Source organism: Megascapheus bottae, chromosome 3 (assembly GCF_031878675.1).
Source record: "Megascapheus bottae isolate mThoBot1 chromosome 3, mThoBot2.hap1, whole genome shotgun sequence".
Lineage (NCBI taxonomy): Eukaryota > Metazoa > Chordata > Mammalia > Rodentia > Geomyidae > Megascapheus > Megascapheus bottae.
Window position 1 is genome coordinate 8,127,002 of NC_143511.1, and position 143,858 is coordinate 8,270,859.

The 143,858-nt window shown below is 43.7% G+C and overlaps 3 protein-coding genes and 1 pseudogene across 8 annotated transcripts; 1 reads left to right on the forward strand and 3 right to left on the reverse strand.

The window, feature by feature from the left end:
- Positions 1 to 64,492: 64,492 nt before the first annotated feature.
- LOC150064907 (uncharacterized) lies at positions 64,493 to 67,723 on the forward strand. Of its 2 annotated transcripts, none has more exons than XM_090329536.1 (7): positions 64,493 to 64,815; positions 65,364 to 65,432; positions 65,883 to 65,972; positions 66,462 to 66,494; positions 66,745 to 66,866; positions 66,989 to 67,093; positions 67,377 to 67,723. In XM_090329536.1, the coding sequence occupies exons 1-7, from the start codon at positions 64,795 to 64,797 to the stop codon at positions 67,633 to 67,635; spliced, it is 699 nt and encodes a 232-aa protein (XP_090185662.1). In that variant the 5' UTR covers positions 64,493 to 64,794; the 3' UTR covers positions 67,636 to 67,723. The 2 variants fall into 2 exon arrangements, with proteins under 2 accessions (XP_090185662.1, XP_090185663.1); XM_090329537.1 differs by having other exon boundaries at positions 64,493 to 64,812.
- Positions 67,724 to 71,438: 3,715 nt separating this feature from the next.
- Positions 71,439 to 79,265, reverse strand: LOC150064908 (uridine phosphorylase 1-like). Its single transcript, XM_090329279.1, has 5 exons — positions 79,137 to 79,265; positions 74,912 to 74,975; positions 73,041 to 73,250; positions 72,629 to 72,775; positions 71,439 to 71,578 (listed from the first exon to the last, which is right to left on the reverse strand). The coding sequence occupies exons 1-5, from the start codon at positions 79,263 to 79,265 to the stop codon at positions 71,439 to 71,441; spliced, it is 690 nt and encodes a 229-aa protein (XP_090185405.1).
- A 19,369-nt stretch (positions 79,266 to 98,634) lies between these two features.
- LOC150064909 (uncharacterized protein C7orf57 homolog) lies at positions 98,635 to 116,323 on the reverse strand. 5 transcript variants are annotated; one of them, XM_090329530.1, is made up of 10 exons: positions 116,252 to 116,323; positions 115,770 to 115,820; positions 115,598 to 115,670; positions 110,420 to 110,605; positions 108,386 to 108,494; positions 107,211 to 107,364; positions 103,590 to 103,687; positions 102,584 to 102,804; positions 100,904 to 100,918; positions 98,635 to 99,390 (listed from the first exon to the last, which is right to left on the reverse strand). In XM_090329530.1, exons 3-10 carry the CDS (start codon positions 115,650 to 115,652, stop codon positions 99,344 to 99,346), a joined length of 885 nt encoding a protein of 294 aa, XP_090185656.1. In that variant the 5' UTR covers positions 115,653 to 115,670; positions 115,770 to 115,820; positions 116,252 to 116,323; the 3' UTR covers positions 98,635 to 99,343. The 5 variants fall into 5 exon arrangements, with proteins under 5 accessions (XP_090185656.1, XP_090185658.1, XP_090185660.1 ...); XM_090329532.1 differs by having other exon boundaries at positions 116,138 to 116,323; XM_090329534.1 differs by lacking the exon at positions 115,598 to 115,670.
- Positions 116,324 to 139,550: 23,227 nt separating this feature from the next.
- LOC150064910 (large ribosomal subunit protein uL23 pseudogene) lies at positions 139,551 to 140,014 on the reverse strand (annotated as a pseudogene).
- Positions 140,015 to 143,858: the final 3,844 nt, after the last annotated feature.

Sequence of the window (143,858 nt, forward strand, 5' to 3'; positions counted from 1 at the left end):
AAATGTCTTATCTGTGGCAGTTAATGTAGAGGTTCACCCAGTTAGTTCCAATTGTATATTAACTTTTCCAATGAAAGAGAAAAACGACTCAAAGAAGTAAAATAACTAACCTAGCTGACACAACATGTAAATGTAGGAGACAAAGTTAGGAAATCCAGTCCCCTTTCAAATTCCTAATATCTTTTGTTTTTCTTAGTCACCCAGGGCGCAAGGGGCGTGGCCCGGGGAAGGGGCGTGGTTTGGAGTCGCGGGGTGGGTGAGCCCGGAATTCACTCCCCCTGAAGTCAGGTGTCCCAGGCCGGCTCCGCAGTCATCACTGCAGCCTGCCGCCCCGTGCCCCACGCCTAGGAGGTGGTCCGGGTGGACCTGGAGAGCGGGAGGGCCTCGGCGGGCGTCTGCTCCGCCCGCCGCCTCCTCTCCTTCCGGTCCAGAGCCGCGGCCACAGCGACCCATGCGAGCGCAGCCAGAGGGCAGGTAAGGACCCCAGCGCGTCCCCGCCCCACCCCGGGCTTCCCGGTCCCCGCCCGCGTCCTCCGGGGCGTCGTGTGCCCACCCCGCCCCAACGAGGTGTGCGTGTGGGTGGGGGAGGGAGGTTGGGTGGGCAATGTGTGGTGTGAGTGGGGGGCGTTGAGCCTTCATTCGGATCCCCCCGAGCCCGATCAGGGGTCGCGGGGAGCGGCTCCTTTCTGCCCTGGAGAGTGGACGGAGGTCCGCGGGCCGCCGGGCTCAGGGGGCCGCGGAGCCGGGCTGGGAGGACCTGGGCGCGGGGACGAGCGGGGGTGGGGGGAGCTCCGGGCGGCCCGGGTTGGATAGAAAACCGCCACCTGTGTCAAGTGTTCCTTTGTTTTGCCTGGGGGTGGGGAGATCCACCCTTCCGCGGCCACTGGAGCGGCACCGGGCCGCTCCGCTGCCTCCCCTTGCGTTCGGTGTTGTCCACATGGGCTCCAGGAAATTTTGTGTTAAAAGTGTGTGTGCATGTGTGTGTGTGTGTGTGTGTCTGTGTGTGTGTTTTCTTCTTGGTAATCGCTTCCAGCTTTTGCTTTATTGGGCAGAGTTGTTGTAAGGAGCTCCTGGAAAATCGTGTCTGGTGTGGAGGGATTGCTTTAGTGTGTGTGTTGTGAGTGGAGTGGACGCGGCGCAGTTTAGCCTGGGTTATTGTCTCAAAATCCATGGAACCAGTCATGGAATGACGGGCAGTCTGGTCACCTTGTAAGCTGCTCAGTGAAAAGTCTTCTGGTAGCACTGAAGCTAGCACATTCATGCCGTTTAGTTCGTCTGCTGATGGGGGAGGTTGTCATAGGTAATTTCAAGAATGTAAGCCGTGGTCGTATAGACGTGCATGGTGGTGCTCCAAGTGTTTATACCATTCACTTCCTAAGAGTTAAATTACACACAGGAAAATACTGCTCAATGTGGGCATGTGACTGCATTTGCGAGAAAATACGTATTAAATCTAGGATATCAAGCAACACAGTGCCTTGGCACACAGCAGACAGGAAACGTTTTGAGTGGAATAGATAATAAAGGAATGTCTTGAACTAGAAGCCAGGGTTCCTCTGTCCTTCACATACATTCGTACATTATACTTTGAGACAAAGTTACATGTCACCAAGGCCAATTTTTTTAAAAAACATTATGTGCGAACCCTGCCATATCAACATTTAGTTTTATCAGAATTTTTAGACACTAGCTGAACCTCAGTGAAAAATTGATATGCTTGTTGAGGACACAGAGGGTCCTAAATTTAGAAAAAAAATAAAACCCCAACCAATTGCTTTTGGTCGCAATCGTAAACACAAGACTGTTCATATACATGTTTCAAGGATAAAAGATGAAAGGGCTCCTAACATATGTACTTAGTTATAACTACCGTAATGTTATAATAGCTTTAATTTTCCAGTTAGTTTTGCTGCCTTCATAAACCACAAAATTGACTCCTTTCTGTTTGACCGAAAGTGAAATTACAGCGTTTATCTGTCTTCCTGGGATAGGAGGAATTTGTCTTATGGTTAGAGTATATACAATATTAATACATTGTTGGGGGAAGATATCTAGTTCAGGAATCCTGAAACTGAAAAAAAAATCAGTGTTTATATAAATGAATTTGTATCTTCTTATATGTAGTAGTAAAAGAATAAATATACTGAAAGAAAAGCAGTGACTGAATAAGATACTTATTATCAATCCAACTTGTTTATTCATGGTTAATTTTCGTGGATCTTAAGTTATACATACTTTTTATATGAGTAATTTTTTTCCTTAAAAATATAATTAGCTCTTACGTTGGGCACCGGTGGTGTAAGCCTTTGGTCCTAGCTAGTCAGAAGGATGAGACCTGAGGATCAGAGTTCAAAGCCAGCCAAGGCAGGAAATTCTGAGCAGACTCTTATCTCCAGTTAACCAGTAAAAGCAAGAAGTGGAGGCATGGTTCAAAAGGTAGAACACTACTCTTGAGTGAAAAAGCCAAGTGAGACCTTGCCCTGAATTCAAGCCCTAGCACAAAAACCCAAAAAACCCACACAAATATATTTAGGTCTTAATCTAGTCAATCAGTTCCGTGGACATCCCTTATTAGTCCAGTTAAGAAAGAAGCCTAGTAAAACATTTTGAAAAGCATTGTTAAGATTTGCTGTCTAGGAATATACATCTGTCTGTTAAGAAATACAATTTCAATGAAATTATGCCTTTATAAGTTAAATATTTGCTGTCTTGGAATGCAAACTTGGGTGGCAAGACTACATTAAGAAAAAAATCTGCAGGAAACTTATTTCATGAAAAGATAGGTTAGGAAGGAGAAGGCTGTGATTGCTATCTTGTTTCTGAAGTGGCAGAAACCGTTTGTTTTTTAACCTAGTTGTGGTGCAGTGGAGTTGGCCTTTGTGAAATGCATTAAGCCGAATACCTCTTATGTGTGCTTTTATGTATCTGGGCTTTATTTTAGGTGGAAGTTTTCTTTAAAGAATGTGTGTAATGTATATAAGATACTTGGATTAAGAACTAAGTGTTTGGTGATTGGATTTAGAACTTTGGTGGGGCTTTACTTTGCCTTAGGGGTAGACTTAAAAAAATGGTTGGGGTGGGGTAATGTATTGAGGGGTTACAGTTATGCCCGGCAGGTAGTGGGTATATTACTTTTTGAATTTTGATAACTCTTCTCATGCTTTTCTTCCTCTTTTGCTCCCAACCCCCTCCAAGTCATCTTGTTTTTCCCCCTTTCTTCCCTATTTCAAATAAATGCATACAGTAACAACAGGTAGGGTTAGGTTTATTTAATCTTAATTTTTATATACCATTTAGTGTGTATAATTGCCTTGAAAATGCTATGTACTCACTTCCAAATGTATAATAATTAGAGAATTTCAGAAAAGATATTTGCAATAAAGTTCTGGGTTCTTTTAGGATGATAATTATTTGACTATTTTGAGAGTAGACACTAGGTTTACTTACTTTAAATGTAAGTGAAAAATAAAATAAATACTGTTGTGTTGTCAAATACCCTGTTTTTCAGAAAACTGGTCAATATATCAACACGGCATGTGGGCATCACAGGAGTAATTTTTTTTTACTTTTGTCCATTTTTAGTTTTCTAGAGCAGAATGCTTTTAGACCAATAAATCCAGCCTTACATTTGACATTTGACATTGATTGTTAGGAAATTCTGTGAAAAATAAGTTGTCATTACTTAAATTTTATGAAAGTGTATATCAGCGCAAGGAAGATATACATCTTCCTTCAAGGGATATGTTTCAGAAGGAAGCAAATGACTGTCTGGTGTTAGAGTTTCAGAAATGCAGATGGAAAGACTTAGAAAAAATCATATTAAGTGAAGTAAGCTAGACTCAAAGGAACTTAGGCTCAATGGTTTCCCTCATTCGTCATAATCAGTAGAAACCTTGGGCTCTACTAGCAGAGATCTGCAATAGAGCAAAATCTTGATACATAAGGCCATATAATGTGAAGCTAATTGAAAGGACCTCCAGGATATTGAAACAAAAGCCATATAATGAATGATTGTTGTCTTATTCTTTCTTTTTTCATATTTTTATTACAATTCATAGAAGGGTTACATTATATTCACCAGATAGAAGGTGCATTACTTCACAGACATGGATACCCTTTCTCATGTCTTGGTCCCCATTTCACTCCACCCACCCCCATTCCTTCTTTTTTTAATGGTTGTTACTTTTGTGTTGCTTAAGAAGTTTGGGCCTACTGTCAGGCCACAAAGATGGTTTGAGTTTATTCAAAGAGCTTGATTATCTTACTACTTCATTCTGGTACTAGGGCTTAAACTCAGGGCTAGAGTTTCATTTGGCTTTTAAACATTTTTTTATTGTTATTATTAAGGTCATGTATAGAGGGATATCTCACTGTCTGTGTGTGTGTGTGTGTGTGTGTGTGTGTGTGTGTGTGTGTGTGTGTGTGTGCACATGCATGCGTACGCTGGTAGTGGAGCTTGAACTCAGGGTCTTGGCATGTCCACTAGCATTTTTGCCTAAGGCTGTGTAGGGAGCACAATAATGATACAGATAAGCTGAGATGCATAAAGGTGTTTATTTCTCCAGTGCTAGTTCCATAGTACCTTATTCCATTACCATCCAGTAGGCGGCGCACCTCACCCACCCAATGCAAGGCTACCCAGCCTCCTCCTACCTGCCTGTCCCAGCCAGGGCACTCACTTGGTCCCACAGGTTGGCCTGCTCCCACTGGATCCACAGCTTCACTTCTGGGATTTTGCTTGTTAACAGGAGATAAGAGTTTTATGGACTTTTCTGCGTGGGCTGGCTTTGACCTTGAATCCTCAGATCTCAGGCTCCTGAGTAGTTTAGGATGAGAGGCAGGAGCCATTGGTGCCCAGCTCAGAATTGAATACTTTGGAGTAGTTTTAAGTTCACAGTAAAATTAAAAGAAAATGACAGATACTTCCTATGTCCCTACACAGGCCCAGTCTCCCCCACAACCAACATTCCCTACAGAGGGGTACACTGTGAGAATCAGTGACACACACCTCACACTGGCACCCATGTCTCCAGAGACTGCAGAGTGTGGCTTATTTGCCCTGTTGTGTCATATGTGCACTGTGGTCCTGGGCCCAGGCACAATGTCGTGTGCCAGTCGCGTTATGTTTCATCAGGAGTAATGCCAATGTTATACAATCCTTTTCTCCAATATAGATTTGGCCTAATGTCTCTAGATTTTGTTCTATTTTAAATCTCTCCTAGGAGAGCCCAAGGTTTCTACTGATTATGACAAATGAGGGAGACTATTGGGCCTATGTTCCTTGGTGTCTGGCTTACTTCACTTAATAGGATTTTTTCTAAGTCTTTCCATTTCCTTACAAATGGGGTGATGTCGTTCTTTCTCACACCAGCATAGGATTCCATTGTGTATAAATACCACATCTTGTTGAGCCACTCATCAACTGAGGGATATCTGGGTTGGTTCCATAGCTTTGGTACGGTAAATACTGCTGCAATGAACATCATTGTGCTATTGGATGTAGTATGCCCTTGTTTCTGGATGGTTGGGTAAATGCCAAGTAGTGGGATTGCTGGGTTATAGGGGAGCTCTATGTTTCGTCATACTGCCATACTGCTTTCCACTCCCACCAACAGTGTAGTAGTGATCCCTCCTGGCCATATCCCCTCCAGCATCTGTTATTAGTTTTCTTGATCCTGGCCATTCTAACTGGAGCGAGGTGGAATCTTAGAGATGTTTTGATTTGCATTTCTTTTATGATCAGAGATGTCGAGCATTTCTTCATGTGTCTCTAGGCCATTTTTGTTTCTTCTTCAGAGAAGAGTCTCTTAATGTCTTTGGCCTATCTAATTGTTACAACGTAAGGAAACCATGGAGCTTATTTTTTTTGGGTCTGGGTTACTTCACTTAACGTGATTTTTTTCCAAGTCTTTTCATTTCCTTAGAGATGGGATGATGTCATTCTTTGCTCACACTTTATGAATGAATGAATGAAGGAAACACTTTCCCCTAATGACCTACAATACATAGTACCATGAAATAGACGTGCATCAGAACATCCCTGTCATTCAGCTCACCTTTTTCTTAGAAACATTTCAGAAAGATGTCCATGTAGTTGAGGGTTGACCCTTCTGCAATAATATTGCTGGCCTCTGCAGACCAAATCAAGGGTATTCTGGATGCTCTGCCACTGACTTGATATAGGTAGCCATGTTAACAAAAGGGTATCACTCCAACATGACTCAGATTTCCTGTACCTGCCCATCTTGAATTCCCTTTGATAGTTCAAGCCTATTTAACGAGACTGGAACCTGTGGAGTGTGAGATGGTATGGTATGTGAGTGGTGGTGGGTGGAAGACTAGCGTGGGAGGAGCAGGAAATTGGAGACCCTGGGGATGAGATTGTAGCATTTTCAGTTGCAAAGCTGTGCAGCCAGGATAGCTTTGTGAGCTCTGTGGGTGAACTCTATTATCTGGTTCTTCCTGGAAAACCCCTGTAGTTACAGAGATGGCAGAGCAGCTCTTCCACCATTATGAGAGGCCAGAATTAAATCTGTGTGTATGTGTGTGTGTTCCTCACATTAGTCACTGGTGAATGCTAATGGTCTTTCCAGTCTCAGGCCTTCAGAGAGGGGGTACAAATGTGTTTCTTGGTGACCCTTAGCAGTGTGGTAAACTAAGTGGTGGTGGGTCCTTTCTTGTCTCATGAGAATGTCCATCACTGGATGACTTGCAGTTGTTGGAAGCCTCATTTTAATGATGATATATAAGGAATTATTACTATTTTGGGGTGTGTGTATGTGGCAATCTTGGGGCTTACTCAGGGTCAGAACAGTTTTCCTTAGTTTTTTTTTTCACCCAAAGGCTAGGGTCCTACCAACTAAGGCAGTCCTCTTCTCCTGTTTTCTTTTTTTTCAAATATTTTTATTGTAATTAATAGAAGGGTTACATTATATTCACCAGATAGAAGGTACATTACTTCACAAATATTGATACCCTTTCTCATGTCATGGTTCTCCTTGGTTTTTAATTGGAGCTAAGAATCTCATGAACTTTTCTATCCAGACTGACTTTGAATCCTGCTTCTCAAATCTCAGACTACTGAGGAGGCAGAATTCCAGGCATGAGCCACCAGTGTGCCTGGATTAAGACCTGTTATTATCCACATTAGAAATGAGCTCCTCAGCCCTTTTCTCCAGGTGAGAATGAGTTATGGAACAGGAAGCTTTCAGAGGCTGCAGGGAATTGTACGCTGGTTTGAAGTTGAGAGGTCACCAGAAAACAGGGCTATCAGAGGTAAAGGAAGGTAGATAACATTTCTCAGCAGAAATACAAATTAAGTTACACCACATTCTTGACTTCAGTGTATTTTTATATACTGGACATTTAGAGTTTCAGTTAATAACATTGATTTGTCATCTCTCATGGAACAGGAGAATGGGGTTGTAAAGGCTAATGAAGCTAGAGGACAACTGAGCAGCAGGCCACCTACCTCATCTAGATGATTCATTGCATTGCAGTAAGGTAAGTAAGTACTGAAGCTCCCGGGATTTCTGCACCTGGCTCTGCCTTCTGCTGGTTTGCAGCGCAGTGTCCTCTCACTGCCCTCACCTAAGGGTTAGACTACACTGGGTCCTTGCAATTAAATGCTTGGAGCATCTGAGATCCTGATCAGAGGCCACTGGTGACCAATACCTGTTCTGCAAGGGATGAAGTGATTCCTGGCTTCATTTTACTATTTGTGGGTCTCCAGTAAAGTGGAATGGCTGAGAAGCAGGCCACGGGACAGCTGACCTGAGGTGTTGCCAGCACCAAATGACAGCTTTCTAGATAGGATGGTGGTAATGCTGCATCTGGAAAGTTCTCAGCTGAATTTCAGCTGAACAGATGCCAAAGGCCAGCCAGTTTCTGGATGCCCTCTGGGGAAAGTGCAGCCAGTAAAATTATAAAGACGATACAGGGCATGATTGACCACAAACAAGAGTAAGCCATTTCCACGAAGTCAGGGGGATGCCAGGAGAATAGAAAAGATGGGATTGGGGGCAGAAGGCATGGAACTGAGTCTCATAGGCTTTCCTTATCCTTGGCTAGCTTCGAACTGCAGTGCTCATATCACAGCTTCCTGCTTAGCAGGGATTACATGTGTGAGCCACTGGTGCCTGCTTTACTTTTGTATTATCTATTAAATGCTCTAAGTGGCTTTTCTCATGTCTTTATTTTTCCCAGTTCATGCATATTTGGCTCTGTTTATCCTATATCCTCTACTAAGGTGTCATTGATATGTTGGTCAAAGGGAGTAATAAAGACAGATGATAGGATTTTTTTAAACCAAACTTTCAGGCACCCAAGAGTTCTCATATTTCCTTTGACATTTGATCAATTTATATTCATATTAGTTGGAGCTCAAATATTAGGTCACAGCTACACTTAAGAGTAGGTTTTCTATTTTCTCCATTTCTAAACATCCAGTTTATTACTATCCATAGACTCTGTTTTTCTCTAATGACAGAAGAGCTGCATAGCAGGGGCAGGGACCTTTTAGAATGGACGCATACATAGTTTGACTAAGACACTCTTTCGTGGAGCAAGCATGGATCTTCAAAATATTTTACACAGCTATGTTGTAAAATGGTAGTAGACAGAGCTGTTTTCATTGCATATGAGATTTGAGCTGATGTGTGTGTGTGTGTGTGTGTGTGTGTGTGTGTGTGTGTGTCCCTTGTGTGGAAATAAAATTTAAACATCCCTAATTCTTTTTTTAAAGCATCATTAATTCATCATTCTAGCATTAGAACTCGTTGGGCACATGGCTTCCCAGCCCAGCTAGATGTGACCAGGTGACTACGTTTCCTCCAACAGAATGTCATCGAAATGTTCACAACCTCTGCGACAAGTCCTTGGAAGGAAACTGCTTGCCTTCCCTTTCTTTTTTTTTCTTCCTTTTGGCTCCATTTGGGATATCTGTTGGCCAGCTTGTCTCAGGGTAGATGAGGAGCATATTGCAGAATTTCCAGAATTTGTCACTAAATATTCCCACTTCATTGATCAGAGTTTAGCTGTATCTAGTTATACAGTGACCCAGATAAAAGTAAGAATTGTTTTTAACTAAGGAAAAGAAAGACGTGTTGAGTGGACTTCTAGTTAGAAAACTCCTATCTAGGTCAACAGTGAAAAACAATGGCCTATAGACCAAATCTACCCACAACCTTGTTTTATTATTATTATTGCAAATACATTGTTATTGGAGCAAAGCCATAAGCACTCATTATACATGTCATCTCCAGCTAACTCCAGGCTAGCAGAGTTGAACAAGTATTCCAGAGAGCAAAGGGACCATGGGCCTAACCTGCTTACCATGTGCCTAGAGTGTCCTGGAATCACAAACCTCTCCATCTTAGCCTTGTGTGCTAAGATGATAGGCAGAAGTCTCCATAGTAAGCTATGTATTAAAGAAGAGGTCTCATAAACCTACATACTCAGAATAGCTGCAAGCTACCATTCTCCCAAAGTCCACCTCCCAGGTAGCTAGCAATACAGTCATTATAATGCCTCAATTCAGCTGATTTTAACTTAACTGAGTAACTAGTGCCTCACTCCACACATGACCCTTGCATGGAGAGTCACTGCTTTTGCACCCTCTTACAGGAATGCTCTAATTGAGTTATTTGTGAACCAACACAGTTGCCATCCCTCCACTTGTTTTCTTCATGTCATTTCCCTATGGACAGGTGGCTTTTTTCTGCAAATTACTGTCACTCTTTGCCTGTGGACATTTTTTTTTACCTATAGTAGCATGCTCAGCCTACATAAGGGGCAATCTGGAAGTCCCTTAGGCATTAATGCTCCAGGACAGCCCTTAAACAATAATGAATATGAGCTATTACATAAAATATCCCAGCTTCCTTACTCCTCTAATGGGTCAACTCTGAGATATGTCCCAGAATAATTCTCTGTCTCTCTGTCTCTGTCTGTCTGTCTCTGTCTGTCTGTCTGTCTGTCTGTCTGTCTGTCTGTCTCTCTCTCTCTCTCTCTCTCTCTCTCTCTCTCTCTCTCTCTCTCTCTTTCTCTTTCTCTTTCTCTTTCTCTTTCTCTTTCTCTCTGTCTCTCATTTTCTTCATTTCCTGCCCCTTAGTGATTCTTGGAAGGACCTACTTTTAGTCCAGTTCTTACATCTGAATCTATTTCTCCATGGATAAAACTGAAGCAGGGATAGGAGTTTGGTCTAGTGGTAGAGTGCTTGCCTAAGCATGCACGAAGAACAGAGTTCAAATCCTCAGTACCACATAGAAAGAAGGTGGAAGTGGTGCTGTGACTCAAGTGGTAGAGCTCTAGCCTTGAGAAAGCCCAAGGACAGTGCCCAGGCCTGCCCCCCCCCTGACAAGAGAAATGAAGGCAGTAGCTTGTCACATTTTGTATCAAGGAAAACTGATATGACTGATGATTTGCATCTGTTTCAGGGAAATTGGATAAGCCTTTGTTCAGAGTCCATCTGCCTTAGTTAAATACTGAGCAGGAGCTGGTGTTTTTCAGAACAAACCCCAAAGTAATAGATGGTAAATTGGTTAAGCAGTCTGATGTGTATTTAAATTTTGTTATATATATATCTTCCATCCTGTCAGATGGAAGACTGTCTCTGTAACATAGAGATAAAAGAAGAAAAGCACAAGAACCAGAGCAGAGAAGAACAAGAACTTTAATTAAATGTGAACATTCAAATCTAACTTATCTTTCTAAAAAACCCCTCCAGTACCATTAGTATTTTACTTTCTGGCATGTACACAAATATTCATTGTTAATAAATCATATACAGAGCAAGGGCCCATGTTTCTTTGTTTGAAAAAGTACTCAACATCTCTGGCCACAAAAGAAATGCAAATCAAAGCAACATTGAGATTTCACCTCACTCCGGTTAGAATGGTCATTATAAGGATAACTAATAATAATAAATACTTGTGGGAATGTGGCCAAAAGCAAACCCCATTACACTGTTGGTGGGAATGTTAACTTGTTCAACCAAAGGCAGTGTGGAAAGCTCTAACCACAGCTTCCCTATGACCCAGCGATTCCGTTCCTCGACATTTATCCAATGGACCACAAACCAGGCTAAACTAAAGCCACCGGAACAACCATGTTCTTTTTAAAAATTGCTTTATTGTTTTAGAGGTGATAAACAGCAGTATTACCTTTATATACATTAGGTAACAAATTCATTTCCTTCCTTTTTCAGAGTATCATCTGTTCCCTCATTCTCTCCCACTTCCCTCCTCCCATCTTCACCCTCGAGTTGCATGGCTCACGTTCATCAATATCCAGTGCAAGCAGTGGGCTCCTGTGCTGCACTTTTCATCCTTTTCCTACTGTGCTCTCTCCCATCTTCCCTCAAATGTGCATGCGTATGCACCATACTTAAGATAAATCATACAGAGTCATCAGAAAACAAACAACAGCAACAAAAAAACAAATTAAGAAAAAGGTCCTTTGTTTCCATATCTTTGGAGTTTGTTTCAGTGTGTATATTATTTTATATACATATAAAGAGCCATTTGGGTATTACATCTTGGTGATTTTCTCCTAAGACTGTCCTCTTCTGGCATCACTGCTTATGGTTATCTAAAGTAATTTGCATGTTCCGTTGCATTATAAGTCTAACTTTCTAAAAATAATTTTATTTCAAAATATGGAGGGGTTACAGTTATATTCGTCAGATAGAAGGTGTATTACTTCTCACACATTGATAGCCCTTCTTATGTTTTTATCCCCATGTAAATATAATTTCTGTATATAAGAAATAACATGTGATATTTGTCTCTCTGAACTTGGTGTACCTCACTTATCATGGTTTGTTCTTGTTCTATCTATTTCCCTGAGAATGATACTATTATATCCTTGCTAATGGCTTCCATTGCATATAGGTACCATGCGTTTTCTATCCACTTGTCTATTGTGGGGCATCTGTGTTGTTTCCATGTCTTGGCTATTGTGAATGGCATGGCAATGAACGTGGATGTGCAGGTATCCTTGTCATATCCTGGTCCATGATGCTCAGGGTAGATGCCTAGGAGTGGTATGGTTGAGCCATAGGAAAGGTTTATACATTTATTTAGTTAGTTGGTTAGTTTTTGAGGAGCCTCCATCCTGCTTTTCAGTGTGGTTGTACTAGTTTACATTCCCACCAGCTGCACAGTTGGGTTCATTTTCCCCCATATCCCTGTCAGCATTTTTTCAAAATAGTGGCCAATCTAACTGGGGTAGGATGATATCTCAAGGTTGTTCTTATTTGCATTATGACCAGAGATGATGAATATTTCCTCATATGCTGAACATTTCCTCTTTGTCATTCTTACCTCTTTTTCTCAGAAGACTCTCCTTTGCTTCCTTGCCCATTTAGTGATTGGTTTATTAGGCATAGAGGGTTTTTTGTGTGTTTGTTTGTTGAGCTCCTTGTATATATTGGGCATTAGGCCTTTATGTTGATATATTGCTAGTAAAGATTTTTTTCACAATTAGTTGGCTGTCTTTCTGGTTTAGTAGGTATGTCAGTTGTGCAGAAACTTTTTGGTTTAATGTAGTCTCATTTGGTAAGTCTCTCTCCTATCTGTTGTATCCCTGGGACTCTATTCAAGAAGTTCTTGTGTGTACCAATACGTCCTAATGTCTCTCTTTTGAGGTAGCTTCAGTGTTTTGGGTCTGATGTTGAAGTCTTTGATCCACTTTGTGTTGATGTTAGTGCATGGTGTCAAAGAGGGATCCATTCTTAGTTTTCTACATATGGCTGCCCAGTTTTCCCACCACCAATAGTTAAAGAGGCTATGTCTTTTCCACTGTATGTCTTTGCCTCTTTTGTCAAACAAAAGATAACTATAAATGTGTGCTTTTATTTCTGAGTCATCTGTTCCATTGATCTTTGCATTTATTTTTGTGCCAATACCAAGCTGTTTTTATTATAATGGCTCTGTAGTATGATATCTGATATTGTGATACACCTACATTGCTTTCTTTTTTTGGCTAAAGTTGCTTTGTCTATCCTAGGTCTTTCGTTGCTGCATGATTTTTTTCGATAGCAAAAATATGTTTTTTGCAGCATTGTCTACCATAGCCCAGATATGGAATCAATACATTTTTTCTAGGTCCATCCATGTCTCTGCAAACGGATGAGTAAAATTCCATTGTATGTATACATTTTCTTGATCCATTCACCCATTGCAGGGTTTTGGGGCTGCTTCCATAATGTGACGATGGTAACTTGTGCAGCAGTGAAAATAGGTGTGCAAATGTCGTTCCCAGGGAAATTCCTTTGTGACCCATGCTGTATGATTCTGCCTCCCAAAGAATTCACTGTGGTGAGAAATTGAAGTGCTGCATTTTGATTAGACAGCAAATGATGCTGGATGGATTGTTTCAGACATATGCAACTACCACAGGCTTTGATACAAATTGTTTAAGATGCTTATCAAGTAACACAGAAGGATAGCTTAAGCATTGAGCTCACTGAGTGAAGCACTAAGAGACTAGCACGTCACCAAAAGCTCAGGGGAGGTGGGTTCTCAGGAAAGAGGAGGCATTGACAGTGGGCTCTCAATCCATCTCAATACCCAACAAATGCCAATGACTGCCATGTATGTTGTCCATTGTAAAATTTCCTTTGAGCTGCCGTCTTCATTTATCTGCATGGAAGCCATGTTCAATCTCGTGTGCCCCTTCCAGAATACATTGTCCTTTCCAAACCCAGGGCTTGCGCAGTGATCCTTGACCTCAAGGATCTCTATCCACAGCACCATGGTAGCTCTCACCTCTTCAAGCCACTCCAGGAGGACACAGACTTATTTTTATCCCTTAGCTATTCTTCCTCCCTTCCTCCTCTTCCCCCTGCCCTCCTCTTCTTCCTTCCCTATCTCCATCCCTCCTTCTCTCCCTTCCTCCCTCCCTCTTTCCCTCCCTTCCTTCCTCTCTCTCTCCCCCACCCACTCTCTCTTCCTCCCTCCCACTCCTTCTCCTCCTTTTCTCTCTTCTGGTCCTGGGCTCTGTTCCTTAGCTTCTGCTGCTGCTGCTGCTTCCTCCTCCTCCTCCTCCTCCTCCTCCTCCTCCTCCTCCTCCTCCTCTTCTTCTTCTTCTTGTCCTTCTCCTTCTCCCTCTCCCTCTCCCCCTCCCTCTCCCCCTCCCCCTCCCCCTCCTCCTCCTCCTTCTTCTTCTTTTTAAGACTGGCACCCGGAGCCACAACTCCACTTTTGTCTTTTTGGTGGCTAATTGGAAATAAGAATCTAATGGACTTTCCTACCCAGGTTGGATTTGAACTGTGATCCTCAGTTCTTAGCCTCATGAATATCTAGAATTATATATGTGAGCCACTAGCACCTGATTGGATGCTTTTTTTAACTATTTTTTTGCAACTATTTGGACAATAGTGTTCCCCCCCTTTCTTTTTTTTTTTTTTTGCCAGTCCTGGGCTTGAGCTCAGGGCCTGAGCACTGTCCTTGGGCTTTCTCAAGGCTAGAACTCTACCTCAGCACCACTTCCGGCTTTTTTTTCTATATATGTGGTACCAAGGAATCGAACCCGGGTCTCTGTGAATGCTAGGCAAGCACTTTAACCACTAGGCCAAACTCCCGCCCCCCCTTTCCTTTTGTTTATATTACATTGATTCACTTTCTAATATTAAAGAAACTCCAGGATCCCTGTGCTAAAAGCTTGTTAGTCATGATATCTTACCTTGGGTATATTCTGTCACACTTGAGTTGGGAAATTTTGATTAGGAATTTTTCCCCTGTGTTCACAAGGGATATTGGCCTTTTTTTTCACCTTTTCTATTCTAATATCTTTTTCTGTTTTTTAAATTTTGGTAAAGCTTCCCTCAATATACGAGTTGAATCAGGTGCTGGTGTTTATCCTATAACCCTGGGTACTCAACAAATAAGTATCACAGTTCTAAGACAGCCCAGATGGAAAAGTCCATGAGACTCTTATTTCCAATTAACCACCATCCTGAGTTCAAGCCCCACCCAGTACTGGCACAAAAAATTAAATTAAATAAATACAATTTAAAAAATGACTTGGTAAGTGTTCAATCTTAGAATAATTTGTGTAGAATTGTTGTCAATTTTTCTGTTTCTTTGGACTCAACAGTAAAATCTCTGGGTCTGGAGGGTTTTTGGTTGTTTGTTTAATTTGATTTTGTTGTCAGGGTTACAATTACATATGTAAGGTAGTGAGTACATTTCTTGTTGGACAATGTTATCCCTCCCATGTTTTTGTCCCTCTTTCCCTCCCTGCAAGTCGTAGAGTTCATTTCGAACATATTGTCTGTGTGTGTCACTGTTACATTGGTTCACCCTTTATGTGTTCAGTAGATGTGGAACTACCTATGTCTTCTTGACATTGTTATATGTATCCCCGTCTAAATTGTAAAACATGTAAGTATAAAGTTCATAACATTCCTTCACTATCCTCTTAATATTTGATGGATGGACCTAAAGATATTGAGTAATTCTCATGTTTGGTATTCATATGTCTCTTTTACTTTTTTTTAAATCTTTTCCTTTGTCCTGGTCATACTGGGATTTGAAATCTGGTGTCATATTTGCTAGTATTGTGCTCTGTGACTTGAAGCATGCTCCCAGCCCTTTTATTTCAGCTATGTTTCAGTCTTGTGTTTGTTGCCCAAGTCTTGCTTATACCTTGCGTGTGGCTGAGATCACAGATTCACCCACCATACCTGACCTTTTTCATTGAAATGGGTGCTTGCTAACTCTTTTTGTCTGGGCTGGTCTCAAACCATAACCATTGATCTCTACCTCCTGAATTGCTAGGATTACAGTCAATGGCTGGCTCCTTTTTTTCCCTTAATCTGTCAGATTAGAAGTTTATTGATGTTATTGATTTCAAAGGACTTTTTGTTTCACTGACTTTTCCTATTTTCTTTTGTATTGACTCCACTTTTGTCTTTAGTATTTTCTTTTCCTGCTTACATTAGCCTTAATTTATTCTTCTTTCTTCTAGCTCCATATGGATAAATGAAGAGTTATTGACTTAAAAACTCTCTTGTTTTTAGAGCTACATTTCCCTTTAAGTGACTTAGTGTGATTCCATACATTTTGATATGTTGTAGTCCATTATTTAATTCAAAATACTTTCTACATTACTTTTTTATTTCTTCTTTGACCCATGGACTGTTTATAAGATTTGGGGACATTCTTAATCATCTTTAGGTTGTAAATTTCTTTTTTTAATTCTACTATGTTGAGTGAACATAGTTTCTATTACTTAAATATTTTTAAATGTACTGAGACAGATGACAATACAATGTGTTATATTGTCCTTCTTGATAGATATTTTTTGAGCACTTGAAAAGTATGTGTAGTCTGCTGTTGTCCTGAATTGTCTATAAATGTGAATTAGGCTGACTGAATTGATAGATTTATGTGTGTCTTTAGTATCCTTGATGACATTTTTGGTCTATTTATTCTATCAATTATTGAGAAAGAGCTCCAATGATATTCAACTTTAATTGTGTTTATTTATTTCCTTTTTCAGTTTGATCAGTTGTTGCTACATATTTATATCTCACACAGAGATATAAATACGTAGGATTTTTTGATTAATGGTCCCTTTATTATTATGGAGTGACTTCCTTATTTTCTGCTCTCTGAAATACATGCCTTCTGGTGTTAGCCCAGCCTTTCATTAATACTTGGAAGTTGAGGTGATGCCTTGCTCCGTGGACCACAGAATGGATACGGTGTTGGTAGGTGTGGAAACAAAAGCATCTGTATGTGATCTCTATCATGGCTCTTTGGGGATCAGGTGTGTGTTTAATGAGCATGAATACACTAAAAGATTCTGTGTGCATATGTGTGTGTGTGTGTATGTGTGTGCATGCACATGTGTGCTTGTGTGCATGCCAGTGCTGAGAACTCAGAGCCTCACACTCTTGCTTGGCCTTTTGCTCAAGGCTGGCATGAGTCACCAACACATGGGTAAATTTGCCTTCATATATAGGTGAGGTTCTTGGTTTCCCCAAACAATGACAATAGTAATGTTAAAGATCACAGTTTATACATCCCTTTACCAAAAAGAGTAGTAATGCAAACACTGGAAACACTGTAATAATTACCAAATGTGACTGTGTACTGTTGCGAGTGTGCTGCCAAATGGCTGGGTACAGACAGAGCTGCTCCAAACCTTTGATTTGTGACCATTGTCATATCCACCCAAGCTCAATAGAGTAAACCAAGAGAAGCTGCACAACTTAAGTGTTTTGTGAAACACTTAAGGGACTAATGACAAAGAAATTAAAGCTTGTCCAGGTTCAGTACAGTTGTATCCACTGTAGGTCAAATCACATAGTACACCTCAGCAAACACTGTCACTTTTGTAAATGAAAACTTTCTGTGTATTGTTGATTGACTCTGTAGATGCAGAACCCTGGTACAGGGAGAGTCAGCAGTATGGTTTTAATTTATTATGATATATATGTAAGTACTATTATATCATTTCACTTAGAGTATAAGTGTATGACACTTTATAAATGTGTGAAACTAGCTTTTATGTAATTATTGTCATAAAGATTATTTTTATATGGTATGGGTAGTCAGTCTCTCCAGTCCTTATCTTTCGTGGCCTGTGACAACTGGCTTTAGACAACATGCTTCGTCTGCCCATTCTCTACCATGATGTGGGAACATTCTCAAGACACTAAGCCAACTCAGTCACAGCATACACTTGTCTTCCTGCCTTGAAAGCTCACTATCCTTTGCTGCCTGCTGACTGGCATTTAAAAAAATCCAAGTATTTATACACAATGGAATTCTATGCTGCCATCAGAAAGAATGACATTGCCCAATTTGTAAGGAAATGGAAAGACTTGGGAAAATCATATTAAGTGAAGTAAGCCAGACCCAAAGGAACATAGGCTCCATGGTTTCTCTCATTTGTAAAAATTAGTACACACCTAGGACATTCCTAGCAGAGAATTACACTAGCTCAAAACCTAGATACATAAGGCCATATAGGATGAGACTAAATGAAAGGATTTCCAGGATATGGAAACAAGAGCTTTATCTTGTGTGATTGTTGTTCTTAATGTACTATGTTATTTCTCTTCTCCTTTGTTGCCCATTGGTTAATCTCAAAATGTTACTGTATCTGACTTTGTTACCTGGCATATTGTATATATGTTTATTTGAAATAGGAAAGGGAAGGAGGGGAACAAGATGACTGGGAGGGAGTGGGGGGGAGGGAAATGGAGACAAAAATTTGAGAAGGGGTATCAATGTGTGAGAAGTAATGCACCTACTACCTGGCGAATATAACTGTAACCACTGTATGCATTACAATAAAAAAATCCAAGCTAGGTGCGGTGGCTCATGCCTGCACTCCTAGCTACTCAGGAGGCTGAGATCTGGGGACAGAGGTTCAAACCAGCCCAGGCACTAAAAAACATGAAACTCTGATCTCCAATTAATCACTAGAAAGTGGGAAGTAGGGTAAGTAGCCTTGAGCTGAAGAGCTCAGGGACAATGCCCAGGCCCAAGGATTGTGTGGCAGCCTTGAGCTGAAGAGATCAGGGACAGCACTCAGGTGGTGTTCAAGCCCTATGACCCACAAAAAAATGCAAAACTATAGTTTTATAAATTAAGTTTAATTTGTTAAAATTATTTAAGCAGAAGGGAAGAATAAATCTAGTAGGGATTTCTTTCCACCTTAATCAAGTTCTAAAAATCATACTATTATTCATTTATTTCACAAACATTTCTACTTTTAGCTTGGTATTCATGGCTGATAGCTGTAATCCTAGGTACACAGGAGGCTGAGATCTAAAGATCTTGACTTGAAACCAGCCTGTGTAGACTCATCTCCAATCGATTCCACCAAAAAGCTATAGATGGAGATGTGGTTCAGGTGCTAGAGTGTTAGCAATGAGCAAAAATCCTCAGGGGCAGTGCCCAGGTTTTGAGTTTAAGGTCTAGTACCAGCAAACTCTCTATTCCTTTTGCTCCAAAACATTTGTGGTTTTGTAGAACTTGGCTTTTTCTTTAACATATAGGGTCTTGACATATTGCTTAGGTTTTCCTTTTCAAATATTGGGCATAAGTGATTCTGTGGTGTCACCTTTCAAGAGGTCATTTAGGTCATTTTGGCCATGGTATGGCTGTTATTCTGCATGAACTGGAAAGTCAAAAGGTTTAGAGAAACATAGTAAGAATACACAGTTTATTTTTAAATGTGTAATAGAACATGGCCTTATGAGTCTTTTGGGAGGTAGAGGTAGCAGGATTTAGGCCTGTGGCTGGCCTAGCAGAAACCAGAGAGTTTGTGTCAAAAACAAACTGAAACAAAGGGAGAAACAAAACATCTCCTAATACTGGGCAGTATGGTTCAAGTGGTAGGGTAGTCCTTGGTAAATTGTGAGGCTCTGGGTTCAAATCCCAGTGCTGTAAAATCCAGTGTAAGGATGGGGGAAAGAAGGACAATGATTAACAGATTATTATTGTTATGTTGGCACAAAGAGGAGGTGATTGGAACTGTGGTAATAGGAGGAAGTGTGGAGAGTAGTTGGAGTGTGGATTTGTTGCAGCAGATAAAGTTATTTAGATCATATATGGGTTATAAGAGAAAGAACTGAAGGATAATTCCACAGATTTTGTTTGTGTAGGATTTTCAGTTGTTTTCAACTTGAGAAACCTGAAAGAGAAATCACTTCTGAAGACAAGGTACTTAGAGTGCTGTATATTGGAAAGGGATGATGAGAAGCTTGGTTTGATGTTGTTATTGCTGTGTGTGTGTGTGTGTGTGTGTGTGTGTGTGTGTGTGTGTGTGTATCTGTGTCCAGGGGCATGAACTTAGGGGCTGGGGGCCGTCTCTGAGCTTTTATGCTCAAGGCTGTCACTCTACCCCTCAAGCCATAGCCCCACTTTGGGCTTTTTGCTGGAGATAAGAGAGTCATGACTTTCCTACCTGGACTGACTCTGAACTGTGATCCTCAAGTCTCAGGCCTTTGAATAACTAGGATTACAAGGATGAGCCACCACTGCTTGGCTTGAACATGTTCATTTTGAGATGTCTTAGATAGCCATGTGGAAGACACTACAAAAGCTTGTGGCCACATAGGATTCGTTGCATGAGGAAAAGGATGCTGATATTGGAATTTAGGAGCTAGCAGCTTATAGGAGATTTTAATATGACACAACTGCATGAAATCATTAATGGGGTAGGCATGTTTCTAATGAGTATACAGTGGCCTGGCAAGCCAGAGAAAATAGAGACCTGCAAAAGAGTCTGAGAAGGAGAAGCCTGAGGTAGAGGAGCAGGCGTAGAGGGGGAGCCCTGGCAGCTAAGTGAAGCAAGCATGTCACAGGAAGGGAGAGAACATTTGTGTTTATGCTTGTATTGTGATCTTGGAGGACCATGACCTCTTTGAAAGACAGAGCCCCCAGGGACCTCAAGTTTACATGTCTTCTATTTCACAAATAAGGAAACAGACAAAGGGAGATGGGGTGACTTTCCTTGGTTTGGTTTTTGTTCCAGTTCTGGGGCTGGAACTCAAGGCTTGAGCACTGTCTCTGAGGTTTTATTCTTCTTTTATTAATAGTACTCTAACATTTGAGCCACAGCTCCTCTTCTGGCTGTTTGGTGTTTAATTGCAGATGAGAGTCATGAATTTTCTTGCCTGAGCTGGATTTGAACTGACTCTTCAGATCTCAGCCTCCTGAGTAGTATTAAAATGTCTTTTTTTAAGACTACATAACTCATAAATGGCCATATTGGGTTTTGAATTTAGATTTAAGTGACTCCAATTTAAGAACAGTGTACCTAATGCACACTGCCTGTCTATTCTTTCCCCTGCCACACATCCAGCATTTGCTGCATCCTGAATGCATGACTGAACATCTGAAGTACTTAGATTTTTCATAATTTGGAAGAAGTAATATAGTACTTATTAAGGAAAGTCTTGCTGGGAAACTTTTGTTATTTGTTATTAGATTTCTTCCCTTTAGATTAGTTTGTATACTGGCACCTTGTTTTGAAATCCTTGTAGAAGAGACGAAAGAATCTCATGCTAACAAGCTAATAGAGTTACACAAGGAGAACTGGAAGGAAATAAACTGTTTGCTGAAGACATATTTCCACTCCTTAGAATAGAAGCTATCTTTCTTTCTCAGCCAAAGGGACCATGTAAGACTTAGCATTTATATTTATGGATGCATGAGGTCATTGTTGCTTTATATTAACTATTAACCTTATCGGAGACCGTGGAGAGGGAATCTGAGGTTCATTTGGGAAACATGACTGAGGTGCTGTTGATGCCTAGGTCACAGTCTTCAGGGAAAAAGTCTTTCTAGGACAGTATTAGAGTTTAAATGAGCAGATATAGAGGAAATGGCCAAGTGTGGGTTCAATCAGACAGCAAGCCTTCCTAAATGAAAGGTTTTCCTATGAGCAAATACCTAATGTCCACCAAGGCAGGATGGCTTGACATCTGCAAGGAGTAAACATTGAGATTTCAGGCGGCACTGATTTTAGGTCAGAACACATGGGATGGGAACGTGGTTTGAATCAACACCTTACTAATTTGAGTTGTGTCCTTTATGGCTATATTCTGGGTTTGCTGGGATTGTAATTCTATCTCAGCCTTTAAAATTACTGTGCATTAGTTAATGCTCAGCTGAAAGTACTCTAGCCTTTCCTTGCCCACCTATCAGTTGGTTTCATAGTCTTTTCTTCTTTCATCCTTAGCTTTGTGTAATCTCTCTACAATGATGTATAGCTCTTGATGAGCCATGGCTCATTCAACATATACTTACTGAATAACAATGAGGTGAGGTGTGTGTGTGTGTGTGTGTGTGTGTGTGTGTGTGTGTGTGTGTGTGTGTACATACAGAGAATATAATTGTAACTATGGGACTATTTGGGAGAGGGTACATGAATGGTGAGGGGTAAATAACATTGAAGTGCATTGTGTCTATCTATGAAAGTGATATGAGGAAAGTAACCAAAATCTGATGAATAGTAGAGGGTTGAAATGGACAGGGAAACTGGGTATTGGTAGCTCACATCTGTAATTCTAGCTACAAATGAGGCTGTGATCTGAAGATCACAACTGAAACCAACTCCAAGCAGAAAAACCTGTGAAAAATTGGTTAATTTCCCTTTAACTAGCAAAATGCTAGGAGTAGACTAGTAGCTCAAGTGGTAAAGTACCAGCCTTCCTTCAGGGAAACAAATCAAAGTGACAGTGTAAGACACACACACACACACACACACACACACACACGAGGGAGGGAGAGAGAGAAAGAGAGAGGAAAGAAAGGAATGAAAGAAGGAAGGGAGGGAAAGAAGGAAGGAGAGACAAATAGTGTGTTAATTTGACTAAAATATATTTATGTGTGAAATACCACAGTGAAATCCCTCTGCATAATTAATATACACTGAAGAAAATGAGCAACAGGAATATATAACAAGATTTTGTTTGTGTACCAGAAAAGAAGATGAATGGTCAAGGTTAGGGAGAGTAAATGTGGTCAAAGTACTTTATATGCATGCAAGAAAATAGAACAATGAATCCTGTTGAAATTGGTTTAAGAACTGTAGAAAGATGGTAAGGGAGAGTGAAGGGGCCCTGAATTTGGCCAGAGGATATAGACATGTCTAGAAATAGCCCAATGAATTCTACTTGTACAACCAAAATGTGCTCATTAAAAAATATTAGGATAGGGTGCTGGTGAATGTCTCCAACCCATAATCCTAGCTCCTCGGGAATCAGAAATACAAGAGGACTGTGAATTGTTGCCAGCTACGCAAGTCATCCCTTAAATACCCAGCAAATAAAAGCTGGGCTGGAAGTATGTCTCAAGTGGTAGAGGGTTAGCTGATTGAATAAACTAAACAAATGCAGTTATGCGTTCAAACCCAGTACTCACAACAGTAATGACATTTTTCTTTTTCTTTAAATGTGGAACAGTGTCTCCTGCCCTCAGAGAGGTGTCTATGGGTCATGAAACTACAGCGGTCAGGCTGTGAGGACCTCCTGAATACAATTCACTAAAACTTCCTGTAGACACACTGCTTACATTTCCTGGGGAACCAGACTCGATGTTTATAGATATGATTCAATTGTTCCCAACAAATGGTATTGCCATTTTGCTGAGTTTTGACAGATTGCTTCAGAAAGGGTGTACTGACACTTGAGGGAGTTGTAAAAATAGCTCTAATTACCACATGCTGTGAATGTATCTGAAAACTAAAGGTTAGTAATCTCTACCTTTCTGCATTCTAATCCATTGCTCTTCCCACAAATGGATTCCAGTGGATTCAGATGAACTTGCTGCTTGTGCCAGAAAGGCTTTATTATTTGTGCTTTCTACTCTGTTATTACACCTCCTTTGTCAGGCTGGATGATCATGATACACCACGTGGAGAAGACAGCATGTCTGCATGTGTGCTTATACCCACAGGGATGCTGAGTTCACAAAAACCCGTGGGGGGCTGGAGTTGTTCAAGGAGAGGCCCACCAAAGTGGGAGGCAGAAACAGAGGCACCACATTGTTCAAACCACCAGCCATCTTGCTATGAAGTGTCTTATATGATGTCTGAAGGTTCATAGAGTCCAGAGTCTTAACTTCCCTTGGCTTTTCTACTGCTTCAAATCATGGAAGCCTTCTGTGTAAGAGAGCAGCTTGTCTGAGAGCTATTGAAATCTCCCCAATGAATACCTTGGGCATTCAGAAAAGGGAGGATGTATGAGGTGAGGATGAGGAAGAAGTAGGATGCTACTTTCCTGCAGGTGTGCTGACTAGTTTGTCAGCTTCTGAGTTTTCCCCAGTGGTGGAAGAGCCAGCTGTTGCCTTCCACATGCCTGGCATTTCTTCAATTTAAATAGTACTGAAGAGTGTACCTGGAGAAACCAATGGGGTCTGAAGGCCTAGTCCTTAGCCTTCACTTTCTTCTTCTTTGCTGTAACAACACCAAGCTGGCCCTTGTCATCAGAAGTAAGGGAGCTCACATTACCACTTACCTACTATGTGCAGGCCCTGCATGGGGTACTTCATAGACTTTTTTTTTCAAAAGAAATTGGTCCATGAACTCAAAGGAATGGCAAGAAGTTTGATCCATTGTAACAGGCTCACTTTCTCTTTGTTCTCATGAAAGTTTTGTCAAGGACGTTGGGTTTTATATACTAAGATCAATCATTGAAAGAGCTCTGTAGACTCAGCAATCCCACTACTGGGTGCATATTCAAAGAAGGGGGTTTGAGTATGGATGGACCTGGAAAAAAATATGCCAAGTGAAGTCAGGCTCAGAGAGACCAAGGATGCATGGTTTCTCTTTTCTGTGGAAGTTAAATCTAATTTGTAAGCATAGGTGTAAACATATACAGGGTCATTTGCATAGGTATGCAAATATATTAACTACAGCATAACATGTGCAAGGGATGACTCCTGTGGTGTCATTGCGTTGAATAGCTAACTTGCAACTCCCTAAGAAGATGAATACTAGAAAGCTGGAATTTGAGATGTCAGGGATGAAGAGAGAAAGAGTAGGAGAATGTAGTCATGATGTTCAATGTATAGAACTATGAAAAGTGAGGGCCAAGGTTGGATTGGAAGAGTTAAGGGGTGATATTAATGAAGATATGTTATATTTATAATCTGACCTAGGCATCTATTACCTTTAAGTAATAATAACCCTATTTTGTGTGACTACTTAAAGAAATAAAATGATAACAATAAAAATAAATAGAAGTTGCATTTAAAAGAGACATCTATATTATCATGTTAATCGAAGCACTATTCCACTATTCATAACAAGCAGGACAAGTGTGTACCAGAGGACTGGAGAAAGAAAATGTCACACACACACACACACACACACAGACATTCACACACACTGTGAAACACTCTTCTTTAAAAAAGCAAAGTAAATCCTGTCTTTTATGACAGCATACATGCACTCGAGGGCACTATGTTAAGTGACAGAAAACAAGCATAGAAAGTCAAGAAGGATACAATCCCATTGATACGTGGAATTCAAAAGAGCTGAACTCATTGACATAGGAACGTAGAATGGCTCCTGTGACGGATTAGGGTAGGACTTGAGGAGGTGGTGGTCAAAGGATAGGAGATGTCAATTAGACAGGATGAATAGCTCAGGAGAGCTTGTATACACCATCGTTGTACTCTGGAACAATGAATTACAGTTTCCAACAATACTGCCAGTAGATTTTAAGTGTTCTTATCACAGAAGAACTTATGATCCACTTAATACTCCACCACTTGCATATTTTTCAAGCAGCATATTGTATGCCATGGCTTCATGCAATGTTACATGTCAACTTCATACTACTACTAATAATTAATAATACACAAGCTGATCTTAGTGGGCACTCAATATGTCCCAGCCCACATTGGCTCACAAATGGATTAATGATGACTTCTTTTCTGTTGATGTGAGGTCCCATGCTGGGGCCCAGCCTTCTTAAATAGCCACCAGCCTTCTCCGTGCTATTCCACTCTGGAGGTAAGTGGGTAGCTGTGGATGGAGAGACCATTAGCCTCCTCCTCCTCCATCTTCCAAACTCTACTAAAACCTTAGCAAATGACTGTCACCACCACCTACTTTGTGTGTATGTATGTATGCATGCATGTATGCATGTATGTATGTATGTGTGTATATGTATGTGTATGTATGAGTGTGTTTGCCTTTGTATGTATGCATGTGTGCATGTATGTATCTATGTGTGTTATGTATGTGTCAGTACTTGGGCTTGAACATGCGTGAAGGATTTGAGAGGCTTGTTCTTTACTTTTTTTTCCTTATGGCTAGAGCTCTACCATTTGAGGAACAGCTCTGCTTCTGGATTTTTGTTCATTAATTATAGATCAGAGTCTCTAGGTTTTGTGTTCTCCAGTTTATTCTGAACCACAATTCTCAGATCTCAGCCTCATGAGTAGCTAGGGTTTGTCACCTAGTTTAAAAAGGGAATATCTTGGGGAAGAGAGACTCTCACACATTTTCCAGACTTATGAGTGTGTGTATGCAGTGAGTTGGGGGGTGCAGGTCATGTGAAAAGAGGGACAGAAATGAGAGACTAGAGGAAAACAGTGAATTCCTTGTGATTATTCAATAACAAGACAAAAATGCAAGTTTATAGGTCAATAAATTGTCATTTTAAACAGTTTTTATGTAACTTATTTAGCTAGATTGAATTTTTTAATGATTAAGACTGGTTTTGCAATATAGTACTATTTTCAATGAACTATGCAACATTAGCATTTTGTTATATAAGTAAATAATTTTGGTATAATATTTAGCATTCTCTAATAGAAGGAATTTTGTCATTCAAAAGAATCAGAATTTATGCAAATTGTCTTCATCCCTTAGAAACCTAGGTTGGTTAATGCTCTGTTAAAGAAATTCCACAACCAACATAATACCTAGACTTGTTGACCTTGACTTAAATCAGTCTTATAGTTGTTATACTGAAGTAGAACATTTTGAAGAAAAATTTGGCTTCAAGTTATAGCAACACAGAATTTTGGTTAATTAAGAATTGATTAAAAAATCATGATGCTTGCTCAAATTTTCATCCAACAGAAAGCAATGAATGAGCAGGTTCAAGGGACAAGCAGAAAGCTAGGGGAAGAAGGTTTTATAACTATATTGCCTGGGGCTCTTTGGGAGGTATGCAAGGATTCAGAGAGAGCACTTGCTGTCTGAGAGAGAGGGAGGGAGGGAGCAGGAGTCTTTACTGCACTATAGAACCAGAATCAGATTCAGCTTCTTCCCTAAAGACTTATTCTGTACTCAATTTTTTTTTATTTATTTCATTTTTTGGTGACAAGTTTGACACTTCTGAATTATGCAACTCCTCCTGGTGGGTGCAAACTGGAAGCGTTTTGCCATGGACAGCAGGCTTCTAGATGAGACACTTGTATAGGATTTCATATCATGAAAGCTTGGTACCTCAAAAGAAATGTTTGATTTAACATAATTGTTCAGATTGATTTGAAATGCTATTTCATCTCCCCTGAACATTGACTTGAGGATCAAGGACTCTCTAGCCTATTGGTTGGTCCATAAATCCTGCTCAAAGACCTGGGAAGAGTATTGCTTTGGTTTCCATGTGGTTTTTTGAATCCAAAATTCATGTTTGAAATTGGACTTCCAATCCAACAGTGTTGTAAGGTGGTAGGGTCTGTTAGCCATGATTAGACTGTTAAGGGGGATTAATCCCTTTATTACAGGAGTCAATTCTTGTCCTCATGGGGGTGACTTGGTACCAACATAATTGGTTGCTGTAAAGCAAGGCCACCCTTACATTTTATTTATTCTTTTAAATAATTACTGTTTTTTTTTGTTGGTGGTGGTATTGGGCCTGGGGCTTGATCTCATGTCCTGAGTGCTATCTGTAAACTTTTGCTCAGGGCCAGTGCTCTCTCAGCACCACTTCTGGCTTTTTCTGAGTTATTGGAGATAAGAGTCTCATGGGCTTTCTTGCCCAAGATGTCTTTTTTCATATATTTTTATTGTAATTAATAGAAGGGTTACATGATATTTGCCAGATAGATGGTGCATTAATTCCCATACATTGATACCCTTTCACATGTCTTGGTCCCCATTTCCCTCCTCCCCCACCCCCACCCCTCATCGTGTTTTCCCCCATTCCGGGGATGTGGCCAGGAGGGATCACTACTACACTGTTGGTGGGAGTGCAAACTCGTTCAACCACTATGGAAAGCAGTATGGCAGTTCCTCAAAAGACTAAACATAGAGCTCCCCTATGACCCAGCAATTCCACTACTTGGCATTTACCCAATCATCTAGAAACAAGGACATACTAAATCCACTAGCACAACGATGTTCATTGCAGCACTATTCACCATAGCAAAGATATGGAACCAACCTAGATGCCCCTCAGTTGATGAGTGGATCAACAAGTTGTGGTATTTGTACACAATGGAATTCTATGCTGCTGTCAGAAAAAATGACATCACCCCATTTGTTAGGAAATGGAAAGACTTAAAAAAGATCATATTAAGTGAAGTAAGCCAGACTCAAAGGAACTTAGGCTCAATGGTTTCCCTCATTTGTCATAATCAGTAGAAACCTTGGGCTGTCCTAGCAGAGATTTGCAATAGAGCAAAACCTTGATACAAAAGGCCATATAGTAGGACGCTGAATGAAAGGATCTCTAGGATATAGAAACATAAGCCATATAATGAATGATTGTTGTCCTTAATGTACTATGTTATCTCTCATCTCTTTTGCTGTCCCTTGGTTTTCTCATATTGTTACAGTATCTCACTTTGTTACCAAGATGTCTTTGAATCACAGTGCTAAACTCTCAGCCTCTTGAGTAGCTAAGTTTATAGGCTAATCAGTCTTTTACTATTATTATTTTATTACCCATATATATCTGTACAGAGATGTTTCAATTCAACAGGTCAGATCAGATTTTGAGTACATTGCATCTTTTCTTTTTTCTTTCTTTTTCGCCAGGCCTGGGGCTTGAGCTCAAGACCTGAGCCTTGTCCTCGGGCTTTCTCAAGGCTTGAGCTCTACTACTTTATCACTTTCTGCTTTTTTCTATGTCTGTAGTACTGAGGAATCCAACTCAGGTCACTGTACATGCTAGGCAAGCACCCTACCACTAGGCCAAACTCGTGGCCCCATAGTGCATCTTGATCAATGCCATCCCTTCCTTCCTTCTCCTCACATCTATCCCAATGGCACTCATCCCCTTGACTTATCTAGCTCCATTTTCATATATACTCATCAAATATGGTGATTATCTTCATCCACCCTTCCCCTTTCCATTTGTCTGTCCTCCTCAATTGGCCAGATGGATAGAAATTTGCTGATATACTGCTGTATGGAGAAGGCAAAGTACTAGTCCAAGGGCAGGTGCCTAGTATGTATATAAAGCTGGAGAAGGGAAATGGAGAATTCATGGTATTCATGGGGTGAGTGGAATTTTATATATCAATTCTGGTTGATGTGACTCTAGTGCCTGAACTCACACTGTTTTATAAACTTACAGTATAATTTTTTATAAAAAAATGACCCACACAATATGATGGTACAAGGTGTTGTTTTGATATGTATGTTTGTGAATCTTCATCATCAAAATAATGAACATTTATCTGAGATCTGAGAATCACAGGTTGAAGCCAGCCTGGGCAGGAAAATCCCTAAGACACTTATTTCTAGTTAAGTTACCCGCCCGCCACCATCCCCAAAATAAAGCCAAAAGTGGAAACTTTCAAAAAATCAACTGGCGGGCCTAGAGTTTAGCCTACTGGTAGAGTGCTTGCTTAGCATGCACAAAGATCTGGGTTCGATTCCTCAGTACCACATGCATATTGTGCCATGTGTGAGTAAAGATAAATATACTTTTCCCCTCCAAGATGAATCTTTGACTTCTTTTTCTTAATATGAATCTCCTATTTCTTTTTCTTGCCCTTTGATCCTGGCTAGATCTCCTACTACAATATTGAATGGAAGTAAGAGTCATTCACCTGACATTTCTAATCTCATAGGCTAAGTAGGGTATTGCTTGGCTAGTGTTTATGGGAGAATTATTGGGGATAGATATTTTTCCTTTTCCTTTTGGGGAAAGCAATCAAACTTTTACTACTAGTTACTGTTGTAGATTATTTTCTTTTTAAGTCACTTTGATGCAGTTTTCTTTTATTCTTCTTTTACTGAGCGGCTTTAGCTTAATTAAATGATAAATTTAGTTAAATTCCTCATATGCATTTATTGGGTTGATCATATGTTCTGATTTTTTTATTGCGTGTTAAAAAGGACAATGTACTTGATTTATTTTTAATCTTTATAGTCTGGGAATAAATTTTGTTTGATACGGATTTTTTTTAATCACTTTTGATTTGTGGGATTTAAAATTAGTGAAAGTTGGGCCAGCAGTTTGGCCTAGTGGTGAGAGTATTTGCCTAGCATGCATGAAGACCCGGGTTCAATACCTCGATATCACTTACATAGAAAAAGGTGGAAGTGGTGCTGTGGCTCAAGTGGTACAGCTCTAGCCTTGAGAAAGCCCATGAACAGTGCTCAGGCCCTGAGTTCAAGCAAAAAATAAAATAAAAATAGTGAAAGAACTTTAGCTCAAGTTTAAAATAAGAATTTTAAAGAAGTTTTGTATCTCTGTAATATAAATAATAGTAAAATAAATAGTATCTAAGGATATTATTTGTATTTTTTCTATATTGTAAGCCATTTTGTTTTGTTATTAGGGAAATGGGGCCTCTTAAAGTGAGTTGGATATGTTCCTTCCTGTCTAAATTTTTGAAATTAAATTGTTGGTAGAAAGTAGAGTTGTGGCCTAAGAGGTAGAGTGCCAGCCTTGAGTAACAAAGCCAAGCAAGAATGAGGGGCCCTGAGTTCAAGTACTAGCACACACCAAAAAGTTGTTTATAGTTGGCATTATTGCTGCTATAAAGAAATGTAGAATTTACCAAAGAAATTATCTGGGCCTGAAATTTGTAACTACTTTCACATCCCTACATATGGGAAAATGTTCTTGCTGGGCAAAATGATTTATTTAATAAGTATGACACTGTTTAGGTCCTCAGTATTTTGATAACTATAATAACACATGTCCTCAGGGAAAATGGTACACTTCACCCAAGTTGTTTTAGGTCTTATCGGCTCACTATCCATTTTCTATTTTTATATTCCCCCTAAAAATGATTTGTTCTTGTTGTACATAGAAATTTAGTAAAAGGCAGGAGATGTGGCTCAGTGTAACACATTAGACTGGCACATGTAAAATCCAGAGTTCAAAACTGCTTTCCTTACTCCACAACCCCCAAAAGAAAATAAATCAATTTGGCTCCATAATGATTGAAATATACCATTTCACTGATTTTAGGTTGCATTGTTTTTAATGAAAAGTCAGCCATACATCTTAGTTTTGTTTCTCTTGGCTGTATATTTTCCCTGTTGCTTTAAAATAATTTTTATTGTGTTTGTATATTTATATATATTTATACACACACACCTATATGCACATACACTTGTGCATGTTTTTCATCAAATTTGGAAAAATGTTAACTTCTATTTCTTTTTATACTTTGCCCAGTCCCCTCCTTCAGAGGTCTAAGTGACTTGAGCATTAACCAGCTTAGAATAATCCCATTCTCACTAACAATATTTGTTTTTCCCAGCCTTTTTTTCTCTCTGTTGTAATACATTCAAGATCATTGATTGCTTTCTTTCACAGTGTCTAATCTACTATTAACTACATCCAGTGCCTTTTTCACTTGTAGAAATTCAATTTGTCTCTTACTGTTTTCTGTACTATGCACCTACTTTGTCTTGTTGGTTATTCAGTATATAACAATAATATTTATAATATATGACTTGGTGTCCTGTTCTACCATCAGTATCATTTCTGAATACATTGTTTATTGATTGCATTTTCTCCTCATTATAAGTTGTATTTTTCTGTTTGTTTGCATGTGTGCCTGGTTGGTGTGTGTGTGTGTGTGTGTGTGTGTGTGTGTGTGTGTGTGTGTGTGTGTCAGTGTGTGTATGTACACTGAGGCTTTTACTTGGTACCTCATACTTACCCTTGGCTATTTCTTTCATGGCTCTTGTTCTATGTCTTGAATCATTCCTCTACTTTTGCCTCTTTGCTAGCTAATTGGAGATAGCAATCTGGAGAATTTTCCTGTGTGAGATGACTTTAAACTACAATCCTCAGTTCTCCTCCTGAGTAGTTTAGGATTCTAGCCATAAGCTCTGGTAATTTTTGAGTATATGCTAGACATTGTAATTCTATGTAATTGGGTCATTGGTTCATTTTTGTTTCTTTAACTCTGTGTACCTAGGTTACTTTGAAATATTCTGCTTTTATAAGACTGATTTTAAAATCTTGTTTGGCATGCAGATCTTGTTAGATTGTTGCTAATTTGATCTTTTCCTGTGATTTTCTATACCCGCTTCTTTCAGGTGATACTTTTCCTGGACTGAAGTAGCTTCTTTGTGCACAGGCATTAATCATTTAACACTCTGTCAGGGATTCAAAGACAACTTAATGCAGATTTCTGGAGGATCTTTTTTATCTCTCTTGCATGATTCCTGAGCCTATGAATCATAACTACTCTGGACTCTTCAAACTTCAGACTCTCTGTTCAACTTATGGAACCTCATGGGTTCCCCTTTCTGTGCTAAAACCTATTCTTTAAAAAAAAGTATTGTAAATGTGAGGTACAGAGGGGTTACAGTTATAAAAGTAAGGTAATGATTGCATTTCTTTTTGAAGAGGGTAATCCCCTCCTTCATTTCCTCCCACTCCCCGCCCCATCTGAATCCCCTCTCCCACAAGTTGTAAAGTTCATTTCCAACATAATGTCTGGTGTGCATCATTGCTTCATTGGTTGACCCTTTGTCCTATCATTTCTGTTGCTCTTTCCCTTCTCTAAATCAAAAGATAAAGGGTACAGAACTAAAAATAAGTGACAATGTGGAATAAACCAAAAGAGAAAAAGAAAGAAAGAACTACACTAACAGAAACCTTTTGTTTCAGTTTCTTTGAGTTCATTTCAATAAGCATAATTTTATGTGGTCATATACAATAGCTATTGAACTACTGTGATTTTTTGCTAAGACTATCCTAGACATATTTTAGTTACTACAAATGAGGGAAACTACGTAGCTTATGTTTCTTTGTATATGGCTTGCTTCACTTAATACATTTTTTCCCGTCTTTCCATTTCCTTCCTTATGTACAGAGTAATTTCTTTCTCTCATGTCTTCCTTTCTTTTTTCTTTCCTTCCTTCCTTCCTTCCTTCCTTCCTTCCTTCCTTCCTTCCTTCCTTCCTTCCTTCCTTCCTTCCTTTCTTCCTGTTTTTGTTTTTGTGGTTTTTGTTGTTGTTGTTGTTGATGGGGCTTAAACTCTGGGCCTGGGTGCTGTCCCTTAGCTCTTCAGCTCAAGGCTAGTTTTCTATCACATTTAGCCACAGCACCACTTCCCATTTTCTGGTGGTAAATTAGAGGGAGATAGGAGTCTCCTTGACTATTTGTACCCAGGCTGGCTTTGAACCATGATCCTCAGACCTCAGCCTCCTGCGTAGCTAGGATTATAGGCATGATCCACCAGCACATGCCATACTTTCTTAAGGAAGTATAGTACTCCATTTTGTATATATGCTACATTTTCTTGATCTATTCATCCACTGAGGGATATCTGGGTTGATTTAATATCTTAGCTTTGGTAAATAATACTGCAATGAACATGGTTGTCATTTGGGTAAATGCCCATGAATGTGATTGCTATATCATAGGGAAGTTCCATGTTTAGTCTTCTGAGGAACCTTTATACTGCTTACCAGAGTGATTGAACAAGTTTATATTCCCATCAATAGTGTGATAGCATTCCCTTTTGTTTACATGTCTGCCAGTATCTGTTATTAATAGATATCTTGAGAATGGCCATTCTAAGGGCAGAGGGGTGGAACCTCAAAGTTGTTTTGATTTGCATTTCTTTTAGATCCAGAGATGTTGAACATTTCTTCATGTGTCTATTGGCCATTCATATTTCTTCTTCAGATAAGTCTCTCTTTAAGATTTTAGTGCACTTATTAATGGGGTTGTTTCTTTGAGAATTTGTAGGGATTTAATTTTTTGAGCTGTCAGTGTATTTTAGTATTATATAGTTAGAAAGGGTCTTCAAATCTGTAGGCTTTGTATTTATCTTGATAGCTATGTGCTGACATGCAGAAACTCTGCAGTTTAATGCAGTCCATTTATCCATGCTTTCTTTGATTTATTGTGTTTCTGGCTCTTAGAAAGTTTTGACTCTGCCCAGGAACCCTAGATTTTTTCCGCTATCCCTTTCTGTAATATTTTCAGGGTACCTGATCTTTCAATGAGGTTTTGATCCATTTGGATTTGATTCTGGTGCAGGGTGATACTGAAGGATCTAACATTAGTTTTCTACACATGTATAGCCAATTCTGCCAGTACTATTGGTTGAAGAGGTTGAGTTTCTTCCATCCTGTGTTTTTGACTCTCTTAGCAAATATTGGGTGGCGATAGATCTGTGAGTTCATTTCTGGGTCTTCAATCCTAATCCATTGGTCCTCAGGCCTGTAAAAACCTACCCTTATTTTGTCATCAATCCTGAGGCTTCAACTCATTGCTTGGGCACTGTCCTTTTCTCAAGGCTAGCCCTCTACTACTTGAACCACAGCAGTACTTCCAGCATTTTCTGAGTATGTGGTAACAAAGAATCAAACCTAGAGCTTTGTGCATGCTAGGTAAGACTCCACCACTAGGTCATATTCCTGGCTCTAAAACCTACTCTTTAAACAACAAGCTCAGGTTGACTTCATTCTCCTTTTATTGGAGCAACTCATGCTCTTGGCCACCATCATATATCCTTCCGAATTTACATTTTCAGATCTTTATATTTTTCCCAACACAACTGTATCTTGTTCAGATGTAGGAATTTTAATGTGTTAAATCTGGAGCTGTAAACTTCAGGACCACACTGTATTAGGGCTCTATGTTTGGTTCATCTTGTGAAAAAAAATTGTGGAAATGATATTTCAATATTTTAAATTATAAATGCAATTAAAATGTATAATTTTCTTTTAGTTCTTTGGGGGATGCAAAACCAAGAAGTGTTAATATGGAACGGAAGGCCTTATTTTCTTAGTGATAGGGACAGTTGTACACAAATAGAAGCTGAATTAAATACTCCCCTGAGAAAACAAATAGGTATTGCAAACAAAATAATTAGAATGGTTTGTAACAAGCAAGCAAATGAGTGCTGCGAAGGAATTGCTGCATTATATTTATTTTTTTTTCTATTTGAATATCTGCCTGGGGCTGCAAATTGAAGGACCCAATTTGCTTTTAAAATTTTAATGACAGAATGAAAAGCATTGGCTTTGTGTTATGGAGAGATGTACTTAGGTCACAGTTTTTTACATATTAAAATTTTTGAGCTTTATTTTGTATGGAGGTGTATGAATAATTTTGAAGAATTCCTTCTTTTTTCCCTCTTCTCTTCCCATTCCCTCCCTTCTCTTCCTGCTTTTCATCTTTCCTTTGCTCTTTCCTTCCCTTCCCTTCCTCTCCCATAAGCACTAACTAGGCTTGGTACTCAGTATTAGGAACCCACTATAGTATGAAACATTAACTTAGCTCATAAGGAATTGATCTACTCTAACTCCAGCTTGGGTGAAGCAATGCACTATGGCCTTCAGTTTATTTTTAGTTCTGTGGGTGCAGAGGGTCCTGAATTCCTAACACTTGTGAAGTGAATCAGTATGGGTATATTGTAAGGGACTAGCAGTTCCTTGTGGATTTTGGATTTTAGTGTAAGGCGTTTCCTTACACAGTTGCTGGGTTAATTGCCATATTGCTCCGTTGGAGCCAGAGGGTGGCAGGAAGGACCACTTCATAGCCCGTGAATACAGAGTTTTATTCCCTGGACATCTTATGTGGACTGTGATCCCAGCTCTTGAATTTCAGGGACTGTAGCTCTGCCCTGCCTCCAAATGCCAGGTGAAACTATTTTTAGCCTGTCCCTGGAGTTATTTTTGTGCTTTGTAAACCCCAGGTCTAGACCTGCAGCAGTTTACATTTCAGATGCAACTTAGAGCATTTTTCAGGAATATCACAGCTGAAAAAGTTAGGACAGGGTTAGCAATTGCTAATCCCCTTTGCGGAGGGGATTGCTTTGACCTACCTTGGATGCTAAGAGTTCATTGGAATGTTGGTATGAGCTGTGATGGGTGAGATGGAGCCATAAGTATTTAGTGCTTGTCAGGGTGGTAGAAGGAGGAATTCTACAGGAGATGGAGGCAGGAAGTGAAGAAAGAGGGAGAGGAAGAGGGAGAGGGAGAGGGAAAGAGAGAGAGGAAGTAACAATAATGAAAGAACACAAGAGTAAGAGACAAGAAAGAAAGGTCAGAAAAGGGATGAGGAGAATATATAGAAACCTCGATCCAGTTCTACCCATAATCCACCACTAACCAGCCAGCCAGAGGAATTTCATGGGCTGTTGCCAGTAAATACTGGGGACAGAGGTGGGTTCCTGCATTTATTGAAAAAGGGATGACCCACCTAGTGCTCATGATCAAACAGAATAGAATAAAAGAGAAACTCAATTCAATAAAGCAGAATAAAAGATTCACTGAAAATGTATATGTTTGAGGAATGCTACTTGGACTCCTCTGGCTAGGACAATAGTCTTTTGGTAAGCAGAAAAAAAACTAAGGGAGGATTTTCCAGAAATGAGCAGATGACCTGGATGACATCCATCCTACCAAACCCAGGCATTGGTCTTGAGGAAATAAGGTTAGCTGAACGACCAGATCCATTCAGGAAAACCTGCTGTCCTGACAGTGGCCTTGTAATCATCCTTCAGAGAGAATGGCATTGAACCATTGGTAAAGAAATGGAAAAGCCTGTCAAGGATTCTGTTAAGTGAAGTAATCCAGACCCAGGGAAGCACAGGTGGCATGGTTTCTCTCATGAGAAAAACTAGCACATGGCTATAAATCTAGAAGTAAATATACTAGGTGGCACTTAAGCAGTTATACATGAATTATCAGAAATATAATAGATTCTATGGAGAACACAAGAATAATTCTTTAGGAAGCCTAAGTCGAAGCCTAACAAAATGAGTATTAGAAGATGAGAACTTGTTGGGGGAAGGTGCAGCAGCAAGAGGAGAGGAGTATAAGAGTGAATGTGAGCACTGAGTAGGATGCAGGCAAGAATGCATTGCATAAGTCAGAGAACTGAGAAAAATAAGGAGAACAGTGAAGGTGCCAAGGGGCTGACATGGGTCAAAATGCATTGAATACATAAAATGCTTTGTTAAATGGGAAAAAAACCTCAATATATAGCCTTGAAATTAGGAAAAGTGAGGAAGGGGTTGAGGGAGGGGTGGTGAGAATGTGAAAAAGGACCACATCGATCAAGTTGCACTGCATTCATAAATGCCCCGTTGAATGGCAATGCCTTTGTTCAACTAATTAAAGAAAATAAAACAGTATATTTAACAAAGACACTTGCTGAGTTGAAGGAGATGCTGTGTGGTCAGAACTTTGCCACCTCTGTCTTGGAAAATCCACAGTAGAGCGGCAGGCAGCATACTGACTGGACTGTGAGCAGAAGCCACGTGTGTCATTTGCACAAATAAAGCCATAGAAGTGTTTATTTAATGACTGGGTGGTTGAGCCCTGGTGTATTGTCTTGGCAGGATCTCTTGGGGGTAAGGAGGAGAAGACAAGCTTGGTGAAGAAGACAGTGGGCTGAAAAGGGCTTACTTACTAGTTCAGGGTGACGCATCAGGAATGAGTCGGACAGATGTGTAGGCGAATGTCCCTTCCCAAGGGGAGGCTAGGTAGAGGCATGCCTGTGCTGGCTTGCAAAGGTTATAGAATGAGCTTTAGCTTTGGGGTTGGAAAGATGAAGTGTACTCACTTGTGTGAGTCACATGAATTACACTCATGGACTGTTCTGGAAAACTCTTGGAAGTAGTTGTATCTCGTTTAGATTACACACAAAGACATTACATGCCCTGCCTAAGTTATATAGCCAGGACTGGACCCCAGATCTATGTAATCAGTGATACACTGAGTCAAGGTCTAATATCCGAAGGTGGGATTCTCTGGACATCACAGGGAGATCTTTTGAAAATGCTGATTCTGATATGCTGGGCCTGGGTGGGACCAGAGACTCTGCATTTTTAACAAGTTTCAAGATGTTTCTGCTGTGGTTAGCTCATGGACTGTGCCAATCCTGGGGCTTAAACTCAGAGCCTGGATGTTGTCCTAAGGTTTTGTGCTCAATGTTAGCATTCTACTACTTGAGCTACAATTCCACACTCAGCTTTTTGGTGTTTAATTAGAGATGAGTCTCATGGACTTTCCCGCCCAGGTTGGCTTTGAAACAAGATCTACAAACGTTACCCTGCTCAGTAGCTGGGAATATAGGTGTGAGCCATCAGGGCCTAGTTCACACCTATAGGAAGAAGATGGTGATGATGATGATGATGAAGATGATGATGATGATTATGATGATGTGTGTGTATGTGTGCTGATCCTGAGATTGGAACTCATGGCCTCATGCTCTTTTACTTACCTCTTTTGCTCAGTGCTGGTGCTCTACTACTTGGGCCACAGTTTACTTTCAGAATTTTTGCTGGTCAACTGGAGAGAAGAGATTCAAGAGCTTTTCTACATGGGCTGGTTTCGAATCTATACCTCAGAACTCAGCCTCCTGAACAGGAGTAGTTATTGGCATGGACAACCTCCTCCTGGCTTATTATTATTAAGTAAATGGACAAAGGAGTTTCAGTTCATTGCATCAGTTTCTTATTACAATGCATCTCTATCAGTGTCACTTCTTCGATCATTCTCCCTCTCATTTATCCCAACAGGACTCCTCCTTTCCCATTTCCTAGTTCCATGTTTACATATGTTCACATATGTTCACAAAGAGTATTATAACTATATTGTTGACTCTTCCTGTGTCACGGATCACACTTGGATAAATAAGGATGATCTCTCTGCAGTTTTCTATAGCTTACATCAAAAGGGAGACTCAGCAGCAGTCAGTGAGGTTTTCTGAAACAAATAGGGAGACAGGGTATGTCTCTGAGCAGAACTATCGTGTCATCTTCTGCCCCAGAAAGGTAAGCAGAACCAAGCTTTGAGGGTGTCCTACCACCCTCCCTTCCTTTCATATCTCCCTGGAACTTTGGTTCACCTTGATCTGTGTACTCTGATATGCTATGAATGCAGCAGACACTCCCCAAATTCTGTTGACTTGTCTGGGAGTAATTCTTTCATCACAACTTTATTGAATCCTGCTTCTATTTTCTCCATGTTTTCCAAGCCAGTCTTGTCTATGAAATTTCTCTACTATCATTAACTTTAGATTACTGACACCATAGATTTTTTTAAAGGGGAATAAACTTTATTATTTCTCCAGAGATGGAATAATGCTAGTATCACACAGATGTTTGATAGATTTTGGTCTTTCTAAGGAATAAAAAGAAATGACTAACAGTGTGATTGCATAGCCCTATATAAGTTTAGAGATCCATTTAAATATTTAATAACATTTCTCCCTGATATGGGGTGGTTCTGAAATTTTACTGAAGTCTTAAAATTAGACAAAAATGTGTTTGTGTATGAGGGTAATATCCACTTCGTCAAGATGTATATTTAGAAAAATGAGATCCTTAGTGTTTTAATTGCCATTCTGAACATTTCTTGTCATAAAAATTTATCCTCTTTGCTGCTCTGCCTGACTTAACATGAGATTCCTGCTGTGATTCAATCTATGTTCAATAAAATGCTTCTAAGATGCTTAAAAGGTCAGATGATAGAAGGCACCCCCACACAATTGCCATTCAAATATTGCTCTGGTTGAAATATCAACTTTTAAAAATTTAAAATACAATGGAACTTTGTGCTATACTGCATTACATGTCATATTGGACTCATTATTCTGTTTTGTTTTTTTTTAATTAGACTGTCAGAGAAACCTAAACCAAGCTTTCTTGAATGGTCTGAGAATGTATTATCACAGAGGTAGTTTCAGGGCTTTTGGACTGGTCCTGGTAAGGCAAAATGGTCACCATGTAAAGATAAGCTTGGCTATACTTTGAAGGTTTGGGGAATGGTACAAGTGGTAGAATGCCTGCTTAGCAAACCCCAGAATCATTATCACCAAAGAGAATCCAATGAGGTGTCAGGCAGGAAGAGGAGAGTCAGCAAATTCTCAGCCTCCCTCAACCCCCACCCAGTGCTCTCAGTGTGATGTGTCTGCTCTCAGGTAGAGTTTGCCTGGGACACAAATATCCAGTCAGGAAGGTATGGACCCCTCCAGGTCTTCTTTGAATTGCATAAACCCTTTCAGAACTCACTAAGGAAAATCTCTTCCCATCTCTTCACTCAGAAATGGGGTCGTGATGCTCATTTACAACTCTCCAAACTCTGTTCTGACATGTAATTGGGACCAGAACCCATAGGATGCCTTCCTGCTATGGAGAGGAGCAGTCACCTCCCACCTCCAAGACGCTGATTGTGGGGGAAAGTGCAGATGTGTTAGGACAATGTAGAAGAGGAAGGGGGAATCCTGTCAGGAAAGGAGAAAAAAAAAGGTTCTTTCTGTTTACCAATTGGCAAAGCAGCTGTATGTGCATCACACTTTATTTTTATTTTTATGTTTTGGTAGCTAATAGGATATAAGAATCTTGTGGACTTCCTGCTGGTTTTGAGTCATAGTTTTCTGATCTGAACCTTGTGGGTGGCTGCGATTACAGTTATGAGCCAATCACACCTGGCCATACCTAAGCATTTTTTATGCTATTACATACCTCTACTATAAGTGTATCTTATTTTGTATCATCTTTCTTTTTTCTTTTTTTCTTTACTCAGTTACCTACATTTATACATAGAATGATGTCATCTCATTAACTTAGTCATTTACTTACAGCTGCATATTAGACTATTTTACAAATTCTTTTGCTTTCTTGTTCTCTTTCTTTCTGCTGGTCGTGTGGTTTGAACTCAGGGTCTGGACACTGTCACTGATCATTTTTGCTCAAGGCTAGTGCTCTACCACTTGAGGCCACCATCCAACTTCTGGCTTTTGTGGTGCTTTACTGGAGCTGAGGTTTCACAGACTTTCCTGCCCAAGATGGCTTGAAACTGTGATCCTCAAATCTCAGCCTCCTAGACTGAGTGGGAGTAAGAAAGGAGCAAAAAATCTTTAGTTTCTGTTGTTATAGTGTGTAGGAAATAGGATAGAGAAGAACAAGTCCAATCCATCAGACTCTTAGTTTGACAGATGCAGAAGTCCTATGTCTCCCAAGTTATGTTAGTATCATTTTCATTTTTCTTCCAGTTAGAAAAAAAGGGGCACTTTAAAAACCATTCGTAGCCTCCCTATCAATTGCTCATCTACTTTCAGGGGGAGGCTGAAAGATTTTTTGAAAAGTCAATGCAGCCTATGGGTTTTCTCCACATGAAAATGCGCACACACTCATATTCATCTCATTTTTTGAAATGGTGAACCCCTGTGAAGTCAACCATGGGCCCTGGCTGAAGACACACATTTCCTCTGAACAGAAGCAATCAAATCTCATTCTCTTCCTTAGCATGCTCTACAAGAAGGACAATTTTGCTTTCAATCAGTAAATTAAGTATGTGCCTTCTGGGAGAATGGGCGATTTGGCTTTTCTTTAGAATTCTTCGAACTTTTCTTTGGCCTTAACCCTTCGAGAGTAAAGTAGAGATTTGTAGAGGTTTCCTAATAATTTATTTGACTCAAGATACATATTTTTCTAAGCTTCAGTATACATTCTCAGTAGAGAACTGGAGATAGTATTTTTATTATTCAGTGCACGAAGCAATTTCTCACATTTTATTGTACTCATAGCCATTTTTCCTATAAGTATGCTACAAGGCACAAAAGAGTCTGTTCCCCCTATTTCTTTCTGATAATGGGTAGGAAGAATGTGATGTTAACTTGAGACCATAGCCCTCTGTATTTCTGTACTTCCTTCTGTACTTATTCCATTGTTAAAACAATCATAACAAATCACAAATATGTATTGTTTCCCACTGAAAATAGAGACATATCCAGCAGTGTTTTACTGCCTCTTTATCCAGATTCTGTCATCAGTTAAGTGTTCTAGATACTCAATTTTAACTGTTTCTAATGATAATCCATTGACCTTCAGGGCTAATTTCTTGAGTGAGTGGTGTACAAGAAAAAAGATTTATGGTGTAAACTGTAAGATTATAGGAGGTAAGGGTAGTCTCAATTCATGACAATATTTCTTCAAAGGAAGTCAGATGGAACCTACAGAGAGCTTGTCCTCTTGCATCTACCAGGGTAGATGACACAAGAATCCAATTAGGATTTGGTCAAATGGAGGAAATTGTTCAAATGTCTTCCGAGTTCCTTATAAATAGTGCTTTTTCTAATATTGATGACAGTGAACTTAGGGAAAGGCAGTCAAATGAAACAAGTATAAATTATAGCATAATAGCTGGGATTTAACCAGTCATACAGCCAAGACATATGGGGAGCAATTTGGGGCACAGGTGTGTGTTCCAGAAAAAGAATTAGGATCATGAACTAAAGAATCTGAAATACATACAAAAGGTTTAGTAGTACATTGCGATGGAAGAGTAATTAGCTTGAATGACACTCCCAAATGGGGGAAAAAAGCACTAAAATAGCTGAAAATGGTATATTTAAGAAAAATCAAATAGCAGCTGTCAAGAGTAAGAACCATAGAGACACAACATAGAAAGAAAATGGAAACTCTTGGCAATATGTGAGCTTCAAATTTAATGTTTGTCCTGAATGTCTTGGCCAAGCTGTTTTTGTTCTTCCAGTTGGGTGGGAAACAGGACATAGAAGATCAAGTCAAAGAACCACCTTGTGTAGAGCCCAGTGTCAGACTTCTCCCTAGCTCTGGTAACATATCCTCACTCTAAGAATTAATGAGAAACAAATGCAAGGGAAATTTCCCATTTTCACTTCAGAGTTGCACGGAAGGGACATTTTCTTAAAAACTGATGACTCATGCAGGTTTGTGCCCCAAGTTTATGTTGTTTGTGGGGTCTAAGGGAACTCAAAGGAGAGCTTAATTTACAGTGGTTTAGATGGGCAGTGAGGAGGAAGTAGATTGCAAGCAAACAGTTTCTGAAATAATGTGAATGGCAGCTAGACTCAGAATTCTTAGAGAAGTTATAAGAACAATGAGACCGAGAAAGAGATAAAGAGAGAGGCATAATCTCTGACTTACACTATGAAAGAAATGTACTTAATATGTCTTAAAAATAGTGGTGTATGTGCCTTGAAAAATAAAAAGCAGAATTGAGGCTAGCTAAACCAAACACAGGGAAGTCACAAATCCTAGTAAGTTAAAAACCTTACAAGGAGACATTACACATCAGAGTGGACCTACAGAGAAAAAGATGGAAAATACGAAGGCATTATTTAGACTATAACCACAGAAACAAAAACATGAGAGGTTAAGACACATGGAAGATAAGTAACAATATTTAGCATATTTTTGACTAAATTTCTAAAAGCAAGTAGGAGAAAGTGAAGTAGAAAGAATATTAAAGGACATTATGATTTATAAGAAGAAAACAAACCAGATGTAGCAAGACTAAGGATCAAGAAGATGACAAAAAGTTCACATCTAGCCACATCACAGAATGACACTGTAGGAAACCAAAGACAAATAAAACCTGAAATGTATTTACAGAAAAATGACAGACCATATACATATTTTTAAAAAAATTTATGTGTGGTAGGCTGAATATTTGCCTATGACTATATTCAAGGCCTAGTCTTATCTTTCAGTTCTTTTTTATTCATTTTCTGACAGGAGAAGCAAGGTTTAATTGTTGATAATTAAATTAACAACGCATGAAATTGGCTTGTATAAGTTCATACTGTTAATATATTTCATTATCCTTATATAATTTTTATAAAGGGCTACCATTCAATAAATCAGTTTATAAGTACAATGCAGTTTTTTTATTCTCAACTATTTATTTTGTGATAATTTGTTATTACAGCTATAGGAAACTAGTATCTGGATAATAATGGAAATCTAAGATAGTGTCATATTGCCTTCCATGAGAGAAGAGAGAGTGGTTAACCTACAAGTGTACCTTTAAAAAATGTGTTGTATTTATACATTTTCATGTTGAACTGAAATTCCTTTGTGCAACTATTTAAAGGATATAATAAACAAATTTAAAGAAGAATAATATCGACATGGCCTGAGGCTAGCTCTGGGCAAAAATATAGGATTCTGCTAGGAAAATAACTAAAGCAAATAAGTGCTGGGGGCATAGCTAAGTGTTAGAGTGCTTGCCTAACAAGCATGAGTCCCTGAGTTCAAAAGACACAAAACCCTGAATAAGATAAAAATGTTTTTTCTATTAATGGAAAAAAATAAAACAAAACTGAGTCTATAACCACAATTCAATATGAAAAGAAACTCAGTAATGTACCCCAGAAAGAGAATTTTGTCACATGTAAGGCTTGAAATCTAGTCAATAAAGTCTAACCAATATGCTAATGGATACTTAGTACAAAGGCACATGTGCAGTTTATAAAACAATGTGGCTGGAGCGAACTAGAAGAGCACAAAGAAAGACAGAATGAGACTAATGTGCCATTGACACACTGACACATTAGTTGGCCCACATTAGCTGGTCATGGGAAGCTCACATTGTTGAAGAGAAATACGGAATGATTTTGCTTGTGCATTCCAGTGAGCATTGTGTCTGATGTGTTCTGTTACCTCACTGTCTTCTGAGAGTGCTGTGTTACCCAGTGGCTTGTTTCTTTTCTCATCAACTGTAGTCCTTGGTGGGGTGGAGGGAAGATTTTTCTCCTGGTACAAAGGGAAAATGTTTTCTGTTTTAATTGAATGCTTAAATTACCCTGTGTCTCCATAGGATGATTCGGAAGTTGGGGCCTCTCACTGTGGTCCAGAGATATCAGCTAGGAACTAGTGGGCAGGAGTGAGAAAAACTTCAGTGCTACCCTAGGGGCCTAGCAGATACATTGGGACAGGACCAGGGCCTGCCATATTGCTGCCAGAATGGACCGATCAGATAGACTCAGAATTGGGAAGAGGGAAAGAAGTGGGGGCTATTTATTACCATGGGTTCCCAGATTGGACATGTTTCTGGAGAGAGAGGAATAGTCCAGGGGGAGTGTAGGAACAACTAGCAAGCAGAGATCGAGTGGATTCAAGCCAGGCCAGGTGACACAGGATGGTCCACACGTTCCAACAGACTCTCATGGTGGAAGGCATATGGTAGTTAATGGCTTGGCAGGACGCTGTGCCAAGTCTTTTAGAAGTCCTGGGAAGGCAGAAGGAAAGGGCAGATCAGGGAAGCTGAGAAGACTCCCACCCCTTGGTTCACAGAGTCATTCCCCCAGGGCTTGTGAATTGCCAGGAGAGACAATGGTTGTTCTAGGCTGTCTTGTAAGTCAACTCCCAGGTTTCCAGGGTCTACCGGGGTCTATAGATTTGCTTTTGAAAATGAGGAAACATGAGAAATTTTATAAAAGGACTTCTAGGAAAATGACTGTCCTGTAATAGCCTCCTCAAGATGTGGGAAAAAAGAAATAATATGAGACACACCCATTTCCCCTCTGAGGGGTGCTAGCTCTGATTCACTTCTTTATGGTAAATTGAAGTGGTGTTTCATGATATCATGCAATTTTTAGATAAGAAGCTTCTCAATTTCTTTCTTTGTTTCTTTTCCTCCTCCTTCTCTCCTCCTCCTCCACTCCTCCTCCTTCTGTTCCTCCTCCTTCTCCTCTTTTTCTTCTTCCTCATCCTCCTTCTATGCCAGTACTATGTCTTAAACTCAGCACTTCATGCTCTTGATTAGCATTTTTCTTTTCTTCTTATGGCTGGTGCTTTATCACTTGGGCCACACCACCGTTCTGCTTTGCTCTGGTTAATTGGACAAGAATCTCATACGCTTTTCTGCCTGGGCTTGATTTGAATCTGGATTCTCAGATCTCAGTGTCCTAAGTCAGGATTACAGGTATAAGTGACCAGTACCTAGCTCCTCACTTTCATATGGTTTCTGGAATAGTAGATAGCTGGTGTACCTGGGTAGGTTGATGATATGAGGGTGTGATTTCTCTCATCCTCTGTCTGTGCTCAGGGTAGGGCCTTGGTCCCAAGAGTGGCTGGGGCAGAGCTGACCATGTATATCCAGATTCAGCTTTATCCTTTACTGTGCTCCTTGAAACCCGCTGTGTTCTGGGTCTGTTCTGCATAACTAGTCTTCTTACCTTGGATTGTCTATTGCTCCAATCTAGCAAGTTCATCTTCCTTCAAACAGACTTGTCTGGAACATTGTCTTGAGAGATTCTAGCACAAAAACAGCATGAAAAATTTGGATAATTTAACTTGATGTGATCTCTGCAGGCCAGCCTTCTTGGAGATTACAGATTATGCCACAACTCTTTGTATGCCACCACTCTCTTCCTGATTCAGCATGGGACTTTAACCTATTGTAACCCTTCCCCGACATGTTTCCTTAGACCCATCCTATATACATTGTTTACTGTCTTGCCCTTGAAAACGTTATGCTGTGGTTTAAATGATCACTAATTTCTAACTACTTTCGGAATGCGTCATCAGTCATCATTAATTTCTAACCTCATTAGCTCTATTTACACCACTATAGAATTTCAGCTTGGGTGATCTGTAAGGAGAAAAATTTAAAGCTCATTTTAAAATACAATTATGCATAGGTAAAGTCTTCACTTGTAACCAGCTGCCAGTGGAGACCATGAGCTGAGACTTCAATTAACCTAACTATTCCTGTCCCATTCATGGAGTGCTTGATGTGTATTCATTGTCATCTTATAGCATTCTGGGTGTGTGAACCCCATATACCTCTGTTGGGGTCCTGGGTTCAAAACCTATTTTTGATCCTACTTATGATCAACCCCCTCTGATCACAAATGTCCCCACCCCAGGACCACCCCAGGCCGGTGGAGCCTGTGGCACTGCACATCTGGTGAGGGCTCCACCCTGAACAGAGTTTTTCTGCCCTGTACTGCAGCCAGTGTAGCACCACAAGCTTCCCAGCTGTACTCTGCCCACACATATGCAAACACTGTGCCTAGTAAGTTCAGCTTCAAGTTCAGTATGTGAGACATTTCTCATGGCCTCTGAAGGCCCCTCCTTTTGCAATGTCTCCACCTGAAGGCAAAATGGAATGATACTAAAATATACTTCACTGTATTTCTAGGGTTGTTGTAAGCATCAAATAAACAAAGGCATATGAATAGCATCATTGGTGTTTCAGTCTCTGAGACACTCGGTATATATTTCATCTAGTAATGGAAAAGGAGAGGTTCTTGGGACAGGACTGTGGGTGACTCCTGTTGTATCACTAGTGTTAAATATAGAACAAACACCATACAGGATGATGGGTAGATTTTTGTGGAACAAATGGATATGGTTGTGAATTTTTTATTGGAAGAAACCCCAACAATCTAAGTAGGAAAGAATTCTAGGGAAGACATTGTGTTTTGGCTAATCAAGTCAGAGAAACTTGGCTTTCCCTGATCACATCAGGCTGGTGACTCCCAATAGAAAATACAGCAGTACATCTGGCTAAGTAATGCCTACTTGTATCTACTGTGAGCTGTGACAACACCGGTTGCTAAAATCTTGACCTGTGGAAACCAGCCTCTGACATCTTTTAGCCTCTGACATGTTTTTATTTTTTTTCCACCCCCTCTGGTGTAGAGGAAAAGCTAAAACAATTTTGTGTATACCTAAGGGCTAACAAGTATTGTTGTAAATAAATAAGAATATGTGTGACCTGAGCCTCATCCCTTGATCTCTTTCAAATTATTCATGAATTGATAGTAAGCACAGATGTGATTATTTCTGTAGGAAATCAGTGACCCCGAGATCCTGGATCTGGTCCACAGTGCCCTTGGAAGAATGACGGTGGTCCGGCAAATCTTCCCATCTGCAAAGGACAACCAGAAATGCATGAGGAACAACCACCGTATCTCTTCTCTGCTCTGTGACCCTCAGGAAGGCTACCTCCAGATGCTCCAGGTCAGTGTGGGATATACAATTCCGTGGGGGGTGGGGGTACATCTCACTTACACCCTTGGCTTGTGGCCCAAAATGTTCTGGGGTTTCCTGGGTATGAGCTGAATGCTATTGCCAACCACTTTTAATTACTAAGACCTCTGTCATTTGCTAAAATTGAAACCAGTCAGCTGGACAGTATCAGCAGGCCACTATGTTTGTTGTTAGCAAGCAGGAAATGCTAGCACACAGGGGGCCTCTAGTATTTTTTTACATATATAATTTATTGTAATTAATAGAAGGGTTACATTATATTTGCCAGATAGAAGGTACATTACTTCACAAACATTAATACCCTTTCTCATATTTTGGTCCCCATTTCCCTCCCCCCACCCCAGCACCTCATCTTCTTTTTCCCCCTTCCCTATCCTATTTCAAATAAACAAATAAACATATATACAATATATCAGATAACAAGGTGAAATACTGTAACAATATGAGATAACCAAGGAACAGCAAAAGAGATGAGAAATAACATAGTACATTAAGGACAACAATCATACATTATATGGCTTTTATTTCTATATCCTGGAGGTTCTTTCATTTAGCGTCATCCTATATGTATAGCCACACTTTTAACAAAAGGATTTATATTTTGTAATACCCACAGAATAAACTAAAAAGAGAAAAGAAAAAGACAAAAACTTCAAAGGTAAATGAACCTAAGACCTAAAGAAAATAAAAAGGGTGTGTAAGTCTCAAAACAAGCAAATGAAAATCATGCTCATTGATAGTGAAAGAAGTAGAAAATAAATGGGCAAAATAGCATTTATAAAAACTGAGAATCCCCTGAGTTGGCAAAGCTAGATACTAACAGACACCTATTTACACTGTAGTTCTTGGGGAGTCCATTGACACACATGTGTAAGATAAATTTGGGCCTCTCGTATTTAAAAGTTATACCTCTTGGTCACTGGTGGCTATAATCCTATAATCCTAGCTACTCAAGAGGCTGAGATCTGAGGATTGTGGTTTGAAACCAGCCCAGCAGGAAAGTTTGTTAAGAGTCATACCTTCAATACTAGCTTTGAATACAAAAGCTCAGGAACAGCACCCAGGCCTTGATTTAAGCGCTAGGACTGGCACCAAAAAAAGGAGAACGTTATACCTTCGTGGGGAAGAGATTGCTGTTTCTCAGGCCTTGTTATTGACTTTTTGAAGGGATGGGTTTATTGGGCAGGGCTAGAGGTGGAGAATGGCTTTGTGCTCTTTCTTGTAAGAAGTCACTCATATGGACACAGAACATATGCTAAGGAACTTGGAACTTCCCTAGCACATCTTCTGAATGCTGAGGCTCAAGTTATCCAGGTTCAGGTCAGAGTTGGCTGAGTCTCAGCCACTCACAGGACATCTTTGATGTCAATATTATTGTGGAGGGGTTGGGGAAGGAGGTCTCACATTTCAAGGGGTAAGTTATTAGGATCTCAAATGGGTTGATAACATACATAATTTGCCAAAACATTGAACCCACGATGCTATTTTATATCAGGAGAGGGGAGGAAACATGGCTCAGCAGATAGTACACAGGAGAAATAGGTTCTCAATGGCTGGAAAAGACAGCAGGAACTGAATTTAGGTGGAATAAATGCCCTCTCTTGGTGTCCACTGCTCCAAGGTATAACCAATCAGCCGAATGGGCTGGATGGAATGTCTGGGACTGAAGTGGTAAAGGGTTGGCAAGAGAGTAGCCTCTTCATGGACCATGAATTTGAACTTGAATTTGTACTCATAGCTCAGAAAGGCCTTTGGTAAAAATTTTACATTTTTGTTCTGCTTTGCTTTTGTTCTCTGTGGCCTATTTAAGAAATAACAATGACCAAGTATACTGTAACAGTGATCCTGCTCATGTGTCATTTCTGCTCTCCATGTGGATGAATGTGACACTAGACAAGGGGTCCACACTGTGTGCCTGCCCTTCTCGATGCATAATGAGAGGAGAAACCTTTGCCCTGAACGAAGTGAAAGCATGTGCACCTCCAACTCCCTGGAAGGCCTCTCCAGCTCTTCAACCCTTTGAATGGCTTCATCCCTCTCCAGTCTTAAACCATCTCTTCCCTGGCCGTACCTCTGTCCTTCTATCCACATCTCCAGTTCTTGCTACTCAAACCACACTCCATCTTCAGGGATCACTTCCTGTTGCACAAAAGTGGGTGACATAGTCTAGGGCGGGGAGTTGACAGTGTTTCATGTTGAAGTATGTAATGAATCTGTTTCCTACAGACAAAAATATAAAACGAAGTGGGTTTATAGCAGGCACATTGGATGCAAACAATCTGGCCACGGAAGACTAGAAGGCTGGCTGAGGGGCCAGGTCCAGGTGAGGGCTTTCTGATATGACATATATCCCCAAAGACATAACGGAATTATCCAACTAGGAATTCTGGGGTCCCCTACCCTTCTCTGTTCCAGGAGCTAAACAAAGAGAAAAACTGAAAAGCAAAAGATCAGAGAGATCTTGGAGTTACAGCCATAGCAGCAGCAGGACAAGGGCCAGATTTGCTTGGGCTCAAATCCCATTAACTCTAGTTACGAACCACTTAATGATTGTTATTTATTTGTCATTCTGTGCCTCTGTGTTTTGCTCTGTCAAGTGGTGACTAGAATATTACCTATCCCCAAGTGTCATCATGAAAACTAAGTGAGAGAACATGTGGAAAACATTTAGAACTATTACCATTATCATTGTCATTGAGGCAGGAGGAATGTATGTTCAGAGTTTCCATGGAAAGGATGAACATGGCTGTTTATCCATCCATCATCCATCGATCCATCCATCCATCCATCCATGTATGTATGCATGCATCCATCTATCTATCTATCTATCTATCTATCTATCTATCTATCTATCTATCTTCTACCTAGCTATTATGCATATTTATGTATACCTGCATATGTTTGTCTATCATTCATACCTAGTTTGCATATTGCTAACTATATAATATGTTCCATTTTCTTCCTAAGCATATTTTTAAAAGGATTATCATAATAGAAGAGTAGCTCCTATCTTCTCAGCTTCTGTCTCAAGCTTTATCATCTCTCTTTTATCCATGTCAGTTCCACAGATGCTCAGTCACAGGTTGGAAGAGGACAGGCCATGTTGTTGATTCCCATGTAACTCTTCATTGGAGACCCTGTTTCTTGAAGGCCCTCCATAGGGGATTCTTGGGTAAACGTGTTAAAAATGTAGGGCTTGATACAAGTCAAATGGTATCTAGAAGTATCCATGTAAAACACTTTCTTAAGGAAATCTCTGGTGCATTTTCTTTCTCAAATGGGGGATATGATGGGGGCAGAGAGGGGAATGAGATTTATTTACTCCTCCTGAAACTTGGGAAGCTTGTAGATTCTCATTTACAAGCCAATCACTTCAAGTTTCCTCAGGTATGATTACTTCTTTCTTCTCTAATGACAGTGTAGAAGGCAAACTAATTTCTACTAGCCTCTAGGTGTGAGATTTATCGAGAAGACTCTAAGATGTTTAGAACAGCCAACTGAAGGGGAAAAAAATTGATGCCACGGATTATTAACTTTGTCTTGACAAAATTAATGAAAATCTTCCCAGAAATGGAGCTTCTCAGTCCATCTTAGTGCCTTCCCCAGATCGCTCTTGGTATGACAGTAGTTCAGGAATCTTTGGGTGCGAATGGCTCAAACCACTAATCCTAGCTACCCTGGAGGTTTAAGACCTGAGGGTCCCGTACTGAAACCAGTCAGCTTGGGCAAGAAAGTCTGAGACTGTTATCTCCAATTAAACTCCCCCAAAATGCTAGAGGTAGAGCTGTGGCTCAAGTGGTAGTGCTCCAGACTTCAGTAAAAACAGCTAACAGACAGCACCCAGGTTCTGAGTTTGAGCCCTAGTACTGGTACAAAAAATAAAAATGAACAAGTAAATAAAAAGAATGGAGTATATTTTTTTTCCTGCAAGTTCATTCATCTTCTGGCTTCTCCACTGAATTGAACTGGCCTCAGAAACTCTATCTTCCTCTATTAAGCCTGTGGTCAGGGCTATCTGTGTTTGAACACCCACCAAGAACTATTATAGCAAATCAATTTGGTTGCTGTTTAGTAGAATGCAAGTCCTTCGGAAGAAAAATATCTAAATAAGTGGCTTCTCATGGCTTCCAAAGTATTGTATTTTCCAGCATGCCAGGGTTGTTGTTTATTTTTCCTTACAAAGCAGTGTCTGAATTCCGTGTTTCTCATTCTTGTTTTCTTGACAAGTTAGTTTAGGGCTTGTCTGACTCAGCCAGTAATAAAAGTGATAACTGGCCCCTCAGAACCCCAAGACTTTTGCTGAGATTTCACAGTCAGCCTTGCTCCAAAGAGACTCTGTATAGCACCCTATCTTCAGAATTGCATTTCCCTGAGACTTCAGGTCTGTAATTATCACATTGCCACTCCATTTATATTCAAATGTGTTTCCAAAGGATGACCAGCAAATGAGGTAACCTATATCATCTGGCCACTATGACCAAGAATTAAGCTGAAGGGGCTAATAGAGTATTGTTACCGAATATTCCCCAGGAGTTGAAATTCCTCTTTTTATGCATTTAAATGTTGTTGATGGTTTGGTGGAATCATCCTCACCCCATATAGTCATTTTATTAAAGCATTTCATTTCCCCTCCCTTCTTAACCAATCTTGATTATTTGTTTTTTTGCTGATACTGGGATTTGAACTCAGGGCATTTGTCCTGTCCCTGAGCTTGTTTATTTCAAGGCTATCACTCCACCACTTGAGGCACAGCTCTACTTGTGGCTTTTTAAAGTTGTTGTTGTTGTTGTTGCTTTTATTTTTTGTCATCAACTAGACATAAGAATCTCAAGGACCTAGTGCAGTGGCTCTCGCCTGTAATGCTAGCTACTCAGGAGGCTGAGATCTGAAGAACAAGGTTCAAAGCCAGTCTGGGCACTAAAGCATGAGACTCTTATCTCCATTTAACCACTAGAAAATGGGAAGTGAAACTGTGACTCAAGGGGTAGGGCGGTAGCCTTGAGCTAAAGAGCTCAGGGACAACACCCAGGCCCAGAGTTCATGCCCCATGAATCTCAAGGACTTTCTTCTGGGGATGGTTTCAAACTATGATAGTCAGGTTTCATTGTCTGTGTAACTTGGATGGCAGATGTGAGCCATTTGTGCCTGGCTCTGATCCCTAATCTTTAGAACTTTCTATATTCTACAAGGTTTCTATTGATTTGTCATAGAAAGCCACCCTCAGCATCCCTACCTTCTCTCCAGAGACTTGGATTTCATGTCACTTTCAATATTTCATTAATTGTAAAGATCCTACAGGCGCATTTGACAGGCAGGTTAGGGTGGTGTGTGTCAGAGACCAGTGCCCAGGTAAACAGAGTTGTGCTGTTCTACTTCAGGTGGCCACATGTACAATGGGAGTCCTGGGTACAGACAGATTCCTTCAGATTCAGTGGTGAGCGAGCCTCCTGCCTCCCGTTTGCCCTCTGCCACCATCTGCTCTAGCCTCTGGCCAGGCTCAGAACAGGTTGGTTGGCAGCAGTTTGACATGAAGATCTAGCCCGGGGATGGTTTCCTTGAGCTGTGGCATCTGGATGTCAGATTGCCCCTCCCCCTGGGCCTACTGTCCATTGCTTATTTGACATTGCTGGCTAACCAGAGACTATCTGAAGATCCTGTCAAAGGTCAGTGGCTGCTGTTTGCCTCTGAGATATCTCCTGAACAGCCCACTTTGCTTGATTAATGATGGAGGGCAGAGACTCCTAGGCTCTTTAGAAGCCTGGAGGAAGGGAAGAGCCTTTCTTGATGAAAATGTTTCCCGCATATCCAGCTTTTGGTTCAGGAAGATAATGATCTGGTGTAAGATGCAACTGGTCTCTGTGGTTTTGACCTTGACTGACCATTCAGCATCTTATACCTTCAGGGATGATAATGCAGGTGCATAACTATCCTTGATCCCTTAGAGCAGACAGGGACACAGCTAAAGTGCCCTTATAAGTCTTCACTGGAGTCACAGATTTACTATGGGGAAGACAAGCCTCAGTGCCTGGGAGGCAGACAGTCTGGCGCATCCTCCTGTCTAGCCAGGACCTCTGTCTTCCTGGCTGATGGTGGATAGATTCTGGCATCTGCTGCCTTCATCAAATGGGCTTGGATGAGCTCTGTGGACGAGCTCAGCACATATCATGTAAGGGCTGATATTTCATGACCTCAGGTCCTAATCTGTATTGCAATAAGTGAAATGGGCATCTGGGCTTTCAAAGGGCTATCCTCCACCTGCTATGTCCTTGCCCAGACAGGGAGTAAGTCATTTCTTGAACTAATAAGGTAATAAATCCTCAGCTACACAAAGAAGCTGTTAGGGAGTATCTGAATATTGTATCCACTCAACTTCCGTATGTTGAAACCTGATCCCCAAGTTGATGGAGTCAGGAGATGGAGCCAACTTTTATGACCTAATGCATATGTGAAAAAAAAGAGGTCATCAAACTACAGATCTTAGAAATGGGTCAAACTAGACACTTATGGCTTACTCCTGTAATCCTAACTAATCTAGAAGCTGAGACCTGTTCAGAGCCAGTTCAAAGCCAGTCTGGGCAGAAAAGTCTTTGAGACTCTAACCTCCAATTGAAAACCCCAAAAGCTGAAAGTGGAGCCATGGCTTAAGTGTTGAATTCTAGACTTAAGCGAAAAAGCTCAGAAATAGCACCCAGGCCCTGAGTTCAAGCCCCAGGTCTAGCACAAGAAAAAGGAGAAAAAAATGATGAAAGAAAGAAATGGACCTATTACTCTCTAAAAGGAACCAGAGCTCTTTGCTTCTACCACGTGAGGACCCAACAAAAAGGCATCTTCTGAAAGTCACGAAATAGGCCTTCCACCAGACAATAACTCTGATAACCTTTGAGCTTGGAAGTCCATTCTCCTAAACAGAATTTTGTAGGTTATATATCAGCCCATCAATGGTATGCTATTACAGTATTCTAGAATCTAGAATCTCAGTGAATTTTTGTAATGCAGTGACATCAACAGCCTCTAAGTCCTTCTGGCTTGGAGTATTCAATATTAGTGAACACCATGCCTCCTTTCCCAGTGCTCCATCATCTCTGTATCCTGCTGGCCTTTCTGTCATCTCTATGCTCATTCCTCTTAGGACCTGACTATTAAGTACATTCTTACCTTCTTATCATGGTCCACTTAATGGTCTTACTAACAGGCTTTGTTTCTGTTGACAGGTTCCTTAATAAAATGCAGTTAACAGATGTAACAAGAGTTCTGAGGAAAACTCTTAAGAAAACTCAAATTCTGTTTTTTTCTGTCTTTCGGGTGTCAGTCGATGTGTATGGATTGGATTCTAATTCTCCAACAGCTGAGTAGCTCCACCTGGCTTCTCAAGAACTGCTAACTCCCAGCAAGAGTTCCTTGATAACTTCTCCTACCTCCCAGAGATGTGTCCTCCCTTTTCTGTTTCCTCCATGAGGACATAGTGACATGGGTAAATGAAGTTTGAAATTCAGCCTCTTCAGGATCCTGCCATCTCATGGAGGCATATGCTTTGTGATTCTGACTTGGAGTGAGGGGAGCCACACAGAATGTATCTATACCCAGCTCCTGTACCTTTCCCTTGTGTGGCCTCAATCCACCATCTTCCACATTCCAAGAAGAGGCAACCTCTATGCAAATATCTTTAGAGCTCTTTAATTTGGTATTTGCTTCTAAGAACAAATGTAGAACTCGTCATTCAACTTCATTAGTTCCACAAACATTTACTGAGCAATAATGTATCCATGCAAATTATTGTTAGGCATTTTATACATTCTTTCTATTAGTCTCTCCTCTCTGGCTTTCTTTCTTTCCCTCCCTCTCTATTATTTTTTTGTGCTGGTACTAGGGCTTGAACCTATGGCTTGAGCATAGTCACTTAGCTTTTTCACTCATGGATGCTGCTGTACCACTTGGGCCACAGCTTCTACTTACAGCTTTTCCATGGTTATCTGTCCATAAGAGTCTCCTGGATTTTCCTGCCTGGGTTGGCTTTGAACTTTGATCCTTAGATGTCAGCCTTCTTAATAGTTAGAATTCAGATTGTGAGCCCTGTAAAAATACTCTGTCTTTTAATTCTCACAAATTCCTAAAAGTTGGGAAATATGTTGTTGCTAGAGAGAATAGCACTGTGAATAGATCCCAGGGCTTGAGAGGCATAGGGTGAGAGACAAGGGTCGGGAGGAGAATTGGAGAGGATGGAAGTCACCAGAGCAATGCTTGTGGGATGCATTGTGGAATTATGACCACGGCTCAAAATGAAAAGGGAGAATGTGCAGATATGAGACAAAATTCCATTCTCCCCTGAGAATGGAATGAGGCTGCCTGCTGCAGCAGTGTCAATTTAAAGAGGACATTGGGGGGCTTCCCAGGGCTGCAGCCTCTGAGCCCAGGTGGGCAATGGGTCAGAATAACTTGGTACCAAACACAGTGCCTGCTATAGACGCTAGGCTAGACTATGCCAGACATATTCTACCTGCTATTTCCAGCTTCTCTGAACATCTGGGTGGTATCATTGGAAGAGCAGCTCCCATGGCTCTGCCAGCCCAGAGTACAAATGTGTGGCCTTCAGCTGGTCTATGCTAAGTCCCTGTCAAAAACATGGTTCATAGTATTATAGAACCCTCTTCCTCTGGTGAGCAATATGATCTGGGCTTTCCTATATTGTCCATTTTATTCAGAATTTACATGAGATACAAATGAAGGAAACTCCCTTCCAAATCCAAGTTGGAGACAGCAAATCTTTCTTGGGTTAAGTTGTACCTTTTAAGCACAAAAATCTATCCACTCTACCACCTGTACTTTCACCCAGACTCTTCTAACTATATGTCTATCTATCACCTATTCACCTAAGGACTAATCGTCCATCAATCCACCTACTAATCAACTATGCATCTAGCTGTCCATCCAAAACTCAATCCATCACCTTATCCATCCATCCCTCTACCACTTATCCATCCATCCATCTACCTATCCATCCATCACCGTCCCGTCCCATTTATCCACCCACTCATCCATCCAGCCACTAACCTATCCATTACCTATCTATCCATGTGTTCATCCACTCATCCATCACCTACTCAACCACCCACGCATCTATTCATCTATCCATCCACCTACATCCGATCCATCACCTACATATCCATCTACCTACTCATCTACTCATTAATCTACACATCTATCACCTATCTATCCATCCACCCACTCACCCATCCAAACACCCACTCATTCATCTATCCACCCATCTATCTTTCTATCCATGCATATGCCTATTCATTATGTACATATCTATCAAACATTAACTAGGAAGAGCTAAAAAAAAACGCTCAGATTTTGGTGAGGTAAACACATTTATGAACTGACAATGTGTAGAAGCCCATGGAAAAGGGTGATATTGGGGAGGTGGGAAGGCTTATCCATGCCTGGAAAAGAGCATTGCTCAAGACTGTTCCTTTGAACTAGAATTCATTCTTTCTTCCAAGCAGACACACTTGTGGGAGGACGAAGGGCTTCCTTTGGCCTTTCTGAGTCATGTTTGCTTTTTCTTCTATATTGCAAGCCTCTCTGCATTCATGTATTTGCTGAGCGCTTTAGTTCGTCCTGAATAGAAATGCTGGGAGGGGAGAGAAATTCAATCAAGTGCTAGTCTGGCTAAACATGAGGCAGTGCTGTGTGCTTGCGCTGATAATGTACAAGTGGTATTCAGGTAGGGGTGGAGGTCGAAGGGTCCTAGCTGACTAAAGAGCACTAAGCGATTTAGTTTTACTTTCACTGAGAGTCTCACAAATGTCTTGAGAAATTTTCAGACCATCAAGGACTCTCAGCTTTAAGTTAATTACTCTTTTAGCAAAAAGAAAAACCAACACTGAAAGCACCTAAATACATACCAAGCCTTACATATCCTTATAAAAATTTCTCCTTTATAGCTTTATATTTAAAGGGCAAAAGTATGTCTATGCAGTGGTGGTAGCTTCTGAGGAGTGCCATGGAAGGAAGTGGGTGGGGTTTAGTCTTGCTCACTGGGGACATGGTTCTGTGACAGGGGTCCATGTGGGATAGTCAAGTTCCCAGGTGGGAGCAATTCTAGACTTGGTTGTCATGTAAGCACCTGTGTTATGCAGGTCTTCAGAGGAACAGCCCAGACACTAATGCACTATAGATAGCCCTTTGGCCTGAGACCAAGCTTTTGGGTCAGGGTTGATCAGTTACCCAGACACACCCTGTCTCTACCATGAGAGCTGTCTTTCCTCCACCCACTTCCCATTCATGTAAGTGGTATGCAGAGGCACCACACATGGGTCCCATGATAACCACGGCAAGGAAAGTGGACATTTCTAGACAGGACAGGAGTCTCCAGGGATGGTCAGGACAGAAGGGCACCTGCAGGGGAAACAGTCAGTTCTGTTTGGCTGCGTCATGGTGAAAATGGCCCTTGGAGCTGGCATGAGCTTTGTACCAGGCCTGATGCTTTGTCCTCCTTCTCTTTGGCTCCTGATGGACTTGAGCTTCAGTTTTGGAGGGTAATTCCTGCCACAAAGCTTCTCATCTGAGGCTTAACATTTGAGGCACCCAGAGTCAAGGCGGGTGAGAAATGAAGTTAAGGCAAAGAATATGCCTGAGGTGTGGGGACTGGTGGAGGAGGAAAGGCTGCAGATCACAGGGCCTCTTCTTGCAGGCCAAGAAGCCTATTTGATCTTCCCAGGAGTTCAGTGAGGCTGACATAGTCTCCTATTTCTGTCTAGTGATGTTTGTGTGAAATATTTTTAGTAGGCTACTTGCTGTTTAGGTGTACATTGACTGGTCCCTTTGACACACTTTGACTGACCATTGATTGTTACGAGTGAGATGTCCTAGACTGTCCAGCATGGACTTTGCACCTCTCCGTCTTTCTATGTCTGTGTGTGTGTGTGTGTGTGTGTGTGTGTGTGTGTGTGTGTGTGTGGAGAGAGAGAGAGAGAGAGAGAGAGAGAGAGAGAGAGAGAGAGAGAGAGAGAGAGAGAGAGAGAGTGTGTGTGTATCCTGGGGTTTGATTTTAGGGCCTGAGCGCTGTCCCTTAGCATTTTTTGCTCAAGGCTTGTGCTCTACCACTTGAGCCACAGATCTGTTTCCAGCCATTTTAATGGTTAGTTGGAGACCAAAGTCTCAAGGACTTTCCTTCCCCAGCTGGCTTTGAGCCATAATCCTCAGATCTCAGCCTCCTGAGTAGCTAGGATTACGGTTTGTGAGCAACCAGTGCTTGGCTAGAAAATAATGCTTTAATGGTACATAGCTGCCTTCATCTGCTGATATGTCGTCTGTGGCTGCTTTAAGTTATAACATAGGATTAAATTATCATGAAAAGACTGTTTCCTAGCACCAGTGGCTCACACTTGTAATTTTAGCAGTTTGAGAGGCTGAGATCTGAGGATTACATTCAAAGCTAGACCCAGCAAGAAAGTCCTTGAGACTCATACATCCAGTTCAGCATCTAAAAGGCCAGAAGTGAAGCAGTGGCTCAAGTGGTAGAGTGCCAGCCTTAAACAAGAAAGCTCAGCCACAGTGCCCAAGCCCAAATCTCTGTCATCTCTCAAGAGTCCTGGGATAGCCTGAGGACCTATTAGGAGGGCCCCTTCTTACACCACTTACTTCCTTTGCCCATGCCATGCCCTCATTTTACCCTCTTAACCCTCCTCTCTCTCTGCTTTATGTTACTTGAGCAAGTTACTTGTCTGCTCGAAAGCCTCAGTCACCGTGTTGTGCCTGCTGGTTCTCTGTGTTGATGTGCCAGTCCGCTTGCCAATCTTGTTCCTGGAGGGTTAGGTCTGACTTTCTGGAACTCTACCACCTGACTGAGCTGTTGAGGAAACACAGGGAACCAGAGGCTGGTGGATAGCTATCAATCACCATGTCTTAATTCCTATCGCTGTTTTCTGCTGGCTTCTCCCCCTCTCTCCTGAATTGGACCAATTGAAAAATGTCTAATTGCTCCTTTTTTTTTTGTAGATCTCCAACCTCTACCTGTATGACAGCGTTCTCATGCTGGCCAACGCCTTCCACAGGAAGTTAGAGGACCGGAAGTGGCATAGCATGGCCAGCCTCCATTGCATCCGGAAATCCACCAAGCCATGGAATGGAGGGCGGTCCATGCTAGACACCATCAAAAAGGTGTGTACAAAGGAGTATACTTCCAGGGTGGGCCAAGACTGGAGACAGGTCCCTCCTCACAATCTCACTCTGTCCATGCAGCAACTGATCTGAAACTGAGCGCTTTATATGCCTCCTTAGTCCTCTCTTCAGGTTTCTATTTTGTCACTCTTCTTGTCCCCACATTTGAAAGCTGGCTGAGCTGCATCTACGCATGTGTGTTATTACTGCCTCTACTTTAATTCAAGGAGACCTGGTTTTAGAAAGGTTGGAGACCACCACCAATTCTATGTCTCTTCCTATGCCTATCTTCTGTCTGTCTGTTATGCCACCAAAAAGACTGCCACTGTTTACACCAGAGGTAGTTTTGGTGGATGCTGTCGTGTGCCAATCATCTGGGATCTCAGCATGTTTATGTGTGTGTACGTGCGTGCTCCTGTGCACATACATTGCCCACGGGCCATGTTCCACTTGAAGCCATGGTAGAAGACTGGGTTTGAAATTGAGTAATTCACACAAGACTTGTTAGAGTGAATTGGTTTTTAGAGGCTTTCAAAAGAGCATTTAGAGAACTCTATAGTGTTAAAGAGTTTTAGTTACGATAAATTGCACATGGCTTAGATAGTAGTAAACATGTTCCTGTGGTGGCTTGAATTTACTGCAGCCTAGGATAAAGCTGGGCTTCTCCTGGGCTCAGTCTCTGTGTTCTCAGTACTCATTGGTGGTAAGGTTGAGTGATACCCTACCCCAGACTTACAAGACTGATGGGGATGAGACCACCATAGCCCTCACTGCCCTGCTTTTCCTATGGAACTCACAAAGCTGCTAAAGAGAGAGCAGGGCTAGTATTGCCTCTGACAACATGCCTTATTTATTTGTATATTTCTCCTTCAGTGCTGTTGACTCTGTGGCATAGATTTATTTCAGGCTGAAGCTGGGGTGTGGGGAGGGATGGGTACAAATTTTTCCAAGCTGGCATAGGTAACAAAGCTATATTTTCCCAAGTAATGCTCTCATTTACTGCCCTGCAACTTAAGGCTGTGTGTCAAATATGGTTCCCAGTGACCTTTGAGATCCTTCTGGCATCAGAAAAAAAGAAGCACCTGCATTGGGTCACAAGGGGAAGTTTATATCTTGGGAGGAACAAATGCTATTACTGCTTTATTTCACAGCAAGCACCGTGTCTGGCATGTAGCAGGAACTGTCAGTGCACTGTATGAATGACAGGTGCAAGTCTTGGGGATTTCTCCTGTAAATACTTTGGGAAGTGGTGGTCCTGCTTCATATTTTGACTCTACCCGTAATTTCCTTGTTCACTAGTGGCCTTCCCTTGTCCCCTGCAGGGTCATATCACTGGCCTCACAGGCGTGATGGAATTTCAGGAGGACAGCTCGAATCCCTATGTCCAGTTTGAAATCCTTGGCACCACCTACAGCGAGACCTTTGGCAAAGACATGTGCAAGGTAAGTCCCAGGGACTGCATATCCCAGCCTTTCTGCCATGGTGCCATTAGAGAAAGCCACAGCCCTGGGGGTCTCTATATTCCCAGCAACTGTTCACTGACAAAGAAAATCTCTCTTCCCATCTCTCTTTCTGCTTCAGTGCTGTTGATGCTGGTGTTTATGGGCGCAAATTTTCCTACACAGGAAGTACCTCTAGTGAGTCTCTGAGATGTCAAGGGAAGACCTGAGTCCTGCTCCCTTCACTAGGGGAATTGCTTTGCTGGTTTCAAAGGTCAATGCATTTTCCCTCGAGCTGTGAAGTCAGTCCAACTGTGGGGACAAGTGTAAATTATGGCTGAAGCTGAAACCGAGGTCGTAGCCAAGGATGGGGTGGTGGTGGGGCGTGATATCAGAGAATCGAGACAGGATGCCTGGATTCCCTATATCATGGGGGAAAGTGGAGAATTATAGCCCTTATGTAATAGATAATTGTTAGGAGTTGGCTGAACAGATTCGAGGAGACTCAACAGTTGGTTGTGATCTGATAACTTAAACATGTGGCCTGTTGACATTTCGGAGTAGTCTGGAGATTTGTTTGTAGTTCCATTCAGGATATAGATGGTTCTCTTGTGTCACCATGTAGGTCCAGAGTCTGATGCATAGTGTCAAGGAAATCTGGCTGCCCTGGGTCAGTAGAAGTGCCCCAAACTGTGAGCCTTGCTTGGGGGACGGTGGATGATAGTCAGAGCATTGGATTAAGACTTAAAGAAAAGTGACTTCTGTCTTGCAAAGTGATGTCAAGGCAGGAGAGTGCCTTCAGTTACTGTGGTACGAAAGAGACTTCCCAGCTTGTCATCTGTCTGCTGAGACCACCATTCCTGACCAGCCACAGTGACAAATCAGGAAGCCCACTGTTTCCCTCCCTTCTTTTCACTCATCTTGAATCTCAAGGTCTCCATAGTCTGGGCAGGGTTGGCCGTGGAGTCCCTGTCTCATCTCATGTAGTGGATACTGGAACCCCCAGGCTGGCAACCTGCTGGCCACTCCTGATGTCTGAGAGGGAGAAACACTGCATCCTCCACTTCCTGGGTCAGGTGTCTGGGCCTTCCATGTTGCCAAGGCAACATTTCTCAAAACGACCCAGCAGCCAATAGGAAGCGGGCATCTCTCAGTATAAGGAGCTTCTGAGCAGGAGGCCTGAATGTAATTGAGTTGGAAGGGAAGCTGATTTTCAAGTGGGCTTTATTTTAAACTGTATCTTTTTGTCATTTTAAAATCTGCCCTTAATAACTGCATAGCCCAGTTGTTATCTAGTCTGCCTAGCAGCTTATGGCTGGTAAGAAGTTATCTAGAAAGCATGGAAATGGGATTTACCTTGGTAAATGTTTGTTATTCAGACTCAGGGGCATTTCAGAATGAAGCAAGGGGAGAGAATTAGGAAAGGGGGTCACCAGCTTAGGTCAGCCTTTTAAGGCAGATCCAAGCTATGGCTTTTGGGTAGAGGGTGCTGGATAACTAGAGTGACTTAAAAGATAAAACCTTGGCAAGAGAGGAAAGACAGCAGAGTGGTTGGCATATGTAAAGAAGGGTTGAGGTGTGAAGGTAGTGAGTGCAAAGATAGTCTTTGGAGGAGCTGTGCTACAGCCACTTGCCTCAGCCAGAGTCACTAGAAGAAATAACTGGAAAACTTACCTGGGATTGCTGTGCTGACTGCTCAAAGGTTCCCTGCAAAGGTGATGCTTGGGGCGTGTGTGTGTGTGTGTGTGTGTGTGTGTGTGTGTGTGTGTGTGTGTAAAACAACTATAGCAAAGTCCCTGTAGTTTCTTAAAGATTGAAAGCAAGATAATTGTTCCTAGAACAAATGGATACTTTTCTTTAACTAAATACCCTAGGGGGAAGTCTCAGGCAGTGCGTCACCCAGGATTTAATGGTATCAGGAGAGTTTGGATTATTCAGTTCCTGCATAGAAGGGAGGGAGTGTGAGTCCTCTTTCATAGCAGGGTGCTAGAAAAATACTAATTAAATTATCTCATCCAGGAAGTGCATTTTTGTTGAGGGATGGCTGGATGGCAAAAATCAAAAGTCTGTGTCCTAGGCTTGCTGTGTAACTGAGGTCAAAATTTTAATAATGCTCTCTTGTGTTGGATTTGGAGATACCTTGCATGGATCTGCCACTGGGGGCAGTGTTTTGCTTGGAAGTCACTTGCAAAGGCCAGTGGTGATGGCTAAAATTTTTGTTTCTTTGAATAGAAATGTTAAAGAAGGGTCCCATGGGCTTATCCCTGTAAATTCCCCCTATCTTAAAACAGAAGCTAGGAAGCATCTATTGGAGGTCCTTATGACATTTTCCAAAATGAGGGCCTATGGGAAGCTGTTTGGCATAGGATGAGAGGGTGGCAAGCAGGAACTACTGAATACAAAAGTGTAAGATTCACATATTGTTCCACGGACTCCCAGGCCCCCACCTTGAGTTATTGTAGCCCCTCCCCTTCTCTAAGTCTTTGTTAGATGGAAAGTATGCTGGGCCATGGCTTCTCATCACAGTGCAAGCCCATGGCAGAGGCTTTGGTGCTTTTGGTGCAGGTGTCCGGTGTATTTCTGAGCAGGTGCAGCTGGGGTTAGTACCTTCTTCTTGAATGCTGGGACCAGGTATCTGCTCCTTAGAAGGCCTGCCTCTAGAATGCTCTAGAAAGTATCACCTGTGGACAGGCTTGTATTGGGGCGGGTGTTTTGGTGTTGGGATAATTAATGGGAGAAGGGAGCCATAGATATCATTTTTCGTTTGTCATGATTGTTACACTAGTTGCAGCCCCAACGAAATGTTCTCCCATAACTGGACTTTGAAGGTCACCTGCCCTTTGCCAGCCTAAAGACCCCAGTGTGGTAGATTTATTTTCTCCCATTGCTACATGGTCCCTGATGCTATGAAATCCTGGAAGATTTGCCAGTTGCTGTGTGCCCTTGGACCTCATGTGGCATCCACATGATTCACAGGCTCAATGGAGGGTAGAGAGTTTCTTTGAGGAGGCTGGTGAAACTGTAGGCAGAGCTTCCAGACAACCTGGGGCTTGTTTAATGTCTTATGTCCTAGCATTAAGGCAATAGCAGAAGATGACAATGCTGTTTTCTGGTGCTTTCTAGAGAGGAGTATTGAATGGGTCTAAGGAGGGTCCTGAGGAAATATTTAGTCAGATTGTGTGATATCCTAAAATGAGGGGACTTGATAGGACTTGCCTGCTAGGATCAGCTTCCTCTCCAGGCACACAAGACCCAAGGCCACAGGGGACTCTTGACACATTGAGGCCATCCAGTCTTTAGAAGCTCTTCCAAAGGAAACCACTCTGGTCTTTGGCCCCTAGCCTCACAATGCTCTGCTCAACTCCAGGTGACCTAAGTGTCATGGTGGAGCCACATGCAAAGCTCTTCTCCATTAGGGTGAAATCTGCCTCAACTTGAAAATCCACTGCCTCTCTTCCTCTCCCTCCCTCTACCATCTCTCACCTTGTCTCTGCCCCTCCTCCAGGGGGAGCCTTGAGGTATGGCAGGAGCTGAGGAAGATCTATTCGATGGAGAAACACTACAAGGTGGTATGAGCCCAGGAAGAAGTTTACTCCAGAGGAGGGAGGGCGAGGAAATCCTCCCTGATGGGGTTTCCAAAAGTTCTAGTAGGCATCATGTGGGAATTTAGGATGAGTCATGGGAAGGCTGGAAGCATGGGTTCTGTGCTGGGGTAAAGGGCAGATTATGTGGAGAACCAGTGACTCCCCCTTGCTTGGCAGTCCAGTGGAGTGAGTGCAGGCCAGGAGGCATCCTGGGTGTGTGAGGAGGGGAGGAACTGTCAGGATGGGGAATCTCCAGCTTCCTCCTTGTGGCAGGTCTGTGATGGGGCTGCCTCCTCTCCACCCAGCCAGCCTCACACCCAGAATCTCAGAACCAGACCAAATAGCACCATCCTCTTGGGCTGCTGCAAATGTCCACACTCAACCTTGCAGACAGGCCTTCCCATATGCTCTGATATGCCCAGGAAGAGTGATGATGGTCCCTGGGAACCTGACGTCCTACGACCCCAGAAAGCAGGGAAGGTGGAGGGTTGAGTGAGCTGACAGTCTTCTAACTGCATGCTATATCCTACCAGGGCCCACAGTCCACACGGATGGCCTTCTGGAGCAAATTCAAGAGAGGCCTGGGAACGCAGAAGAAACTGGTGAGTGTGCATGCCTGAGGCAAGAGACTCCCCAGCAGGAGAGGACAGGGCTCCCACAGCCACACACAGTGATGAACCCCCTTCATTCCTGACCTCTGCCCATTCCTGCAATGGGCTCCCACAGCCACACACAGTGATGAACCCCCTTCATTCCTGACCTCTGCCCATTCCTGCATATTGCAGGAAGGAGCTGCATCCAACAGACTGTCTCGCATGGAGCTGAGAAATTGCCCATCTGTCAAGTGTGCCAGCCTAGGATTGAACCAGACCCAGACTGATCCCCACTTGCAGGGCTGAGGGCTTGGGTAGGAGCGGAGGGTGGATCCTTGGGGAAGGAGCCTGTTATGCCCTAAGAAGTTCTCCTGGCTGGCACCATGGCACTGGGGTAAGTCCGGTGGGACTAAGCAGGAGCCTAAGTGAACTCTTATTTTTCACCACCCAATACCATAGGACTACTCCGAGGGCACAGTCCCTTACCTCGGCACCATCCTCAACCACTTGGCCTCACTACACCACCATAAGGACAAGGACTCCAAGAATGTGAGTGAGCCAGGGGACCAGGCATGGGGAATCAGATAGGAGAAGAAGAGCCTCTGGATGCCCCTGGAGCTCCAGCAAGAGGCCGAGTTCTCCCCAGCTTCAGGCATCCAAGCAGCACAGCAGAGCTATCTTCTGATGCTCCTGGCAAACAGCCAGCCTTCAGTGCTGCTGATGACTTGGGGCCATTTCTCCGTGGGTAGTGGGGCAGGGTGGGAGTGTGACAGCAGGTCCTCAAGGTGACCTAGCATGTGGGAAGAGCCCGTGCTTGTCCCTAGGAGCCTCAGTCTCTGCAGGGTGCATTGAGAGTTGAGAAGAACAGTCAGATCCCTGTCCTCAGGCCCCCTGTCCCTGCCCTAGACTGAGAGCAACCCTAGTCCAGGTATGGACCCATGCTGCCCTCTGCTGACCTACCTCGGTAGGTGCAAAGTGGCAAGGCAGCCTTGAGCTGCAAGCACCATTTGCTAAGCACAGTGGCTCTCTGGTTTGCAGGGCAAGTGGATACACATGCAAAGAAGAAGAGAGGTGAGGAGATGAAGCCTCCCAGCACAGGGAGGCCAGCTGTGCAGGGCCCTTGGGTCCTTCTTTTTCTCTGAAGGTGGAGGACCGGAGAAGGGGGCATGTGGGGGGAGCTGTGGGATGGGCCCTGGATCATAGCAGGCAATGAGCAAGAGACAGAGCCAGATTGAAGAGCGACCCAGGTAAGGCCCCACATAGGTAGCCTGGTGCCCCTCCACTGTGCAGGCCAGTGAGCATCCTGTTCTCTTTCCCCCAGGAATATAAAGTCCTGGCCTTGATCAAAGAACTCCAGGGCGCGTGTCAGGAGCTCCACGTAGTTCCTGAGGAGAAGTTTGTGAAATGGTTCACAAACCTGAAGCGCCTGAGTCCATCTGAATGGTGAGCTGGGGCACACAGAGGGGGCAGCACACATGGGGCCTATGGAACCCCAAGTTCCCAGGGGACCTGGGATGGAGCCCCAGTGTTGGCCCTGCTGTGCTCACAACTCCTACCTGTCTTAGCGACAAGCTGTGCCAGGAGCTGGAGCCTCCCAGGTGGGCCAGTTTCCTGCGCAGGAAGAGCAGGAAGAGTAAGAAGAGCTTGGTCCAGAGGAAGCCCTCAAAAGAGTAAGCAGAGGGACCCACAGGGCAAGGGACTCCCCGGCTGTGAGTGGTGGGATAGTGAGCCCCAGAAGCTGGGGCTGCATCCCGCCCGCTTCCACACAGCCACCTTGGGACTGAGCTGTGTGGCCTCAGCTCTGCCCACATCCCTTTCTTCCTTGGTTCCCATGGTGGTTCCCATTCCCAGAGCAGAATCATGAAAACTGCCTCAGGCTCAGGGCACACTGTGGTCTGGGGCAAGCATGAGTGCCCAGGGAGGCCCTAGGATTAAGGCAGGCCCTCCATTCAGTCACCAGACTTCAAGCAAGACATTCAGCAGCCATAGCAGCTCCCAATTGAATACCAGCGAAGAAGTTAGCATCAGAAGTATTAGCCACGAAACCTCTGGACATTTGGGCTTCTCAACCAGGCCTTCCATACTTTATCGTCGTGGATACCATTCTACTCCCAACATCAGCAACTCTAAGATTGACTTCCAATATGAGGTGATCTTGGGGTTCTTGAGCCCTCAGCCCTCCAGGAGAACTGGGCACGAAGGAATTTATTAGGTTGTTGCCAGTTCAACCTTTGGAGTGGACTTCAACCAAGCTAGTAGCACTATCTGATGCTTTGGGGAAAATTGCCAACTTTTCTGGGTTATTAAAACTTTAAGTGGAAACACTGAGTCCATGAATACCATTTCTCTAGGAGGAGAGCAAGTTTGTTGTGGTTATTCGGAAGATGTATTTTATGAGGAAGTCTTTTCTGCTTTTGAGAGGTCATTTATTGTAGAATGGGGAAGATCATTTTTCCCCGGCCCATGTCAGGCATGCTGACCTTGCACAGAGTCTGAATCCAAAGTGATGCCTTGAGCCTGTGTCTCTCACCGCCTTGGGCCAGACTTTCAGGTGTTCTCATGGACCATTCCAGGATCTATGAAATCTGAGTGTTGAAATATCATCTTTGCTGCAGTCACTGGCTGTGTGGGAAGCCCCTGAGTTCCTTCTGTGCAGGCAGGGAGGCCACCCTCAGGTGTTGGGAGAGGCTGGATAGCACCATGCCCCTCTGCAGGAAAAAGGAGTCCACACTAGAACCGGGGCAGTGCTCCAGCCAGGGGCCCACTGCTGAGCTGCAAGAAGTGGTAAACTAAGACAATCCAAAATCACAATTTTTCCAAACCAGGTATATTCCTCAAACACTAAGCACACCGATGTAGGAAAATGAGCCGATAGAGCACAGAGAGAGCATAAAGTCACATGCCCATGCCACTCAAACATTCTCTTTGCAGGGCTGGGAGTTTGGCTTAGTGGTAGGGTGCTTGTCTGGCATGCCATTCTTCAGTACCACATACATTCAAAAAGCCGGAAGTGGTGCTGTGGCTCAGGTGGCTGAGCTCTAGCCTCGAGCCACATCCTGACTGCATAGTGGAAGAAGGGGAAGTCCCACCCCACCCCCCGGGTGATGGGCCTCCCTGATGTCTAAGAGTCAGGGGTAGGGACCTGGATGGTAGGTTACTGGACCTGTCAGTCTTGTGTCTTGAACCTGGGACTCTCCAGGGTCCTGTGACCTTGTCCTCTGACCTGAACCTATTTCTTGATCAGACAGCTCAGCAGCCATTAAGCCAGGTCTCATGTACTGTACCCCACCTCCTGGCTCTCCTCAAATCAACAAGGTGTCCCACTTCAACTCTCTACTGGGTTGATGTGCGTGGTTGCTATTGGTTTTCTGCTCTTTCCTCTTTTATGGCACGGTTTTCATACAGTGTTAAGTATACCAGCTGTTAAGTATACCAGCTAGCAAAGCTGCTGTTCATTTTGACAGGAATCTGCCTGCAGATGCCAGCTTTTTCATTAAAGACTCTCAATTTGATCTCTCCAAATGTCGTGTGTAGGGCTGGGGGTTTGGCCTAGTGGTAGAGTGCTTGCAGATCATGCCCGAAGACCGGGTTTAATGCCTTCGTACCACATACATAGAAAAAACCCAGAAGTGGTTCTGTGGCTCAAGTGGGAGAGCTCTAGCCTTAAGAAAGCCCAAGCCAAAAATGTGATTTGTAAGCTGGAAATGTGGCTTAGCATGATAGAGTGCTTACCTAGCATGCATGATGCCCCACATAATGCACCACATTAACAGAAAAGGCTGGAAGTGCTACCCTTGAGCACATGCTGCTCAGGAACAGGGCTTAGGCCCTGAGTTCAAGCCCCAGGACTGACAAAAAATAGGACAAAGAGAAAGTGGCTTCTCTGCATCTTGCCTACTGGATGAACCTTACAACATTAGCCCCTCCTACTACCTGGTCACAGAACACATGCAGCCTCTCTCATTCTAGATCCTTTCTAGATCCTCACTGAAGACAATGTATTTTGTCTATGGATGCAAATTTTCCTTGGGAGTTAATATTTAAAGGGAAGAGAAATCAAGACAAAACCTTACCAATCTTTGAATCTGAACATAATTTTCCTTTGTCCTGACAGTACTATACTATATTCACCACTGTAATTATATTTATATTAAAAGAGTGCCATCTGGACCCTTAGCTGCCAATGAACATTCTTAGGTTACCACATTCAGGACAAACTTTATTTCTAATTCAGAGCCCAGGTGTAGAATAAAAGAGTTCCTCAACTCCACATATTCATTTACTCAGGATAGGCACTGATTTGGCTTAAGACTTTTTTTCCTCTTGGAAAATATCCTATCTGAAAATATTCATAGAGGAAATAAAGCTACTGGTTTTTGTTTTGATTTGTGTGCTGCAGGGGATAAGGAGATGCATTCCCTTAATAGTTCTATCAGTAGAAGCTAAAGATCCTGGAGATACAAATAAAGGGGGAAATGTAGCAGAGCCTTCTGAATAAGGACACGGCAACCAGGCCAGGATGCAAATGCTGCTGTCTTCATCTAGGAGATGCTACTGTGGGCTACAGTCCCTACCAACCTTTCACACCTTTCTTGAGGTCTTCCCTATACTCTGGTGAGGTGGCCATTGGTATCTTCATCTTGTGTGTCCCTGCCAGCTCACACACCTTTCCAGGAGCTGAAGTGCTTTAGCTGATGACCCATTCATTTGTCAGGCCAAGGAGGGAAGTGTTGCAAAGGCTGAGGGAACTTCCTGCACAGCCCTTCCTTCCCATTCACACTGTGGCTCTGCCGTCTGCACATAGTGTACTAAAGCCCAGACAAGTTGCCTTACCTCCACGTTGTATCCTTGTTCCCCCATTATCAGTATGAGTGAATCATTGTAGAGGCTTGTACAAATTGGAAAAATCAAGGATCTAGTCTTTGTTTGAGGTATGTGTGTGTGTGTGTGTGTGTGTGTGTATGTGTGTATGTGTGTGTGTTTTTTTATGTGCTGGTCTTAGCCTTGAACTCAGAGCCTAGGCACTGTTCCTTTTTTTGAAACACAGCTCAAAGTTCCGGGTTTTCTTGGTGGCTAATTGGAAATGTCTCACCTGCCCAGGCTGGCTGGAAACCAAGATCCTCACAACTGAGTCAGCCTCCTGAGTTGTTAGAGTGACACATGTGAAAGAGGCACCAGACACAAGCTAGCAGGTGCATTTTATTCTTGCATTGTCTGGGAGAGTATATTCAGCCTGCCCACAGAGGATGTATCTTAGACGACGATGCCCTCACTCTTGGTACTGGGGTGGCCCTCTCTGCACTCTGGCTGTCACTGTCCCGTGTTTGCTGCTCATACATCTTCCCCTTCACAAAGTGACCTTCCAGCATTTGTCAGATGTCCACCCATCTTTCAATAGGACCCCACACAGGAACTTCTTTCTTGAGGCCAGACATGAGAGCTGAGAGGTCTTGTGTCTGGGACGCAAGAAATTAGTCGATTGCCTTCCATAACATTTGGGTCTCTGTCTCCTATTTCACTGGGAGATCATGAATTGAATGCAACTGCTCTACAGGGAAGAAGGGAAAGGAAATCCTGTTCATTCGTGTCTAATATCTCATGGAATCTATGGAGCAAGTCATCAGTGGGGAATAAATGAGTACATAAAGCCATCCATGTGACATGTAAATCATTTTCTTTATGTTACATACCATAATCATTAATCAAAGTAGGATATGAAATAGAAATTGAACAGTCAGGTAATCCCATGTACGGAGACAGTAATTTGGAACCAGAGAATGAGGGATTTGGAGACCTGAAGGATCACACTTTGAGGGAGTCTGGGAAAAAACTGTAGTGAGACCTTGTCTCCATGAAAAACCAAGTTGAGTAGGGTCTTGGATGTCTGCTCTGAGGGTAGAATGTGATCTCAGCCTCCTAAAGCATGGGCCACCAGCCCACACTCCAAATCACACAAAAGGAGACTTTGCACATCCGTTTGGATGGACAGACCTGGGGACAGCTTGTCTCTGAGCCTCAGGCTTTTCCCAGACTCTTCTTGATGAAGTAGCTCACCAGCCGCTGTGGCCTCTGCTGGTACTCTGCAAGCACCTCCTGAGGGCTGCTGATCTGGTCCCCCTGCAGGCGGTCCAGGAGGGTGACACACACCACTGCAGCTGCCAAACACAAAGACCATGTCAACCCCAAGTGCCAGATCTCTAGCTTCATTCACAAGAATCAGACCAAGCAGGGAGCAGGGAGCCTCAGCCTGTGCATGCCCTAGGCAAGTCTGCTCTGTCCACTCTGACTCAGGAGAGGATGGGGGATGAAGCAAGCAGGGAAAGCAGCATGGTTGGCTCAGGAACTTTAGAAGCTCTGCCCTTACAAACAGCACCTTGTCCTCGGTCTCACCCACCTCTTTCCTCGCTTCTACTGGAAAAGTCCTACTAGGCCTGGGGCAGTGGCTTACACCTGTCATCCTAGCTACTTGGGAGATGGAGATGAGGAGAAAAATGGTTCAGAGCCAACAGGGTACAGTTACAAGATCCCATCTCAACCAACAATTTGTGGGGTTTCACGGCTACACTCCCAGTTACAAGATAGGTAGAGATGGCAATGCAAAGTGGCCTGGCCAAACTGCAGACTCTATCTGAAATATACACACAGGAAGAAAAAGGACGGGAGCATGGCTCACTTGGCAGTGCCCCTACCTGGCAAGATAAGGCATGAAACTCTGAGTTCATACCTTAGCCTATCACAAGGAAATAAGTTCATGTCTGAGCCAATTCCAAGGCAGGCTCTCACCTGTTCTGTACAGCCTAGAAGGCTAAGGTGATTTGACCAAGGGAATTCTGGGAGGGAAGCTGTTCTAGAAGAACTCCACATTCAAAGGCCAGAGAGCACTGAAAGCCAAGCCATTGGCAGGCTCAGGGCACCTTACTGGCCAGCAAGCCAGCATCGAAGCTGTATGATCCCCTTTCCATCAGACATTCACTGCGCTATGTGGAGACTACGGGGACACCAATGATGCTGTCTTGATCACACAGCGTTTTCCCCAAGGGTGCAAGGGTATCAGCTGGGTGTGACACTGACCTGTGAGCCCACTGATAAAAGCCAAAAGCATAGGTTGTGGTGGGGTAGGAAGCGGTGGCCTGGACATCAAGATTGGCCAGGAGAGCAGAGATGGAGGAAGAAGGATGCCCTGAGGCCATCCTGTGCCTGCTTACCTCGTAGGCCACACATACTGCACATGGCTGCAAACCCTGAAGATTCCATCTCGATGTTTCGGATGCCAGCTGCGTGGGCAGCTTGAAGGTAGGCCTGCTTGTCCTTTTCCGTGTAGGAGCAGAGGGCACCATCCAGGCGGCCTTGTCCTGCAGCACAGACATGGAGACTCTGTATTGTCAGCTGTGACCACATGGTGGCGCTCTGCCCACACCCAGCATGGATGCAGGGGCGGCTCCCCAGCAGCCTGCTCCTAGCATGGCTCCTAGCCACTGCTATCACCACCAAGAAAAGGCTGAGATGGGCTGACAGCCAAGGTGCTGAAAGCCCACCCTGGACATCCTTAGAAGCAGAATCAGGGCAAGGAGGGGATCTTGAGTCTAGATTTCACACCCCCCCACACACACCACGCACCTTCATAGAAGTCCAAAGTGCACATGGTGTTTCCCACCACAGTATTGAACTCGCTCAGGTCTGCAGCACACTTCATTAGCTCCTGCACCAGCTGCTCATCCAGGTTGGTACTTCGAATGACCCGTTTCCCCAGGACAAGCTGCTCAAACTCCGGCTGGAAGCAGGCATCCACTGCCTGCCTGGTAATGAGCACGGCGCCAGGCTCCAGACCTGGTGAAGAAGCAGATGTTCACAGCTGTGCTGGAGGCTCAGGCAGGGCACAGCACAGATCAGGGAGAAAAGACCAGGATGCATCACAACTCGCAATCCTAACAACTTAGGAGAATGAGATAGGACGATCATCATGCAAAGCCAGCTGGGGCAGATAACAAACTACAAGTGGAGGTGGGGCTCAAGTAGTAGATTGCCATCCTGAAGAAAATAAAAAGCCAAGTGAGAGTTCAAGGCCCGAGTTCAAGCTCCAGTACCAGAACAAAAGTAATTGAATGAATGAATGAATGAATGCTCTTTTAAATGATCAATTTACGTGCAAACCCTGAAGAAAACATACCAAAGCTCTAAGAAGAGTGTTGGAAATACCCAGGAATCTTTGAACATCTTCTCAGAAGTATGTCTTCTAATCCTTACTATTTTCTTCATTGGGGAGTGGCACTGTGGCTCAAGGGCGATAACCTTGAGCTGAAGAGCTCAGGGCCCAGGCCAAGAGTTAAAATCCCATGACCAGCAACAGTAATAAAATTGAATTTACTCTGGTTTCTCTTTAGATTTTGTAAATCTTTCACCTTTTAATATTTTCTTCATTTCCTGGCACTCCACCATGTAGGGAATCATCACTGCTTAGTTCTTGCTTTAGTTCTTTATTAACCCTAGTACTGACACAAAACAAAATGAAGACCAGAGAACCCAGCCCTGAATTGCCCCTCCAATTGTATGGTCATAGCAGGGAAAAGCCCATAAAGAAGGCATTGGATCTTCATCAGATGCTGATTCTCCTAGGGTCCAGCCTCCAGAAGTGAGAAATAAATGTCTATTATTTATAAGCCATGAGGACTTCGGTTTTTCTAGCAATTCAAATAGAGCTCTTCCTCAAATTATTGTCTGTTTTCATCTTTTGTGCTCAAAGTCGCACTTGAACTCAAGCTCTCACTTGACTCTTCCACTCAAAATTCGTACTCTGCCACTTGATCCACACCCACACATCCCCCTTTTGGCTGGTTAATTGAAAATAAAGAGTCTTACACACATTTGTGTCCAAGCTGGCATCAAATGTAATCCTCAGGATCTCAGCCTTCTGAGTCACTAGAATTATGGATATGAGCCACCAGCACCCAGCACTCAATTTTGATTTTAATATCATGGTGAGAGGAGATATAATTCCAGAAACCTTTCTCAAGATCCAGGGATATGCCAGTTATTTCCCCTGAATCATTAAAACAAGTCCACATATGATATGAAACATTAAAAAGATCGAATGAGTGCCAAGACCTTCTACTTTCCATCGAGTCTCACAGCCTTAGTGCCCCGGTAGCTTTGAACCATGATCCTCAGATCTCAGCTTCTTGAGGAGATAGGACTATAGCCATTGTGCCTGGTTTGATTGTCTTTTTTTTTTGTGGATCCTGAGGCTTGAATTCTGCACCTGGATGGTGTCCTTGAGCTCTTCTGTCAAGGCTAGCACTCTACCACTTCATCCACAGCACCACTTCTGGTTTTCTGGTGGTTGATTAGAAATAAGAGCCTCTCATGGTCTTTCGTGCCCCAGCTGCCTTTGAACCGTGATCCTCAGATCTCAGCCCCCTGAGTAGCTAGAATTATAGGATCACAGGAAAGAGCCACCAGCACCTGGCCCCATTTTTGCTTTTTGCTCTCACTTGCCCCCTTCACTCGAAACTGGTACTCTGTCACTCGATCCACACCCACACTTCCTCTTTTTTGCTGGTTAATTGAAAATCAAGAGTCCTACAGACATTTCTGCCCAAGTTTCACATGTGAGAATTCATTGGGTCACAGGTGGAATTAAGATTGTTAACCATATACAGACATTCTTTTTAAAAAACATGTTTTTCTCAAGAGCTTAAATGTAAGTGACTGTTATTATTTATATATTATGGTTTTCTCTCTTGTGTTGCCCTTTGGTTAATCTCTTATTGTTCCATTATCCCACTTTGGTACCTGGTGCATTATATAGATGTTTACTTGTTTATCTGAAATAGCAGGGGAAAAATGAGGTGAGGAGGTGGGGGAAGGAAATGGGGACAAAAACATGAGAAGGCATATCAATGTGTGACAAGTAAAGCACCTGGAGAATATAACTTTAATCCCTCTATACAATGAAATCAAAAATAAATATAAAATAAAAAATACATTTGCCTAAAGAACAAAGCATAACTAACTACACCACCTGTACCTCATATAAGGTATGGTGGGACAAGACTGAAGTAAGTCAGTTTCTATCGCTCTAACACCAAGTCTCTCACTATTGGAGGGTCCTGTGCCATGTTGTGCCTCTGCCAGCAGGACGGCATTATCAAATGCCACCTCTCAAGACTGGGCCATAACCATGAGATCAACTCGAAAGCTTCTCTTTATATCTTACCCAGTGTGTCTGATCTGTGATCAGAGACACAATACAGCATCTTCAGCAATTTGCTTTTTCATTAAATCCTTCATCTTCTTTGTTGCTGTTATTGTTTTACCATTCCTGAGGCTTGAACTCAGAGCCTGGATGCTGTCCCTGGGTCCCTTTATGCTCAAGGAAAGTACTCTACCACTTGAGCCACAGTGCCACTTGCAGCTTTCTCTGGGTAGTTTATTGGACATAAGTGTCTCATGGACTTTGTTATCTGGGCTGGCTTCAAACTACAAGCCTCAGATCCAAGCCTCTTAAGTATCTAGGATTACATGCATAAGCCTCCAGTGCCTGGCTACCTTCTTTTGTTTTTAAAAGGAAAACAAAAACACTAAATAGTGTGAACTCTGCGTGTGTGTGTGTGTGTGTGTGTGTGTGTGTGTGTGTGTGTGTGAGAGAGAGAGAGAGAGAGAGAGAGAGAGAGAGAGAGAGAGAGAGGAGAGGAGAGAAGAGAGAGAGAGAGAGAGAGAGAGAGAGAGAGAGAGAGAGAGAGAGAGAGAGAGAGGAGAGAGAGAGAGAGAGAGAGAGAGAGAGAGAGAGAGAGAGAGAGAGAGAGAGAGGAGTATAAGGCCTGAACTCAAGGCCTGGATGCTGTCCCTGAAATTTTTCACTCAAGGCTAGCTCTCTACCACTTTGGCCAAGCTCTACTTCCAGTCTTGTGCTGTTTAATTGGAGGTATGAGTCACATGGACTTTCCTGTTGCATTGGCTTCACATGAAGTCTTCAGATCTCAGAACCCTGAGTAGCAAGAATTATAGATATACACTCCCCATGTCTACTTGGCAAGTTTTGGGGGCTCATTGAAGGATCTTTCCCTTAGTTTGTAACCGTCTGTCTTTCTTTCTTGGGTTGTTCTGTGGCTTTTTCATTGGGTTCCAAATCTTGCAGGAAAAGGGAAAAGCAAGGGAAATGTGTGGAGGACTGGAGAAAATAAAAGGGGAACCAGATGTGGGACCAAGGGTGAATAAATGCAGCAGTGGTACTCAAGAGACACTGTGTAGAACATGAAAAAAAGGAACCAGGCAAATAAGGCACCAAGTGTGAGCTCCACAAGACACACTTCTGTGTGTGCAAGGAGTGTGACCTTTCTGGTACCAATCTCTGCACACCAGCCAAGAGGACAGACTAGACAAACATGACAGCAGATTCCTATCCATGCTCCATTAATACACTCTTCAACAAAGCCAAGGTGGGACTCGACGCTGGGTAGATCAATGATGCCACTACAGGGAGCTCTGTGACCTCCCCAGAGCTAAGGCCCCCTTTATCGTCCTTACCTGAGCCCCAGAAGTGACGATTCCTATGATGGTGACATTGGAACACCTGGCATGCTAGAGCAGCTTGATGAGCTCATGCAGCATGATGGAGATGGAGGGAATGCCCATGCCATGCTAAAACCAGAGAAAAATGCCAAAGCTGAGTCCAGGGTGGTACCTTAGTGTATACACACACACACACACACGTCACTCCTTGACCAGACAAGATGCAAAACATCAGTAATCTCAGCACCCTGGAGGCAGAGGCAGGAGCCTGGGCTACTTAGTGAGATACTATCTCACACACACACACACACACACACACACACACACACACACGCACACACACACACACACACACACATGTCATCCTTCAACAGAAGATAAGCTCTGTGTTCATAGTCAACAAGAAGGACCAGTTCCATATCACCAAATATATAGCAGATAAGCAAGAGATCAAATTAAGGCCATATTCACATACCTTTTTGAGGGGGCAGTACTATGGATTGAACTAGGGGTCTTGCATAGCTAAGCAGAAACTATACTTGTTAAGTCATTTCAGTAGCCATTGGTTATAGGTCTTGCCATATGCCTGACCCAGCCTGCACTGTGATCCTCCTATTGGGCTTCCTGGCCTTACAGGTATGACCAACTGCGCACCACCATACTTGGCTACTACTGGTAGATATGTAGTCTTCAAAACTGGGGATGTGGAGCGGGAGGCCGGGGAGAGGTCAGCAAGACTGGTCTGAACTTGAACTGTGATACATCGCTCCCCATCTCCAAGAAGCAAGGACTACATACAGACTTGAGACACTGTGCCTGGCTTCACATGATTTTTGCTACAGTATATTGCTTTAATTACTCTATTTTTTTGGTCAGCTATTTCTGTGCCTAGGTTATGTATCATATAGTAAAAAGAACTGGTACTGAATTCACATCTGCCATTTTCGCACCTTGAGGTCTCTGTACATCCTCTCTCCCATCTTTCAAAGATGACCATCTCCTTCCTGTAGAATGACCTAGCTACTCCCAGAGGCTGTGTAGCAGAGCCCTAGGGGAAAAGGTCCCCTTTTAAGAATTCCAGCCAGGGGGCTGGGAGTTTAGCCTGGTGGTAGAGTACTTGCCTAGCATGCACAAAGACTGGGGTTCAATTCCTCAGTACCATATATACTTAAAAAAAAAAAAAGCCAGGGGCCGGGAGTTTGGCCTAGTGGTAGAGTGCTTGCCTAGCATGCACGAAGACCCATGTTTGATTCCTCGGTACCACATACATAGAAAAAAGCCAGAAGTGGTGCTGAGGCTCAAGTGGTAGAATGCTAGCCTTGAGAAAGTCCAAGAACAGTGCTCAGGCCCTGAGCCCAAGCCCAAGACTGGCAAAAAAAAAAAAGCCAGAAACGGTGCTGTGGCTCAAGTCATAGAGCTCTAGCCTTGAGAAAGCCCAAGTGCTCAGGCCCTGAGGTCAAAAAAGCTCCGGAACAGTGCCCAATTCCAGAGTTCAAGCCCCAGGGCTGGCAAAAAAAATTTGTCTCAGCTGGGCAGTAGTGGTTTATACCTGTAACATGAACTACTCAGGAGGCTGAGATCACAGTTCAAAGTTAGTCAGAGCAGGAAGCTCTATAAAAGAGTGAAACTATGGATCAAGCTGTAGAGTGTTAGCCTTGAACAGAAAAGCTAAGGGACACAGGCTCCAAGTTTAAGACCTAGTACTGTCTCCCCACCCCAACACATACACATAAACACACACACACACACACACACACACACACACACACACACACACACACACACACACAGTTGTTATGAAGTAAGTCACTCACTCACTCACGATGTGATGGAAGAGAAGACTGGAGACCTGGTACCTTAGCTCCCCTTACACCCTGGTCCATGCAAGGCAGTTTCTCCTTTGTTTTGCTGGGCTCCCAGGCTGCCTGCCCCAGCCCCTATCACACAAGCACTATGTGCACAGCTGTGCAGTATTTGCATAGTATTTGTATCTGTATGCTTAGGTGCTCCAGGAGACAGAACCTTAAAGTCACAATCCTGGTCTCATCTATCCCCCTCACCCCCACCCCAGCTGCTCCCAGCTTACCTGGCTCCCACTACTAACAGTCAGCAGGTGTTAGGGTGCCAGATGTGTGTGGGTACAGGGGGTGGGGGCTGGGACCCCAGAGCCTAGAGACCCAGCCCAAGGACACAGCCAGTACTCACGCTCACAGACAGCACTGGTCCAACTTTGTACATGGCATAGCGGTCAGTCCCTGCACAAATGTTGGGAAAGTCTTCTCCTGGATGGTCAAGGCCCAGCTCTGTGGCCACATATCTGATGAAGGCACTCATCCTGGAGGGGCTTCCACCAACACACACAAACTGCAACCAGAGAACAAGGACCCCCCTCAGCACACTGCTGTCAGCAGAGGTCTTCAAGACCAAGACTCCTCACCAGGAATATCTGGCTTATTCAAGAACCTCATCAAAATGCAAATTCCATGGTTCTGCCTCACCTACCATATTGAGGAGAAAGGAGGGATAACTGGCTTTACTGAATTTCCTGGTGAGATTCAGAAGCTCTGGTCTGGGACTCATTGCTCATTATGGGCTAACACAAAACAATGCAACTAGCTCTCCACATGCAGAGATCCAGGCCTCTGCTGCCTTTGTGAAGGCAATTCCAGGCACCATGTGTGCTTGGCCTCCTGCACCATGCCAAAGACTGCAGAAAGCCTGGGATTGGGCTGAGAATGGGAAGTCTTCACTCACCTCCAACTCTTCCTGTGACTAGGGTCCCATACCACATCTGCAAAATGAGCCACTGGTCACCTGAGTGCCAAAAGGCCAATTCACGGAAAGAGTTGGGGAGGTTTAGGTTACTGTGGGTGGCTCCATCAGAGAAGTAAAAGCTTCAACTTGTGATGTATCGAGCAAGAAAACATTTGAAAAAAAAAATATATATATATAGGGGCCGGGAGTTTGGCCTAGTGGTAGAGTGCTTGCCTAGCATGCACGAAGACCCGGGTTCAATTCCTCGGTACCACATACATAGAAAAAAGCTGGAAGTGGTGCTGAGGCTCGAGTGGTAGAGCTCTAGCCTTGAGAAAGTCCAAGGACAGGGTTCATGCCCTGAGCTCAAGCCCAGGACTGGCAAAATAAATAAATAAATAAATAAATAAATAAATAAATAAATAAGATGGGATATGCTTTAAAATATATATATATATACACACACAAACACACATATACACATATGTGTGTAATAAAAAGAGAGAGCAGTAGTTTTAGAGAATCTGAAGATGAAAGAAAGGGATTATTCTTTAAACATGAGATCTCCACAGGCTGGAATGTAATCATTATAGATGATGTTAATGAATGAAGACCCAGAAGCCATGTGCCAGTGGCTCATGCCTGTAATCCTAGACCCTCAAAGAGGATGAGACCTGACGACTGCGGTTTGAAGCCAGCCTTAGGCAGAAAAATCCAAGAGACTCTTTAAACAATGAAGATCTAGAAGTAGAGCTGTGACTCAAATAATACAACATCGGCCTTCAGCAAAACAGAGCACAAGCCCCTGAGTTCAAGCCCCAATAGTGAACAGAAAACAAAACACTAATTAGAGCACCTGGAAAGTTTCCTGGAGTTGGACACCAACACGGTACCTGGAACAGTACTCAACGTTACAAGTGACCTAGCCCTGGGTCAGCACCTCTGGATGCAACTATAAGTTGGATGGCTTGTCATTCTTCTGATTTGCCATTCCATGCATTAAGTCAGCTTTCCCCATGGGGACTAGAGGTTTGCAAAGTTCTACGTGAGCAGGAAAGTATTCATGGCTAACCACAATTCAATGTTCATTTCCCAGTAGCTAGAAGACAAGATTGTGAATGTTCCCAAACCAAAAAACAATTTAAAAAAAAGTTACAGATATACTACCTTGATCCAATCATTATACATTGTAGAATTATACTGTAGTACTACACTGTACCCCATAAATACATACTGTCTTCATGTGTCAAGTAAAAATAAACTTAGCTGGGTGCTGGTAGTTCATACCTGTACTCTTTCCTACTGATAAGGCTGACATCTGATGACAGAAGTTTGAAGCCAACGCAGGCAGAAAAGTCTGTGAGATTTATCATCTCCAATTATCCAGAAAAAAGGCTATACATGAAACTGTGGCTCAAATGGTAGAGCCTCAGTCTTGAGTGGAAAATACAAGCAAGAGCACAAAGCCCTGAGTTTCAAGCCACAGAACTCCCCCCAACAAATAAATAAATTTAAGAATATTTTTAAGCCTATTAGACTAAATCAACCGTAAGGAACTTAAGATTTTGTAGAAAAATATAGACTCAATGCTATACTTTGCGATGTAAGTCCTGAGAGATCATTAAATTAACAAAATATGAATATATATCTTAAATTATCATTGTAATACAAATTGTCTAAATAACTATCCCTGCTTTTCCTGGAATTTTTGTTGTTGTTGTTGTTGATTGTGTGGGGCTTGAACTCTGGACTTAGGCGCTGTCCCTGAGCTCCTCAGCTCAAGGCTACCAACCTACCTCTTGAGTCACAGCCCCACTTCAGTTTTCTAGTGGTTAATTGGCGATAAGAATCTCACAGAGTTTCCTTCCCAGACTGCCTTTGAACCTCAATCCTTAGATCTCAGCCTCCTGAGTAGCCAGGATTATAGGCATGAGGCATCAGTACCAGGCATGTTACTTTCATTCATTCATTTATATTTGAGATGACAGTATCCTAATGTTCCCTAGGTTGGCTCTACACTCCTGGCTCAAGCAATGCTTCTGAGAACCCCAAAGTAACTGGCCCTGCTGTGTAAGTCTTTTGGCTTGATTCAGGAAATTTCCTGTCTGTACAGTTACCAAAGATATAAAAGATCAAGCAAGTCAATGCAACACTACTTAGTTTCCTTTACCTGTTAGTTCATATACTTGGAAATTTGTAAAAATCTAATAAACACATAATGACAGGTGCCTGCCCCCTCTCTACTACCCTAAGCAGGCCTGTCTGCATCACATAGCAAATTCCTAGAATTAAAGCCTGGATTTTTACCTTTACATCGCCAAACATAGCTGGTGCTGAGGCTGAAATGGTACAGAACATCTTCCTTCATGGTTGCTAGGTTTGGATTGGAAAGCTGAATGTGGCAGTCACTGTCACTGTTAGAAACAAGAAATTGAGTTTAGAGATTGTGGTGATATTGGCTGATTATTATTGTTCCTTGTAAGGCACAATCAGAACCCAGCGATAAAACACTCCTCAGCTGTCAAGGTCTCCACTAGCCCATCTCCTCCCTCTTTTAACTCCTCTTTGCTCTGACAGCCCCTGTTCAAAGGAAACCAGCAAAAGTTCAGAAGATCCCACCACACGACAGACATCACAGTGTTGAATCATCCATACACAGTTGCTGTATATACCTGGTTGCTATCCAAATCAAGTGCATTTAATACATAAACCTGATGATATTTTGGTGCTACCATTAGCAAACAGAAATAGAAAAAAAAATCACCCCTACCACCCAAAGGATAACCTTTCTAGTTCACATAGCTCTAACTCCTTTTTCTTGTCTTATTGCTAGCACTTCTCAGTCGACTGGGAATGGTGAGAGAAGATGTCTCTTCATTTACTTTTTATCGCTGTGGCTTACAATGCATTGCTTTAGTAAGAGCTGACAAACTTTAATGTGGCTTATACCTTTACCGGCCATTAAGTTTCTGCCACAAATCATTCCAGTCAGCTATCCACTCAGGAAAGCAACACAAACAATGACTATGTAATCATGTGCTGATGAATTCTAGTTACAAAACCAGGTACCTCAGGTGGAGGCAATTCCATTACCAGCCTGTCAAGCTCCCTGAGAACCAGAGTTGACATGGCTTCATCAACAATGCCTGTCTTCTGATTACCAGAGTCTCTGAAACTTAGTCTCTGAACGCAGAAGAATGAGAGTTTTCTTTATACTCCTCCATCTAACTTTATAGGTAGAACTAAAGACCACTCATGAGAAAAGAAAAAGTAGAGAGCAAATGTCTCTGCTGCCTGTGATTGGAAATAAATAATCCAGACTCCGTTTCACTAGACAGTGATGTGAAAGTGCTAGGCATTCAGTAAAGCAATACTTTGAATTTGAACTTGGATCTTTTCTGAAGGCAATTATACAGACTGCAACCCTTCCTAGCAAGGCTATGCAGCCTCCACAGCTCTTGGTCAAGGACACCATCATAAGGGGAACTCTATGACACTGAACAATTTGCTGTTTGTTAACTTAGACAGAACTGCAGTTTATGATATTTTCAGTCTGCACTGCGTTTGTGGGAGTGTAACCCAGTCCTAAGTCAAGGAGTACCTGGACTATTACACAAAGTGACTTTCCTCAGAGATCCAGCTCCTTCTCTCCCGAGGATGCTTGTTATCCCCTATGTACATTTTATCACAACCACAACAATGCAAAAGGTGGGTGCTCTGCTCAGGGCTGGAATCCTAGCTACTCAGGAAGCTGAGAATTTAGGATTACAGATTAAAGCCGGCCTGAACAGGAAAGTCCATGAAACTCTCATCACCAATTAACAGTAAACATCCAGTGAAGAGGTGGCTCAAATAATAGGATGCCAGCCTTGAGAAAAAGCTAAAGGGGCAGAACCCAGGCCCTGAGTGCAAGCCCTAGTATTGGCATCAGAGGTCAAGGCTACATTTTATTTTATCTGCAAATATGCAAAACAACATTGAATTGGCTCTGCTCAGTTTTCTAGACTATTTCATCTATTCTTGGGTTATTTCAGTCAGCATTAACAGCAAACGCTAAGGGCCCTTCTTGCTCCTTCTGCCTACATCGAGTTGCTTTCTCTCCTATTTCTCAAGTTTCTCTTCTGACCCTCACCCACCAGAGTGGTGTCCAGATTAATTCAACCATGTTAACATTGTCGAGGCAGCTACAGAATAGAAAGTATAAAAAACTAGAGAGACAGTGGGACCCAGTGGCTCACACCGGTAATTACAGTTCTTGAGATCTGACTATTACAGTTTCAAGTCAGCCAGGGCAGATAAAACTGAGAAACTCTTATCCACAATTAACCAGCAAAAAGTCAGAAGCAGAAGTATGGTTCAAATAATAGAGCACTAACCTTGAGTGAAAAAGCTAAGTGAGGGTACAAGCCACCAAGTGCAGGCCCCAACTCTGGCAAACAAACAGAACTAAAGAGACTAAAGATTTATACAAAGCATGCAGGGTTGGCGACTGCTCCCAGATAAGTGTGAAGGGATACTGCAGCATGAGCTGATGGATTAAAATACCCACAGTGACCACTCCAAACTCATTTTAATAAGGGGTAAGGGAATGGAACATTTGTTTTTAAGGGCCCAAGTCCAAAAGTATATGTTGTTAGGACCAGTCCAGAAAGCTTTTTTGATCTCTAGAGAATTCTGAAATGCTGACCATTATAAAACAACCTGTGCAGAGAATAGTTCTTTTCATGACAACTGGCTTTGATATGGAGGTGGTACTCTAGTTTCTCTCAGAATTTCAGGAACAAAATCCAAAACCAGTTGATGGACGTGCCCGGAAATGGTGCAACAGGATGCCATGAAGACAACTCAGCCACATCTTTCAAAACAGAAAACCTGTCTTCACTGCAAGCACAGAAGGAAACAGTGTAACTATGAGATCACCACAGTTTCTAACTATGCAATTTTGACCCTTACCATAAGGAATTGTACTAGGCTCTCACATACTGTTTTATGTGTGTGTTCCAGTACTGGAGCTTGAACCCAGGGCTTAGGCCCTCTCACCGGCCTTTTTCTGCTCAAGGCTGGCATTCTACCAGTTAAGCCACACCTCCACTTCTGCCTTTTTGCTGCTTAATGGAGATAAGAGTCTCACAGACTGTTCTGCCTGGGCTAGTAATTTCTTGATTATCTACAATTACAGATGTGAGCCTTGGGTGCCCAGATGTCAAATACTTTTGGAAGGATTTCAAGATGATGAGGCAAGAGACAAAATTTTCCCCATCTATACACAATTTCAGGGAATTTATCTCTATACTCATTTAACAAATATTCACTGAGAATCTCCTATTTAAGCCCCAGAAGCAGGGCAGGGCGCCACCTCACACACCCATCAGAAGTGATGGACAACTAGAGAAGGAAGAAAAGTAAAAAGGTCAATAGACTCAGGTCTAGGTAGGGAGTCTAGGAGTATGGGCCAGCATACAGCACATGCATAGCATGCTCAAAGCCCAGTGTGAAGAAGTTCACACCTGTAATCCTAGCTACCTCGGGGGGAGGGAGAGGGTTGTTTCAGTAAAGTGGCTACTCATAGCAGAACACACATATTTAGGCACTGAACGCCTCATCTTCTGAGACCACAAGTCCTGAAAGTGGAGGGCAGAGGTGCCAAGATCCAAGCTAGAGGTCTTCGGCCTCCAGTTCCTTAATCCCTTAGCCTCTGTCATTTGACTTCAAGAAGTTAACATAGGTCAAGTTCTCAGTGAAGCAAATGGCTTAAAGCATTGCAATCTTAAAGACCCTCCATATGTCCAGCCAACAAGGATCAATCCTACTTGTGATGATTTTCAAGTTTCTTTTCTTCAACTTTTGCAGCCGCCATCTCTCCCAGGAAAACCTGAAAGAAAAGCATTGCACAGAATAGTTAAGCCACCAGAATTGTGTGCAGCCAAGCTAATACCTAAAACATTGATACAGTTGGACACCAGTGGCTCACACCTGTAATTCTAGCTACTCAGGAGGCTGAGACCTGTGTGGGCTGTGATTGAAAGCCAGCTCGGGGAAAGAAGGTCCGCGAAACTTTTATCTCCAATTAATCACTAAAAATCCTGAAGTGGACCTGTGGCTCAAATAATACATGCCAGCCTTGAGGGGAAAAGCTAAGGAAGACTGTACTGAGTCCTTGAGTTCCAGCTCTAATACCGGAAGGAGGAAAAGGGAAGGAAGAAGAGAAAGAGGGAAAGAAATAGAGACAGAAAGGAAAAAAAGGAAGATAGAAGAGAAGAGAAAAGACAAGATCACTCATTGTAGGCCAAAGCTTTGTTCCTGGATCTCAGCCAATAGTCCCATAATCCAGTTCACCCCTTGTATCTCACCGCTGTCTTAACGTCAGAAAGTCCTTTTGAGTGAGTTTGATTTTTAATAGTTATGAATCATATTATGTTGGCCATTTTCAGTAAATTCTGAAAACCAGAGAAATGATAGTTGTTTGGGTCCAGAGGAAAATTTCCCTAGCAATCACTACTCGCCTATCTTCATCTGGTTCTTGATACTCCTGGCACTTGTAAAACACTTCTCTGAACATGTCAGCCATTAAAACCCTGCCAGGGGAACTTTCAAAAGCAGAGTTTGTTGTAATTGTTGTTGCGGCAGTGCTGAGGATTGAGCCCAGGCCTCACCCTGCTAGGCAGCTGTTCTCTCTCTGGACTACATCCCCAGCCTGAGAATAATTTCTAGAAGCACAGCCCTTCATCCTGTAGCATCAGGGAACAACAGCCAAGCACAGCGCAGAGAAAGACCATTTATGATCACTCAGAAGAGCAAAAGAAGCAGCTTTTGCTACTGTTGAGGGAAGGAGGGTACTGGAGGCAGTGGGTGGGGGCAGAGGCCCTGTGCTGACCCTCAAGAAAGTGTCCCAACCTGGAGTTTGGCCTAGTGGTAGAGTGCTTGTCTAGCATGCACGAAGACCAGGGTTCGATTCCTCAGTACCACATAATATAGAAAAAGGCTAGAAATGGTGCTATGGCTCCAGTGGTAGAGCCCTAGCCTTGAGAAAGCCCAAGGACAATGCTCAGGCTCTGAGTTCAAGGCCCATAACTTGCAAAAAAAGAAAAGAAAGTGACCAAAGTTGTACCTTTAAGCTTTCTCCATTACCCACTGATCAGATGCACAGAGACTCTGGCTCCCAGGAACCATTATGCAGTCCACATGGTCAGATGGACTGGGTGTCTCTATGTCCTGCCACTCCTATGGCTGAGACTTGGGCTACACAAACTGGTCTCTGTTAGTGATCGCTGAGCTGATTTCTCGCCACTCCCTGCCCTACCTTCGAAACCCATCATGCAGCTAGCGCCAGGCCAAAATTTACTAGCATTTTAACAGGTGAGGGCCTTGAGCAAACACCACCTGCTCTCTTGCTAGTTTCCTCCCTACCTCTAATCTGTGGCCCCGCCATTTTGCACATTACCTCTGTCAGTTACTTTCCTACCACTCTCCACCAGATACAACCAGCATTCTCATCGATCACTACACATCTCCTAATCTGTGAGTGAGAGAGGGCATCACTAGCTTTGGCTGGTGTTCCCCCCAAACTGCCTGTGCTGGTGTTGAGCCATCTCTGTCAATTTCTATTCACTGAGAAAAGAAGGGTTTGGGAACTCTGGAGAGTGATAGTCCGAAGGGATCCCCAAGACAGACAGGTGGTCAGAGAAGCTAATTTCTTGGTCCTGGCCTCAAGGCTGCTGGTGCTTTCCTGAGTCTACTTCCTCCTTCCCCTGGTATTCATAGGACTTGAAGGCTTCTCCTTCTGACCTTCCTCCCTTTATCTCAGCCCTGTGCTTAGCCATACTTTATTATTATTATTATTATTATTATTATTATTATTATTATTATTATCTTGCCAGTCCTGGGGTTTGAACTCAGGACCTGGGCACTGTCCCTGAGCTTCTCTTGTTCAAGGCTAACCCTCTACCACTTGAGCCATAGTACCATTTTGGGCTTTTTCTGTGTATGTGGTACTGCGGTATGGAACCCAGGGCTTCATGCATGCTAGGCAAGCACTCTACCACTAAGCCACATTCCCAGCCCCAGACAGGCTTTATTTAACAACTTCACAGGCAAGGACAGTTGAAGACTTCTGAAATCTTGGTTGAAAAAGGACGAAGGGTGACTACGTGCACTGGAGGAGGTAGGGATGATGGTCTGGCTTTACCGGTGGGGGCTTTTAAGAAATATAAAAACCAGAGGAAAGAGAAGAAAGATGTCACCTCTTAGGCCAACTGGAGCCTCAAGGGATGACAACCGTGAACTGATTAATACACCCAGTGAACTCACCTATCCCCAGAGGCTACCTGGTACTCTCTGAGTTCATAGTCCAGGTAGAATAGGGCCAGTAGTGTAAGAACCCTCTTGTGCAAGCGAGAATGAGGTAGTAACAAGAGCCCTGCTTACCTGTCCATTTGCAAGCTGAGAATATGCTGCTCAGGAAAAACAAATATCCACTGCCCCCCCCCCCGACCTTTAAAGTCTTGATTTTTCTGAGCACTCGCTTCTCGTGCTTGTAATATTAGCTACTCAGGAAACTGAGGTCTAAGAGTCTCAGTTCAAAGGCATACCAATCTAAAAGATTCTTACCTCCATTTTTAACCAGCAAAAAGCTTAAAGTGGAGCTGGGGTGCAAGTGATAGAGAGCTAGCCTTGGAAAGAAAAAGCTTAGGTACAATTCCCTGGTCCTTTAATTCAGTATTGCCATAGGCCTGCACATGCATGTACACCCACACACACACCAGTGGGATCTTAGCATGTTGTCGTGAAGGAGGAATGGACCCTTCATGATTCCTGCCTAGAAACCAGACTGGAAAAGAGATGGTGGGGGTGGCAGAGCTAAGGTCTAGTACAAGGAGATGAAAATGTAACTATACTTTGGGCCTTACTTGAAATTCTGATTCAAATTATACTTTCAACCAGGTACTGGGGGCTCATGCCTGCAATCCTTGCTATTCAAGAGGCTGAGATCTGAGGATCCACAGTTCCAGCCCAGCCAGGATAGGAAAGTCTGTGAGACTCTTATGTCTAATTAACAACCAGAGAACCAGAAGTGGGCAATGGCTCAAAAGGGTAGAGGGTTTAGCTTTGAGAAAGACAAAAACAAAGGCTGAGTTCAAGCCTCAAGGTTGAGCAAAATAAACAAATAAAATCAATGACACAATAGATAAATAAATAACATTTCCAATTGCTTTGCCAAAAACACCAAGCTTGAAGCCCCTTATGACAAAACTAAACTAAAACTAATGAGGTTTGAGGTGACTCTACAAATGGAAAACCACGAACTGTCACCATGGAAAGATCTTATTCCATAACAAGCCCTTGGTACCTACCTAGCATCCACCCAGATGTCAGATTACCTGGCAGACTGAAACCTTAGCATCTTCTCTTGGTTTATCTCTCCAAGGCTATCACTTTTGAAAGTCACACAGCTGAGCAACATATTATTAGCTTCCCACTGGCTTAGTGAAGACGACATCCCTGATAATGTGGGTTATAATCACAGTTGCCTGGCTTTCTTCAAAAACTTCTGAAGGCTACTTAGCTTAAAATACTGGTTCTTGACTGGAAGTGATGGCTATGGGATGGATAGTGAACGCTGGTAGAAAAGCCTTGAAATCCCCATCTCATTCTAACCGCTTGCCCACTGACCTGTGAAGCAGATCCTACTCAGTAGTATATGTAGACACATTGATCATTTTGTCCAATATTTCATGTCAATTTGTTTTTTTTTTTGCCACTTCTGGGACTCTAGGCAACTCTGAGCCTGGGCACTTTCCTTAGACTTTCTCAGGGCTAGCACTCTACCCCTTGAGCCACAGCACCATTTCTGGCTTTTTCTCTGTATGTGATACCAAGGAATGAACCCAGGGCTTTGTGCCTGCTAGGCAAGCAATACTACTAGGCCATGCTCCCAGACCCTGACACTATTGCCTGTTGGAGTTACTCTGTTTCTTCTACCACACCCTGAGCTTTCTGAGCAGTTAAGTTCTCACAAGCCCAGGCCAAACCAGGAAGTCAGGAAATTGCATACAACTATGAGTAATTCAGCAATTCCCTAGTTAAAGCATTGTTCGTGTGCAAACCTCAAGGCAGGATGCTTGTGCACAAGAAGGAACATCTTTGGAAACCATGTGCATGACCATAGGACAATCACCAAACTAATTAGCCTACGCTGACACTCAATTACAATGAGCAGTAACTTTTGAACAATAAGCTGCAGGCTAATCTTTCTATGGGCAAACTCAAATCCCAATAAAGAGCTGAACCCCAATGGCTAGCAACAATAAACCTGGCTAATCAGGAGACTGAGATATGAGAAACTCAGTTAAAATCCAACCTAGACAGAAAACTCTTATCTCCAATTAACCACCAAAAGGCCAGAAGTGGAGCTGTGACTTGTGACTGAAGTAAATCTGTGAAAGAGGAAGAAAGGAAGAGAGTTTGTCACTGGTGGCTCACACCTGTAAACCTAGCTACTCAAGAACCTGAGATCTGAGGAATAGGATTCAAAGCCAGCCCAGGCACAGAAGTCTGTGAGACTCTAATCTCCAATTAACATTACACGAAAAACACAAAAGTGATGCTGTGGCTCAAGTGGTAGAGTGCTAGCCTTGAGCTGAAGAGCTCAGGGACAGAACCCAAGCCCCAAGTTCAAGACCCACAACTGACCAAAAAAAAAAAAAGGAAGGGTGGAGGATAGGAAGGAAGAGCAGGTATCAGTGTTTCCTTTTATGGCATAGAAAAACTTGGAAGTTTCACTTTCTGTTTTTTATTTGGCTTGCATTTTATACTTTTTTTTTTTGCCAGTCCTGAAGCTTGAACTCAGAACCTGGGCACCGTCCTTGAGTTTTTTTTTTTTTTTTTTTTGTGGGTAATGGGGCTTGAATGGGGCCTGGGTGCTGTCCCTGAGCTCTAAAGCTCAAGACTTCAGCCCAATCTTGAACCAAGCCCCACTTGCTATTTTCTAGAGGTTAACTGGAGATAAGAGATTCAGGTCTTTTTGTGCCTGGACTGGCTTTGAACCATCATCCTCAGATCTCAGCCTCCTGAGTAGTGAGGATTACAGGAGTGAGCCATTGTGCTGCCTGGCTTTTTGTTTTTTGTTGTTTTGCCAGTCCTGGGCTTGAGCTCAGGGACTGAGCACAGTCCTTGGGTTTTCTCAAGGCTAGAACCCTACCATTTGAGCCACAACACCACTTCGGCTTTTTCTATGTATGTGGTACCAAGGAATCAAACCCAGGTTTTTGTGAATGCTTGGCAAGCATGCTACCTCTAGGCCGAATTCACAGCCCTGTCCTTGAGCAAGCTTGTTTGCTTGCTTTTCTGTGGGTCATGGGGCTTGAACTCTGCTGCTGGACGCTGTCACTGAGCTTTTCAGCTCAAGGCTACCACTCTACCCTTTGAGCCACAGCCCCACTTCCAACTTTTTCTGTGTATATGGTATGGAGGAATTAAAACCAGGACTTAATGCATGTTAGGAAAGCACTCTATCACTAGGCCACATTCCTGGCCCTAAGGCTTTTTAATTCAACCACTTCAGCTTTTTTGAGGGGAGGAGGGAGTTTACTGCAGGTGAATCTTACAGACTTTGATGCCTTGAGCTGCCTTCAAACCACTGTCCTCAGATCTCAGTCTACTGAGTAACTAAGATTACGGGGAGAAAGAGAGGCAGAGAAGGGTTGCAAAATCTTTGTGAGAGGGGACCTGCTAGCATGAAGGGGGGTGTTGAACTCGCCCCCCACGTGGGTGAGAAGCACCTGTGGACTCTGGGCGACCTGGTCCTGAACTGTGCACCCACCACGGAGTGCAACACCAGCCAGCTCATCCGCTCCCCTGAAGCTGTACCCAGCCCAGCCCAGCACCACCTCCCCGGCCCCGCACCACCTCCCCGGCCCCGCACCACCTCCCCGACCACGCACCACCTCCCCGACCACGCACCACCCAGCCCGCCCCACTCCACCCTCCCGGCCCCGCTCCCAGCACATCCTCCACTCCAGCTCCATCTGGTGAACTTGAACCACAGCTCACTTACAGCCAACCGGCGCCTTGTCCGGGCCAGCCACAGGCCGGGATGTCCGCACTAAAGGCTGGGCCCGAGCCCCGACCGCTCACCGCTCAGACCTGGCCGCCACCCGCGGGGGGATCTGCTACACCGCACGTCCGCACCAGGACGCGCCGCGGGAACTGGCTCCGGGGGCGAGGCAGGGGCGGCGCGGGGGTCCGGAGGGGCGGGGCCCGGGCCTGGCGGGGCGGCGCCGGGGTCCCGAGAGGCGGCGCCCGGGTCCGGAGGGGCGGCGCGTGGAGCCGGGTGGTTCCGCCCGGAGCCGCGCGCGGTCACCGCAAGACCGGAATCTCCGATCCCAGCCCGGCGCCCCGCCCGGCCCGGTGACCCCGCCCGAGGACAGTCACCCCGCGCAGACTGGGGCCCGGCCCCACCCTGGCGGCCTGCGGGCTCCGCTGACCGCGCCCGGCCCGCCCCGCAGGACGCGCCCGCCCCACCTCCGGTCCCCGGACACCCCCGGAAAGGTTGCTGGAGTGCTGTGCGCCGCTGGTTTCCTCTCCCAGGTCAGGTGGGCTGTTCTGCCACCCCGTTACTCACGGAACCACCGGTACTGCGGGGGACAGCGTGCCCGCGGGTCCTACCCACGGAAAACTGGTCTGGACCATGTTCTTTTGCTTCCCAAGGTCACCGGCCACTGACCGGGCCCCAGGCTGTCCCTCTGTCTTGTCTGTCCGGCTTGTCCTGACTGACTCTCTGGAGGTGGCCTTCTCAGGGGGGGACCCGCACAAAGGGAGGACAGTGTGAACGGATTAGGAACCCGAGGCTGGACCATGGTCAGTCATGGGTCAGTTTCTAGATTCTCCTTCCTGACCCTGGAAGTTCCCCAGTCGTTGGAAGAAACTCAGGAGAGAGCTTGTAGGATAAGGGGAAGTGACTCAGTCAGTCAGTCACCTACCGTGCCAAACTGTCCCTCCAGCCCTGAGGGGCACCACCCGCTCCACCCCCCCCCCCCACACACACCCCAGGCCTTCCCAGCACCTGCTTCCTCTCTCTGGTTTCCTTTGCCAGCATTCCTAGCTGGCATTGGCCTGAGGACAACCAAGAAGTCGAAGAAAGAAGCAGGCAGCCTGGGGAGCTGCCAGGTGCAAACTTACTTGCTTTGATCTGGGGTTCTGAGAATAGCCTTTCAGCCTCTAGCTGCCTATGGCGATTGTGTGTGTGTGTGTGTGTGTGTGTGTGTGTGTGTGTGTGTGTGTGTGTGTGTGTGTGTGTGTGTGTGTGTGTCTTGCAGAGGAGGAGGGGGGGGATGTCCTGAGGCCCTGGACACTGTCCCTAACCTTTTTCCCTCAAGGCTGGCACTCTTACCACCTGAACCAGAGATCTACTTCCCAACTTTTGCTAGTTAATTGGAGATAAAAGTGGTAGGATCATTCTGCCTTGTGCTGATTTTGAGCATGGATCCTCAGATCTTAACCTCCCAAGAAGCTAGGATTACAGGTATAAGCTGTCACCAACTGGCCTAAAGGATTTGTTTTTTCCCCTAAGAAGCTGCAAGTGAATTCTGGAGTGAAACAAGATCAAGATTTATTTGTCAGGTAAAATTTTGCAGATATACCTGGGCACTGGTGGCTCACACCTGTAATCCTAGCTACTCAGGAAGCTGAGATCTGAGGATCATGGCTCAAAGCCATGCAGGACAGCAAAGTCTCCAATTAAGCACCAAAAAAATGAGAAGTGGCACTGTGGCTCAAAATAGTAAAGCACCAACCTAGAGCAAAAGAGCTCAGGGACAGCACCTAGGCCCTGAATTCCTGCCCCCCCCCAAAAAAATTGTTTTCAGATGTCACAAACAAGAAATGTATTTTATCAGGCCATTTTTATGCCTCACCTGAAAATCCTACACTGTCTTAACTTCCAGAGAGATCAAAGTCAGATCACTGAGGCTGCCACTCTGCCTGGTTAGGCCCAAGCTCTGACACACACGGAGGGCAAGAGCCCTCCAGGCCCATCCAAGCCTGGTCACATCGGGAAATAACACTCCCTTGCAAGTTAGGTAAAAACAGCCCCAGAACTAGGCTGGGTAGCAAGATAAGGCAATGGGGAAATTATACTATTTTTACCAAGCATCTAAAGGGCAAGACTCAGAAATTTGTTGGTTAGGCCTCCACCACCAATAATTAGACAAGATATAAAGTATTAGTTCTCAGTCTAGTGCTGGTGGGTTATGCCTGTATTCCTAGAAGGCTAAACTGAGGGTGAAGGCCAGCTTGAGAAAGAAGAGTCTGTGAGGCTCTCCAATTAACTAACAAAAAGGAAGAAGTAGAGCTTTGGCTCAAGTGGCAGAGTGCCAGCCCTGAGCAAACAGATAAATAGGTAGATAGATAGATAGATAGATAGATAGATAGATAGATAGATAGATAGATAGATTAAATGGGGCCCTGAGTTGAAGTCACAGAACTGGCACAAAACAAAACAAAAACAAGCAAGCAAACAAACAAAACTCTATGCTTCCTTCCTGGATTCCAAGAGAGTTGAAAACTGATTGTAAAGGAAATAGCTTAAAGACAGGAAAATACAGCTTCTAGTTACTTTGTTGGCCCAGGCAACAAATTTCTTTTTAGAAAAGAAATTTTTGTTGTTTATTAACTTTTAGCAAAGGTACTTCGTAAGTGCCTGACACAGCTGAGCCACCCAGGACAGAGCACCCACCAAGCCACAGAGACTTACTACTCTGGAGGTTTCTTCCCTCATTGAGGAAATAACTGCTCCCTGGGAACTCTTCCCTAAACCAGAGCTGAGATAATGAGCCAGTAGCCTCTGCTCTGGCTAGGATTGCTTAATAATGAAGCATCTTTCATCCCCTTGCCCTAATTCTCTATTTCAATGTAAAGCTCAAGTTTGAACCTGGGAAAATGGGCTGACATGCTCCCTTAGCTTCTACCTAAAATTTTCTCTGTGCTTCACCAAGATTGTCTATTTAGTATCTTGGGGCAAGTGTCTGGACCTAACCTGTGCATTCCTATAGTTAAGCCTGGGGCTTAAGATCCAGGGTTCACCCTCACCTACTTTTCACCCTTTGCTGACCCAGGCTCTTCCTTTACTTCAGCTTTCCACATACTCTTCTACTGGAGTGTTTTTATCCTAAATACTCTCTCAAGCTAAAAGTCTTCATGACTTCAGGAAAAATGGGAGTTCATTTCCTAAGGGAACTTTTCCTTGTGTGAGGACACTGATGTCCTTCGGTGAGCTAAGACCTTGACAAGTTCCCACAGCCCTGAGCTCAGCCTTCTGTTCTACTAGAGGCAGACAATGCTGTTCCAAAGGATAGTTATGGTCAGATAGGGCTTTACTTTTTCCTGGGTCCTGAAATTAGGGCCTCACATTCGTAGCTTGGCTTTTTAACTCTAGCATTTCCACTTCTGGCTTTTTGCTAGTTAATTGAGGATAAAAGTCTTGGAGAGTTGTCTGTCCAGACTGGCTTCAAACCAGGATCCTCAGATCGCAGCCTCCTCAGCATGTAAGATTTCAAGCATGATCCACTAGTGTCCAGTTCAGATTGCTATAAGGTGGTAAAACAGAGAAGCCACATTTTTTTTTGCCAGTCCTAGGCTTAGGTTCAGGGCCTAAGCACTGTCCTTGGATTTTTTCAAGGCTGGAGCTCTCCTTGTACTCCACTTCTGGAGGTAGAGCCAGCACCACTTCTGGTTTTTTTCTTATGTATATGGTACGGAGGAATTGAACCCCGGTCTTCGTGCATGCAAGGCATACACTCTACTACTAGGCCAAACTCCTAGCTGGAAGCCACATTTTGAGAAGTTCAAATCTTGGAGTCTTTATTAAAAGGCCAGTAACTGCACGGTGGACTTCTGTTTCAAAAAACCAGCAGCCAGTAAATGCACTTAACATTAGGAAACTGAACCATAAAGGTTAGAACAACAATACCAACAAATCAATTCAGCTCCAGTGGAGAGCTTAAGTGGGACGTCATGGTGACTACAGAAGGAGCCAGGAGACAGGACAGGAACATGGAGACACATGGCATTGTGAAATGCTTGTCTAGGCCTAAATAGGGTCAGGTCAGGGGGCAGGTTCACAGGAAACTCCAGGTTTAGTAACGTCTCAGCCATGTGCCTGCCCTGCCTCCAGGAACTCAAGTATGCCTGGAGGTAGAGGGCTTCACCTTTCCCCACCATGAAGACAAGATTCCAGACTTTACCATGCACTATGTGGCCAAGATGGCACTGGCCAGACTCGATCACACTATTTCAAGATGTGATGTTTAAAATGTTATCAGTGAGTTCTTGTCAAATTACACCTTCCCCGTCACTCAGTCCTAATATAGATTAATTCAATCTTACATCTGTATTGTCATAGATATTCCTGGAAGGTATGGTGAGATAAACCACCATTCAGGGATAAGTGCTGAAAGCCAGCTAAGGAAAAAGTATTTGATGAGGGCATTGATGGTCAATGAGAAAGTCATACCAGGTCCTCTCAGCACTCTCTGCCTCCTGGTCTTGTTCTCCGCACACACCAAGTATCCACAAAGCACTCTTACTGAAGTTTTGCTGACTATGCAAATGCCTTTTCCTTCCTCATTAGGTACAACTTGAAGGTCATCTCCAAGAGTTATCTTCCCTGCTCCTAAGAATAGCCACTGCTCATCCTTGAAACTAGTTCATGGTGCCATGTCAAAATTGTACAACATGAAGTTATAAGAAGTAAAGCACATCAAGGTTTTGGGGGGTTTTTTGGTTAGGTTTTATTTGTTTTTGGTCCTGGTCCCAGGGCTTGAACTCAGGGTCTGAGTGCTGTCCCCAAGCTTCTTTGGCTCCATGCTGGTGCTCTACCACTTGAGCCACAAAATCACTAACAGGATTTTTCTGAGTAGTTTATTGGAGATGAGTATCTCACAGTCTTTATTGCCCAGGCTGGCTTTGAACAACCAACCATAGATCTCGGCCTTCTGATCAGCTAGGTTTATAGGTGTAATCCTATAGCCACCAGCACCTGGCATACAAAACCAGTTCTGGCTCATACCTGCATTCTGGCTACACAGGAGGTTGAGATTTGATCATAGTTTAAATCCCAGGCAGAAAAATCCAGGAGACTCATAGCTTCAATTATTCAGCTCAAATGCAGAAGTGCAGCTTTGGCTCAACTAAATTGTGAGCACTAATTGTGAGCATGAAAAGCCAGGCAAGGGCTAGAGTTCAAGCCCCAGTACCATAGAAAAACATAGTCATTGGAGATGTCCTGGTAAGAGTAGTAGTGGGACATCAGCCCCTCTCTGTTCTTGCTCTGCTTCTTGCACGTGCTCCACCACACACTTCTGTCACATGCCCAGAAGCAATAGGCCAAAACACATGCTCGCTCTCGCTGTCTGTCTCTGTCTCTCTGTCTCTCTCTGTCTCTGTCTCTGTCTGTCTGTGTCTGTGTCTGTCTGTCTGTCTCTCTCTCTCTCTCTCTCTCTCTCTCTCTCTCTCTCTCTCTCTCTCTCTGCAGTACTGAACTCACCTCTCAAGCTTGTTAGGGAGAAGCTCTACCATTAGCCAAGCCCTTAGTAAAACTTTGGCTCTTATAAGTTGATCATCTCAGGCATTTTTTAAGGTTTGGAAAGCTGAGTAATGCAAAGCTTCTACTCTACAGTCTTGATGAACTGATTCCAAAGGTTTGGATTTGGTTCCTCTTGTAGATTCTTACAGATTTTGTACCAAGACAATAATGTCATTTGCAAACAAACAGTTCTGTCTTTCCCATTTGTACAGTTGTTTTCTTGACATGTTGCAGTGACTAAGCCTTCAAGTACTATGCTGAGTAAGAGTGGTGAGAATGGTTGTAATTGGTAATCCTTCCCTTGCTCTTAATGATAGGAAAACACAGCATTCGATCTTTACCATTGAGAATGTTAGCTGGGTGCTAGTGGTTCTAAATCTACTCTAATGGCCTAATTTTACTCAGGAGGCTGAGAAATAAGGATCACAGTTCAAAGGTAGCCCAGATAGACAAATCTAAGAGACTCTCCAATTAACCAGCAAAAAGCCAGAAGTGGAGGTGTGGCTTAAGGAATAAAATACCAGCCTTGAGTGGAAAATCTAAAGAACAGCAACTATACTCTCAGATCAAACCTCAGGATCTACACAAAAGATTTAAAGAAAACAAAAACAACTATGGCTACTTTAGTTGAGGCCAAGATTATTTTTGTTTGTATTTATTTATTGGTGCCAATAGTGGTGCTTGGATTCACATTCTTGCTTAGCTTTTTCCTTCATGGCTAGATCTCTATCACTTCAGCTCCACCTTCACTTCTGCTTTTTTCTGGTTAACAGTAGGTAAGAGTTACATAGACTTTTCTGCCTGGACTGCCTTGGAACTGCCATCTTCATAACCTCAACTTCCTGAATAATTAGGATTGCAGGTGTGAGCTAGTAGCTACCAGTGAAGATTCGATCACTAGTTCTAACTTTAAATTTTGTCCTCTCCACAAATTATAGATTTCTATTGCTATAATAACCTTTAAAAAATAAAGAACTGAACATTAATGATATCTCTTCCTATAAAATTTAACAAGGAAGGAGTATTTGGGAATGAGGTAACATTTCAACCAAGGAGGACAATGGAGAGAATAGAGAAAGGAGAGGAAATATATTGTGTGGTATATCATTTTTTATTTCACATGTACAGCCATTCCCATTCTTTACATGTTGCATACATATTCCTCCACGGTAGTCTCATGTGATCATACAATGGACATGTAAACATTCCATTAACTAGCTCAGTTGGAGTTCTAATATGAAACTTAAGTGTTAGCTGAGCAAGTGCATGATAAGTTCATTCCAAGAAAGAAGGTACAAATGTCTGTGACCTTCTCTGGCTCCCTAAAAAAAAATTATCTGTCCAAAAACTTCTTAATGAATTAAAGGTATAAAATGTTTAAATATATTTTAATGCAAATGTCTAATACATAAACAATAGCCTTTCTAAAACTAGAGCATTCAGCTGATCATTTCTAAGCTTTGTTCAAGTCTATGAAGTATATCTTCACTGAAAGGATATAAAATAACAAATCTTTCCTAGTCTAGACTTCTGTTATGCTCACAGAATTGGCAAAAAATTTAAACCAGTAAGTGTTACATTTTCTAGTAAGCGTTGAAAATTCCAAGGCATAATATTTGTAATACAAACTATATCATCATGTTTTAATTGGTTTAAAACTGAAAAATCTTTCTACAAAGACCATAGGGCCAAACAACAGGAAAAAAAAATGCTGAGGCTTGTTCTGTGAGTTTCTTCCCATTCAGAACCTCCGACAAGGCCCCCATATGGTGGTGAACCCAAGAGGCGCTCATCCAAGAATGGCCAGGGAAGTGACTGTCCCCAGAGGTTGCCAGGTCCCAGAGACCGTGGTGGGACCACCTACTGACCCCGTGTTGTACCCCAGAGAGATGGGAGGGAAAAATAAAAAACAGTGTTTTCCCTACCTGTGCCTCAGTGATAGTAACTACACTGTGAGATATGCGGTTCTGTAAGAGTCTATACTAATAAAATATAACCGGTGCCTTATAGATACAGCTGCGACCTAGTCACACCACCTTGAGCTACTACTAAAAGGGCGATCCTGATGGGACATCTGGGCTTATTTGAGCTCCGCGGGAGTCCAGTCAGATGGAGATGCTGCTGGGCCTGCAATGTTAAGTACACACAGAACAGATAGGTAAGCATGACAATTTTGAACAGAAAGTTTTAACTTACTCATTTTAAATATAAGAGTGAATGCATTTCTGACATTATGCCTGAGGATTAAAACTGAAGTCTGCACAGAATGGGAGTCCCATCGAATGGGAAAGCCTGTGACTCACCTTTGACTTTGGGAGGCAAGGACAGAGCGCTCTCTTGGGGAGTTTCTGTGCTTCACTGGCCCAGGCTGAAAAGGTCTCAGCTGACACAGAGACCCAAGCGAACTAAGCAATGAAGCACCCCCACCAGCCCACTCAGCCTGAGTGACCAGCATCTCACTTGTCTTCCCCCAGGACGCCTCCCCTTCACTAATGTGGACCCCCAGAGAAGCACAAACTGAATCCAGCTGAGCACCAGCTGCTCACACCTACAGTCCTAGCTAGTCAGGAGGCTAAGCTCTGAGGATCCGGGTTGGAGATAGCCCAGGCAGCCAAATCTGAGAGAATCTTATCTGTAATTAACCAGTAAAATGCTAGAAGTATAGGGGGCATGGCTCAAGCAGCAAAGGGCTAGCTGTGAGTGATAAAAACAGTGACAGTAAGACCCTGAGCTCAAGCCTCAGTACTAGCACAAAACAAACAACCAATTAAGCTAGGCTTGATGGCTCAGTCCTTTAATCCTAGTTAATTGAGAGGCAGAGCTTGGAAGATCATAGTTGGAGGCCAGTCCCAATGGAAAAAATTAGTGCAACCCCCATTTCAACCAATAAAAAGCTGAGTACCGTGGTAAGAGCTTGTTGTTCCAGCTAAACAAGAAGATGGCAGTCCATAGTGGCCAAAGAACAAGCACAAGACCCTTTTGGGAAAAAAATACCTAAATCACAAAGGACTGGTGGCATGGCTCAAGTGGTAGAGTTCCTGTCAAACAAGGGCAAGGCCCCAGATTCAAGCAACAGTACTACCTAAACAAAACCCCACCCCAAAGTAAAAATACATCACCAACATGATCCAGATACTAAGTATCTCCCAAAGGACCTGGATGTCCGTAGCTGTAGAGAGAAATGCACTATGCAGTGCCATGCATAGTAGACAAACCATGGAATCCACTCAAGTGTCAATCGACAGATGAACAGAGACAATGGAGTGAATGTTCCTACAGTGGAATACTACTCAGCAATGAAAGAAGACACTTTTGGGCAACATGGATGAACCAGAAAGGCATTAGGTAAAGTGAAATCAACCAGGCTGAGAAGGACAAATCCTGCAGGACCTTCTCCTAAGTGAGATCAGAAAAGGCCAAATAAGCAGCAGAGAGAAGAACAGGGTTGGGGGTAGAGGTCAGAAAGATCTAATGGAGGATGAGTGGTGAGTACAGAGAGTGACTGGACGCTGCACATTTCCCCAGTGTGCGTGGCAGGGCTGGAGTGAGTCTCCAGACGGAAGGACCAGGTCCACCGAGTCTCTTTGTGACATTTAGACTTTAAACTCCCAAGCAGCTCATTTTCTCTACAAACACTCACTTGGAAGAGCAGATTCTGAAATAAAGAATAAGGACATTGGTTTTTCAGTTTCATGAAATAGACTAAATATTCAAAGAATGTGAAATTACTTAACATAATAAGAACTAAATCCACAACACTCAAAACAAAAGAAGTCATAAAGCACTTTGAACCTAAAATTCAAAAGGCCATTTTCCTAATGTTGTTCTGGGTTTTGGTTGTGCCTGTGCTGCAGCTTGCATTCAGGGGCTGGGAGCTATCCCTTGACTTTTTTCACCCAAAAGGCACTCTACCACTTGAGCCACAGCTCCACTTCTGTGTGTGTGTGTGTGTGTGTGTGTGTGTGTGTGTGTGTGTGTGTGTGTGTTTCACTGGAGATAAGAGTCTTACCAACGTTCCTGCCCTATTCTTGTTAGCTTCAACCTGCAGTACTCATATCTCAGCCTCCTGAGGAGCCAGGGGTCGGCGACATGGGTCACCAATGTCCTTGGTGGGTTTGTTGTTGTTGATGTTGTTTGAGATAGGGTCTCACTATATAGTCCAAAGCTGCTTTGAACTTTTGATTCTCCTACCTCACCTTCTTGAGGGCTGGGATGACAGGTATCTACCACTGTGGCTGGCTAAAAGGACAGGGTTATAATGGCAGATTTTATTCACCAAAACAGCAAGCAGCTGGAGTAGAGATCTACTCACAAGAAAGGAAACAAACAAGCAAACAAAAAAATTCTCATCAAAGAAATGAAGCCCCATGAGTAAAACAAGTTGTCCAGAAATTAATACAACTATAAAAACTAAACACTAAATATATGCATACATGAAACATATGCATGTGCCTATACTCCCAGCTACCCAGGAGTCAGAGATCCAGAGGATGGTGGTTTGAGGCCAACAAGCCAGGCCTGGTGGCTGTAATGCCAATAGAGAGAAGCATAGGCAGAAGGAACGAGGGGTCAGCAGAGCCCTATACAAAAATTCAAAACACTATTGGAAAGACACTAGCTAAAGCACAAAGGACTAGGTTGTGACTTAAGTAGTAAAGCATCTGCCTGTGGGTACAAGGCCCTGAGTTCAAACTCTAGTAACTCTCTACCCTGTACCCCAAAAAATGTATACTGTGACTGGCCCTCGTGCCTCATCCCTGTAACCCCAGCTACTCAGGAGGCTGAGACCTGGGGATTGCTGTTTGAAGACAGCTTGGGCAGAAAAGTTCATGAGACTTATCTGTAAGTTAGCACTGAGAAGAGCCAGAAGTGGAACTATGGCTCAAGTGGCCCAGTGCTGGTGTTGAGCAAAAGCAGCTCAAGAACAGCACCCAGGCCTTCAGTTCAAGCCCTAGGGCTTGCATAAATAAATACATACCAATGTATTATCTTGAATATCTCATTATAAAGAAAGTTATAATGGAACATATTCAAGACTTCAGAAATGTTTATACTGGAGCAATTTTAAGTTTGAATGCAGTCTGTATGAGGAGATAGGCCCAACTGCTTCTGTGGAAGTCTGTGGAAGTCCAGCAGGGTAAGAACTCTGTGCAGAAGACTAAAACTGATATTGCTGGATACATTCTTTGTACTAAATGAAGTATCAAGACTTTGGACAAGCAAATATGAGAAGCCTCAAAGATCATGACTTTTGCTTTCTGATAAAGAGGAAAAGGCAAAATCTTGTGTTAAGGGAGGCTCAATTCAGAGTGCTCCTCACCGTGAGCTTTCTCAGAGCCTTCAGGAGCCTCTGGGTCCTGTGCTGCATCTGCATCCTTGGGCTCTTCCGAGTCCTGTGTGGACTGGGAGGATGTGGATTCCCTGGAGGTCTTTGAGGTCTTCATGTCCGTGTCTGTTCTCTGTTGCTGCAACCACTCATCCCTATAGCCATTGCTGATAAGCTTGGAGAAGTTTGTTGGTGAATTGGTTTTTTGACCAGGCCTCAAAAAAGATAAAAGTGAATATTAAATATTAACACAAACCTTGATAGCTGGGTTCTAATGGCTTACACTTACAATCCTGGCTAATCGGGAGGCTGAGAGCTGAGGCCTGAGACTCAAAGCCAGTAGAGGCAGAAAAACCTTCTAGACTCATCTCCAATAGGCAGTAAAAAGCCAGAGATGGAGATGTGATGTGCACGTGTGCATGCGCGCGCGCACACACACACACACACACACACACACACACACGCACACACATAAACACACACAGATCAGAAACAGAACAGTATTCAGGGAACAAAGTTGGATGCACAGCTGTCTTAAATACAAGACAGCTATACTGTTCTCCCTCCCTGGATTTATCTTTCCATCTATCCATCCATCATCTACCTGCCAATCATTTTTCTTTATTGGTTTTCTCCCTCTCATTCAGTCTAGCTCAGTGTTCTCAAGGCATTCATGACAATGTAATCATTGTTTATTGCCCATTAGATGAGAAGCTATCTGAAGAATTAGGCAATTCATGATATTTATTCTCGCACTAAACCAGTATTCTGTGCATAAGGAGATAAAGGAGTCCTTAGGGTTCTCTTCAGCGGGGAGGTGGGGGGTGGGGGGGAGATGTGTGTGTTGGGGGAAAAGGACAGGATGAGGCCTCCTCCTGGAGCAAGGGGGCCAGGTAGGCCTGGTGGCTGGGAGGGCAGGCTGTGGGTGGGGACTGTCACTCAAGGAAGAAGGGGAGCAGCAGCTCGCCTCCTGGCCAGCTCAGGCCACTCTGGAACATACATGGGAGGGAAGGACAGTCTGTTTCCCACGGAGTCTTTGGAGCCCGTTGGCGTCCCCGCTTTGCTGGGGTATTTTGAGTGGATGGCGGGCAGCTTCACCTGTGTGGCAAAATACAACACATATGTGGAGTGAGAAGACTACACAACAAATGTAGGACCTCTGCTGGGAAAACAAACAGCCACAACACGTGTAAGTCAACAATCCTCCCATTCAGTAGAAAAGCTTTGTAAAGAGAACTTCTAAACATGGGCCCCTGGCAAACCAGGCACCCAAAGCTCACAGCTGAGATCCCAGCCCTTAAGGAGGCTGAGATCTGAGGATCAAAGGGGAAAACCAGCCTGGGCCAACAAATCAGAGGCAATCCTATCTCCAGTTAACCGTGAACAGCCAGAAGTGGAGCTGTGCCTCAATAATGGAGTGCCATCCTTACGCACAAAATCTGGTGAGAGCATAATGTCCTGAGTTCAAGCCCCCGTAAAACACACACACACACACACACACACACACACACACACACACACACACACACACACGAAGTCACTCTCTCCATATAGACAATTATGAACATCAGATGAATGGAGAAGCAGGCTACACCTTGATCCACAATGAAATACAATCCACCAATAAAAAGGAATGGAGTTCTGACTCCCCAGCAGCTGGCTATGTCTAAAATGCACCAGGGAAGAAAGGACCATAACTCGGGGATACCATAATTTGACACTCTGGAAAGACTACAGGGAGTTTGGCTTAGTGGTAGAGTGCTTGCCTAGTATGCACAAAGACCTGGGTTCAATTCCTTGGTACCATATACATAGAAAAAAGCTGGAAGTTGTACTGTAGCTCAAGTAGAAAAAAAAAAGTCCAAGGACAGTGTTCAGACCCTGAGTTCAAGCCCCACAACTGGCAAAAAAAAAAAAGGAAGAAACGCAGACAGGTACTTGCAGGAGCTGTGAGTTAGGAGGAGTTAACACCAAAGGAGCTGAGGGAAAAAATAAATGGAATGTCTCTGTACCTCAGTGGCTGTGGTAGCTTTGTAATGTATGCCTTGTACCACTTGTAGAGCAGGTGAGCTTTAAATATATTATGATATAAGAAAAAAATTGCATTTTATTTAAATTATATCTTATTTACAAAGAAAAAGACTATCGCTTTTATAACAGCAATAAAAGAAAAACAGAAATAAGTAGTAGGATCCTGGCATCCATGGTTCACACCTGTAATCCTAGCTACTCAGGAGACTGAAATCTGAGAATCAAAGTTCAAAGCCAGCCAAGACAAAACCATTCTGTGAGACTTTCATCTCCAGTTAACTAGCAAAACATCAGAAGTGTGGCTTAAGTGGTGGAATGCCAGTCAAGCAAAGTAAGCTTAAGGGATAGTGCCTAGGTCCTGAGTTCATGCCCTATTACTGTCACGAGAAATAGTGTTTTTAGTAAAATAAAAGATCCCTCCCAACTCCCACTCACCCTGCAAGTGAGCAAGAAACCCAGGAATGCTGGGTGAGGAGTCTTCCCTAAGAACAGGCCAGTGTGTACCACACCCCAAAGACAGCCTGGGTGTGACAGGGAAGTGCTGGCTCCCGTTCCTCCCTCAGAGGCAGCAGCCGGTTAGCTGGGTGATTTGATTCTCATGTTCAGGTTCTCACTATCTAGGCCAAGATGCCTTGCAGACACAGCCCAACACTGTGTTCCTTCTGCTAGACAATGTTGATGTCCCCAAGACTGTCATCCTGTCTCCTCGACAGGGTGGAAGTAGACAGGCTGGCTACTAAGTGGGTCATTCATTTGATTTGGGGTGATACAGCATTTAACACTTTTACATCTCTCTAGCTTTGTGCCGTAATGGTAGTTAGCATCTCTCCCCTGCCCCCAATTATTTATAGCTTACCCCTTATGCTAAGAAACAGGACTGGGCTTTAGTCCATTTACAGTACTTACACAAGTGACCCAAAGCCCAAGTCACCACTTGCCATGGAGGACAGCTTGATAAGCAAATGGCTTGTTCCAGCCAAGAGATGCTGACCTCGGCACTCACCCCAGCCCCCAAGTGTCAACAGGGAGGTTCCTTTCCACACCAGGACACAGAGATGCCAGGCATGGGAGCCGGGGACGAATATATCTCTCTCTTCACAATTCAAGTAGAGGATAGTGTTCACTCTTCATTCTCACTCTCAAAAGCATCATCGCTATTTTTAATACACATGTCATTGTTTCACAGATCTGACTGGGTGAGGCAACGAGACGATTTTCAGACCTTGCCACACCCAGTGGTACAGAGCCCTCAAAGTCCTGGGAGCTGCTAAGAGGAGGCCGGGGGATGAAAAGACTTTTAATCAAGAAATCACACTCATCTACCAATCAAAGTGTTTGGGGGGTTCACTTTGGAGGGACAAATGCACCCTTGGAATGGGTCTTTTATCACAGAGACATCTCAATTTAACTATAACTAAAACATGTGAAGATAGAATACAAAACCTGGCACTGGAAACTCACACTTGAAACCATAGCTCTCAGGAGACTTGAGATTTGAGGATCACAGTTTGAAGCCAGGCCCAACAGAAAAGCTGGTAAGACTCTTATCTTCAATTAACCAGCAAAAAGCAAGAACTGGAGCTGTGGCTCAAGTAGTAGCATGTAGGTCTTGAATGAAAAAGCTAAGAGAGAACACAGGCCTGAGTTCAAGCCCCAGTATGGGCACAAATAGAAAAAGATAATAAATGTATATTAAATTCCCTTTCTATAAGCGCTGGGTGACACATGTTATGCCAGTTTCTTCTAGGTAAGCATTCACTCGTTAAAACCACCTTAAAATGCAAAAACAAGCCAGGCACTGGTAGTTCATGCCTGTAATCCTAGCTACTCAGTAAACTGAGATCTGAGGATTGTAGTTCAATGCCAACAAGGCAGGAAAGTTGGTAAGACTTTTATCTCCAATAAGCTACTTAGAAAAAAGCTGGCTCAAGTGGTAGAGTGCTAGTCTTGAGCACAACGAAGCTCTGGAAAAGTGCTCAGGCCTGAGTTCAAGTCCCAAGTCTGGAAAAAAAAAGGCGCAAAAATAGTCAGGAGCCAGTGACTCACACATGTAATCCTAGCTATTCAGGAGGCTGAGATCTGAGGATCTCTGTTCAAAGCCAGCCTGAGCAGAAAAGTCCTTGTGAAACTCTTATCTACAATTAACCACTCAAGAAATGGAAGAGGAGCTATGGCTCAAAGTAGTAGAGCACTAGCCTTGAGCAAAAGAGCTCAGGACAGCACCTAGGCTCTGAGTTCAAGCTCTGTGATTGACGACAACAACAACAACAAAAAGTAAAAATCCTGGATTGTTGGACAACTAGATTCTGCTTATTATATAACTTATCCAATAAAATAGCCTGTACAAAAAAAAATGAAACAAACAAACCTGTGCTCTTCCCTATAAAACCACTAATCAGAAAAAGAAACAGACAACCAGACTGCCTGCTCACATTGTAGGAGATCCACATTTAAAATACAGACCATATCCAGCAATGTCATGGGCATCAAAGAGACACACCAGCAACAGCCAACAGACACACTGCACAGTCATTCAGGAAGCCACGGAAGGAAAACAACCCTGGATGACAGACGGATGAGCTTCTGTCACCTTTTTTTTCTCTTCTAGTTCCTCGGCCTCTCTTTGCCAAACTGTTTTCATGTCAAAATCGAAGGGGCCTCTTCTAGATTCATAGCTTCCATTGGTGTAATTGGGATTGAATTCTTCATACACCATGTAATCTGGCATGGAGACCATGGGGACTCTGCAAGAACAGTGGTGTCAGTTACAGCCTGCGCTCGTGGGGCCCCCTTCCCCCCTCTCCCCAATTTCTCTTGGCTTCCCTGAAGACACTGGTAGGCCCTGCCATGGGAAGCAAAAAGCTCCACCCCTTTCCAGTGCCAGCCTTGCAGATCATCACCAGAACATCATCTACTCCTTTGTCTTCTTCAATGAGCTAAATGCTCCCCTAAATATGTATCATTTACAATGATCGTTTCAGTCTGCTTGTTTTCTATGACATGGCCATTTAGTGTGGGCACTTGAACTTCCAACTGAGCTTTGGGACCAGTGACAGGAAGGGGTCAACCCCAGAGTCTCCGACCCCCTTTCTACAGGTTCTAATCCACTCATCTTCTTTTTCTTTCTTTCTGAACTTAGCACAAAGAATTTTTTTAAGAAAAGGTTGGAGGAATGGCTCTGTTGGTAGAGCACTAGACAATGAGCAAGAGCATCAGGTACCAAGTTCAAGTCTCGGTCTTGGACCTTAAAAAAAAAAAAGCAAGGGAAAAGTCTAATATTACATGCCTCAGGCATGTAAAAAATTTATGTTCATTTTCCAGCCAGAAATGAAAACAAAAGGGTTGAAGCCCTGGCTCAGTTGGTGGAGTGCCGGCCAATGAGTGAAAGCATCAAGTACCAAGTTAAAGTACCAGTCGAGGACCTTTAAAAAAAAGAGGGGGGGGGAAGGAAATAAAGAGAAACAAAAGCTGAGCATTGAGGCATATACTCTTAGCTACTTGAGGCTTAAAATGACATTTACTGTGGTTTTATCTTACAGGCAAAAAATAAATTAATAAAAAGCCAGAAAAGTGCCTGAAATGAATTTTCAATTTATGCCAAATTAACTACCCAAAAAACTGGAAGTAGAGCTGTGGCTCAAGTGGTAAAGCACCAGCCTTGAGTGATGCTGCTCTGGAACAGCACTCTCGCTTAATTTAATGAATTTCAACTTGAGCTATTTTGTCCCCCAAAAGAACAACGCATAGCTGCTTCCAGATACTCACTCTCGCTGCTGGGCAGTAGCAGGTTTGCTGTGGTGGATATACCAGTCTGGCAGGGAATAGGCCACTGGAAAACCTGTCGTGCTCCCAGGACCCAGGTGTGTCAGCAAATCTCGAAAAGAAAGGGACAGAGCTGTGTGTGACCCAAATGTCCTGTGTGGCATCACTAGTCCACATCAAGGGGAACTGTGCCATTGCCCTGGGTGGCCTCTGGGCCCGGCACTACCCCAGCATCTCTGATACTTCCCTGCCTAGGCACAGGTAGACAACTGAGGGTCCTGGTTGGGCCTCAGACAGGGCCGTGGTTCATGAACCTCCCTCCCTCCCTCTCTAGCATGGATCTGGCATGGGGTCTCCACCAGACATCATCACTTCTGGGGGCCCATCCTTCCATTCCTCCAGTTCTTACTGCTCCCCTACCTTTGGCCACTCCTCCAGGCCATTCCCCACAACTCACTGTCCTCCTTCTCCAGCCTGCTTCCAGGAAAATCTGCTCTCTCCAGGATCCCAAATGGTGAGTCCCCAGGAGGGATTTAATCATTTAGTTTGGAGCTAATCTGAGAGGCATAGCACACAGGCTCTGTTCTACAAACTCAGGCCAGCGCCACAACACACATGCCCAGCTTTCTGACCCCGATCCCTTCCCTCCTAGATGTCAAAGGGCAGCTAGTAGAGTTGGAGGTATGGCTCAGTGGTAAGAGTGCCTGCTTCACAAATACAAGGCCCCGGATTCAAAACCCCAGTACCCCAGATGTTTAATCTCCCATTTTGCAGCTTGAAAACCTTTTCATGGTTAAATACTTTAAACTTAGAGAAAACATAGAAGAATAATGTGAGTTCTTCTACACCTTCTAACCAGACTCTCTCTTGATGATATTTCATGACGCTTGGTTTCTTCTCTCCCTCCCTGTCTCTGTCTCTCATTACTGTCACTTATTATACTTCACACTGCTGGACATGTGTTGCAGAAGGCCACACTTCCACCTCTGGGCTTCATGCCATCACACTGTGATGACACAAATCAAAACTTGGGCAGTGATGTAATACCCCCATTTCAGTTTAGATCTTACCAAATTTGGCCAATCTTTCCACTTTTTTTTTTTTACCAATAGCAGGGGAAAGTGGATCTTAGAAAGTGAGATCTAGCCCTTGTCCCACCTATTATAGGCCTCAAGAGGACTGATATGGGTATTTTATTTTTGTGTCACTACTGGTGCTTGAACTCAGGGCTCACATTGTTGTTTAGGGCTGCCACTTTACTGTTTTGAGCTATACCTCCACTTCTGCCTTTGTGATGGTTAATTGGAATTAAGAGTCTCAGATTTGTCTGCTCAGACTGGCTTTGAACCATGATCTTCAGATAGGAATACAATCATGAGCCACTAGCACCCCGCTTGGTCTAGATTTTTTTTTTAATGTTAAAACGATGACCATGGGGCTGGGAGTTTGGCCTAGTGGTAAAGTGCTTGCCTAGCACACACAAAGACCCAGGTTCGATTCCTTAGTACCCACATACATTTAAAAAAAAAAAGCCAGAAGTGGTGCTGTGATAGAGCTCTAGCTTTGAGAAAGCCCGACTGGCAAAAAGGGAAAATGATGGCCAGCTTGTCTCCCCTATGGCATTGCCAACACAGGTAATGGCAACCAGAGGAGGGATAATTGTCTGGATGTCATCTACCGCAAAGGCAGGCTATGAGATTTCAGGGGTGCTGTCCCTTACCTCTCTGAATGATGATATCTATTGAACTCAGTATGTTCCCATTTTTAAGATTGTCAAATGCTTTGTGAAAAAATAGATCTTGTATAAAATTTGATTCTCATCAGTGATCACACACATCCCCCTATACTTATGAGCCTCAATTCCCAATGGCCTTAGGCAAATGTTAAGAATGTTTTATCAAAGATTCTTGGAAGGATTGGGGTTTGAATTTAGGAGCTGGGCACTTTTGAGGCAGGTGCTCTACCACCTGAGCCACGCCCCCAACTGCTAGAGCAATATTTTTAGACAGATGAGATGATGGAGCATGTGGGGCTTACCAGGTCTGCCGCCTTGCTTTGCAAGCTTCACATATTCTGAGTCGGTTTCTTTTATCAAGTACCTTCGCATCCCAGGCAAGTACTCATTGTGTGAGTCGTCCAATTTGCTGAGCCCTGGAATCTGAGATGCTGGAGGGGCATCCACAGCCTTCTCAGAGCGCTTCACGGGGAGATGGTAATACCATTCTAGATAGAAGCAAGGCCAGTTCACTGCCATGCTGGGCTGCAGATTGGCCACATGGGGAGAACCTAGGTGCTTCCCAGTCTATCTGCTGTGGACGTCACCAGGCAAGCCACACAGCACCTGAGCCAGGCAGGAAGCCCCTGAATGCCCAAGACAAAGCATGGCACCATTGCAGGGCAAAGAGTCTCCAAACCCCCTGAGTATACCAGCCATCAATGCCAATGTGAGGAACAGCAACCTTGGCCCCATCCTGTCAGCTTTGCTGCAGCTAGCTTCTCCAAAACCAAAACCAGCCTCATCCACCAGTGTGAGCTTCAGGGAACTCTCCAAGCCCTATGTCTTTCCATCTTAAAATAAAATTCTTAACTGTTTTTCTTGTCATTCTGGGAAATAGGAAAAATCCCATGTTATTTAAAATATGACAGATAAACCAATGGAACAGATGGATAAATGTGACCTGCAATTTTTGTGTGAGCTGCAATTTTTGTGTGTGCTGCTATTGGGGCTGGAACTCAGAGCCAGGGTGCTATCCCTTAGCTTTTTCACTCAAGGAGGGTGGTGTTCTACTATCTGAGCCACAGCTGTACTTCTGGCTTTTCTGGTTAACTGGATACTTTCCTGCCCAGGCTGGCTTCAAACTGGTCCTTAGATATCAGTCTCTTGAATAGGTATGATTATGGATGAAAGCCACCGATACCCAGCCATGATTTGACAAACTTACAACATTGAAACACTGAGATAAGCCAGGTCCTGATGGCTCACACTTGTAATTCTAGCAACTCACGAGGCTGAGATCTGAGGATCATAGTTCAAAGCCAGCCCAGGCAGGGAGGCTTGTGAGACTCTCATCTCCAATTAACTACCAAATAAGCAGGAGATGGCTCTGTGGCTCAAGTGGTAGAGAGTTAGCCTTGAGCAAAAGCAGGATGACCCTGAACGCAAGCCTCATTACTGGTACAAAAAAGAACAAGAAAAGGAGGAAGAGGAGGAGGAAACCCCTGAGATATAAATTATGGTACAGAAACCACAACCTGCTTTAACAGATGTACCCGTTTTATGAGAGCAGCAGGAAGCAGGTCAGGGAGAGAGCCACAACTCCTCACCTGTACTGGGAAGGCACCAGCCAGCCCACCTCCCATGCTGGCCAGCTCCCACACCAGCTCCCATCAGTGGCTTTACTATACTGTAGAGGCCACAGTGAGAGGTGAAAGGTGCCAGGGCCTCAGTGTTTACTGAAGAAAGCAAGGAGAGAGGGTGAGGCATTTACTTGCCCGAACTCCCCACAGGTTAGGAATAACATTTTAAAGATTCCAAAGGACTGTTTTATGGAAAAGATTGAGTTGAAGCATGATAATTGTGAATGGAAGGATTTCTCTCATCTAGAAGAAACTGGGTGCAATAGCTCAGAGGAGACACAAAAGACAGGAAATGGAGGCAAGTATGGGCCCCATGCTGAGAGAAGAAGCTGAGCATGAGACTGATGAGGTGAGGCAGCTCCCCAAAAGGTGCTTAGGATAGATGTTGCAGCCCACCTGGGGACCAGCAACAAGATTCCCTGGAGGTATTTAGTCACAGGCTAGGGAGCTTATATCAAGAGCTAGGGAGAGCCGGGCACTGGTGGCTTATGCCAGTAACCCTAGCTGCTCAGGAGGTTGAGATCTGAGGATTGTAGTTCAAAGTCCCTATGAGACTCATCTCCAGGCAGCCACCAGGAAACTGGAGGCGCTACTGTGGCTGAAGCCATAGGGCACTAACCTTGAGCAAAAGAGCACAGGAGGGGCCGGGAGTTTGGCCTAGTGGTAACGTGCTTGCCTAGCATGCACAAAGACCTGGGTTCGATTCCTCAGTACCACATACATAGAAAAAAAGCCGAAAATGGTGCTGAGGCTCAAAGGTAGAGCTCTAGCCTTGAGAAAGTCCAAAGACAGTGCACAGGCCCTGAGCTTAAACCCAGGACTGGCAAAAAAAAAAAAAAAAAAAAAAAAAAAAAGAAAAAAGAAAGCACAGGAACAGTGCCCAGGCCCTCAGTTCAAACCCCACAGCTGAAAAAAAAAAAAAGAGCTAGATGTGTTGGAAAAAATCCAGAGGCCTAGAGTTATTAGTACTTATTTATGACCCCATAGGGAGAAGAGAGGTGGGCACTTAGGCTATGAGTGTTTCAGGTAATTCTTTCCATCTGAAATTAGGAAGATACTCAAAATAAGAACCACACACACACTGTTTTACGACTTAAAATCTACGGAAAACAAAATGCAAAAGGTACAGCTTCATAACATAATTATTGGGCATAGTTAATAGCACCTATTAGCATGTACAAACACAGATTCATAACATTTACAGTCTGATGCAATGCCCGGTTTGTGGTAGAAGAGATTATACGTTTGTGTGTGTGTGTGTGTGTGTGTGTGTGTGTGTGTGTGTGTGTGTGTTATTCGGCTGGACCACAGTACCTACATAATAGACATTATTCTAGATGCTTTTGTGAAGATGATTTTGAGATGAGATTTGCACTTAACTCAGATGGCCTCAAAATAGGCATGAGCCTCATGTAATCAGTTGAAGGTCTAATGAATAAAGAATGCAGTCCTCCAGGAGAGAGTGAATTCTCCCTCCAGATGGACTTCAGATTTGAAATGAAACCTGATCTCCTCCTCTGGCCTCTAGCTCACCAGACTTCATATTTGTTATCCCCTAGCCATGTAAACCAAGTCCTTAAAATAAATTCTGTGTGTGTGTGTGTGTGTGTGTGTGTGTGTGTGTGTGTGTGTGCACATGTATGCATGTGCTGGCTGACCAGAGTTCTTTGGAAGCAGCGTATTAAATGCACTAAGTCACCATAGCACAAAACAAGTCATTCTGTGAAAGTTTTAGACATCCAATTTGTACTTGGAACTTCAACTGCATGAAGTTTTAACCCAGAAAATATTTAAATGACTGAAGAATATTAACCAGCTAAATCATCGCCTTCCCTTAAAAAAAAGAAGGAAGAAAAAGAAGAAGAAAGTTTAGACAATGGCACAAAAGATCACAGAGAATCAATTTAAGGATTAGGAATCAGGGTTTAGCAGCTCAACTATTTCTTCCTTTAGAAGGGCATTCAGTTTGTACTTTATTTTTCCTCTCTCTGTTTTGCTTACTAATTAATCCACAGAGAACAGTGTGCTTCTACCCGCTCATTACTGGAAGATTTGGACAGGCACTGAATTCTAATCTATTGCTAAATGTATGCAGTAGAAGAGCTCAGAAAGTGAGGGTTCTGGTTTGAATGAACCAGCTCTCACCACCTAACAGACAGAAAGACAGAAACAGAAAGAGACAGAGACAGAGAGACAAAGAGTCAAAGAAACAGAGAGATGGTTAAAAGGATCTTTTAGCTTTTATCTCAAAATTTGTTTAACATTAGATCATTTACTATATGACTGTTTTTCTTTCTATGATTTTTCCCTGCATGCTCATAGGCTGTAGTAGTAGTTTCATTTTCCTTTATGTGTGTGTGTGTGTGTGTGTGTGTGTGTGTGTACTGGAGCCTGAATTTGCAGTCTAGGTGCTGTCTTTAGCTCTTTTGCTTAGGGTTGGCACTTTACCAGTTCATACACACCTCTACTTCCTCTTTGTGCTGGCTAATTGGAGTTAAGAGTCACACATCTGCCTGTGATCCTCAGATCTCAGCCTCCTGAGTAGTTAGAATTACAGATGCGAGCCGCCAGTGCCTGGCTTCCCTGATCTTATCAAGGAAGAAATACAGACTGTTGAGAATGAAAGTCAAACTTGAGATCACCTAGCTCGTCAGGTGCTCAAAGGGGACCAGGCTGCTGTTTCTAGTCTGTGAAGCCTCAACTAATAAGCTACTTGCTTGGTGTAGAATGCTCCAAACCAAATGCTGCAGTTTCCTAGTGAAAAAGTGGGGTGATGGGGCTGAGAGTGTGGCCTAGTGGTAGAGTGCTTGCCTAGCATGCAAGCAGCCCTGGGTTCGATTCCTTAACCAGAAGTGGTATTGTGGCTCAAGTGGTAGAGTGCTAGCCTTGAGAAAGCTCAAGGACAGTGCCCAGTCCCTGAGTTCAAGTCCCAGGACTGGCAAAAGTAAAAATGGGGTGATGATTCCTGACAGCTCCTAATGAGGTTAGATGTGGGAGTGTGTATAAAGTACTGGGCACAGTGCCTGGCACTTGTTAGAATCCATCAATGGCATTCCTGTAGATGAGGCCTCGACCTATGACATCAGGTGGCTCACACCTATAATCCTAGCAACTGAATTCTGGACATCCCAGTTTGAAGTCAACCTAGGCAAAACAAGAAAAGGCTTTGACTTCAAGCCCTATGAGAAAGACAGAGAGAGAAAGGGGGGTGGAGGGGAGAGAGAATGAGAATCACAGGAAGGCCCAAAGGTTAGAGCAGGAGATGTGGAACAGGCCAGACCTGATGAACAATGCACTACCCACAACTGGATTTCCAGCACAGCCATGGCACCACCCTGACAGAGGCTGACTGTGCAGTTAAGTATGGACGGGCCACACTTCATTTTATTTCTGAACACACTGGGCGGATGTGATTGGCTCCAACTGATCCCTCTCAGCTTAGCCCTCTTCCCTACTCTCCATCTGCAACCCTTCTCACCACACAGAATAAAAACAAAAGCAACCAATAAAAAAACGGCATATGGAGACTCTTTCCTTTCTCTTCTTCTCACCTACACATTGGGTACATAAGAAGTCATGAACTTCCGCTGAATTAGCTTTTCTCATACCCTGCTGTTTCAAGCAAGAAACATTTGGTGGAGTCCTAACTTAGAAGCAAAAGCTAGGGAGCCAGCGGGGCTGTGCGACTGAGAAAGTTCCTTATTCAATATTCAGAATACACTGGGTTAATTCATGACCAAACATTTCCGGAAGGTTCCTATCCACAACACCGCACCAAAAAGAGAGGGGGGCGGCCGTGATCGTTCCCAGGGTGTCACGCCCCAACAACCCCGCAATCCTCAGGCAATCCGCAGTCACCGCAGGGAGCGTAGCGGTGAGCGGTGCTCTGTACTTCCTTGCTGGTATTCCTCATGGCCGGGCGCTGTGAGCACTTTCAGAGGAGCCCAGGGTGCTAGGGTTAGCTGGTAGCTGCAGCCACAGAGGCGAAGTCCGCGCCCCCTCCCGGTCTTCCCGCCTGCACCTGACACACCTGCACGCGCCTCCCGCCCTCGAGCGCGGGCACATCCACGCACGGCACACTCTGGAGGCACAGCAGGGGCACATCAGGCCGGGGGCGCAGCGGGCGCGGCGGGGAGGGGGCGCAGCGGGCACGGGGACATCAGGCCGGGGCGCAGCGGGCAGTGGACAGCGGACAGACACAGAGGGCAGGGGGCACAGCGGGCAGGGGCACAGCGGGCAGGGGCGCAGCGGGCAGGGGGGCAGCAGGCAGGGGCACAGCGTGCACAGGAAGCAAGGGCGCAGCGGGCACAGCAGGCCGGGGAGCAGCGGACAGCGGACAGACACAGAGGGCAGGGGCACAGCAGGCAGGGGCGCAGCGGGCAGGGGCGCGGGACGCACGCTCAGCCGGACACACTGCTGGCTGGGTCACATGCACGCCGGGTACACGGCAGGGGACGGGGCACGATGGGCAAATAGCTGGGGCCGTGCACGCGGAGTAGGCAGCAGGTGTACCGAGGTACAGCCTGAGGTCTCCACCGATTCAGCAGTGCCAGGGATCTCCTGCTCGCCGAGGGTCTCCGGGGTGCGACCAAGGGCGCGGCGGGAGTTCTGTCAGCCAATAGGGGCAGCCTTCGGCAAGCCAGTAAGCCAATAGAGCCGGGGCATAGCGCGCAGGCGCAACCAGTCAACTGCCGGGCGCCCTGGCGAGCCCAGGGCGGTGCTGGGGGCGTGGCGAGGCCTGAGGGGCGGGTACTGGGGCGGGCCCGGCGAGGCTCAGGAGGCGGGGCCCAGGGGAGGGGCGCGGTGGGGGTGTGTGTGCGGTGGGGGATGCAGGGCTAGCTCCCGCCACTCTTCCCCGCCGTCCCGCACCGGCAAAGCAATCCGGAAAAGCTGGGAGCGTCTACCACCTCGTTCTCCAAGACACAGTCCCACCTTAAAAAAGAAAACTGCTAGTACCTGAAAATATTAATTAGAGTCGCGCACGTGCTTGATAGGGTGAATATGCAATAAGAGCTTTGGCAGAATTCATTCAGTAGGAGACACTTTTGTCACCCAGAAAGCTTCATATCATCCTGGCTAAATAGTGGGCACAATTACTCTCTGCTAACCCCCTGTGAGAGTGAGGGATACCTTATTATAATTTTCAAAGAAACACACAAGACCTTGTCTTCAATTCTTGGTACTGCAGTATGTGTGTGCGCGTGTGTTTGTGAAAGAGAATAGGACATCAATTCATTTCCAACCATTGAGATTTCTCTTTCTAAATTTTTTTTCTTTTTTTCATAAAGACATCTTAGCCAGGCACCTGTGGTGTGCACCTATAATATTAGTTACCGAGGTGATTCAAATCTCGTCCAGACACACAAGTCTCCACCTAAGCACAAAACAAAACAAAACCGCAAAGCTTGGTAGGTAATGCATGGTAAAAAGAAACTACTCAGTTTATGGTGGCCAAATATGAAGAGGAAAAGAGGGTCTGAGGTTCCAGTATATCCTCACAGGGCCCATCACCAAGACCTAACTTCCATCCATGAGGCTCCACCTCCTCTTCAGAAGTTCTACCAGCTGCCAATGACACCACAAGCTGAGGACCAATCTTTTAAGACATGGGCCTTTGGCAGACTGAAAGCATTGCAGAATTCTGAGGGTGTTTGGTTGCCTTCTTTGCTCTTACGTTTTGCTTTTGCATTTACATTTTCTCCACAATATTGCATTTTGTTTTTTACCTTTGTTTTTTATTTATTTATTTCTCTAGGCTCAAGGCTAGCACTCTACCACTTGATCCACAATGCCATTTCTGGCTTTTTCTGTGCATGTGGTATCAAGGAATCGAACCCAGGGCTTCATGCATGCTAGCCAAGCACTCTGCCACTAGGCCACGCTCCTGGTCCTAGAATCTTCTTTTCTAATGCTTGTAAAATAAACACTACTGTAGCTGATTTTGTGTGCTTGAGAAGAGCAGAGCTTATTCCTCCTGTCATATTGTATCCATCTCTCTGTATGAATATTCAAATGAGCTCCCTGAGCTGGGCACTTACCCCTGTAATCCTAGCTACTCAACAGGCTGAGATCTAGGATCACTGTTCCACACCAGCCCAAGCAGAAAAGTCTGTGAGACTCTTATCTCCAGTAAACTACTCAGGAAATTCAGAAGTGGCACTGTGGCTCAAGTGATAGAGAAATGGCCTTGAGTAAAATTAGTTCAGGGACAGCACCACCCCTGTGGTGTCTGCAGACCTGCCATCTCCCCCACAAGCCCAGGTGAGCCAATTCCACTCGTGTGAGACTGTTTGGAAACCAGGTGTTATGACTTTTCATCTCACAGAGCTTCGTCCCCTGCTGTATGCCAAAGATGAGAAATCTAGTTGAGACTCAGTGTAGTTCCCACCTAGCAGGTTTGTGTGGTTACTTGTCAGAAACTGCCTGGAGCTGATGGGATCATTCATCTGTATTGCACCCCTTTCAGCCAGGTCATAAAATAGACAAGAGAAGAGAAAGAAAAGGAGAGGAGAGGGGAGTAGAGGGGAGGGGAAAAGGGAGAGAGAAGAGAAGGAAAAAGGAGGGGAAGATAATAAAGAAGAGAAGAGAGGACGAGCCCATCTCCACTGAATTCAGGAAGTTTCCGTTGTATTCTCTGCCCATTTGCTGTATAAATTCTTATAAAGTAGCTACCAATGGTGGGTTTGTAAAGACCCCAGTTATCATATTTAGAGAACAAAAACAAGGTGGATCCAAGCGCAAAACCATCAGGGTCTAGAAAAAGAATCCTGGATGAGCCTGGCTATGTTGAAGTAAGTGAATACAGATGTGCAATGTGGGACAGAAAGTAGACAGCTGAGAATTTGGGGGAGAGAAAGAGTGTATACTAAAAGAAAATCTAAACAATGTGGGGGAAAAAAGTGTTGGCTTTTTTTTTTGTCGGTCGTGGGACTTGAACTCTGGGCCTGGGCTTTGTCTCTGAGCCCTTTAGCTCAATGCTAGCACCCTCCCTAACCCTTGAACCACAGCATCACTTCCCATTTTCAAGGGATTAATTGGAGATAAGAGTCTCAAGAGCTTTAGTACCCAAATTGGCTTTGAACCTCGATCCTCAGATCTCAGCTTCCTGAGTAGCTAGGATTACAGGCGTGAGCCACTGTACCTAGCAAATAATAATAATAATCATTGTAATATAATATATTATATAATAATATAATATATATAATATAAATATATTACTATGATTATTATTATTAGCAGTCTTGGAGCTTGAACTCAGGGCCTGGACACTGTCTCTGAGCTTCTTTTGCTCAAGACTAGCATTCTACAACTTGAGCCACAGTACCACTTCTGACTTTTTCTGTTTATGTGGTACTAAGGATTTGAACAGGGCTTGTGTATGCTAGCTAAGCACTCTACCACACAGTCATAGTCCCAGCTGTGAAAAGATTATTAACAATTTCAGGAGGAAATGTAAAAGAGAACATAACCTATGAGTTGTCAATATTTATTCAAGTGCAATAGCAATGATCTATGCCAGTGTTTTCTCTGAATGCCAGGACACAAATACATGAGGAGAATAAAGCAGAGGTGAGAGATGGAGGTAGAGAGTGGTAGGGGGAGTGGAGCCACATCTCATTTCTCAACTCAGGAAAGTACTGTTATCTAAAACTGACAAACACAGAAATAGATACAAAGAACTTTAAAAAAATAAAAGGTCCAGCCTGGGAGTGTGGCTTAGTGGTAGAGCGCTTACTTAGCATGCATGAAACCCTGGGTTTAGTTCATTGGAACTACATACACACAAAAAAGCCAGAAGCCGTGCTGAGGTTCAAGTGGTAGCATGCTACCACTTTTGCTTGAGCAAAAAAAAAAAAAAAAAAGCCCAGTTCCCAGCTCCTGAGTTCAAGCCCCAGGATTGACAAAAAAAAAAAAAATAGTTCCAGAAACAACTATTAAAAGAACAGAAAGGCTGGGCTGGCACTGGTGGCTTACACCTGCCATAGAAGTTACTCAGGAGGCTGAGATCTGAGGACTATAATTCAAAGCCAGTCTGGGCACAACCGTCTGTGAGATTCAATAGACCGCCAAAAAGGTAGAAATGGAAATGTGGCTCAAGTGAAAGGGTGTAAAACTTGAGGGGGGAAAAATTAAGTAAAAGTAGGATTAGATCACACTAATAAAAATTAAACTTTATTTTTATTTTTTTATTTTTTTGCCAATTCTGAGGCTTTAACTTAGGGTCTGAGCACTGTCCTTGGTCACTTTTTGCTCAAGGCTAGTGCTCTGCCACTTGAGCCACAGCACCATTTACAGCTTTTTCTGTGTATGTGGTACCAAGGAATCGAACTTAGGGCTTCATGCATGTTAGGTGAGTAATCTACCACTAGGCTACTCTCCCGGCCCTAAAGTTTATTTTTAAATGCTTACATAGATCCTCCTTTCTTGTAAACTGGCTTACATTTTCTCTTCCTTGTTCTTTCTCTTTCTTCCTTTTTCTTTCTAGTCGTAGGGTTCTGAGAAACCTTTCCTTGATATGTGAGGGAAAGAGACCGAAAACAGAGAGGAAATATGTAATTGCTCTAAATTATAATCTCTTATTTCTGTAATAGGTAAGAATCCATTGGCTATGGCAAAAAGACCCATTGGCTTTAGCTTTGAAGCCAATGTATTCATGGCTTCAAGTCCTCCATAGCTTCAAGTCCGGCCTGCTAGTTAATTGACAGACTCTCCACTTGAATGATTTTCCCTCAAAACCTTAGAGACTTCGTTATTTTTATCCAGCATTCACAGCCATTCCAGGGCCAGAAAGTCTTCAGTTTACAAATTACCTTTTATTCTCTCAGTGAAATTTTGTGCCTTTTCTTCATTCCTGGCATTCTTAAATTCTGCTAAAGTCTGTGAATGCGCTCATTGCAGATGTTTAGGCATGACAAGAGCCTAAAACTGCATACGTCATTCAGTGTATTGCCAGTGGGTGACAGAGCTGTTTGTAGAGAGGGTGATGATGGCAACAGCTATGATGGTGGTAGTGATGATGGTTGTATTTGTGATATCAAGAAAGAAGAAATAATTCATTTGACTCTCAAAGCTTCCATCTTTGTGTCATGCCAATTCTGCTTTCTTCTCATTCATGGTCAAACCAAACCATTGGATGGCATCCAACTGGAAACAGTATGAGGGCATACAGCCTTCCCGGCTTACCCACAGAACTTCTTTCGGACAGTTGCCATCTAGACTGTCTTTTGTTAAACCAGCTTCTCTAGCACCACCACAGCCATATTTCTAAAGACCAAGAGATGGGTCAGAGACGTGGGGAGGGGAAGCTTTATGATGCATGTGTGAGCACCTACAAATGTGTGAGTAGGCCTGTGTTCATAGAATGATGTGCAGTGATTTACTCCCTTTTGGAAAAGAACTGCATTAGGGATCCAAAGGCTGGAAGAGATAAAAAAAAAAAAAGGGAGGGGGGGGAGTTTAGCCTAGTAGTAGAGTGCTTGCCTAGCATGCACGAAGAGCCAGGTTAGATTCCTCCATACCACATACATAGATAAAAGCCAGAAATGGTACTGTGGCTCAAGTGGTAGAGCTCTAGCCTTGAGAAAGACCAATGACAGTGCCTAGGCCTTGAGTTCAAGGCTCAGGACTGGCAAAAAAAAAAAGGGTGGGGACGGGCACAGTAGCACACACCTATAATCCTAGCTACTCCGGAGGCTGAGAGCTAAAGATCTCACTTCAAACCCAGCCCAGGCACTAAAGTCCATGGGACTCTTATCTCCAATTAACCACCAGAAAACTGGAAGTGGCACTGTGGCTCAAGGGGTAGGGCAGTAGTATTGAACTGAAGAGCCCAGGGACAATGCCCAGGCTCAGAGTTCAATTCCCATGACCCCCCCCCCAAAAAAAAATGGGTCAGGAGTGTGACCTAATGGTAGAGTGCTTGCGTAGAATGCACAAATCCCTGGGTTCGATTCCTTGGTACCACATACACAGAAAAAGGTGGAAGTGGTGTTGCGGCTCAAGTAGTAGATCACTAGCCTTGAGAAAGCTCAAGGACAGTGCCCAGGCCCTGAGTTCAAGCCCCAAGATTGGCAAAAAAGAAAAACAGAGAACGAGACAAAGAGAGAGAGAGAGAAGGGTGGAGGACCAAAGTTTCTTAGTCCTTTTCATGGTATGTGAAAAATGCAACTCTATTTTTTAAGGTCTAAAGCTAGAAGGTAATAATCAAAATATTAAATATTGAAAATCAAGATATTAAAAGATGTGTTCTGAGCACTTTTCCAAATTCTAGTTCTTAGAAGTTGTCAGAAATCAAACAAATAAATAACTTGGGGGTTACAGAGCAAAATCCTTTTTTATTTTATTTCATTTTTTTTTGCCAGTCCTGGCTTGGGCTCAGGGTGTGAGCACTGTTCTTGGGTTTTCTCAAGGCTAGAGCTCCACCACTTGAGCCACAGTTCCACTTCTGCCTTTTTTTTCTATGTATGTGGTACCAAGGAATCGAACCCAGGTCTTCGTGCATCCTAGGCAAGCACTCTACCACTAGGCCAAACTCCCAGCCTTCAAAATCCATTTTTAAAAAGCCACTGGGGACTGGGAGCATAGCCTAGTGGTAGAGTGCTTGTCTACGCATGCACAAAGCCATGGGTTCAATTCCTTGGTACCCCATACTAAGAAAAAGCCATAAGTGTACTGTGGCTCAAGTGGCAAAGCACTAGCATTGAGCATAAAGTGTCCAAGGACAGTGCCCAGGCCTTGCGTTCAAGCCCCAGGACTGGCAAAAAGAAAAAAGAAAAAAAAAAACAGAGTACTCTGCATTCAGCAGAGCTAAGCATGCACACTACAATCCTTGACTAATATATCTAGTTCCAAGTTTTCTGGCACTTGAAGTCAAAGGAAACCCCAAGTTCCAGATATTTAAATGTTTAACAACAGAGAACAGATGCCTTCAATTGTAGAGGCTAAATATTTCCTGAAATGGAACACAGAGGAATTTACTGGCAGGATCATTGTAGTGGACAATAAATTCCACCATGAGTTTTTCTGAAATATTATCTAACTTCTTTGTGTAAAACTCCGCATGTACACAATGTGTACCAGCCAGTTCTACCAAGTGGTGTCTTTTCTGAGTCTTGGCTCAGTTGAGTCCCGTATCTGGGTCCATCTCAGAGCCTGAGGGGCAGCCAGGCAGTTTCCAGTCTCATGAACTCAGCATCACAGAGTCCTGCTCTACCCACACAGGAAAACTTGATGTCTGCTCCAAGGATTTTCTAATTTATTCAAGATGTGAAGTCTGGCTCTTCCTCAATGAGACTGAGAGCCATTCAGCCACTTTAAGAATATAAAAGCTAGGAGCCAATAGTTTGGCATAGTGGTAGAGTGCTTGCCTAGCATGCACGAAGATGCATGATTCCTCAGTATCACATACATAGAAAAAGCCAAAAGTGGTGCTGTGGTTCATGTGGTAGAGCTCTAGCCTTGAGAAAGCTCAAGAACAGGCAAGAAAGTATGTGGGACTCTTATCTACAATGAACTAACAAAAAGACAGAAGTGAAACTGTGGCGCAAATGAGTGATCCAGCCTTGAGAAAAAGGTTAAGGTAAGGGACGGTGCCCAGGCCTGAGTTCAAATAAGTCCCAGTATGTACACACACACACACACACACACACACACACACACACACACACACACTACACAATCAAGGGAAAACACGTGCTATTGGCTCACAACTGTAATCCTAGGAGGTTGAGATCCCAAAATCAAGGTTCAAAAGACAGAAAAGCCCATAAGACTCTATCTCCAAAATAAAACCCAGGACTGGTTATTTGGCTCAAGTAATAGAGTACCAACTATGAGCAAGCAAGCCCTGAGTTCAAACCCTGGTACTAGGGGGAAAAATAAAGAAGAGATTAGAAAGTAGACTCTGAAATAAGCCTGGGTGTAAGATAGGGGGGAAAAAAGTGAATTGGAGTAAAATTTAGGAAATAAAGTCCACAGAGCAGAAATAGTAACTGATCATATAGTGATGAAACCCAAATAGAAGAGCATGACGGATTAGTCCAGCTTGGAGCTCTGGGTGACCTGTGTGGTCCATAAGGGTCCAGCACTCACCAGTGAGAAGATGGTGACAGGGAATGAGGCCTGGGGCTGGAAGTCAACAATGGGGTGCAATGGAGACTGGAAGATGGGACAACAACCCGGAGCAGGGCTGCTCTGGGCCCCTTGTGAAGACAGAGCATCATGGGCGGGGGTGAGATGAAGTGTTTACTGGCACCACTAGAGGCACCACCAGACAAACAGCCAGACCCATGTGAGGGTTGTGTCCCCAACATCAAGGGCCACTGAGTCACAAGCAGGGACAAATACATTCCAGATGGCACAGATGAGGACTGAAAGGTGGGAATGTACTGTTTCTGGGGCCCGATGCCCAGCAGCTTTCCAGTCTAAATGAGAGGAGGAAGATGGCGCTGTGCATCTGTGGATCAAGTATTCAGCCTTCCTATGATGATTTGGGAACAGCCACCGCCCCCAGGAAATGATGGCTTGAGGTATAAGACCCCCCCAAGGACCCTTATTCCAGCCTGGAAAATGTATTTTTCAAACACTAATTGCATCATACAGGAAAAAAAAATATCTGTGTGTATGTGGGAGCAGGGGGGGTGGGGTGTGCAAGTGTGTGTGTGCACATGCACATATGTGTGTATTTGTGTGCGTGCTGGTACTGAGGCTTGAACTCAAGGTCTAGTTGTTGTCCCTAAGCTTTTTTGCTCAAAGTTGATACTCTACCACTTGAGCCACAGCTTCACTTCCAGCTTTTTGATGGTTAGTTAGAGATAAATCTCACAGATTTTCTCGCCTGGCTGGCTTCGAACTGCAGTCCTCAGATCTCAGTCATCTGAGTAGTTAGGATGACAGCACCTGGCAAAAACCAAATACATTGAAAAACAAAAAGTGGTATTAACTCAATAGTTCTTTGAAATCAATCATTTGTAATAGTCTGGTAATGCCATTTGAATGATTCTACTAGGAAAAGAGAAGCTATGAAATGCTTTTTAAAAAAAGTCTTCAAGTTTTGAAATGAAGGTAGAAATCCTATTTTAAGTTTCAAAAACAAAATTTTGTTTTTCTACTTAGGAGATTTTTATGAGACACACTAAAAATATCCAAAGAAAAATAACCCCTTCCATCAGCCCCTACCCTACTGCTCCTAAGGTTTTTTTCTCTCTCTCTTTAATAAGGACCAGCCTTGTGGATTTTTCTAAAAGTCATAAATTGTTTTGATATTTTTAGTAATGCAATAACCACATGTTTAATATGAGCAAAATATGATTTTTTTAAAAAAGTATGTGTTGCTCTTGGAAAAAACTGGATTTTTCTCCTTGCATCTAATATAGACTAGTGTTCTTTTCTGACTAAAACATCTAGAGATATCATATGAAATAATCCAGAATTACAATAGCAAAGATATAAACATCCTTATTATTGGTCTTAACAATCATTCACATTGAGTAGTTCTGTAGGAACTAAATTTGACTCCAAGAAAGTCAATTAATCTGTAAGCCTTTCAGAGGGCTCTATAAAAAGCAAGGCAGCTTCTCCCATCTGGCCTGCAGGCCTGTGGGGCGTAGTCCCTGCCTGCTGTCTCCCTGCTGCCTCCCTGCTGCAAGGGTGTAGGCCCTGATCCTGCTGCACAGGCTTTTGGGTGGCATGGTCCTGGAATGTTCATATTTTTTTGTTTGTTTTTATGCCAGTCCTGAAGCTTAACTTGGGGCTTGGGCACTGTCCCTAGGCATTTTTGCTTTAGGCTTATTCTCTATCACTTGAGACATATTTTCAGTTCTGGCTTTTTGGTGGTTAATTGGAGGTAGCAGTCTCATGGATGTTTTCCCAGACTGGCTTATAAATATGATCCTCAGATGGACACAGTGGCTCCTACCTGTAATCCTAGCTACTCAGGAGGCTGAGATCTGAGGATCATGGTTCAAAGCCAACCCCAGCACTAAAGTTTATGAGAGTCTTATCTCCAATTTAACCACCAGAAAACTGGGAGTGGCACTGTGGTTCAAGGGGTAGGGCAGTAGCCTTGAGCTGAAGAGTTCAGGGACGGTGTCCAGAGTTCAAGCCCCACAACCATCAAAAAAAAAGAAATATGAATATGAAATATGATCCTCAGATCTCAGTCTCCTGAGTAGCAGTATCTCATTTAGAAGCCTCACAATGGAGCATGTCTGATCTGAAAAGTTTGTAGAGTAAAAAGTCCATGGGCTGAGACTGTGGCTTAGTGGTAGAGTGCTTGTATTTGCCTGGCATGTATGAAGTCCAATTACTCAGTACCACATACATGGTAAAAGCTAGTAGTGCTGGGGCTGGGAGTTTGGCCTAGTGGTAGAGCATTTGTCTAGCATGCACGAAGGCCCCGGTTCGATTCCTCAGTACCACACTCATAGAAAAATCCAGAAATGGTTGTGGCTCAAGTGGCAGAGTACTCGCCTTGAGAAAAAATCCCAAGGTTAGTACTCAGGCCCTGAGTTCAAGACCCAGGACTGGCAAAAAAAAAAAAAGCGAGTAGTGCTGAGGCTCCATAGGTAGAGCACTAGCCTTGAGCAAAAGAAGCTCAGGGACAGTGCCCAGGCCCTGAGTTCAACCTCCATAACTGAAAAAAAAAAAAAAAAAAAAGGTCCATGCACACGCACATGAAACCAGAATGACACTTTGTCTAAAAGTCCAGCACTGGAAAACAAACAAACAAATGTCCTTCACAATAAATGGAAGGCAGAAAGTGAGATACACCCACAGAGGAATCATCTACTACTGTGAGAATGAGTGAACTGTGTTCAAAAATGTGAATGAATCCATCTTTCAAACAAAACCGGGCCAAATATACTGAAAGCAAAGATACAGAAATAGGAGAGTTGCAGGGCACAGTGGCTCATGCCTGTAATCCTAGCTACTCAGGAGGCTGAGATCTGAGGATCAAGGTTCAAAGCCAGCCCAGGCACAAAAGGACCCGAGACTCTTATCTCTGATTAACCTCTAGAAAATGGGGCTTGGCTCAAGGGTAGGGTGAGAGCCTTGAGCTGAAGAGCTGGCACCCAGGCCAAGCTCAAGCCCCCATGACCCACCAAAAAAAAAAATTAAAAAGGAAGGCAAAAGAAAGAAAGAAAGAAAGAAAGAAAGAAAGAAAGAAAGAAAGAAAGAAAGAAAGAAAGAAAGAAAATGAGAAAGAAAGAGTTCTAAGGTGAACACTGTAATCCTAGCTACTCATGAGGCCAAGAGCTGAGAATTATGGTTCAGAGCCAGCCTGGGCATGAAAGTTTGTGAGACTTATCTTCAATTAACCACCAGAAAACCAGAAGTGGCACTGTGGTTCAAGTGGTAGAGGGCTAGTCATGCACTATAGAGCTCAGGGACAGGATGGGGGCCAGAGTTCAGGCCCCACGATGACAACCAACAATGAAAAATTGGAGAATTCTATCCAAATGTGGGTCAAAACTAACTGGAACTATATTTTTTTAGAGATATGTAGATAGAGAGTGAACCACAAAGAAATACAAGAGGCAAAGTTGGGATAGCTGAGAAGAAACTCATGTAGTCTTCAGTGACACTAATTGTTTCATAAGATCTATGCAATTAGTTATCAAACTATACACCTTACATTTCCAAATTAAATGGCTAACAAAACACTAACACCATCCCACTCAAAACACTAAACACACATCGCGCGCGCATATATATACACACATATAATGTCTGCATTCAGTTGCTATCTGTAGATATAGATACTATTTGGAATTAGTATGACCAAATAGTCTTTCTAATAATGAAGGAAAATAAGAGCAGCTGAAAATAAGAGCTGAATTGCCCAGCTGGTCCCCGCTCCTAAGCTGAGATGAGGTGGAGGGAAAGAAGTCGAGGACAGGCCAGCATTCCAAAGGAGGATTTATGACTTTGCCTAGACCAATAAAACTACCAAGTGCCTTGCTCCTGGGCCAAGACTAGCCTTTGTGTCCCTGGAGAGCTGAGGAATGTTGTCTCTGTTTTGACAACCATGAGCGCCCACAAGGCAGAGGGGTGCCCTGGGGGCTGGTGAACAGATCTCTTTTGTGTGCCCCCTGCCCAGCAGTGAGGACTGCCCTTCTATCCTCTTTTCTCATTGGCTGGGGGCATTTTTAAAAATTTATGTATTTAGCCTGTCCTGAGGCTTGCACTCTGGGCCTGGGCTCTGTCCCTAAACGTTCTTGCTTAAGGTGAAGTTTCTACCAATTAAGCCACAACTCCACTTCCGGTTTTTTGGTGGTTAATTGGAGATAAGAGTCTCCTGGACATTACTGCCCTGGCTGGCTTCAAACCACAATCCTCAGATCTCTGCCTCCTAAATAGTTGGGATTACAGGTGTGAGCCACCAGTGCCCAGCTTGTCTGAAACATTTCTTAGGATGGTGATTAGATCTAATCAGAGCTTTGTGATGTCCCTGAGAATGTATTTCTTCATTCTTCCAGCCTCAAAGGCCTCAAGATAATGTGAATAAAATCTCCTTAAAAAATAATATCAGGGGCTGGGAGTTTGGCCTAGTGGTAGAGTGCTTGCCTAGCATGCATGAAGACCCAGGTTCGAGTCCTCGGTACCATATGCACAGGAAAAAAAGCTGGAAGTGGTGCTGAGGCTCAAGGGGTAGAGCTCTAGCCCTGAGAAAGCCCAAGGACAGTGCTCAGGCCCTGGGTACAAGGCCCAGGACTGGAAAACAATAACAATAATAATTATAATAATAATATCAGAAGCTAGGCGTGGTAGCTCATGCCTGTAATCCTAGCTACTCAGGAGGCTGAAATATGAGGATCAAGGTTCAAAACCAGCTCAGGCACAAAAGGACTAGAGACTCTTATTTCCAATTAACCTCTAGAAAACGGGAAGTGGGGCTTGGCTCAAGGGTAGGGTGGTAGCCTTGAGAAAGCCAAATGACAGTGTCCAGGACCTGAGTTCAAGTTTCAGGCATGGCAAAAAAATAAACAAAGAAAGAAAATACTATTACTTTCACTGGAGACTATGTTGAAAATGTACTGTACAATTTGTGGGGGAGATGGGAGGGAAAAACTGGGCAAGAGTTGGGGGAGGGATGACATTGTCCAGAAAGAAATGTATTCTTTACCTGATTTATGAAACTGCAATCCCTCTGCATATAACCTTTGGGTGTGGGGGGGGGCAGTGGTCATGGGGCTTGAAGTTAGCCTGGAAGCTGTCCCTGAGCTCTTCAGCTCAAGGCTACATCTCTTCCCTTGAGCCAAGCCCCACTTCCCATTTTCTAGAGGTTAATCCGAGATAAGAGTCTCAGGTCCTTTTGTGCCTGGGCTGGCTTTGAACCTTGATCCTCAGATTTCAGCCTCTTGAGTAGCTAGGATTACAGGCATGAGCCACCACACCCGGCTCTTAAACTATTATTCTCTTGGCTTTTTCTCTCAAGGCTGTTGCTCTACCACTTCTGAATTTTTGGTGGTTCATTGAAAACAAGAGTCTCAAACACTTTCTTTTCCCAGTTGCCTTGGAAATACAACTCTCAGATCTCAGCCTCCAGAGGAGCTAGGACTCCAGGTGTGAGTTGCCAGCTCCTGTGTTGAATTTTCTTTAAGATATGCATTTGTAAGGTCATTTGGAAAATGTTGATCCACTTAAAGTAAGCAGATTTTATAAATATGAGCATATTTAATTACTTAACAGCAAAGCAAAACTCAAAAAAAATAACAACTATCACACACATATGTCCAGAGTATTTCTCTCATCAAAACAATATCCATATGTAAAAGCTATTAAGGTCTTGTAAGGAATCCAAAATATTAATTTATCCCTGGAAAACCTGAATGTTATTATTGGCTTCATTCTGGTTGCTTTACTTGAACTGACAGTCTCACCAAATCTATTTTCAGGAAAATGTATCAGCTGGGTCCTGATGGCTAATGCCTGTAATCTTAACCACTCAGGAGGTTGAGATTTGAGGATCATGGTTCAAAGCCAGCCCAGTCTGGATAGTCTGTGAGACTCTACCTCCAGTTAACCGCTAGAAAACCGGAAGTGGCACTGCAGCTCAAAAGTGGTAGAATGCTAGCCTTGAGCAAAAAAAAGCTTAGGGACAGCACCCAGGCCCAGAGTTCAAGTCCCACAATAGAAAAGAAAGAAAAGAAAAGAAAAAAGTTAGTGAGACCCCCATCTTGACCAGTAAGCCAAGATATAAAGGGCAGGATAGCAGCTTCACTGCTGGATCTTGGGCCTGACTCTAGACCTGGAGCTCTGGGAGCAGCTGCTCAAAGCAGTGTCTTATGCCCACCATACACGAGCCTGTCCTTCACAAGTCCAGGTAAGTCCCAGGCAAAAATGCATAAGATTCTGCCTGAAAGATAACCAAAGCAAAAAAGGACTAGAGGTGTGATTCAAGTGGTAAAATGAAATCCCACAGTCTTCAGCAGAGGGCTGAGGTACAGTTTCCAGAGAGGTAATGCCCTTGCTTTCCTGTAACAAGCATGAAAGGAAGAAGGGAAGCAGGGAGCTGTCAGGGAAATTCAAAGAGCTTCAACCAAACCAGAATTTTAAATTGCCTGGGCAATTACTATAAATTTCAAGAGGGCAGTGTGTAACCCAGTCAGGATACTCAGCAGAATCCTTGGAGATAGGTAATTGTACAGGAGGAGGTTTATTATTGTAGAAATTGACTTCCAAGATTACTGAGGCCAAAGTCCCAAGAACCAAGAGTCTGCAAGCTGAAGAACCAGGCAAAGCAAGTGGTGTGATTCAGTTCAAGCTCAAAGGCCTGAGAGCCAGGGGAGCTGCTGCCGAAGTACAGAAAAAGAACGATGTCCAGTGTGTTATTCTATTGATGTCCTCAATAGATTGGGTCATGCTCATTCACATTCATGAGGATGGATTTTCATCCAATCTATTGATTCGAATATCAACTCACTTCCAGAAAATCCTCCAACTCACACCCAAGACAGAGAGAGGTCTGTCTCATCAGCTATGTGGGAAATCCCTTAGCCCCGTCAAGCTGACAGAGCTAAACCACCTCTCAGGCTGATGCCACACTGTCACGAATTGCTTTTATTAAGCACCCACCACTCTATTTAAAAGAGAAAGTGTGTTCAACATAGTTTATCAGCATTGGCTCAGATCTGAGCCACCGTGCCCCGCAAGAGACAACTTTTGTGAAACCCACTGAATGTGTAAGCACACTGAGACAGCCAAGGCAAGAAACTCAAACCAAGAGCAAGATTTAACACAATCTGTCCCTCTAGAGACTTGCAAGGCATTGAATTCACATTAGATAAATGGTAGAATGTCTACTTTCATTCCTATCATGCTTTCACGTGGGCTAGTTCACCACGCATAAAAATAATTGTCTTCCTACCACATTTACCCATCCATCTCCAACTTGTCCCTTTTGGAGGTGAATGATCAATGGCAGCAAGGTTTCTTTTATTCCTCAGGGCCACATGGTGTCTCCATTTATAATGGCTGTCCTTCCAGCTGGAAGCCACCACAGATCCTCTTGGCTCTCAGGGACCTTTGTGAGGTGGCCTTTGATGTGTTTCTTCTCATTTGTTTGGCGACCATCACCACCAGATTCCTGCAGTCTGCATTGTAGGGACCAGCTGGGTGGCCTTGCTCTTTTATGCAAAAGTGTTGAGAAAGACCTGTCAGACCCTAGGGATAATTAGCCTTGATTGCTTCTCATTAAGAGAGATTGTCACTCAGCACAGATGTGCCCCCAGGACATGGGGTAACTGCTTCTCCAGCCTCCTGAATTCCTGGTACCTGGGGGGGGGGGATGAGGAGAGAGGGTCAGAATCTAATTTCTATCTTCACATTCCTCAGGTGAAATGGGAGCCTTGTGGCCAGATCAGATGAATTTGTGTATTTTCATCAAGGAACAAAGCCAGAATGCAAATGTCTAATTCTGTGGTTTGGCAGTTGGAAGATAAGCAAATAATCAATTAGAGGTGAAGTGTGTGTGTGTGGGATAACAATGATGGATTTATGATGGTCCCTGATCAGCCTGACTAACTGGTACCAAGGTTTGCTCTGTTTTCTTGGACTTTTGCAGCTTTTTATTTGGTGATAATTACAGATCCACAGGAATTTGCAAAGACAATAGGCATCTCAATAAAGTATCAGCCAGCTCCCTCCCACCCACAGGTCTCCCCTAACACCAACTAACTACAAGGCATGTGTAGGTGTCATTCTAACACACTGCAAGATTTGTGGCCACTGTAATCCAGATAGGAGTCAGATTTGCATCACAAGCCCTTCCCTCCTGCCATCTCCCTAGAGGAAGAGCCTTCACCTCCCACAGCGCTAACCTCTGGCAACCAGTAGTTTGCCTCCAAAATACCAAATGCCCTGGGCAACCCAAGATTTCCTCTCTGGGAAGGAAAGTGGCACCTCTGACCAAAGGGATATACTAGGTGAGCTGTTTTGAGATATTTTGAGATGAATGGCAAAAGGGAAACTGAGATGACACTAAGTGCATGTCTATGATGAAAGACAAAACTAGACAAGACAAGCCAGGCACAGGGGTGCGGCGCCCGGCACCCCTGACCAGCAGGGAAGAACGGACACCACCCGAGGATCCTTCTCGTATCACGCTTTATTGAAGAGCAACTTGATTGAAGGGAGAGCTGAAGCAGAGGGGCGCTGGGCAGGGAAATGCGGCTGCTTATATACAATCAAGGAACACGGGGCTTTCTACCATTGGCTATTCTGTTGCCAGGGCCATTTTAAAACTCGGGATTGGTCAGGCCATTTGCGTCATACGTGCAGACTCAATGGAACGAGCAAGGGCTCTGCACTCACATACCAAATAAGGAGAACTAAGAAGTTGTTTACAAGGAGTGAGGCAGGAAACAGGCGCCATCTTGTAATGGCGGCCGCTCCGGCTCCCCACATCTCCCCCTTTTTGTTTTGTTGCTGCAAGCCAACATACCTGTTGTGAAGAGAGTAGAGGTGCTGTCCTCCAAAATAAACTCGAGGTCCCATTTTAGAGGAGTGACCCAGGTGGCCAACCCTGGATCCCTCCCCTCCAGGCCCTCTTTTCCCCTTTGTGGAGATGGGCTAGGGGCGCAGACCCATATGCTGACGCACATGCTCTCCCTGACCTGTTAGGGTCAGGAGTGGTACTTTGTCCAGCATTTCACAACTCTTGGCTGTCCGTACTCCTATTCCTCGTGCAATAGACCAAGGTCTCGAGGGTGCAAAGGCAGTACAGGGCACTTTTAGTTGGCTTTTACAGCTGCAAGCCAAATTTGGGGGAGTGTCCCTGCTCCAAGGCAGTGAGTGCATGAACAAGCATTGCTCTCTCTCTCTTATTGCGAGACCTCATTCAGCAGAGCAACCAAAGGCTAAAGACACAAAACCCAAAACAAGCTGCAACAAACATTCACAGGAACTGGAACAAATGTAGGCAACGGCTCCAGCATTGACTCAATTTACACTCTATGGCAGAACAATTTAAAATAATCAGAGCAACCCAATTTTTGAGAAACCAGCCTAACACAGAAGGACAGATTTTTTTAACAGGGTAAGGCATAGGGAACCTTGCAGTCCTAGGGAAGTTGCAAGGAAGAATTGGTGGCACAAAGGGGAAAATGGAAGAAGCATTAGTCACAGGCATTGGTAATGGAAAGGTCTTCATCACTGCCCACATCGTCCTTTCTTTGTTGCTTTTTCCCTTCTGTCTCTTCATCCAAAGTCGTGGCAGCAGAAGAATTATTAACAGGATTATTCCCAGGATTTTGTTTCGCATCATCCTCTTTAGGCGTTTGATTTTCCTCCAATATCCTTACGAGGCGCTGCGGCACCCAATGGGGGGATTCCTGTCCCTGTGGAAAAACACAAACAGCTCCCCTGGATCTCTGAATTACAGGATCCGGTCCATACCATTTATTATCAATAACATTTTTCCACATTACTTTTTGTGTGGGTGGTATTGCTATTTTACTGGCATGTCGATCAGCAGCTGATTGTCCATTGTCATCCACTGTTACATAATTTAAGGTAAACAGTGCAATGGCCAGCCTTTCTCTGGGGGAGGCATCTCTGCCTATACCCTCCTTTTGTTTAAATAAGAGTTGTTTAAGTGTTCTATTGGCGCGTTCCACAATTCCCTGACCCTGGGGATTATAGGGAAGGCCAGTGGAATGGACCACCTGCATTTGAGTGCAAAAGGAGCGAAATCCGGCAGAGGCATAAGCAGGGCCATTATCTGTTTTCAATTTTAATGGTCTCCCCCAGGCTGCCCAGGCTTCCAGGCAATGAACTTTAACATGGGACACCCTTTCCCCTGTAAGGGCCGTGGCATGCAATATGCCAGAGAAAGTGTCCACTGAAACATGAACATATTTTGTCCTGCCAAACTCAGGCACATGAGTAACATCCATTTGCCATAAGGCATTAGAGCAAAGGCCTCTAGGATTAACTCCAATTATGAAAGAGGGATGATATACTACACAGGATTGACAAGCTTTAACAATTTCTCTAGCCTGTTGGCGTGAAATGGAAAACTTATAACGAAGGGTTTTTGCAGAAACATGATAAAGTTGATGAAAATCTCGTGCTAATTGAACAGAATTATGGGAAAGGCCCACCAGGGCTCTGGCAGTCAAATCCACTAAGGCATTGGCTTCTGACATCGGACCAGGCAAGTTAGTATGTGCCCGAATATGACCAATGAAAAAAGGATTTTTTCTTTGTAAAATTAAACTCTGAAGTTGGGATAATATATTTGAAACTGTACTGCTACCTTTTATGGAGGCTGCGACTTCCAGGGATGCCACTGCATTAACTACATATTGTGAATCAGAATATAGGTTAAAAGACTCAGGAAATTTTCCGAATACTTCTAAAACTGTTAGACATTCAACTACTTGTGGAGTTTCTGGTCGAAAATTTAAAGTTACTGGCTCTTTTCCTTGAACTACATAGGCACCTCGGCCTGTTTTTGACCCATCTGTAAATATAATTAGGGCATTACTCAGAGGCAGTTTTTCCGTAACTTTGGGAAAATACACCCAATCTTCACGCACAAAATTCAGTAGTGGATGTTTGGGATAATGATTGTCAATTATATTTGGAAAGGAGCACACCAAAACTGCCCACCAGTCAACAGAGGCAGCCAATATTTGTACTTGTTGCCGGGTATAAGGAATAATTAGTTTGTCAGGAAATTTTGCAAAGTGAGTCAAACACGCCTTGCAACCTGTAAGAGCTAATAAAGCAACTAATTCTGGAAAATACTGAATAGTTTTTAAGCCATAAGAATTTCCGTGCAGCCATAACAATGGGCCTTTTTGCCATAATACTCCTGTAGGATAATTTTTTGTTTTAAATATACACAATAAGATTGGCGCTGATGGATTTACACGCAAGAGTTGTGCATTTTCTATGGCCTGTTCAAGACGCTGAATGGAACTCTTAGCCTGAACAGTCAATTTTCTAGGTGAGGTAACATCCGGATCTCCCTCCAATAAGGAAAAGAGAGGCAGCAACTCAGAGCGAGGGACATTAAGAAAATGTCGGACCCAATTTACGTCCCCCATTAATTTTTGGAAATCATGGAGGGTATGCAAATGACTTGTTTTCAAGATGACCTTTTGGGGTGTCACAGCTATGGGAGAAATTATGGAACCTAAAAACTGAACCTTTTCTGAAAATTGCACCTTTTCTGGTGCCAAGTTTAAGCCTGCCTTTGCAAGGAGTTTAGACAATTTACTAAATACTTGAAAAAGGATATTCTGCTCAGGGGCAGCTATTAGAATATCATCCATATAGTGAAGAATTCTAACAATGGGAAATTGCTGTCTCACAGGGAAAAGAACTGTGTCAACATATAGTTGGCATATTGTAGGGCTATTGGCCATTCCTTGCGGAAGAACTCTCCACTGATAACGTGCATCAGGTTGTTCATGATTAACAGAAGGCAGGGTAAAAGCAAAACGTTCTCTATCCCTGGGATGCAAAGGAATAGAAAAGAAACAGTCCTTAATATCAATAGATATAATGGGCCACTTTTGGGGCAAAGTAGAAAGTAGTGGGAGGCCACGCTGGACTGACCCTAATATTTGCATTTGAGTATTAATGGCTCTGAGATCATGCAACAATCTCCACTTGCCTGAGGCCTTTTTGATAACAAAAATAGGGGTATTCCATGGAGAAACAGAAGGCTCCACATGTCCAAACCTTAGTTGTTCCTGTACCAATTGAGTTATAGCCTCCAGTTTTTCTTGGGACAGGGGCCACTGAGGCACCCACACCGCTTTATTTGTTAACCAGGGTATGGGTGTTGGACTGGCGGAGGCTAAATTTTCAGTGACCCCCAAGAAAAACCCAAGCCTTGCTTGTTTTTATTGGCAACTGGCTCCACAGGGGCATGCCGGCCCTGTAAATATTTTCCTAACCCACCAGTAGGGACAAAGCCCTGATTTTTCATAATAGTTTGTGCCGTTGAAGAATAATCAGTAGTTAGAATTAAACCCATTTGCTGTTGGATATCCCGGCCCCACAAATTAACTGGGACCTGGAGGACAAACGGCTGAAATTTTCCTTTTTGACCTTCCTCTGTGGACCAGGTCAACTGTTTTGCACTGACCCGAGGAGTATCTGCATAACCTAAACCTTGCAGGGTTTGTGAAGAAAATTGTAGGGGCCATGTCTTTGGCCATTGAGTTATTTGGATGATACTCCGGTCCGCTCCCGTGTCCACCAGACCATTAAAGGTCCTACCTTCAATTGTTAATGTTAACATGGGACGGTTATTTAAGGCCATGGATAAACAGACAAGGTCTGCTCCTGAGGTACTTAAACTTCTTTCCTTTTCTTGCACCGGGGAAACTTGACGATGGGAAGGCACTAGAATTAATTGAGCAACTCGATCTCCAGGAGCCACTGAAATGACCCCTCGAGAGACTGAACAGAGGACTTGGATGGCTCCCCTGTAATTAGGGTCAACAACTCCAGGGAACACTACAAGGCCTTTCATAGTGTTAGAGGCACGTCCCAACACTATTCCTACCACATCCTCTGGTAGGGGGCCCATTAGGTCAGTAGTTATAAGTTGAACCCCCATGTCCTCAGTTAGGACCACTCCGGCGGTGGCACGGAGGTCCAGCCCTGCAGATCCTGCGGTTGCTCTGCGGGAACAAATGGCTGTTGGAGATGAGGTGAGGGCCTCTGATAAGTTTCCTGGCACTGAATCCCCTGATTTTGCGGGCCCTGGGGCAGCGGGCCCCTCCGCCCGTTTTTTGGCTCCAAGGCCTGAGGTTGTTGAATAAGTTGTCCATTCACGTCTCTAACTGATTTGCATTCATTTGCCCAGTGTTTCCCCTTTTTACATCGTGGACAAAGTCCCGGTTCGCGGGGGGGTCTCTGCTTTGAATATTTTAAATTGGGACATTGCTTCTTAAAATGTCCTGGCTTTTGACAGTTGAAGCATAACCCTGTATTAATTCTAGTGGTCTCAGCTACCGCAGCAACAATTTTATCCAAGCTCACAGGGGCTCCCACCTCCCGACAGGCCCTAATCCAATCTTGTAAGGGCTTGTCTTTTATAGGAATAATAGCCTTTTGGCATTCAGGGAGGCTTTGTTCAAAAATAATTTGTTGGATAAAAAGCATGTGATCCTCTAGGTCCCCAAATAATTTATCTGCGGTTTCTAACACTCACCCAACAAAGTCTGTAAAGGGCTCAGTAGGTCTTTGAACAACTTTGGTAAGGTTACCACGGCGTTCCCCCCGACTGGCAAGGGACTTCCAAGCCTTGTAAAAAATATTATTAATTTGTTGGTAAACTTCATTGGGGTATCCAGTCTGGTCCGCTGCATAGGGGCCTTTTCCTAATAACATTTCGGCCGACCAATTAGGGTGGCCTGCCAGTGTATTTTCCCTATGTCGGGCAGCGGCCAAATCTGCTGCGGAAGCACAATAATCAAGGTACTGGCCATGCGTCAAGCATGAACGCCCAACCTCATACCAATCTGTTGGAGTCATGCTTGTGGTCTGCAACCGACGAACCAAAGCAATGGTGTAATTTGCAGAATGGCCATAATTTTGTACAGCGGCCATGAGATCCTTTAAAGCTTTGTAGGAAACTGGCTCAAAAACTCTCTGTCCCGTAAGGGAATCTTCAAAAACAGGAAAAGCAGAGGCCAACCGAGACCAGGTGCGGGCTTTAATAAAGGAACTTCCCTTCTTTGGGATGTAGGGAGGCGGGGCAGAGGGGGCAGGGCGGAAAGTGTCCTGGCCACTCCCTGCGCCCAATCCTCCCCAGGGGCCATACCTGTCCGCCTCATACCTGGCAGCTTGCTCCTCTAATTCTTCCTCTTCATTTGAACTTAGTTCCTCCGGAGACCCATCCCCCTCATTTTCTGTACTTTGATCTGACTCTCCTGCATTTTGATCATGTAAAGTTAGGGCAGAGAATTGGCTATTAACCTGAAGCTCTTTTAAAGATGGATAGAGGGAACTCTTTAGTTCCTCTTGTTTTCTTTTTCCTCTTCCTTCCTCCTGCACTGTACTTTGTGAGGGCTGCAGTCCCTCGATTTTTTCCTTTTCCCTTTCTGGTTTCTTTTGTTTATATTCCTTTTTATTTTTTACTTTACCTTTGGGCCCTATTACCTCTCCCTCCTTATATGAAGATTCTGAAAGACTATCCTGATGCTTAATTAATGCCTTCCTCCCTTCTGTAATAAGGTCAGTGTTGTTGCCCTCCTCTAAACAAGTGCGTACCATTCTCCACATAGGCAACGTGGCACCGGAGACTTCCCCCTTATTCTGAGCTCGATCCAGGTCCCAGCCTAATTTATCCCAACAGACCAGTGAGAGATCTCCGGACACCGCAAACCATGGGGCGTGTGTCTCAACGTCTGTTAAAACTTTATTTATTGTGCCGCGGGAAATTTTCAGCCCACGCTGTTTAAGAAGGGCCTGTAAGGGGGCACAGAAGTCACTTGTACGGCACGCACTCCCTGAAGTGTTACCCATACTGACGTTGCTCTTAGGGGGCTAACCCAAGCGGGTGAAACAAAGTGAAAAACCGAGTTATCTACCCCGGGTTTATTTTCACTCAGACCAAGAAAGCTCTCTAGGCTCGCGGTCTGTCACACCCGATTGCTAAGAAACATATAGTGAGAAACACAAACCACAGAAGAACAATGGAAAGCACCCAGGTAGGGACTTGCCAGAACAACATACCTAGGAGAGAGTCCTCTTCACGTGTCAAGTTCTGGATCCTCTTCGGCCCCTCCGCAGGTCCCGGGTTTTCGGCACCAGTTGCGGCGCCCGGCACCCCTGACCAGCAGGGAAGAACGGACACCACCCGAGGATCCTTCTCGTATCACGCTTTATTGAAGAGCAACTTGATTGAAGGGAGAGCTGAAGCAGAGGGGCGCTGGGCAGGGAAATGCGGCTGCTTATATACAATCAAGGAACACGGGGCTTTCTACCATTGGCTATTCTGTTGCCAGGGCCATTTTAAAACTCGGGATTGGTCAGGCCATTTGCGTCATACGTGCAGACTCAATGGAACGAGCAAGGGCTCTGCACTCACATACCAAATAAGGAGAACTAAGAAGTTGTTTACAAGGAGTGAGGCAGGAAACAGGCGCCATCTTGTAATGGCGGCCGCTCCGGCTCCCCACACAGGGGCTCACATCTGTAATCTTAGTTACTCAAGAGACAGAGATCTGAGGATCACGGTTCAAAGCAGCGTGGGCAGTAAAGTGCCGTAGACCCTCCGCCCCTCTCTCTCTCTTTCTATGAGAGAAAGATGTATATTTATAATTAGCCAATTGGATGCAGTTTAGATGATTCCCATTTTGTTGGCAACATCTAAAGCATCATAGGAGCCAATCAAACAAAATGCCTTCTTCTCCCTATCAGGTCCTATCAGGGTATTGACCTTAGCCACATCAATGTCATAGAGCTTCTTCCCAGCCTGTTTGATTTGATGCTTGTTGGCTTTGACTTCCACAATGAACACAAGTGTGTTGTTGTCTTCTGTCTTCTTCATGGCTGACTCAGCGGTCAGGGGAACTTAACAATTGCATAGTGGTCAAGCTTGTTTCTCCTCACAGCACTCTTCCGAGGACATTTGGGCTGTCTCCAGAGCTGCAGCTTCTTGGGCCGCGAGAAAGTGGGTGAAGCGCGTATCTTCTTTTTGTGGCTGTGGACGCCTTTCAGCACTGACTTCTTGGCCTTCAAAGCCTTTTCCTTGGCTTCAGATTTAGGAGGAGCAGGAGCTCCCTTCTTCACTTTCGACACCATCTTGGTGAAAAAGCCGAAGACTCTTATCTCCAATTTACCACAAGAAAACTGGAAAGTGGTGCTATGGCTCAGTGGTAGAACACTACCCTTGAGCTGAAGAGCTCAAGGACAGTGCTTAGGCCTAGATTTCAAGCCCTGTGACTGACAAAAAAACAAATATCAAATGAAAAACTATACGGGACAGTATTAAAATGAAACCCATAGCTGGGCTCGGTGGCTCCTGCCTATAATCCTAGATACTCAGGAGGCTGAGATCTGAGGATCATAGTTCAAAGCCAGCCCAGGCACTAAGGAATGTGAGACTCCTATCTCCAATGAACCACTAGAAAACAGGAAGTGGGGCTGTGATCCGAGGGGTAGGGCGGTAGGCTTGAGCTCTAGAGCTCAGGGACAGCCCCCAGACCCAGTAGCCTTGAGCTAAAGAGCTCAAGGACAGTGCCCAGGCACATGATCCACAAAAAAAAAAGAAGAAGAAAGAAAAAATTAAACACATGCAGCTGGGTGCTGGTGGTTCATTTTTGCTCTTGCTACACAAGAAGTGAAGATCTATAGACTGTGGTTCCAAGATAGCTGGGGTGCACAAATCAGAGAGCCTCCTCTCTCCCATTAACCAGTTAAAAAGTTAGAAGAAGACAAATGGCTCAAGTGAGACTGCTTTAAATGTGCATGCTGCTAGGACAAACATAGTCTAAGGATAGAATGAACATGGAAAGCAAATACTGAGAGTTTAGGCCAGAGCCTAATTGCTGGCTGGTGCCTATAATCAATTCCTACCTTGGAAGCTGAGAATAGGAAAATCAAGGTTCAAGGCTGATGGAGGCAAAAAAGCCCATAAGACTTGCTCTTTATCAAGAGGAGGAGGCAGTGGCCCACATGTGACATCCCAGCCAGGATGATGGGAAACGGATGGTAGCCCAATCACCACCTTAGACAGGAAAACACCAGCAAAAAATCAGGTTGGAGGCATAGCTCAGCAGCATCACCACAACCTAGCAAACTTAATGCTCTGAGTTCAAACCCTATCAGCAAAAAAGAAAGGATGGAAATCTGAAGTTTGAGGTCAGCACTGGAAGTAGATATCCAATGAGGATAAAGATGAGGGGAGGGAAAAAGGTGTACCTGTGAAACCTCGTCAGGCACCCTCTGGGCTGCACCTGGGTTAAACTAGCCACCTTGCTAGTGGTTGCTCACCTCTAAGACCCTTCTTGTTTTTATGTATTAAAATTAAAAAAGTAGCCAGGCACAGTGGCTCACGCCTGTAATCCTAGCTACTCAGGAAGCAGAGATCTGAGGATCAAGGTTCAAAGCCAGCCCAGGCACCAAACGACCTGAGACTCTTATCTCCAATTAACCTCTAGAAAACAGAAAGTGGGGTTTGGCTCAAGGGTAGGGTGGTAGCCTGGAGCTAAAGAGCTCAGAGACAATGCCCAGGCCTAAGGGTAGGGTGGTAGCCTTGAGCTGAAGAGCTCAGGGATAATACCCAGGCCGAGCATGCAGTCCTGAGTTCAATTCCTTGGTACAATTTACACTGAAAAAGCTGGAACTGGTGCTGTGGCTCAAGTGGTAGAGTGCTAGCTTTGGGAAAACCCAAGGACAGTGCTCAGGCCCTGAGTTCAAACCCCAGGACTAGCAAAAAGGGAAGGAAGTAGGAACACCAGTATTAAGGTTTGAACCTTTTCTAGGAAGGCCAAATAGGACTATTTCAGACTCTATGAACCAGTCCCTATTGAAAATATGAACTCATCCAATGGAAGGAAAAGCTGCCCAAAAGAATATGCAAATGAGTGAACTAGGCTTTCATCCAATAAGGTTCCATCCTACCATTAACTTCGAAGCAGAGCTAAGAGGTGTTAAAGAGTTCAAGTAAGAGCCTGGTACCCACAGCTCCTGCTGAAATCCTAGTTACTGAGAAGTCTGAAATCTGAGAATCACAGATTGAAACCAGTTTAGATCTCCAATTAAGCCCCAAAAGTCTGGAAGTGAAGGTGTGGCTCAAGTAATCAATGTTAACTTGAGTTAATTTTGTGACCTCCCTTCTCCATCCCTTTTGGGCTGATCGTGGAAGGACTGGACTCATCAGAAGAAGACAGTCTTGTGCACACAATGGCATCAGCCACCAACTCCCTCGTGGCCTGGCAGCGTGAACTGGGAGACCCAGGGGCAGCAGGCATCTCCGGGAAACCAGAGGAAGCCTAAGATCCACAAGGATCCACTTTTCAAGTCAGTGTGCCCCAGGTGGTGGCAAAGCCATCTCTTTCCCCTAGAGGAAGCCCAGTTCAGTTTCTTTCTTTCTTCTGAACAAATCTTACACAGCACTGAGCCTGCCTTCTTCTAGATTGCTGGAAACTTCAGACTTGCAGTTCTGGGTTCCTTCCTCCACCTCCTCCTGCCTCTGAGCTTTTCCTAAGGTCATGCCTTGATGATTACACACAAACACCAAATGTCACAAAAGTCATAAATTATCCTGCAGTGAGCACCCGTGTGCCTCCTCGGATTCAGAAGGAGAACCAGCAGTTATGTCAGTCTCTCCTACAGCTACCCCCAATCTACATCTGCATTCAAGCAGCTGATCCTTCCTGAGCCCCTTCCCACTGTCATGGCCACTACATCCTCCTCCCCACCCACCCTGCTGCCCCAGGCCAGCAGGAGCTGCCTTCTAGATGTGACTCAGTGGTTCTCACCATATCCCTGTGCCTAGAAAAACATCCTACCCCACCCAGAAATGGATAGGGAGATGAGTCTAGCCATCCACACATGTGAGCTCCTGTGAAGACTGGGGACACACATAACTTGTTCCCTCTGGGTCCTTTGAATGTGCTCCCTGGGGAAAATAGCCCTATGGCAGACTGTGGTGGGGACTGATTCTGCAGTGAGTGTGGGAGCCTGGGAGGTCTCAGACTCAAACACACCCTGAGGCCAGGGCTACATTCCTGTGGGGAGTTAGTAGTCCTGAAATTGCACACAAATCCTGTAATTTTCAGCACTCTGTGTCTATTTCGGGATATAGACATTTTTGCTCAGAATGTCCATTTAAATGCAAGTGCTGTTTTGCAGAACTGCCAGTTAGTCTTGAACACTAGGGACCACTAGGCCCTGGCCTGCTCTTAAATGGGACAATGGCACATTGTGAAGTTAGTTCTCATTTCTAGTCATTTATTTTTACAGTGCAAAGGTGAAACCCTGAGTCTGTCACATTCAAGGCAAGAGTTCTACCACAACCAATGGACAACAATCAAATATTGGGGGTTTATTTGATTATCTTTTAAAAACATTTTATTATTATAAAGCTTGATTTACAGAGATGTTACAGTCATGTGAGATAGGTAAAGAGTACTTTTTTTTTGTCAATGTCACTCCTTCCCATACTTTCTCCTAGTTTTTCCCTGCCTCCCTATTTTTGTTTTGTTTTGTTTTGTTTTTTTTTGCCAGTCTTGGGGATTGAACTCAGGGCCTGACCACTGTCCTTGGGCTTTCCTCAAGGCAAGCGCTCTACCACTTCAGCCACAGCACCACTTCCAGCTCTCCTATGTATGCGGTACCCAGGAATTGACTTCATGCATGTAAGGCAAGCACTCTACCACTAGGCCAAACCCCTGGTCCCAGGGATGTTTTTTTTTGTTGTTGTTGTTGTTGTTGTTTTGTTTTGTTTTTTAATGCCAGTCCTGGGGCTTGAACTCAGGACCTGGGCACTGTCCTTGGGCTTTCTCAGGGCTAGCATTCTACCACTTGAGTCATAGTACCACTTCTGGCTCTGTGTGTGTGTGTGTGTGTGTGTGTGTGTGTGTGTGTGTGTGTGTGTGTATGCTCCCTGGCTGGCTTAGCACCAAGATCCTGGAATCTTGGA

Excerpts from the sequence above, each read along its gene's own strand:
- LOC150064909 (XM_090329530.1), bottom strand. The coding sequence starts at position 115,652 with ATGAGGAATACCAGCAAGGAAGTACAGAGCACCGCTCACCGCTACGCT. Across the intron at positions 110,606-115,597 it reads TCACCGCTACGCTCCCTGCG|AATGGTATTACCATCTCCCC; the intron begins GTGACTGCGGAT and ends GCTTCTATCTAG. Across the intron at positions 108,495-110,419 it reads AAAGCAAGGCGGCAGACCTG|ATTTGCTGACACACCTGGGT; the intron begins GTAAGCCCCACA and ends TTTCTTTTCGAG.
- LOC150064908 (XM_090329279.1), bottom strand. The coding sequence starts at position 79,265 with ATGAGTGCCTTCATCAGATATGTGGCCACAGAGCTGGGCCTTGACCAT. Across the intron at positions 72,776-73,040 it reads CACTTTGGACTTCTATGAAG|GACAAGGCCGCCTGGATGGT; the intron begins GTGCGTGGTGTG and ends TCTGTGCTGCAG. Across the intron at positions 71,579-72,628 it reads CAGTATGTGTGGCCTACGAG|CTGCAGTGGTGTGTGTCACC; the intron begins GTAAGCAGGCAC and ends TGTGTTTGGCAG.
- LOC150064907 (XM_090329536.1), top strand. The coding sequence starts at position 64,795 with ATGGAGAAACACTACAAGGTG. Across the intron at positions 65,973-66,461 it reads AGGACAAGGACTCCAAGAAT|GGCAAGTGGATACACATGCA; the intron begins GTGAGTGAGCCA and ends TCTGGTTTGCAG. Across the intron at positions 66,867-66,988 it reads CGCCTGAGTCCATCTGAATG|CGACAAGCTGTGCCAGGAGC; the intron begins GTGAGCTGGGGC and ends TACCTGTCTTAG.